This window comes from Xyrauchen texanus, chromosome 2 (assembly GCF_025860055.1).
Source record: "Xyrauchen texanus isolate HMW12.3.18 chromosome 2, RBS_HiC_50CHRs, whole genome shotgun sequence".
Taxonomy (NCBI): domain Eukaryota; kingdom Metazoa; phylum Chordata; class Actinopteri; order Cypriniformes; family Catostomidae; genus Xyrauchen; species Xyrauchen texanus.
Genome location: NC_068277.1, coordinates 8,322,281 through 8,466,459, shown reverse-complemented (window position 1 = coordinate 8,466,459; position 144,179 = coordinate 8,322,281). Strand labels below are relative to the sequence as shown.

The 144,179-nt window shown below is 38.7% G+C and overlaps 4 protein-coding genes and 1 long non-coding RNA gene across 6 annotated transcripts; 2 read left to right on the top strand and 3 right to left on the bottom strand.

Annotated features, from left to right (window-relative positions):
* Positions 1-37,231: 37,231 nt before the first annotated feature.
* LOC127653987 (G1/S-specific cyclin-D1) lies at positions 37,232-45,792 on the top strand. The gene is made up of 5 exons (XM_052140893.1): positions 37,232-37,671; positions 39,032-39,247; positions 39,633-39,792; positions 41,248-41,396; positions 42,646-45,792. Exons 1-5 carry the CDS (start codon positions 37,474-37,476, stop codon positions 42,799-42,801), a joined length of 879 nt encoding a protein of 292 aa, XP_051996853.1. The 5' UTR covers positions 37,232-37,473; the 3' UTR covers positions 42,802-45,792.
* Positions 45,793-58,516: 12,724 nt separating this feature from the next.
* On the bottom strand, positions 58,517-62,684 carry LOC127654018 (fibroblast growth factor 19-like). Its single transcript, XM_052140946.1, has 3 exons — positions 62,413-62,684; positions 62,004-62,107; positions 58,517-59,552 (listed from the first exon to the last, which is right to left on the bottom strand). The coding sequence occupies exons 1-3, from the start codon at positions 62,612-62,614 to the stop codon at positions 59,226-59,228; spliced, it is 633 nt and encodes a 210-aa protein (XP_051996906.1). The 5' UTR covers positions 62,615-62,684; the 3' UTR covers positions 58,517-59,225.
* Positions 62,685-82,093: 19,409 nt separating this feature from the next.
* On the bottom strand, positions 82,094-88,204 carry LOC127654030 (fibroblast growth factor 4B-like). Its single transcript, XM_052140974.1, has 3 exons — positions 87,594-88,204; positions 86,504-86,607; positions 82,094-84,585 (listed from the first exon to the last, which is right to left on the bottom strand). Exons 1-3 carry the CDS (start codon positions 87,901-87,903, stop codon positions 84,409-84,411), a joined length of 591 nt encoding a protein of 196 aa, XP_051996934.1. The 5' UTR covers positions 87,904-88,204; the 3' UTR covers positions 82,094-84,408.
* LOC127654038 (uncharacterized) lies at positions 87,802-94,346 on the top strand. Its single transcript, XR_007971888.1, has 3 exons — positions 87,802-87,911; positions 93,828-93,942; positions 94,128-94,346. It is a non-coding gene; the product is annotated as an uncharacterized LOC127654038 (long non-coding RNA).
* Positions 94,347-94,538: 192 nt separating this feature from the next.
* Positions 94,539-130,220, bottom strand: LOC127653995 (fibroblast growth factor 3-like). Of its 2 annotated transcripts, XM_052140912.1 has the most exons (4): positions 130,098-130,220; positions 118,028-118,170; positions 96,891-96,994; positions 94,539-96,441 (listed from the first exon to the last, which is right to left on the bottom strand). In XM_052140912.1, exons 1-4 carry the CDS (start codon positions 130,100-130,102, stop codon positions 96,058-96,060), a joined length of 636 nt encoding a protein of 211 aa, XP_051996872.1. In that variant the 5' UTR covers positions 130,103-130,220; the 3' UTR covers positions 94,539-96,057. The 2 variants fall into 2 exon arrangements, with proteins under 2 accessions (XP_051996872.1, XP_051996863.1); XM_052140903.1 differs by lacking the exons at positions 118,028-118,170; positions 130,098-130,220 and adding an exon at positions 98,542-99,637.
* Positions 130,221-144,179: the final 13,959 nt, after the last annotated feature.

The window sequence follows — 144,179 nt, the reverse complement described above, 5'->3', positions numbered from 1 at the left end:
AGTGGATAAGCAAAGGGATTCTGCCAGCCTTCCCAAAAAGCATGTGTTGCATTCTTTCATCTTGTAGACCTTCTATAGAGGCAGCAACTGTTTATTTTTCCTGGTGGAATGGCAGCATTTGCCAGACTAACGAAAAGAGGCCTCTGTAAATGTGATTTGTTTAGAAGAAGAGTGCAAGCTGGCCAGATCTACTCCATTAGTATGAGATTTCAGTTTACTCTTGGTTTCTTTTTGTGACAGCGCAAGAATCCATATACATCATTTAGACTTAATACAAAGCACACCGAAAATGTTTTTTCTTCTCAAGAAAGACCCGCAAACATCTCAAATTAAATTCTGATGGTTTCATTCAATCTCCACATGCTTCGCGAATATCTCTCTGTGACTTAATCATATTAGAATAGAATAGATAGATCAATCGCCCTCATGTCTTGCATTTGGAGCAAATGGCCTAGTTAAAACCCTGCCAATTGCAGACTAACATTAGTCAAAGACAATCAATAAAGGCAATGTGGAAGCCCCAATTATCCTGATTATGGCTTTGCCTGTGAATGTGTAAGACTGCCATGTGCGGCTTTTCGGAGACGCCTCTGATAGGCATATATCAGAGATCAATACTGCATGAAGCAAAAACATGCAAATTTTGTCTGACAGGCCAGACCATACTCCCCCTCATGGGAAGATCATCTGCTGCTTTTGTTTCCCAAAACTCAATCTCCGCTAGCATTTATTTGCAAGATATAGATTACATAGGAATCCTTAACATCAAGCATATGAGTGTCTGTTTGCAATCCACTTGTTTTGATTGGAAAACAGGCCTTTGCAATTTTTTGATAAGCAATACAAGAGGCATTTCTGATTTCATCTGGTCTAGAGACTCCCCTTAGCAGAGCTCCACTAGACCGGATCATAACTTCCTCCAAATTGCCTCAAATAGTAGCTGAGGCTCTCATCATACAGTATAGCCATATACACAATTATCTGCATATTAGGCCAACTTTAGCTATATTGGATAATTATGTAACAAGATCAAAAGTATCTAATGATGGTTAAGACAAAACCAGAATGACATGCACAGAAATACGGAGAGTGTTTTAAATCAGTCTCACAGGCCAGGTCCACACTAGTATGTTTTTAGTTTCCTATCATCATTGCTTTCCAAAATATGCAGTAATGGAGAGCGTTTTTGAAAGTCTCTGTTTTAGGTGGAGGACAGCACCTTTCCAGTGTAGATGAGAGGCATAAACGTACACTGTTAAAGGGGGTTGCCAGCATCCATCCATCCATCCATCCATCCATCGTCAACCGCTTATCCTGTGTACAGGGTCGCGGGGGGCTGGAGCCTATCCCAGCTAACATTGGGCGAAAGGCGGGGGACACCCTGGACAGGTCGCCAGTCCATCGCAGTGTTGCCAGCATGTTACTGTAAAATTAGTGGTGTCATGCTGTTGCTGAAATTAACAGCTAGATACTGTTTTTACAACTACAGTATACAGCTGTAATTTAGCAGCATATAGCTGTCAAGTTACATACTATCTATTTTATTGAAATGAACAGCTATGTTCCCAGCATGCACTGCGGCATGAAGAAATTACTTAGATCTTTTCCTATTTACTGATTATTTTGATGTTGTTTTTGTTGTAGTCTAAGTTCTCAGAGTGAACTTGTCACCACTGTTGCATTTTGTATGCCGAGAGTTGATTTCTGTGTGTGTCGTTATAACAACCAGTGTTATGCTGTTAAGTTCATCAAAAACATCAAACACCCAATTTGCTGATATCATTTTGATGAAATATCCTTTACTGTTATTGCTTTTATGTGTAATGCATCACTATTGCCACATATAGTACCATTTGCAAGGTACAATCAGACATTCAGTCTGACCATAGATTTAGTCTTCCAAATAGCACAGTGCAACATCTTATGTTTTAATTAAACACAAATTGAAGATTATATTGGAAGAGCATAATATAATAGTAAAGATGGTCCAAGGTGCCAGCTCAAGAGAACACAAATCACCATAATGGTGACACAACTACTGATAACAAAACATCAACACTAATTAAACTAAGACTTCTATTAGGTCTGAATAAAAACTTTTGTATGTGTTGTTTTTATTATTTATTCTTTTTAATATTTTTGTAGCCCCAATGCTTTGCCAAAGCATACATACTTATTCAATTGCTAAGGCTTATGCTTATTTCACCATTATAACCAGTGCTATAATGTTATATTACTGTGTACAGGTTGTTGTTGTGTTTTTTTTTTTTTTCATAAAAACTACACTGTTCAATCCTGGCAGAATTGTACATTTAATATGTACATTGCTTAAAAGTTTTTTTTTGTTTTCTTTTTTTTTTTTTACTTCTCATTAGACCGACAAGTGAATGAGATGATAAACAGAAGTGTTGGTCAGAAACATCATGAACATTAACCATGTGCCACAAACTAAAATTTTCATGGGGAGGTTTAAAATATACGTTTCAGAATGTCACTATAGCTTTCACCAAGAAGATATCATGATTTTAAATGTTCATTTTCCTCTAATTTCTTGCATAAAATAGCTATTTACCATAAAACTTGTTACTTCACAGTGAGTCTGCTTTGATCTCCCAGAATGCATCATTTTCTACAGCAAACTACTGTATTTAAGAATCACAGTAGATTGCTGTAGGAATTTGGATGTCAATTTACAGCAATTTGTTACAGTGAAAATCAATCAGTTTTCAAACATAAACTTATTCTATGTTCTATGACATGTTCACACATTTTCAGTTAAAATGCAATCAGCGTATTTACATGCACATTAATATGCTGATAACTACAAAATATCAGCTTATTTAAAAAATCTGACAACGCAAGAAAACAACATTTAAAGGAGATTTGAAATCGTTGGGATATTCTGTGCTTTTGACGTAAAAATGAAAACAGTCAAGCGCACAGCACTAGCGCACACTGGATAAGGTGTAAGAAAGCCGTTAAAGGTTTTTACATCCAATTCAAAATCAAATAATGGAAAAATATCTTCGTGTGCCGATCAGTTTGATTAAATCGTTTACGATTACGTTTTGTCAGTTTATTAGGCATAATTGTGTATGTAAACACGCTAATTGATTTTGCCACATGTACGCCTCTTATCCACACTGGAATGGCATTTTCTTCCACCGAAAAATTAGACTTTTCGAAAATGTTCTTTAGTACTTTATACTTTGGAAATGTGTAATTCACTGTATGAATGACATATTATATATTCATACAGTTCTGAAAGGAAAAATAACATGTATTTCTTTTTTCTCGACTTCCATATTCGAAGATAACTGAGATTTTTCAGTATTTTTCAACTTGGTGGTTAAACTTAATCGAAGTTACCTTTTAGAGACTGAATTCTACATTTCTGCATATGGTAGACACTTTTTTCTGAAGGCACTGAAGGCAAACATTTTTGTGTCTGTCTGCACTCTTTTTCCATTGTTTTTCCATGTAAACAGGCACTAGATGACCATCTTTGCCCGCTTTTTTCTACGCTGTGTCGGATAATTAAAAGAATGTCAACTTGCTGGGTCTAGCTTTTTGAGCACAAGAACACGTTTGGTCTGAATGGCCTCTTACAGTGCATTCAAGGTATACATTTTATTAGTATGTACAGTACATCCCATGGGAATTGAACCCATGACCTTCACTCCGTGATCTTCCTGCTCTCTACCGGAACCCTCTACAGACATCTTAGCATTAATGTTGACTTCATGATAGAACAAGGGTAGGCCACAATTACCTTGAGGCAGCTTGGTCAAGGCTGATAGTGAGCAAGCAGTCTCGGTTTGGTGGGAGTGATCTGTCTAGCTGCCAGGGAAAGGATGTTTAGCACAGACAAGCTTCAGTACACAGACTACGTGGTTGTGTGACAGGTAAAACAGCCCTGTGGCAGCAGCCTTGGCCCCCACACCTTTATTTCCTCTCAAGCTGAACGACAAGAAAAAATAAACCACGCCTAGACAGGAAGGTTCTAACCCCTAGTAATTAACAAAGGCCTAGTAAGATGACATTATTTCATTAAGAGTAAAGTCAAAATTCCTAAAGTCATAGTTTCCTTAAAACATATGCATTGCCACTTTAGCGAATAGTTTTAGTCAAGCTTATGTGCACATTTATAAGAATATTGCGGGTTCAATACAAATAAAGCTTGATCGACAAACATTTGTGATATAATACTGATAACCACAAAAACGTTATCCCCTTTTCTCCCCAATTTGGAATGCCCCTTTTCTCCCCAATTTGGAATGCCCAATTCCCACTACTTAGTAGGTCCTCGTGGTTGCACGGTTATTCACCTCAGTGCGGGTGGTGGAGGACAAGTCTCAGTTGCCTCTGCTTCTGGGATGGCATCTTATCATGTGGCTCATTGTGCATGACACCGCGGAGACTCCGCACATGGAGGCTCATGTTATACTCTGCGATCCATAAACACTTTACCACGCGCCCTATTGAGAGCGAGAACCACTGATCACGACCACAACGAGGTTACCCCAAGTGACACTGCCCTCCCTAGCAATTGGGCCAATTTGGTTGCTGAGGAGACCTGGCTCAATACTCACCGAGCGTCCCAGGCTCTTCCCTCCTTTTCTTTAAAAGAAAAAGCAAAAAATGGTTACAGTGAGGTAGCTACTTAAAATGGAATTGAACAGGGCCATTCCGTAAACTATAAAATACTTTCTTACTGTTTTGAAAGTATAGCCACAAGACATAATCCATATGTGTGTTTATATGATTTTAGTGTGATCAAATTGCTTATTAACATTTTCTATGTAAAGTTATATCCAATTTTACAACTTTAAACTACAGAATAAATGGTGATTTAAACAACTATACAGCTCAAATAATACACAAGTTTGACAGAGGAATTAATTTAGGTGCTTTAAAATTATAAGGTTCAAATTTCTGCCTTTTAAACCCTCAAAAAATTGGCCACATTCACTTCCATTGTAAGTGCCTCAATGTAACCTCGATTTTTGCTTTTTTTAAAGAAAAGGTAATTTCAATGATACCACAAATGCTGTTGATTGAGCTTAGCTTGTATTGATCCTGGAATATTCATTTAAATTTGAATACAAACTAAACTGGGTGTATTTACTTTTTGTTTGCATTTTGAATGTTTGTATTTCATGTGCATTTGTGTTTGTGCAGGTGTAAATTTGTGCATGATTTATCTTGCAAAGGCCAGCTTTCACACAAACATCCTTCTACTGAAATACAAATACAACTGGTTTTCGCACCAATTATACCTAAACTTGCATTTCAGGTAATGCTTGCAGCCATTGTGTAACAAATCAGAAAAAAAAGAGGGTGGCATGAGAGAATACATATATTGCAACAGGCAATTTTGTGTGAGCTGGGTCTGTGTGAACCAGACCTTTCTCTTTCATCATACCAAACCTGATTAAGATTGTACCCTGTGCACGGTGCAAAATCTGAAACCACTTAGAGGGCCTCCAGGAGTGAGTGAGTGAGTGTCAGGGAGAAGGGAAAAGAGAGCGAGAGAGAGAGCAAGAACAAGAAAAGTTGACTGAAAAAATGGCTCTCGGCTGCCATTAGAAGGCCATCAGACTCCGTAGGAGCGCTGAGTTCTTGGGGGGCTGGATGTGTCTCATTATATTGGCCGCCCATTTTTAAGTCCGCCAGGATATGGTAAGATTAATTGTGGCAGCCAAAAATAACAAAAGTCCAGTTTCTCTGGAGATTTGCAGCCTGTACTGGCATGTTTTTGAGAATTATTCACGATGATGTCATTGATTTCATTTAAGCACCGAGAAGAAAAAGAATCAGAATTCAAGAAAGGTTTAGAGACACTTCTAGAGATTACTGTGTGGGTGTTTTCTTTGTGGTACTGTAGGGTGAAGATCAATGTTTGTCAAACTTGCAGAAATGCAAGTATGTCTGTGTATGCTTTTAGATTGTGCATGCAAGAAAGGCTTTGGTATCGATACAGATTTCCCGATTTGATTCAATTCCGATTCACAAGCTTGTTTCAATACCATTCTCAATTTTGCTACCAGACCAAAATACTAACTAATGTGAGTAAAAATATGTAAACAGCCAGTAATAAAGGAAGAACAAGAAATAAATAACAAGCAGAACTAAGATATAAGTGAATACAAATTAAGAAAACAGTGCTTGAAGTTTTTAACAGCAGCATCAAGAATTCAAGGAAGCCACTACTAGGAAGTAAGAAGCAACTACTACTCCACCACCACTCCGACCCAAGGAAGGGTCAGAAGGTCGCTGGTTCGATCCCCACAGCCACCACCATTGTGTCCTTGAGCAAGGCACTTAACGAATCGGTTACCTAACGTAACCTCGGTTCTCTCTAGATGAGGGAACGAGTATTGCATAAGCTAGCTTACGCTACGGGAAAGATTCATCTTTTCTGAGATATTGAAGCCAAAAAATTATCCTTAATTTTGTATCCATTGTCAGCGCAGTGCAGCAGCTGCATACCTTGAGCGGGCTAGCTAGCGAGCTCATTGGTTGCTCTGCGGCAACTGCTGCAGCCTATAGACGAACTTGAGTGAACTCGCGTCCAATGACGACGCCGCGCCGTCACTGTATCAAAGCCCGCCAGAATGGGCGTGGCTAGAGTGCATATAAGCGTAAGTTCGTAGGCTGGAACCCTGGTTTTCATTGAATGAAGCGAAAATCGCTCGTAGTGCGAGCACGGCCGGCTACGCAATACTCGTTTCCTCATCTAGAGAGAACCGAGGTTACGTTAAGTAACCGATTCGTTCTCTTACGAGAGGTTCTCTCGTATTGCGTAAGGGAACTACGGGAACCCATTGTCAACGCCGTGCGCGCCAAGCATCCACTGCATGAGCCCCGGGGTTGGGGGGACCCGGGGGAGCCCTTGTGAGTGGGGGAATAATATTTGGCCGGCAAGAGTGCGGGCCAGTGTGTGTGTAACACATAAGCACATAGTGGGAAGGGAAAGACAGAGCGGCGGTGCTGGTCTGTGGAATGTGTCCCGTCAGTGCAGCTCACCAGGGGAGCTGTAGCGTATTAAACCGCTAGTAGTTTTGCCTGCAGGGCGGGCACTTCCAGATTGTAAAATCTGACAAAGGTGGAGGGGGAAGCCCAGCCCGCTGCCACACATATGTCGTGAATGGAAATCCCGCTGGACCACCGACCATGTCGGTGCACCATTTTGAAAACACAGACCATTTGGACGCATAGAGTCTTCTCGTGGAAGGGGCTCTAGCGTGTATGATAGTGTTTATTACTCCTTCTGGCAAAGCGACGGGTAGTCGTTGATCACCCACGCGTGCAGCGCCAGCTCTGGGTGGGGATGCCAGATCGTGCCGCGAGCTTGAGAGAGGAGATCTGCTCTCACTGGAATGGGCCACGGGGCTGTCAGTGACAGCTGCGTAAGCTCCAGGAACCATGTCTGATTCTCCCAGCGTGGGGCTATGTGGAGCACCGAGTGACGCGTTTCCCTGATCCTCTGCATTACCTGTGGCAATAGCGAGACGGGAGGGAAGACGTAAAGCGGGCGGTTGGGCCAGTCCTGGGCCAGCTGTCCTCGCTTCGAGAAAAATACTGGGCAGTGAGAGTTCTCTTCTGACGCTAAAGAGGTCTATCTCTGCTCTGCCGAATATGCTCCATAACTTCTGGACTGTTTGAGCGTGCAGGGACCATTCCCCTGGGGAAATATTGTCTCTGGACAGTCTGTCTGGGCCGTCGTTCAGGTGGCCTGGCACGTGCGTTGCCCTCAGCGAGCGCAGGTGGCACTGGGACCAACTCAGTATGCGTTTTGTCAGATGAAAGAGGTTCCTGGATCTGACACCGCCCTGACGGTTTAGATAGGATACCACAGATCTGTTGTCCGAACGGACCAGGACATGGTGACCCTGAATGACCGGGAGGAAGTGCACGAGCGCGTACTCGACCGCTATCATTTCCAGACAATTTATGTGAAGGAGCTTTTCCTGAACTGACCATAGGCCAAAAACCGGAGAGCCCTCGCAGACCGCACCCCAACCCGTGTTGGACGCGTCTGTCGAGATGACTTTTCGGCGAGATACAGCTCCCATCGTCACTCCCCGCTGATACCATTCGGCCACTGCCCAGGGCTGCAGAGCTGAGATACAGGTCTGAGTCACTCTGATCGGCTGGCGGCCCGTGGCCCAAGCCCGGCGAGACGCTGGTGTTTAGCCAATGCTGAAGCGGCGCATGCACAGTAAACCCAGCTGAAGTACTGCTGCGGCTGAGGCCATGTAACCTAGCATTCTCTGAAATTTTTTCAGAGGCGTGAGGCTGTTCATCTGAAAGGACGCGGCTAGTCGCTGAACACGGCGTGCGCGCTGTGTAGATAAGCGAGCCGTCATCGCCATGGAGTCTAGTTCTATTCCAAGGAAGGAAATTGCCTGACTGGGCTGTAGTGAGCTCTTGGTCCAATTGACTGCAAGACCCAAACTGTTCAGATGACTGAGGAGAACTGTCCTGTGAGACAGAAGCTCCGTATGTGACTGTGCCAAAATCAGCCAATCGTCCAAATAGTTCAGAATTCGCAAGCCCTGACTCCGCAGGGGTGCGAGCGCCGCATCTATGCACTTCGTGAAAGTACGGGTGCTAAAGACAGGCCGAACAGAAGGACGGTGTATTGATAAACCTGGCCGTCGAGGCGAATCTCAAGAATGGCCTGTGACGGGATTTATCTGAATCTGAAAGTAGGCATCTTTCAGATCGAGAGAAATAAACCAGTCCCCTGGCGCACATGCGCGAGGAGTTTCCTGATTGTAAGCATTTTGAACGGTCTTTTTGCGAGCACCTTGTTCAAAACCCTGAGATCTAATATTGGTCTGAGGCCGCCGTCTTTCTTGGGGACAAGAAAATAACAGCTGTAAAACCCCGACTCAGCTCAGAGAAGGTGGCACTCTCTCTATGGCCCTTTTGCACAGAAGGTTTGCTATTTATGAACGAAGCATGCAGGCTGCTTCCGTGTTCACAGTAGTTTCGAGCACGCTCTGAAGCGGGGAGGCGGCGATCAAACTGTAGCAAATAGCCCTGTTTTATTGTGCTTAACACCCATTTGGATATCCCTGGGATAGCTTTCCACGCTTTGAAGCGTAACGCTAGAGGGTGAATGGCCAAGTCGCCCTGATTGCCGCACACAGCGTGCTGAACAGAATGTGTGAGCGCTTACTGTGCTTATGCATGACTGCTCGCAGACAGCAGGGACAGGCTGTTCTGTGAGTGACTTCCCGATTGAGGTGAATGGGGAAAGAGTCACATCTGTGAAGTGATGCACGAGCATAGTCACGGGCATGGGACTTACATACAGAGAGGTGTTTGCTGGCCGTGTGACAGAGCGGGCAGAGAAGGGGCTCAGCGCACGGATTCGTGGGGCGTTTATTGACTCTAACACTCGAGCTGGCTGTGCCCGCTTTATGTGAGTGGGCTCTGATAGGGACACGGGAAGTGTAATGCTTGTGTGTAGGGGTGAACACTGGATTGTGGGCACATTTTCTACACATAAGGCATGTTTGCTTTTTACAAGATTTCTTTGGGTCGCCGTGAAAACGGCATTTGAGTGCAGGCAAGCGGGCAGTATCACGGGCTTGTTGGCTGCTGAATCCACCACTGCAGTAGCCTGAGAGAAGGGGACTGACAGGGGGCGAAACTTTGACGGTGGTCCGGCCGCGGCGGGACTGAGCCGTCGTTTCCTCAACAAAGCTAGGAGGACTTCGGTTGCTCAGGTTTCAGCGCAATCTTAGGCCGAGGCCCGCGGGGGGGCGGCGGTCTACGGCGGCTGTCTGAGCGCGTTCTAGGGCGGCCGCCCTGTCGATGCTGAGAAGTCTGGCTTTGCTGAGCTGGGCGCTGTGAAGAGGCTCGTGCAGGAGGCTGGTCACGTGGGCGGCCTGCAGAGGAGCTAGTGCGACGAGGCAGGAAGAGATTCATGGCTTGGGTGGCTTTCTGGACTTCCGAGAAACGGTCAACAATGCCACTCACCGCGGAATGGAAGAGACCGGACGGAGAGAGCGGCGCGTTGAGGAACGTGGAGCGTTCAGCTTCTCCCATGTCGGCTAGCGTTAGCCATAGGTGTCTCTCGGTCACAGTCAGCGCGGCCATGCACTTCCCTAGGGCTTGAGCTGCAGCTTTGGTGGCGCGAAGGGCGAGATCCGTTGCGCTCCTTAGATCTGAAACAGCCTCTGGGTGCCTGCCTTTCTCATCCCACTCTCGAAGAAGGTCCGCTTGGAGGATCTGTAAAACGGCCATGGAATGCAGAGCAGATGCGGCTTGGCCGGCGGCGGCATAGGCGCGGCCAACACAGGCGGAAGTAGTTCTGCAGGCCTTAGACGGGAGCACTGGCTTAGACCGCCATCTCGCGGAGGGCGGGCAAAGGTGTGCTGCTACCGAATCCTCGACCGGGGGATGGAAGAGTAGCCCCTCTCGGTGGCGCCGTCCACCGAAGCGAGAGAGGTGGAGACATGGGATCGGTTCCTGGATGAGAGAGGCACGTTCCACGATTTAGAGAGCTCGGCGTGGAGTTCCGGCAGGAAGGGAGCGGCCCGGGCCGTGCGCGCCGCACGGCGACGGCTCTGAAGAAAGCAGCCGTCGAGTCTGTTGGGAGCCTGCTCAGAGGGCAGTGACCACTCGAGCCCGAGGCGGTCGACGGCCTGTGTGAGGAGGCGCGCGTTAGTTCTTCCTCGACTCCCGGCGCGGGTCCTGCTGGATTCCTGGGCCGAGGAGGAGGCTTGGGAGCCTGACCACTCCTCGCTGTCCGAAGCCATGATGGAACAGCAGCCCTTATCCTCCGCCTCGTCATCCAAGATGGCAACAGTGCGGCCGCTCGGCGGCAACTGCGCATCCCGGGGCGGGGAGGGTGAAAGCGAGGCTCGAGGAGAGGCTCCGGCAAGGTAGTCGCTTCTAACACCGGTTCCGGCAGCCTTTGGGAGCGGCGCTTCTTTCTGTCTGGCGAAACGAAAGGCGCGGCGGCTTCGGTTTTGAGTGCTTCGAGTCGAGCCCGCAGGGTCGACATCGAAGCTCCTCGCAGAGGTCGCATCCGCCGTCAGCGAGGGCGAGCTCTGCATGTTCCAGTCCCAGGCAGAGAGCGCCAGATGAGGTGGCGGTCTCCGCGCTGAGAGGGGCGCGGCATGAGGCGCAGGTGGTGCGAGGCATCTTTAAAAAGACGCTCGTTGCTCTTTTGTGAAGTTCAGCTGAGGAACTAGCTTGCTCTAAAAGGATACGTCGCCGGATGGCGTAGCTCGCAGGATGGCTGAAGGTGGCGAAGACGACCGGCTTCTTCGAGCGCTGTCCAAGCTTGCTAGATGCCCCTCGAACGGCGACGCGGCTTCTGCAGTTCAGTGATGCGAAGAGCTTCGCTGAATAGATGAAAATCGGGGTTCCAGCCTACGAACTTACGCTTATATGCACTCTAGCCACGCCCATTCTGGCGGGCTTTGATACAGTGACGGCGCGGGCGCCTGTCATTGGACGCGAGTTCACTCAAGTTCATCTATAGGCTGCAGCAGTTGTCGCAGAGCAACCAATGAGCTCGCTAGCTAGCCCGCTCAAGGTATGCAGCTGCTGCACTGCGTTGACAATGGATACAAAATTAAGGATAATTTTTTGGCTTCAATATCTCAGGAAAGATGAATCTTTCCCATAGCGTAAGCTAGCTTATGCAATACGAGAGAACCTCTCATAAGAGAACTCCAGGTTGTCCCTGTAATAAGGGCTCTGTAAGTCGCTTTGGATAAAAGCGTCTGCCAAATGCATAAATGTAAATGCATAAATGTAAGGAAGCATTTATTCGACGAAGCGTTTAGAGGAGGACTGTCCACGTGTCAAGAAAATCTGCATTACCAAAACTCCACATAAAGCACACACACAAGGCATGGTTTCGAGAAAAAACAAATCGTTGGTAACGATGGAACTTGCGACTATAGTTGGTTAACAATGCTTTTGGGAAACACACCCCTTGTTTACATTCTCAGGTTCGACCTGTGTCAAAGGTTTCTGGTCTACAAAAAGCAGTGTCTTTTAATAGTTCATTCTGACAGACATTTACAGTGTTGAGAACCACAGAGCAGCAGCAGCTAAAGACATCACAGCCTGAGCAAAGACGCCCCCCTCACGACTTAGTACCTCCAATCCAAACAACATCTCCTGCAGTAGGAATGAAAAACATTTGGGAGGCAGAAGATGAATGGGTTTGAATTGTCTTTGACCATATATTTCACACCCTTCTTCATTTGCTCCACCAGCATGATACCAGCCAAATGTTTAAACTCTTCGTTCTAGTTTCAGACTGAAGTTCAAAGTGCCTGGTCCAGTTTCATCTGGACATCAGTTGGTGTATTGAGTGGAAAACCACAACAGACAGTTGATGAAACTAGTAAGTGGGTGTTTTCACTTACAGATTGTGTCCACAAATTGGTCCAAAGCTTCAGGTGAAAGAGGAATCCTTGGGAAGTTCTCCCACATTCTTTCAACATGACCTTATGGACATCCTACCCTAGGCTTTACCAGATGAGTTTTAGTAACAGACCAGTCAGGGAGTATTGGGAAAGTCTTAAGGCCAAACTATATGCTGATTGCTCTGCGCACAGTATACATGACGCCAATTTCTTCAACAGCAAAGCCACCCAGCCTGACCGCGCAGCACCCAGATTGTCTTGACCTGTGGATGCGGTCCTCATCTGTGCACATCATCTGCGCATGAACCGTCCATTGACTGTACTAAAAGAGTAGCACACACATAAGTAGTGGGCATGCGTCACACACAGAAAAACTAAGTATACCTGGGCCATATGAGACCAGCCGGGGAGTGTTGGGAAAGACTTAGAGTGATGAAGATACTTAATAGAATAAAATAGACAGACAGAAGAGAGGTACTTAAAGGGATAGTTCACACAAAAGTGACAATTCTGTCATTATTTACTTTTGTACTGACTTTGGACGATTACATCACTTAAAGATTTTTCTCAGAAAAATTATAAAAATGTCTCTGAATTCAAAGTTTGAATGCATGTTCATTATTTTAAACAGGTGTTCAAGTAATTTTTATATGTGAATTGTATTTTGAATAACTCAGTAAATAACAGAAATTAAGCCTCACGTCATTGACTATGTATTTAAACATCAAAAGAATTTGGCTAAGCTTATTATTGAAATACTACTCTTTCCATAAAACTTTACATAATATTTTTTTAAACTAGACCATGTTGTAGCTCAATCTAGTTTTAGATCAATGTTCTCAGTGCTCCCCAAAAAGGGGCCCTCAAAAATGAGGTCTGCTGCCAAAAATGTCTGAGGTTGGATGGATGACCTCCGGATGCCACCTGGGCGGGAACAGAGCCATAGCTGGGGGAGGGTCAGTATGTGCAGGCTGCATGGGCCCCATACTCTGATTATTCTGAGCCCCCAGGGACCCCAGAGAAGGGCTACTGTGAACTGCTGCTGCCCTGCTGAGCGAAGCTAGTGCCGGCCACCCGAACCATTGCAAAAGGGGCAACAATAAAGAGCACCAGGCTCTTTCAAGTCTCTTGTATATGCATGCATTCGTGCACAGGGCAAAATATTTTCCAATTAATTTCAAACTTCGTTTGAACGATACCAATATATATTTTTAAAATGATGTTTTACTCTATGCCAGGGTGCCCATTACCTTGATCGTGATCAACCATTTGACATCTGCTTGATCTCATTGATCAACGAACTGCAGTTTTCCACCTGTTGTTATAAGCATAGTTCATTGTTAATTTGATGTCTGGACATCATTTGACTTCGCTGATGCTTCTATATCTTTCATTCCATATATATTTAATTTTCTGTCAAGATTTTGACCATGTTTACATGCACTTCAGAAAACTGCTTATTCCTTGGTTCTACAAACGTCATGTAAACCCGAATGCAGCCGTTTAAGGGATGAAAGGCTGTTAAGAGAAAGCTCTTTATCACGCGGTTTCTGTCAGAGAACACAGCTTATGTTTCCATGTTAACACATTATTGAAGTTCTTATATGTTTTTGAAGAGTGCGCATGTGCTCAAGTGCATCAGGGAAGTCTGTTGTAAAGGGAAATCGCACAATAGAGCGCAACAGTGCCGCCCACGTTTTCAGCCGTCTGGGTTCCAAAAGTATTTTTCCCATACATTGTTTCCCATAGACGTTTCATAAAATCCTTCTTAAGAGAGTTGTAAGCCATGAACCCAACTAACCAGCTCCGAGGAGAATCACAACATCACGAAATTTGTTTTAAGGCAAAAAGTATATGAAAATAACCCAAAGAAAACTTCAGAATATTCATGTTTCCAAAATTTGCATTTGGAAAAAAATATAATGGAATATATACTGATATACATATATATATATATATATATATATATATATATATATATATATATATATATATTTTAGAGTCATTTGAAAAATGGTGCAAATGTTTTGCATATAAGCAGGAAAAAAAGTTATCAACTAGATTTCCATTTCAATTTTTCCTTTTCATTATTTCGGACTTCCATATTTGTCATTGACACATGTATGAAATTCAAAAGGCTTTTCAACTTAAATGCCCATTCAGTTAAATCTGCCATACCACTTTCTGAATTACACCTCATTAAAACCTCTTGTGGCTCATCCTGCATATAAGATCTCCCACAGGGAGGCAAGTGACACATTATGCATGGATGAATTGTAAATTGAGGGAACCTTACCCAGCAATTCTCACCTTAACTGTATGATAATGTCAACAAAACCCTTAAATCTGTCTCCACTGGTTTGCACATCCTCGTCTCCTGCCTGTGTTTACAGTCACTGAGTCCATATGTAAATGCCAGTGAGGTTTCACATAGGGTGACAATGGTACCAATTAGGAAGGGAAAAGAAAAACAAACAAACAAGCATTTCACTTTAAAGTGTCTCCACTTTTCACCCAACCAAACCTTGAATGAATATCAGTCAGACTGCATTACAAATAAACTGCCACATGGTGATCAGTCAGAGGGTGATCGGCAGATGTTAAGATGGCAACTTTTTAAGCTTTGGGGGAGAATTTGTTGTATTGAAACCAACAAGTCACATTATTTAAATCAGGAATACAGAGAGTTGCTGTGATTTTATAGGAGAGGAGTCTGTCCTGGAATTCATCTTTAGATCACTTTGAACTGGGGTGGGCTTAAAAGCCCTTTAGAGAAAGTTTGTGTGATTCACAGCCAAAGGTCACATTCCCTGGCTTTATGCTGGAATAATTAATATTTATAAGGGTTTAATACCAGATCTACATCCAAACACTCCCACACAAACATATGCCCACCCTCCCCTATAGCATGCATCCAACAATGATCCTTAAAGAATGCATGGTTACACTTTTTATTAGATAGCCTTAACTACTATGTACTAATATTAAATACATACAAGACTACATATTTACTGTGAAACTAAATGTTGTTCTGCAAATATCCACATTTGCTGCTACTGAGGTTGAGGTACGGGGAGGTTTAGGAGTAAGGGTAGGGCTAGGATTAAGGGTAAGATTTAGGTTTTGGGGAAAGGGTTGGGTTAGGGTTAAAGCTAAAAGTGTAACTACAAATGTAATGACAATGCAACAACATGTATGTACATAATAAGTACATTGTATTATATGGTAAAGTACATAGTAGTTAAGGCCACCTAATATAAAGTGAGTCCGAATACTTTTGAAGATATTTCATACAAAATTATAATTTTTGAAATCTTTATATTTATATGAAGTACTTTGTGCGTAGCATACATAGTTGTTTGTTTGCAAAGTGCACATATTGGTTTAATAATATAATAAGTCATTTATAATCTTTGATGTGGCTAAATTTAATTATCAGCACTCAACTATTATGAAATATAAGTGAAATGTTGTAAATGTTGCAATGTAAAGTGTGTTTCGCTCATTTATTGATTTGTGTGTGTGTGTGTGTGTGTGTGTGTGTGTGTGAGCGTGTATTTATCACTTTGTGGGGACCAAATGTCCCCATAAGGATAGTAAAACCCGAAATTTTTGACCTTGTGGGGACATTTTGTCGGTCCCCATGAGGAAAACAGCTTATAAATCATACTAAATTATGTTTTTTGAAAATGTAAAAATGCAGAAAGTTTTCTGTGAGGGTTAGGTTTAGGGGTAGGGTTAGGTTTAGGTTTAGGGGATAGAATATAAAGTTTGTACAGTATAAAAACCATTATGTCTATGGAAAGTCCCCATAAAACATGGAAACACAACATGTGTGTGTGTGTGTGTGTGTGTGTGTGTGTGTGTGTGTGTGTGTGTGTACACATGGCCAATAGAAAAAGATGCTGTTTGGATTAATGATCCAAGTGTTATAATCAATTGGTCATGTCTCGGCTCAACAACGCTATGCAGCAATAAAATGAAGTTAGCTGACTACCTGAATGCACTGAATGACCAGGTTAACCCATAAATAGATTTTTTCTTCCCTGACGGCATGGGCATATTCCAGGATGACAATACCAAGATTCATCAGACACAAATTGTGAAAGAGAGGTTCAGGGAGCATGAGGAATCATTTGCACACATGAATTGACCACCACAGAGTCCTGACCTTTCCCTAAGTCTTTGGGATGTGCTGGAGAAGCCTTTACGGAGTGGCTTGAATCTCCCATCATCAATACAAAATCTCAGCCAAACATTAATGCAACTCTGTATGGAAATAAATATTGTGAGGTTGCACAAGGTTGTTGAAACAATGCCACGACGAATGTGTGCCATAATAAAAGCTAAAGGCGGTATTGACAATGGAAGAGTTGAACCACTATGTAAAGCCTTCTCCAGGACATCCCAAAGACTTTAAAAGGAAGAAAAAATCAATTTATGTGATAACCTGGTCATTCAGTACATTCAGGTAGACAACTGACACACTGCAGTTGGCCTACGAGTTATATTTTACATAATCAAAATCAACGGACCAGATCTTTACTCTCGCAAGGATCCTGGAGGGGGCCTGGGAGTATGCCCATCCGGTCTGCATGTGTTTTGTGGATCTGGAGAAGGCGTATGACCGGGTCCCCCGGAAGAGACTGTGGGAGGTGCTGCGGGAGTACGGGGTGGTGGGGTTCCCTTCTTAGGGTGATCCAATCCCTGTACGTCCGGGTCCTCGGCACGTCGAGTTAATTCCATGTGCGCTTTGTCACCAATCCTGTTTGTGATATTCATGGACAGGATATAGAGGTGTAGTCAAGTGATCGGTGTGCAGATGATATTGTCTTCATGTCATCATCGGTCTGTGACCTTCAGCTCTCACTGGATCACTTGGCAGTCGAGTGTGAAGCGGCTGGGATGAGGATTAGCACCTCTAAATCTGAGGCCATGGTTCTCAGCAGGAAACCGATCTAGTGCGTACTCCAGGTAGGGAAGGAGGTATTGCCCTAAGTGAAGGAGTTCAAGTACCTTGGGTTCTTGTTCATGAGTGAGGGGACAATGGAGCGGGAGGTTGGCTGGAGAATCAGGGCAGCAGGGGCGGTATTGCACTCGCTCTATCGCACCGTTATCACGAAAAGAGAGCTGAGCCGGAAGGCAAAGCTCTCGATCTACCGGTCAATTTTTGTTCCTACCCTCACCTATGATCATGAAGGCTGGGTCATGACCAAAAGAACTGGATCGCGAGTACAAGCGGCCCGAAATGGGCTTCCTCAGAAGGGTGGCGGGCTTCTCCCTTAGAGATAGAGTGAGGAGCTCAGTCATCCCCGAGGAGCTCGGAGTAGAGCCGCTGCTCCTTTGCGTCGAAAGGAGTCAGTTGAGGTGGTTTGGGCATCTGGTAAGGATGCCCCCTGGCCGCCTCACTAGGGAGGAGTTTCAGGCACGTCCAGCTGGGAGGAGGCCTCTGGGAAGACCCAGATTAGGTGGAGAGATTACATCTCCACTCTGGCCTGGGAACGCCTCGGGGTCCCCCTGTCAGAGCTGGTTAATGTGGCTCGGGATAGGGAAGTTTGGGGCCCCCTGCTGGAGCAGCTGCCCCGCGACCCGCCTTCGGATAAGCGGTTGAAGATGGATCGATGGATGGATGGATAATTAAAATAATTGTAATGTATTGCACTAGTGTCATTTCTTCATGTCCCAGAGCTGCGTGTCAAGCATCTTTGACAAAAAGAAATTGTCGGATTAAAAGAAATGCCCCCATACAATTAAGTGTTTTGTATTATATTCTCTCACTAACATGTATTAATTTGTGTTAAATGGGTCATTTTAAGTTACTGATAGCGGAGGTTTTTTGTGTGTCCCTTGATGATACCGTGGCTCTAATTGAAGATATAATGTATGTTACGAAATGACATCACACTGGAGGTGACATCAGCCATTCAGCAAAATCATTTTGAGGCAAAACTGCCGCTCACTAGATGTTTTTTGATTTTGTTTTACACCATTCTGAGTAAACTCTAGAGACTGTTGTGTGTGAAAATCCCAGGAGATCAGCAGTTACAGAAATACTCAAACCAGCCCGTCCGGCACCACCAATCGTGCCACGGTCAAAATCACTGAGATCACATTTTTCCCCATTCTGATGGTTGATGTGAATATCCTGACCCGTATCTGCATGATTTTTTGCATTGCACTGCTGCCACACAATTGGCTGATTAGATAATTGCATGAATAAGTAGGTGTGCAGGTGTTCCTAGTGAAGTGGTCACTGAGTGTATAACGTGCTTTACATTGTAAGTTTCAGTGTCTATGTACCTGTGCTACAACCACACTTTACATATGGATATCTACGAATACTAATGAGATCACATTTGAGCCAACCATTTCAGAGGGGAAGAAATTTATTTGATACAAACTCCATTAGCGTCTACTGTCGGGGAAGATTTAGTTTCAAGAGGGATGCACAAAAACAGTTTGTCACTGTCTGAGATTATTAACATAATTGAGATTACTAGCGATAAGGCTGTCCTGTGTTGTATACTTAATAAACGCATTGTGGGCATTATTACTAGGTATAAACAGGGATGTGATGGTGAATGATGGAAATCCCACGGTGCAGCAGCGCTCTTCTGCCGCAGTTCCAGCATCTAGCGGGCCACAGTGGTGTGAACTACGCTAAACTGATTAGCAGCATGCATCGCTCCTCTGCTTTGTGTGTGTTTGTGTTGCGTTTATCACTGACCCAGGCAAGAGTTCAAATGGGATTACGTCCCCTTGAACCATAAGATTGTTCCCCAATGGCTGCACAACAATCACCCAGCACAGCAAAAATGAGGGGGAAGATAATGAGACTGTCCGGTGTGCTGCTGACATTCCAGAACATGTTCCAAAAAGACAAGAGAGTGGGAACGGATCGGCAGAAAGGAGCCTCCAAGGAAGAAGGAGAGAGACCAAATCTTCATGCTCTGTTATGGTTCATAAAGGGCACATCAAGGGAGGAGCACAGTGACGGACGGTGTCATTATCTGAGATGCAGGAGATGAGGCCCATGCTCGCTTTGAGTGAATATAAATATGCACATTCCCATGCCAGACAATAACCGCATCTCAATGCCAGAAAAAAATGTCCCTGCTTACAGCTGTCAGGTCGCTTCATTACATAACTTACACTGTACAGCCACAATTGGGAAAGCTATGCATAACTCTTATTGGAGTTATAAAGGAAAGATGTACTTTAATAAACACATTTTCTGTTACCAAACACATGCATACAACACTATTGAAAAGTAAAGGAATAGTTCACCCCAAAATGAAAATTCTTCCTCATGTCATTCCAAACCTGTATGACACAAAGGGACACAAAGGCAGATGTTTTAATGGATTTGGCGGACTGACTTTTCAATACAATGGTAGTGGATAGTGCCTCACTTTAAAGCTTAAATGAGGACCTGAAAGGATCATAAAAATAGTCCATGCGACTTGAGCATCATTATCCAAGTCTTCTTAATCCTACGATAAGTTTTGGAGAGTAACAAAGTGATAATTAATTAATTTTTAATAAAACAAAATCTGAAGTCAGTTGCACATTCATGTGTGCTATGAAAGAACCTCGTTCACAGTGGCTCGCATGTTCCCATGACAATATGTGCTGTTTATCGTTTATCGTCCCTCCTTTTCTTTAAAAATAGCAACAGTGAAGATTACAGTGCAGTACTTAAAATGGAAGTGAATGGGATCAATATTGAATGGTTTAAAGGCAGAAATTTGAAGCTTGTGATTTTATGAAAGCACTTACATTAATTCTTCTGTTAAATTAACTATTATTTAAGCTGTGAAGTTGTTTAAATCGTTGTTTTTACAGTCATTTTAGGGTTTTAGTGTTCACGACATGATGTTGTCATGGCAACAGAGTTGTAAAATTGGATATAACTTTCCACAGAAAAGGTTAGTAAGCGATTTTATCACACTAAAATCTTTTTAACACACATATTGTGTACATCTTGTGGATATTCATGTTTTTGAGATGTTACAGACATTACAGCTGATTTTCTCTAAAGCTGAATAATTAATTCTGATACAAAGTAATGTTCAGCATCTTCCAATCACTGCCAACCATGTTAAAATAAAATGTTGCATTATAATATTCTGAATCTATGTACTGATTACCATTGTATCATGTCTGCCAAACATGTTGAATGTTTCAAACATCATCTGCAGCCTGAAACTGAACTTTTGGTCAGATTTTGTAATGCACTTAGCTGCATAGAAAGCTATAGGATGTTCCCTTGCTCCCTATTTAGTAAATTGCTTAACATCCAGTGTGCTGTCTCTCTGCACTGGTCTCAGAACAGTTTGAAATGCACCTCATTTTCATCCAACTCCATATAAAGCCTCTGAAAGCATCCTTTTTCAGCTTTTGGATGAATTAATTTATTCTCAATGTGAAAATGCACAGTAAATATACAGGAATGCATTTACTAATGTTAATCAATAGAATCCTATTGTACAGTGATAACAAAATAAAATAAAACAAAATGTATATTAAAATGAAGCGAAATGACACACAGTTGTATTACAGTTGAAAGAATAACTAACGTGTTTTTTCTACTTTTGAGGATATGTGGTGCCAATTGTGGACCTCATGTTTATCAGAGCAAACGTGTGAAAAATGAACGTGCAACTTTCAAAAACTGATTTTTTTAAAGTGGCATATCAAACGAAACTAGAGATCTTTACAACCAAGCAGGTTTCAATTTAAAAACGTAGGGATTTCTTACCCGAGGCACGTTTGTTGTAGATGCATTCGTAGAAATCATGGAAATCGACAAATGCTATTGTGTCACATGACTCAGTGCCCCAGAAGTTTAAATGACAGTCTAGAGTCTTGTGAACAGTTTTTCGTTTTTTATTCATTTAAATTATGCGTTGCGTATAGCAAAGCCAAAATATAATGTCCACTCATGTGGACGCGGGGTTGCACGAGGTTAAGTACTATGTACAACTTACATGTATAATTATGTGTATCTATTCACATACATAATAAGGTTATAGTCAGTGTATTATAGTTATTGTGCTGTGTCAACTTTACTTTAAAAGTACTACAAAAAGAAGACATGTTGAATGTTATGAGTATGCACAAATGAAACGGTGCTTGTAACGTCAATTCAGGGGTTTGATTCCAAGGAAACATGCTCATGTTGCTAGATAAAAGTGTTTGCATAATATAAATTTGCATGTTAACTGTGCTACAAAAATGTACCCACAAAACCCACAACATAATTGGGTCACTCAACTTACTAATTTAAATAACTTTTATCAAGCCAACTAGAAAGTTAAGATGCGACTAGTCACTAAATGTTTGCAGTTGGAAAGACCTCAGTGTATTTACAGTGTACAATACCAACAAAGCATGGATAGTGGATGCAACCAAAGAAATAATGCATAATTGGTGTTTGCATATACAAAACTAGAGACCTTCAGCAATGAAAGTCTTACATTGGAACACAGGTGCCTAACACAACTGTCAAAAGGTAAATAATCCAAAAAGCTGCTGAACAGCGAATCTTAGTAGCTACATCAATAGCTTGCTCCTACAGCCTCAGGTGTAGATTAAAAAAACGGTCACACCAAATTCGAGCATCCTGAATGGATCTTCCCTAATCCCACTCAGCAGCACTACAGTTAGAAAGGTGAGTCCCTGTGAGTCATAATGTACATTAGCTATTCTTCATTCTTATCAAGAACACCTGTACTTGACTAATGACTCATGTAGAACTGTAAGTAGTAAAGTAAACAACCTTTTACTGTTTGTTATGCTCTCGGCTGAGCAAACTTCCTTTTTTATTCAAAGAACGGTCATTCACTTTAACTAGTCGGTAGTATTTATTTAAATTCATATTGGCACTGCTACACATTTGTCCTTTTTATTCCCTTTTTTTTTGTAGCCGTTTGCATATTTAATTTTGACTAGTGAATTGTAGAATATTGCATCTAATTTTTAATAACACAAATAAAGTGTGGTTTGCTTAAGATATTTATTTAACAGACTAAACGTTCTTGAGATGTTGACCATTGTTATTTATCACAGGATTCCCAGTGATATGTCAGGTTATTCAAACAGTTTAATAAAAACTATCCAGGGACAATCTGCCTTCTTTTGGGAGCCAATGCAAAACTCATGCAAAATTATGCAAATTACCTTCTTGGAACGTGCCACAACCGAATCAACATTTTTATGAAGGGTCAAACAAAAGCTAGCACTGAATGCACCACCTTCATTTTCCTCTGTGCTTTTGTTATGCCTCAGGCACGCTAGTGGTATTACATTTCCTCAGCCACACACTGAAATCCATGCACTAAATGAAATCTACTGAAAGAGGTCTGTGTTTCATTTGAAGCAGAAGCTAAAGATTATCTCTTTCATCACCATGGCTTGCGGCACTCCACCAAACCACTGTGAGAATCGCTTGTACAAGACACGTTGAGGAAAAATGTTAATTGTCCTAAAGATTTCTCACTATTGTTTGTTTTATTTTCTTTGCAATATAGTCACTCTATAGCTCTGTTCCATTTGAGTACCTCCTTAATAGCACTCTGCACTTAGGGTACAAATTGCAATTGATTCAACTGAGTTTGACGTTAACATGTTGTTAAGCTAGCGACACAAGACCAGAGATAATATGAGACAGGTGTTCACTGGTACACTGCATGTGAAAAATCGTAATACTGAATATGGTGGCTCAAGGAATGGAAGTCCCGCCTTACAGTTAAAATAGCCAATACATTTTTTGATAGAGACATCCCCAGTCAGTATGCATAAACTGAGCTAAAGAAGTGCAATTTAAGACACCCTTGTTGTCAGATCTTATTGCCGAAATGTACCATCTGCTTTTCAGTTTTTTACATTCAAGTAGATTGGAGCTGTACTTGGATTATTGTTCCCCCATTATAAACTGATTTGGTGAAAAATCTGGTCATCTCATTTTTGTGTTTATTTTGTGTTGTAGCATGATAGACTATGCATACTAAAGTGATATAGGCTAATAATGACTGAATAAAGTCAAACGATTAACATTTGTTCATGATAGCTGCAAGAAAACAGCCATTATGGAATTAGCCCTAATTAACAAAATTAAAAAAATTAATCAACGGAGGCAAAACCAAACAGCAATTTGTCACATAACTTTTCATTTATAAAAAAATAGTAAAAAACAAATCGTTAGGTTATGTCTTTCCTTGGCTCTTTATTTTTATGACTATTTTTCATAGCACAAACGTTTTTTGCTGCGAAGTGAAGTCAAATATGTCCAGTGTTTCTCTAAAATTTATAAGCCTGGTGTCGGTCTCTCCAGAAGACGGCAGCGCAAGTCTGTATTAGTGCGATTCTGAAGTGAGTAGCTTCTCTCCGCTTGTTACGAATGGGCAGCGAAGGCAGACGAGGAGATGCGGATCCAAATGCAGTTCAATTTTATTAACCAAACAAACAAGGCAGGTACAAGGAAAACTCGGGAACAAAGGAAAAACCCTCAATGGGGAAATAAACACAAGACTGAGGAAACAGGTAGAGAACACATACCGGGCTAACAACATTCAACGAACGACAAGGAGTGAACAAAAAGCAGGGCTTAAATACACAGTGAGTGATGACTGAATAAGACACAGGTGAGAACAAAATGGCAGTGATGATGGCAGGTGGATTCTGGGAAGTGTAGTTCTTTAACAATGACAAGTGAACACGAAGGCTAACAAAGAGACTAAGGGGCTACACAAGGGACAAAAGTGAAAACTAAGGAATGCAAAGGTGACAAAAATGGCAGACAAAGGGCAACAGTGAAACAAGACAAGGAATTCCTAACACCGCTGGCATGCGAAATGAGAATAATGCAGGCTGCTATTGCTAATGTAAGGGGTATAATGCGCTGTAGTCGGGGATTAGGATTTAGGAAAGTTTAAACCTCCGTCGCAGCGAAGCATTGTTATCATTGTCATTCTGTCACTCTCACTATGTTTACGTGGACACCAGAAAGCAGGTTATTCAGAGAAAGCAGTGTTCCAGTTTAAGGCCCAAATATACTTCATACGAAATAGAAGACGAATGAGTATGATGTCATTTAGAACAAAATCTATCCAAAAAAAGTTTTTTTTGTGTTCATCTAGTGGTTTGTAACAGCTTGCCAGGGCAAACTTATAGGAAAAATCTTACCGGCTGCTATACACGTTCTTACTGTCATTGGTCCACGTCATCGGTAGGTGTGATCTGAAGCTACACCTACTACTTTGTTTACATTTACAAGCTCCATAGAACACACTGGTGTGCAGAGTTAATAGCGAGCTGGTGCAGATTTACAAACATCTGTATGATCGTTCACATAGTTTTCCAAGACCTGTCATGGGATTCTTTGTTTGTTTGTTTGTTTAATTAGTCTAGAAATGGAATCAGATCTACTCAAATACTCTCAAGTGCTCATTCACACATCTGTCTAAAGTCAGGTTTTCTGCAAAACCCTTGAAATAACCGACTTTCTTAAGTGCATGTAAATGTATACTTGTCGCATCAACTAAAGGGGTAGATGATGCATCGTGTTAATATTTTTTCACCGGACATTGTGTCAGACAATTTTTCCCAATTTGAAATGCCCAATTCCCACTACTTCGTAATTCCTCATGGTGGCGTGTTTACTCACCTCAATCCGGGTGGCGGAGGACAAGTCTCAGTTGCCTCCGCTTCTGAGACAGTCAATCTGCGCATCTTATCACGTGGCTCGATGTGCATGTCACCGTGGAGACTCAAAGCACGTGGAGGCTCATGCTACTCTCCGCGCACAACTTACCAGGCGCCCCATTGAGAGCGAGAACCACTAAACGCGGCCACGAGGAGGTTACCCCATGTGATTCTACCCTCCCTAGCAACTGGGCCAATTTGGTTTGCTTAGGAGACCTGGCTGAAGTCACTCAGAACCCCCTGGATACGAACTCGTGACTCCAGGGGTGGTAGTCAGCATCAATACTTGCTGATATACCCAGGCCACCAATGTCAGACAATGCTTGAATTTGACAACATTATGACTTTTTAACGGTCCAAAAATTTTACTTACTGGCTAATTGGATTCTGCTTGTAAGACAGAAAATAGTAGATCTAGTATGAAAAGATTAGGATGCTCAGATCGATCTGCCACTGATTATAGTTAACTTTCAATTAAATAATTGCTTTTAAGTATAATACTTTTGCTAAAGTAATATGTTTAATACGGTACTTTAAGAGTTTCAGTGACAGCTGAGGTGTTTGCGACAATGAGAGAGGAGGAAATACAGACATTTTGAATTTGAGCTGAAAACCAAAAACTGATTTAGTGATTTAGAGATTTAGAAAGTAACTTAAAAGTAAAATAATTAGTAACTTGATTTATTTTTAAAGTGAAGTAATCTGATTACACATGGATACATTTTTTCACAGGGCTTTGACCAATGCATTTTAGCATCACCTTCTCCAAGAAATTTGGTCAAAGTGACGTATCTTATATTTGGAAACATAGTTGCTTAATATTTTGGAACAGAGCTTTTGGAAATATTTTGGAAATGCTACCTCTTTTGGCAGTTCACTAGGTTTCGAAAAAACATTAAAGACACAACTTCCACAGCCACTTATCTAATGCCTAACCATGAATAAAAGCACTTTCTTTTAACATAAAAAATATAATTCTCATTATTTTTTCCTTTTGTTTTACTCTGCTGCCATGATGGGTAGTAACTAATTAATAGCTTAAAAAAATTTATAAATGTGTTTTTTTGGTAACATGATAGTTGCCTGTTTTACAGTGTAGCTATTTCTGTAACAAACATTTTTTTTCAAACAAGAAACAATGTAGTGTGACAAAATGCTAAATCATTATGTTTTGCTCCCTACAGCTTTTTGTTAGTAACTCTCCAAAGGCTTGTTTGAATGTAGAACTACTTTAAAATATTTGTTGCATGACAAACTACATTGTCAAAGTATCTTCCCCACCACTGTTATGCAGTCACATACTCAATTTGTGTGAATCTCTCTTCTTACTTTTGAAGTTCAGTATTGTGTCAGTGCTAATATTGTTGGCTGCTGTTTGATAAATAGCTTTTGTTTTTCTCTCATTTCCAAGTTTTGATTTGTTTTTTCTTTTGGATAAAGGCATCTGCTGAATGATTAAATGTAAATGTAAATGTTCACGATTATAAATATTGAAATATTGGTTACTTCACCTGCCTTCCGAATTCAAAGCAGCGAGTGGAGTGATGTACGTAAATACAGTCTGGAAGACGGCGAGGCTCTTGTAATATTGGGGGAGCAGACGGAGAGCTATGAAGATTTATCAGGTCACCTGGGGCACATTGACAGTCTTTGAGCAGAGCATTCAAATGGCTGTTGGGAGAACGAGCAGGTGATAACGCTCTCCAGCCCCCCTCTCCCAGCATGCTCATATTGTGTGTGGATGTGTGTGTGACAGAATGCAAGTACTCTTTGTATGTGTACCTCAAGACAGGAAAAAAGGAGGGTTACAAGGGCATTCAAAAGCAAATGAGCAGAGGACTAGCTAGCATCCAGAGATTGTCAGAGAGCGAGAGAGAGAGAGAGAGAGAGAGAGAGAGAGAGGGAGAGAGAGAGAGAGAGAGAGTGATGCAGGTATCCACAATTAAGAGCAAGGCAGGCCAGGGTTGCTTTTGTCAGCTTACCTCTTAAAGTTGATAAACATACTATTAAATTTCTCTCATCGTTTACCTACACTTATGCCATCCCAGATGTGTATGACTTTCTTTTTCAGAACACAAATGAAGATTTTTAGAAGAATATTTTTTTCTCTGTAGGTCCAAACAATGCAAGTGAATGGTGAGCAGAATGTTGAAGGTCCAAAAAAGCATACAAAGGCAGCATAAAAATAATCCATATGACTTCAGTGTTTAAATCCATGTCTTCAGAAGTGGTTCTGGTGTGGGTGAGAAATAGACCAATATTTAAGTTATTTTTTACTATAAATCTCCACTTTCACTTTCTTCTACTTTTGTTTTTGGATATTTACGTTCTTTGTGCACATCGCCACCTACGGGGCAGGAAGGAGAATTTACAGTAAAAAAGAATTTAAATATTGATCTGTTCCTCACCCACACCTATCATATCTCTTCTGAAGACATGGATTTAACCACTGGAGTCATGTGGATTACTTTTGTGATAATTACTTTGTGACTACAGTATTTGCAGTGTCCCTACACTCATAATTAGGCCTAGAATATCATGAAATATATCAAAGGCTAGATAACAAATGCAAAATGGGGCCATTTATTTCCCCCTTTATTTTAATTATTCGCCATATTTCTATGGCATTTTTGTCTCTAAACCCTGGTTAATTTCAGACCCTGCAATACATGTCTATTTCAAGTTACCTTCAGAAGATAAAATCATGCCCAGCATGGCGAGAATATTTTACAAATTGAAATGTCACTGAAAACACACTGAAATGTCTAAATGCTAATAGGATTTCCATTTAAGACCACCGTGGCGTTGTCTGAGTGACTGGAAAACAAGATGGATGATACCATTCCACCATTCTAATTGGCTTTGAATGTTCTAATTCTCCATCTGCCCCTTTCGGAGGTGACAACGTAAACAACATTCCAAGAGGAAAGTGAACGGAGGCCAACACTGACCGAGAGAATGGGCCTGCCTGATCAATCAGTCAACATTGAACTCCTTTAGCACATGTGTAAATATGGTCTGTGTGCCTCTGTGTGAGTGTGTGTTTGGTTTGGATGTGTGTATTTGCTGTTTGTTTCGGCAGTCGTGTCAATGTTTAAATTAAAACTAGAGCTGTCGAATTTAACTCGTTGACACATGCTATTAATTACATATGATTAACTTGTTATTTTTTAACACCATTATAGGGGCTATCACATGAATCACACTGGGGCGTCAACGCTCATGTCAATTGCCCCTTTGATCGTCACATAAAAAATTGGGGGATGTTTTGTTTTATTTTAGCGCTAACATCACCCATGCATTGATACACCTTCTGAATTGTCTGGTATTCACTGGCTGATGCTTCGAAAGGACAAACATTTTCAAAGTTAAAATTGTTCAATCTTTGAGCAGCGCGTTATAACGCTTGATGGAAATGCAATGCGACACCAGGGGTAACAATGAAGCTTACACTTGACTCCATAGTATTTATTCGGCAACTCTGACACGAATCATGTGGAAGCCCATTATGCATTTATTCATTTTGACATTATTACGGTTTCATTTTCTTCTGTATGATTTCTAAAAACTCCTCAAAATCTTCAGAGATGGTTGGAATCTGCAGTTTTCTGGTGAACTGAACACTAGAGGCACTACAACAATGACTTTTATTCACTTTCACAGAAATCACGAGTAAAACGGCTCATAAGGATGTGCTTTTTACCCTGCATCTCACACAATGCTATCTTAAGACAATGAAATACTTTTACTATAGTTCATGACATGTAAGGCGATCCATTTTAACACTTACATAACATAACCGACTACATTTACAGGTTTGTTTAAGCTCAAACAAATTGCTTGGTAGCACAACTGATCGAGCATTGCAATTGCGATGCAAAGGACTGGGGTACAAGTCCTGAAGAGCACGTCGACACGTGTGCCAAAAGTGTCATAAAAGCACCACGAAATGATGTGGTTGCTTCAGCAATTAAATTTTTTATCTCACATTTGCTTTTTATGACACTATCGGTCAGGTTTAGATTAAAGGTTTAGGGTAGGAAGGTAGGTTGTTTTGTTTTAAGACTCAAGCATTAACCTTTAAAACCTCATCTGTATGAGAAAAAGGACCAAGGACGTCTCTTCCAAGGACCTTTATTATTCCTAGGGGTTCTCTCTTTTTTCAATTCCCTTGGTTTCAATATGTGTGAAGGCCTGAAGCAGGCCACCTTTAGACTGCAGCGGTGGAACGTTGTTTCTCTCGGTTTGCGGATCACTAAACAGGACAATCACTCTATCCATCTCTTCATGGGCTATTGTAGTGCCCCCATGGCTTCAGAAAAGAGCTCCTTTTCACTTAGGAACACTTTTTCAATGAGGATCTTTCCTCTCCTTTTGATAGGAGTTCTTGGAAGTAGTCAGGGAGGATTTTGACTATATAAAAGAAACCCCCACAAAAAAACTTTGTGTGCCTGTTATTGCAAGGCTGCGGCTGCTTTTTTAGCTCATATCAAGGAAATGAAGAGGAGTTAGGACTTCAAAGCTGAAGATGGACTTAGTGTGACAGTGACCTCCCCCAACCCAGCGATCAGGGTTAGATCAGAGGTCAGACTTTGGGGCAAATGGTGATACATTTGCTTGCTGGCCTGTATAAAGCATTTAATAATCATATCAATTATTCAGATAGCAATCATTCAGAACTACCCGAGAAACATCTATTACTTTTAGGCCATGTCCACACTAATCTGTTTTCATATGAAAATGCATTGATTTTGCTACGTTTACAGTTCTCAAACACATTTGAACCATGAACTAAAATTGAGACTTTGGACTTTGGACAATGCTGACATTGGGAAACTGAAAACAGAGGGGTTTTTCTCCCCTTTTCTTCCCAATTTGGAATGCCTAATTCCCAATCCGCTCTAAGTCCTCCTGGTGGCATAGTGACTCGCCTCAATCAGGGTGGTGTAGGACGAATCCGTGCATCTTATCTCGTGGCTTGTTGAACGCGTTACCACTGAGACACAGCGCGTATGGCGGCTTCGCGCTATTTTCCGTGGCATCAACGCACAACTTACCATGCACCCCACCAAGAGCGAGAACCACACATTATCGCGACCACAAGGAGGTTACCCCATGTGACTCTACCCTCTCTAGCAACCGGGCCAATTTGGTTGCTTAGGAGACCTGGCTGGAGTCACTCAGCACACTCTGGATTCGAACTCGCGACACCAGGGGTGGTAGTCAGCGTCTACCCAGGCCCCCGAAAACAGAGGTTTTAAACTTAAACAGATTAGTGTGGACATGGCCTTAAGGCGCAGTCACTTTTACCTTTGCACAGCGAAATTCTATGGGCGAAGAAGGCAGATGTTAAACGCGTGTAAAACCAGCAAAAATTGCCAAGCAGCCTCTTTTTAATGCTGCACTTTAAGCACTCTGAGAGTGAAGTTAAACAGAAAATCGCCACTAAAATGATATCCTTGTCCATTGTGAATATTCAGACCGCCCACACAGATGTCACTGCTAAGCTAAGCAACTTCCTATATATAGGTCAACGAGGCAAATTCGTCTGTCATAGTTCAACAAGTCCACTGCACAAAATTCACGATCAATCAGGTTCCCATTTAGATGACTGTATTTCGCCATGCTAAGGTAAATGTGACCGTACCTTTAGACATAACAATTCTGAGCCACTGAGTTGGTTATGTCCCACCAAACCAAATGTTTTGACAACTTTGGCTAACGTAATATAAAAGTTAGGAACAAACATTAAAATACCGTTAATGGAAGATCCCTATAATGTAATTAGTATTCAGTAGGTTCTCACTATATTGGGAGAAAACGTAATTAGTGCAACTTTGCTCATACGTCCTTTAAAATAGATTGTTTTACATTTTGTCTGAGACTGAAAAGTGATAAACAGGGTTCCCACGGTCATGAAAAAACCTGGAAAATTCATGGAATTTTAGAACTGCATTTTTCAGACCTGGCACTGTCATACAAATGAATACATTCTTTAAAAATCATGTAAAAGTCAAAGAAATTTCCAATGTGAATGTACATTTTTTTTCTAGTTAACCTTTGCTCTGAATATTTCGTCACCTGAATATTGCTCTTGGTTAAGAGTTTGTGTATAGAGTAGAACTTGCTTACAGGCAATAGTCATGTCCAATTTGTGAATCCTTCTTTTGAGTAGATTCTTTTCAGCTAATGGTGCTCAAATTTGAATGAAGTCTGAATGATTCATTAGCTAACATTATCTAGATTAATTAGAGTCAATGTGATTTTTAAAAATCGTTTCTAGAAATCACAAACAAAGAAAAGGTCATAGAATTCAATGTTCAAAAATGCTGGGAACCCTGGATAAAGAAGTTGGCAAATTAAGTTTTCAAGAATGTTATGCTAACCTTTAAATAACATTCGACTTGCGTGGACATTTTTACATTCCCACAACCAAAATGTAACATTTGGAAAACATTTTAAGAACACAAATTTAGCTGGAACGTTCTTAGGGTTGTATAATCCATCTTTCACACTAATTACCAAATAAATGTTACATGTGCAACTTGTAACCTTACTTCTACAAGAGTTGTAATTAAGCATTTTAAGCCATTGTTTGTAAGTGAGATTAGTATGTGTGTGCTTGTGTAACATGCAAATACAAACTTATTAGCATTGCTAAATATGGAATTGTTAGGTAAATGGGCTGAAAGCAAAGTACTGCTTTAGGAAATCAGGAATTCTTTGAAGAGACCCTCAAATCCTAATCTCATGGGCAAGCATTTGCACTAGAAGACGGTGCATTGTCTGCAATCTGATCAATGAGGAACAAGGCTGCACTGCAAGGTAACCCTATGTGACCCTGTCAACACCCATCCAGCAAATTACAGACTTAAGGCATACAATTATGCGTATATATCATCATGCAGTCCTCACTGAGCTGAAGATGTAGCCAATGAAATGCATGGTGATAGTATGTAGTACATTATTGCAAGTCTTGGCCCTTGAACTAACAGATACTTCTGGTGTCAAATAATGGGCATGAGATAATGCTACCTCTATGTGTGCACAGTGCCATACCTCTAGGGATCCAGGGACCCCCTTATCATCATCAGACTGTCTTTGTTAAGAAGAACACAGACACGGTTTAAGACTTCAGCGGAGTTACATTACGTCTACTAAAATCCATTGCATTCTATATTATTTATGCCCGCAAATCAATGCTACACTACATGCAAGTATTGATTAAAATATCAGCTTAGCACTGTTAAAAACAGTGAGAAAAGAGTCTTTTGACAAGGGAAACCTTTTCATCTTCATTTTTCTCATAGAAAGTGAAATGCCTACTGATTTACGTCCTGCATGGGTGTCTGGGAAGCCATTTGCTTCCATTTGGCACCACATTCATCTTCATCACCATTAGTGGAATAAAAGGTAGCCACTGGGCAAGAGTGCAATGGCTTTGGGAAGAGATAGGTCCATCACAAAGAGGTTTTGGGGGCAGAGTGACCGCTGGACTCAAACTGGATCATCACTTCACTCATCCAACTGCAAAGTGAGAAGTCAGTCTTATTGTCCCGAGCTGTGGAGCTTACAAGCAGTAGACTCAACTAGTATCTTAAAAGTAAATTTGTTAAAGTAAACTTTATGTACGTGAAAGTACATTGATACTGTATATTATTTTCCACACAGCAATTAAATAAATGGTGCTATATAAGTATAGCTTTGCGTACTTGGCCATATCATACTTTTTAAAATTCTGTTAGATCTGTTGCAGAGAATGCGAATAAGGGGTTGCAGAAGTGGTGTGGATTATAGCAGAACCAAAAAGAGCACATATATGTATTATATCATCATGCTAACTTAGCAGAAAAAAGAGGAACCCTTTGTGTTTGGCAGATGAGTCAGAAACTAGCTGGGGGGCGGGGCAGGCAGCTTAAATACTGCATTTTCTGTTTGTCAAAACTGATTTTTGTTGTAAATAGAGCATAAAAACATTGTTTATATTAGAATATGATTAATTATTGTTGTTACATTTTAACAAGTTTTGATGCCATGCTCAGAAATGCAAGTGTTAATTCGATATCTTAATGAAACTAGAAACTATTGGGCCTGGAACCACTTTACTTAAGCATCCCGTCCACAGAAGAAGGGATTACCGGCCTGTTGTAAGCTACAGGATGGACAAGATCAGTACTTGTACACCTGAGGGCAAAGGACAAATAGCCAGAGCTAAATGATTGGTCAAATGAGCTAAGAAAGGATGACAATTACAGAAGGTGGGAGAGCCTGTAGGTAAAAGTGATAGACGGAGGGATTGATGACCAGTAATTTCCATATTCGGTAGCCATTAGCTCTGCACTGGCATCTGAGTATTATGATATTTGCACCAGTACAGGGATTTATTTTACTATTTACTATGAGTGCTTTACTGGTTCTACCCCATAGGAATGATATATTTCATTTTTTATTTTCAATTTGTTATTCTACAGACCACCACAACCCGCTTTCAAGTCTTAAAAATTTTAGAAGATGATGAAAGAGTTGAGTTGGCTCGTACAAATGCGTACAAGTTTCACTACCATAGAGAAAAATAAACAAACCAACGAACAATGTTATTAAGATGTTAAACCATGAAGTCAACCCCTTATGCAAACCCTAAACTTAACCATCATTGTAATAGGAAAATAACTTTTGTGTACCCCAGAAGAAAGAAAACATCGAAGCGAGACATAGGGAAAACACATCAGTCATATGTATTATAATAAACATGAAATAAGTAACCAAATTCATTCACAGCCGTTTCTTAGAATGAAGTTTTGGAAAGGAGGGAAGCTAAAATGTGATGCCTGTTTTGTATCGATTTGAAAGTCTGTTTGTTGAACAGTTGGTCTTTATGGGAATAAAAGTCGGACGATGTCTTACGATTCCGTCACCACGTACAAATTATTCGTTATTGTGAGACTATGTTGGACCAACAAAAATAAATAACATCAATAGAGGATATTTTAAAGCATTTTTTTACGATTCAGGGTGTGACGTTACATCCAAACCACCATGGGTGAATGAATACCTTTGAACTTTACTCATAAATGTTTTAAATTATTCTTTAAATTAACATTTTCTTTATTCATGATAATATAACTTCAAAATGGCAGACGAAAGAGATGATGCACCAAGGACCTTTGGAATATCTACTTTATTTGTTTTTATTTTTTTGCAGTGGACAGATGTGTAACACACTAATACACTACACTACACTACACAGTGTAATACACTATTTTTACATAAGATCATACAGCTATATGATAAGTATGGGTGAGAAAAAGATCAATATTTAAGTCCTTTTTTACTATAAATTATCCAGCCTGCCCAGTAAGTGGCGATATGCCCAAAAAATGTTAATCAACAAATATAAAAGAAGAATAATGTGAAAGTGGAGATTTATAGTAAAACTTTACTTAAATATTGATCTGTTTCTCACTCACACCTATCATATAGTCATAAGTCTTATGGATTACTTTTATGCTGTCTTTATGTGCTTTTTGCATCTTCAAAGTTCTGGCCACCATTCACTTGTATTGTAAGGACCTACAGAGCTGAGACATTCTTCTTAAAATCTTTGTTTGTGTTCTGCAGAAGAAAGAAAGTACAGCGGATAATAGTGTGGAGGACAAAATTAAAGTATGAATACTCAGGTATAAAGGTATAAATGATCCAAAGTTGGGGGAGGAGTTGGGAACTCATCAGCTATTAGACCGACACCCAATTTGAATGCATGAATAAGGACAATCCTTTGTCTCAACACTTTTGTTCCATAATCTCGGTGCTCATGTTGACTGTGTCGTTTGCATCTGGGTAGCCAAAGAGAGTTATTTATTACATTCATATGCAGGCATCCGCATTCATCTTAAACTTCCCTGATGGGTAATGTGCTGAAGACTTCACCTGAGCATTCATTACCTGATGGAAACAAATCAGCTTACATTCTTCAATTCTTTACCAGTTGTTGGCCATGAAAATCCTAAAAAATATATGCAAATACTAAGAAATGAGACAGCCTTTTTACATCAGTAGCCTTAAGTAAAATATTAACCGAACTTGAAATTAGGATGCTTTACTGTACAGTTTACACAGAGAAGTGCGATTTCCGATTGGCTGGGATCATTGCAACTTCCTATTCGCTTTGCCGTAATTGCTCTAATAGAAGGACATGTTAAAAATCACATGGTCGGTCATTCATTGTTAGCAACACTTCTGCAGCCCAAGGAAGTCTTCATGCCATGTTGAAGTAATTATGTACTGTTTATTTAGTTTATGTCATGCTCTAAACTTTACAAAAACAAACTTTTAGTATTGTTATTGATAGTTGATATTTGATGTTTAATCAAAAATATAGAAAAAAACCCAGAAGGCAATTTTTAGAAAGTTGTGAAATAGGTCTCTCTCTCTCTCTCTCTCTCTCTCTCTCTCTCTCTCTCTCTCTCTCTCTCTCTTTATATATATATAAATATATATTTTTTTATATATTATTTTTATATATACTTTATATATCTCTTCATTTCTTTTGTGTCATGCAAAAATGCAGAACGTTTACAAAAATGTATATTTCTCTTTAAATATTTACTCTGTACATATAGCCTAATTATCTGACCTTTTTATTTGTTTTTACAGATGGTATATGTTGTAAAAGTGATACACTTAAACAATAAAAGTAGTCTATATATTTGTTTTTTCCGGATGCATCCTATTAATGCTTCAAATAGCTAATAAGTACAATATATATATATATATATATATATATATATATATATATATATATATATATATATATATATATATATATATATATAATGTAATAATGGACTGTTACATTTGAACTCACAAGAGGCAGATAGTGAATAAATTTAAGTAGGCTACTGTCAGTATATTTAAACATGAACTTTTTCATGGGCATATCTGCATTATACAAACTAATAAAAAAAACACATGTTTTATTTTAGGGATATCCACTCTTTTAGATTCTCTCTGCAACTTGAAAAGTTTAGCAAAACCAAATTACTTGTTTTACGGTATTGGAAAGCCAAGAATGTGAAGAATTTGAAAAGCTCCAATTCATCCTCAAGCGACAGCAGTGAGCTCTTTAAAGTGAGAGCGCCCCTATTTGATCAAAACTCTATCAAACAATCACTCCTAAGTTGTGTTTTAAACTTTATGTCTCCAAACTGAATTGCCATAATAACTTTACAAGTCTAAGGATTCAGAAGACAGCTTAATTTCACAGTTTCTGATAATTGTTTTGCATTATCACAATTATTCCTTAATAACATGTTTATTGAAACTTATTGAGTACGGATGGCAAATGTATGTTTCTAATGTGATTTGGGAAGTTTACCGTATATATATGTTGTGTATGTGGTGTATACATTTCCACGAGGAGAGATGAAAGCTAGAGCCGCTGTTCTGCCTGGCAACTTGTGTTCTCTCTCATTGGCTCAGGCTTAAATATGCTTCCTTCTTTTAGTGTAACACAAACGAGTTTGGTCGTTCCGATTAAACTTGTTTTCAACCCAGACCATGTGTCTCTTATATATGGAAAGCACCTTCCAGTTGAAGCTTTTAAGCTCTTCTAACACTATGACAACTCGTATCAAACTTTTAAAAGTACCATAAAGCATTACAAACCACTCCATGCAACTCTATGCAAATCTTTTAAAATGGTTTAATCTGTTGATAATAGGTGTGGCTGCGGAAAGCTATTTAAATAGATCTAAGTAAATTATTACACTTTGATAAAACTTTTATAAACCATACCATTTCCTCAAGAGTGACGGTAGGTCTGTACTATGTTCTATGTGCATTGAGGACAGCTGAGTTTCTCAATGAGACTGTGTTGCACCTTGATTTAGGCTATTATACCGCCCCCTACCAATAGTTCAGACCCTTACCCTGTCTGTTCATCCCCGATACCCACAGCAGCCCGTCCCCTCCCCAAAAGACCCCCGACCCCCTACTGATTCTCCTTGGTCACTCGTCACCCAGGATAGGACCTCCTATTTCCATACGGCTAAAGAAAGGAGCCCAAACTCAAGAGACGATAGTTCTTCAAGATTTCTCCTCCACCCTGAGCAGACAGTCTCTCGACCTCTCTCTCTCTCTCTCTCTCTCTCTCTCTCGCACACACACACACACACATACACAGGCTCGCTGCTGCTTTGATCTTCCCTTAACAACAGTCACGTCATAGGGGAGTTTTGTCAAGCGGAGCAGCAGCGAGAGTTCTTAGAGGGTTCAGCAGAGGCAGCAAAGCATCCACGCAACCTGCGTCCGACACGAGAACCAATTTTTTTTTTTACTTTGTCACAGCCAGAACACTGAAGACATGGAACACCAGCTATTTTGCTGCGAAGTGGATACCATTAGAAGAGCTTACCAAGATACCAACCTGTTGAATGACCGAGTTTTACAGACAATGCTCCAAGCAGAGGAAAACTATCTACCGTCATCAAATTATTTCAAGTGTGTTCAGAAAGAGATTGTACCTAAAATGAGGAAAATCGTCGCCACATGGATGCTCGAGGTTTGTTGCGGAAAATACTTGTCTTTTTGTATTAGGCTACACAAGTTTGCCTCATGATGATTCTGCAGCTGCTCATGCTCTTTGGACCCGAAGAACTGTTTTATAAATGTAAATATGTTTCGATGTAGCTTGTGTCCATCCATATTGTTCATCCCAGAACTACCTCACAGGAATACCGTTTTCCGATTATTATTATTATTACTGAAATATTTAAGTTAAAAAAAATGTTTAATTATGAAAGTTAGACATGTGAAGTTTTTCTGTCTTCCGCTATCGCATTTTTATTTAAATAGTTTATTTCCCCCTCTCATCTGTTTCGTTTCCTAATAAACTAAAGGAAATGTATATAATTTTTTTTATTTCAATTAAATACCAGTGTACACGTATGCATTCTCACTCGTGCCAGTAGCCTGTTATACGCCATCTTTGTTGTCGTTTGCTTAAGTTTTTTATTTCTCTAAATTCTAAAATGGAACAATTATTGACAACACTTGCGTGACGACGCTTATTAGTTGACCCTTAATTCACATGCATCATTTAAACCTAATTGTTAGAAATAAACGTAATATTTTTGTCTTAAAAGTTTTGTTTCACTTCGTCATACCTCCTGCACGACGGTCTAAAAATAAGATATTTTTCAACTTTCTGGCTTCAAAATGTTTCTCTAAACTGTCGGATTATGTTTCACATCGATTGATCTGGATTTACAGATGTTTAAAGTTACATTCAATGCACGGGAATAATTTATATTAATTTTTGAAATTGCGACTACTGTTAAATGTCGCATGCTGCTCGTTGTACGTCGGGGCTTTATAATTCAGTTCATTTCACACCGTTTTTATCACTAAATTCGATAGATCTAACTTTTATTCAATAAAGCATACGTTCCTGAACATTTACATGTGTGTTACGCGCAGCGAAACAATTTTGGTATATTTTTAAATATTTTTTGAAAAGATGACGAACTAGAAAATTGTTTCCTGAAACTCGCTTGGACGCCACCTTTTTGCCTCGGAATCAAACGACCGCTTGCATTAACAGCATTAAGAGCGATGTTTATACTTTCTGCAAAACATATGCATTGATGTTGATTAAGAAATTAAATATATTTTTTATAGCATTCGCTACAAGTCTGCGTTTATAATTTAACCCTTTCCATTGCACGTGCAGCTACAGATGCTAAACACGTGGGATACTTCGATAAGATCAATGCATAGTGATTTTTTATTATTATTTCGTTTATTTCATTCGTGTTAGCCAAAGTATTAGCTTAATTCGATTCTTAGTGATTGCACATAGCCAAATGTGCATGTTAGGTGTAGGCTATATCTGATCTTTATTTTAATTTTTTTCTTTAAAGGTCTGTGAAGAGCAGAAATGTGAAGAGGAAGTTTTTCCATTGGCTATGAACTACCTGGATAGATTTTTATCCGTGGAGCCAACCAAAAAGACCCGGTTACAGCTGCTAGGAGCAACCTGTATGTTTTTGGCCTCTAAAATGAAAGAGACTGTGCCACTAACAGCAGAGAAGCTGTGTATATACACGGACAACTCTGTCCGTCCCAGCGAATTATTGGTAATTATCTAATACTGCTTACTACTTTTTTTATATAACTTGATATTATCTCCATATAGTACTTATTTTAGTAATGCAGTTTTGCTTAGAAAGATGTACTTGACGGGTTAGCAATGTTATCCGTGACCAAATTAACGGGTTTAGTATGTTCTCAGATATCTGCATTAATAACAGTGCAGATTTCACAGACTTTTTACTGTACATTTTATGTGACCGTTAATTGAATGTAGTCCTTAATGCGTGAGTGTGCATTGACCAATTATTCTACATCTCCATCTAGTGGTCAAAGCATGTCAAATTCTCCGCACACCAACGTCGTTTTGTCTTATGGAAAATGATCTGCGCCTTAATGTAAACTTTGGCCTTTTTATATCTTCCCTCGCAGCAAATGGAACTGCTGGCACTAAATAAACTTAAGTGGGATCTTGCCTCTGTGACACCACATGATTTCATCGAACACTTTCTCACCAAACTGCCAATACATCAGAGCACCAAGCAGTTACTACGCAAGCATGCCCAGACATTTGTGGCCCTCTGTGCAACAGGTATGTTTCAGCATCACCTAGTCTGCTTTTTTACCTTAAATATGCAATTTGAAATGTATATTGATGTGAATGTGCACAGCTGAGGACCAAATAAAAGTGTTGAGCACTTTATTACGGATACACATTGAAGAATATCCCCCATGACCTCCCCCAAGAGCATTGCTATCAAACTGACTTCTTTATTGCAATGGAAAGATCCATCTCCCTTGTCCTAATTCCTCACTCAGAGTTATTGTAAACCAGCTTGAGCCTCTGCAAGAGCGAGAGGAAGTCTGTTTCCTTTTGTGGTGATTGCTGTGACTGCAGCTTGGGTCCTGAGAAGCCCTGCTTCATGACACCATTGCTGTACATGCAGTGCATGTGAACCAAAAAGAGGTAGCTGTTTGCTGAAATTTTCATTGTGCAAAGGACTTTGTAACCTGATATTTCCCCATGTCTAGATGTAGATATCTAGATGCATGTGCTTAGATGTTCAATCTTTATTTTTGGCCCTGGCAATCAGCTCACAGTCTGTTTATCACCTAACTGAACCCCCCTGTAATGCCTCAGGAAGGAACTAGCCTTGTATATTCCCGTCTCTCTTTTTTTTGCCCCTCCATTTACATGGTGGGTATCACTGAAGCTCGCTCCTCTTTTATGTTTATGACCTGCATTTCTTTGGAAAGTAGCCTGGGATCACAGCCAGAAAGAGTGTGGTTGGATGGATACTGGGAAAGAGGGTGGGCTCTGGTGAATGAAATGAATGGCTTTGGGGTGAAAGCTCCCGTGCCTTTATGCTCAATTTGTCTTGACAATTGCCCTCTCATCTCTCGGATAGCAATGCTAGATGACTTCCTATGAGAAAGGCAGTTGTTCACCACGTTCACCATGTGTGGGCAAAGTGAGAATATAAGGGAAAGAGAGACAGCTTTGATTTACAATCTCCCCTTATTGCCAGTGTGAGAGGACCATTTTAAACAAATGTATGAGGAAGAACAAAATGTGTTTTGAAGAAGTTGTGGTGTTGGGTCAGAGTCGTCAAAAGTAGAAGACCATTGTTTTGTAAACCTTAAGATTTCTTTGAACTTTAGCACCAACTTGTGTGTATTCATGCCTAGAGGCTTGGTTAATAGGACATTTAGGGAGTTAGTTTAAAAAGGCTGCAGTAGAGGGCAGTTTGAGCTGGCCTGGACCTACAGCAAAGTCCTCTTCCTTCTCCTGAACCCCCACAAACTAAAAGCCCTATCTCTGAATGGTGCCTGCCTTAAATGTCATGGACTGTCCCCTATCAACCCTATAGTTTAGTTATGCTATACATTATGAACACCACCCCTCCTCCCCCAAGCTATTACTCTAATATTCCTCAACACATTTATTTTAGTCCTCATTTAGTCAATTTTCTCTCATGTTTCAGTGTGTATGAACTGTTTTGCTCTCCTAATAAAGTTCTAACAGGAGACCCATTGTTATTTTCAGATGTGAACTTCATCGCGAGTCCTCCCTCCATGATTGCAGCGGGGAGTGTTGCCGCAGCGGTGCAGGGGTTGTACCTGAAAAGCAGCGACAGTTCCCTCTCGTCCCAGAACCTCACCAATTTCCTTTCACAAGTCATCCGAAGTGACCCTGTAAGTGTGCCACTTTCTTCATATCATCCCAGAAGAAACCACGTATCCCAATCTGGTCTTGTGACATGTTGTAATAATACTACGTGATGGTGAAATCGAAAGGAATTGTACATGTTGGCTCCTACAACAAATGTCCGTCTTCTAAACTCATTGAGAAAATAATCGAAGCAACGGACAACGTTATTATGATTATTCCTAAGTTTGACCCTTTACCCAAGCCCTAAACCAGTGGTTCCCAACCCTGTTCCTGGAGACCCCCAAACACTGCACATTTTGTATGTCTCCCTTTTCACACCCAGTTCAGGTCTTGGAGTCTCCACTAACGAGCTGATGAATCAGGTGAGTTTGATTAGGGAGATATCCAAAATGTGTAGTGTGCCTCCAGGTACAGGGTTGGGAACCACTGCCCTAAACCTTATTATGGTTTTAAAAGGAAAATAACTAAGTACCAGATAAGTAAGAAAATATTGGGGTTTGGAATGAGATGAGGCTCTTATTGACATACATCAGTCATTTGTAGTGCATATTTACACTCTCTGACACTTTATTAGGAGCACTATGGTCCTAATAAAGTGCCCGATGTGGTATTCTCTTGTAGTCCATCCGCATCAAGGTTCGACGTGTTGTGCATTCTGAGATTTTATTCTGCTCACTACAATTATACGAAGTGGTTATCGGACTAACCATAGCATTTCTGTCAGCTCAAACCAGTCTGGCCATTCTCTGTTGACCTCTCTCATCAACAAGGCGTTTCCGTCCGCAGAACTGCCGCTCGCTGGATGTTTTTTTGTTTTTGGCACCATTCTGAGTAAACTCTAGAGACTGTTTTGCATGAAATTCAAAGGATATCAGCAGCTACAGAAATACTCAAACCAGCCAATCTGGCACCAACAAAATCAATGATTATCCATTTTTTCCCCATTCGGATTGTTGATGTGATCATTAACTGAAGTTCCTGACCCATATCAACATGCTTTTATGCACAGCACTGCTGCCACTTGATTGGCTGATTAGATAATCCCACGAATATGTAGGTATAGGTGTTCTTAATAAAGTGCTCAATGAGTCTATAGGTGGAAAGAGTAACCAAATAAAAAAATTGTCTTACCTTTTCATATGAGCCAAGTCGTAGAATACCTAACGGTGTCGCCATCTTGTTCTAATTATTACGTGTTGCAATGACATGAGACTATGGTACGTATCCCTTTTCTTTGTCAGTGTGCTAATTTCCCCCTCTTTTCCTCTACAGGACTGTCTGCGATCGTGTCAGGAACAAATCGAGTCCCTGTTGGAATCTAGTCTCAGACAAGCTCAACATCACAACATCTCCACAGAGACCAAACGAGTGGAGGAGGACGTGGACCTCTCTTGCACTCCCACAGACGTCAGAGACATTAATATCTGAATGGATGGCTTCTATTCACTTGATTGATGAATCTTTGTTTCTGTTGGGTATGGGCTTTGGCCAAAGGCTTCATGGGATAAGAGGGAAAACGGGCTCCCACCTGCACCTGCACCTCACCACCCGACCAGTACCTCGACCAATTGCCCCTCAGTACGCCCTAACCGTTCTAGAACTTCTGAGCGGCGTCCCCACCTGTAGTTTTGACGATTGGGCGATTGCCGGCCAGGACCACCAGTGGAGGTCAATGACTGAACGGACACCTTAATTCTCTCTTTTGGCCCCTCTTTATGTCTTAAGTCAAAATTGAAAAGACAGAAAAATGGTATAGGCTATCTAGGATTTTAAAATTGCATAAACAACAACAGTAGTTGTGACTGGCCTCAACTTGGTCACTAAAAAGACAAAGTGAGGTATATTGTTTATTTTTCCAAGCGTGTCAAAAACTATTTTTGAAAGAGAAGAGAAATTTTTTGTATGTTTGATTGCTTTCTCTCATAGATAGTATGTTGTTACACTTGCCAAGAGTGCTCCCTGCTTTTTCTGCAGTCTAGCTGTGTAAATATATCCCCGCTTGCTATGCGTTTAGTCACTTTATTAAAATTCCTAGACAGATTCCCTAACAAGATTCTCTTCTCTTCCAAAATGGTTTATGTAACCTTAGTGTATGTTTTAAGCATGTATTTTTTTATATGATTTACAAGGCTGTGGAATGCCAGGGGCTTGAATCGTTGCCTTTACTGCCATTTAATGTATAACGTCATCACTGCCAATGACAAAATAAGCTTATCTTTTACCTGCTCCCCAGCTAAGCTTAAGCAGATAATTCCACAGTCTGCTTTTTTGTTAAAATTCATGTATTATCTAAAACCATTCCATTTAAAAAAGAAAAAAAAGCACTTTCAGTCTGTCGTTTAAGGCTGACTTTTACACACAAAAAAAAGGAAGAAAAGAAAAAGAAAGAAATCCGCAGTTGTTAAAACAATGGGGGTAAAAACATGGAATGGAGTAAGGGGTTGATGGCAGACTCGTGTCTTGTCTGCAGCACGGAGCAGGTCTCTTTATCTATGGTGTTAATAGTCTGGAGGAGAAATGGAGGGGAACAATGAGAAGAATCTCTTTGAAGGGTAAAACTGAAGCTCGCAGTGTACTATTTCCGCTATATGCATCAGAGTGAAAACACTAAGAAGTTATATCAAAGATTGAGAACTATTTATTTGTCCTGTTCCCCTCTTAAGGCCAGTACTCGTGGATTAGTGGACTAGTTGCGAACTTGTGACGGAAAAACACCATAGTTAAAGAATTGTTCTGAGTTGATGTACTCTGGTTTAGAACTTGTAAAACAGAAAACAAAAGTTGTGGCTTAAAGTAGATTTTGCACAAACCCAGAGATGTCAGTTGTCTTGTGGATCTCTGGAGGTTGAGGATGGAGAGATGTTAGAGATGGCAAATGGAGGCAAAAAAGGGCGATGGCTGGACATCAAAGAGTTAAAAGCAGAACGGAGACGTTGTATGACAAAAGAGGAGAACCTGGGAGAAGACTCTCCTCACATTTAGCTGCTATGGAGGGATTTCCAGCAAGTATGAAACTTTCAAATGGAAAACAACAAAAAAGAAAAAGACATGCTTCTTTCTATTGTCTTGTTTTGCTGCTATTTTGTTGGTTTTGTTTATATGAAATGTCAATACAATGCCATGTTATAGGTTTTAATTTTCTCATAGAAAATGATGGTATTATTGACAACTTTGTTTCTTTTGGTAGTTTTTTTTTTTTTAATCATTTTTTTTTTTCATGTGATTTCTATGCTGTGCTATTCCCAAAACAGACAAAAAAAGACAAAAAAAATTAATAAATAAACAATAAAAAAAATGCAGAAGATTTAAAAACGACAAATGTTCCTGTTATACTCACAATACCTCAAACTACATTTGTGATTAAGCATTGATTTTAGTCTGGGATTTTCATTAGTGCTATTTTATTGTACGTTTTGGTTTATACCATGCCTGTTAGTCCTGTTGTAAACCGCAAATGAACACGTTAATCATTATCCTACTGGGTCCTGATGTGAGCGAGTAGAAAGCACATTGAATGGAATTGGTGCCATAAACATTGACTCTGTTGAGTTTTTTTTAGCTGTTTCATTACAGGAGACTATATACCCTAAGCCTCTTCTAGCTTTTGTTTTAAATGACACAGTTATGAGTTTGTGAATGCCATATGTACTTACAAAGCCATAGTTTTGTCTTGTAGTAATTTAACCCAATGCAGACAATAATGTATAAGCTGGATATCTTGTTCTGAATACAGGAGGCTCGGCATGTCCCCATCAAGTCGTTGTCTTTAATAAATGCGACGCAGCTACAATCAGCAGTGATGCTTCCCTTGATTTTTCATTTTATTTCCATTAACCCATTATTTGTTTCAGTTTGGCTTTTGTCATTCTTTACTTGGTAATTTGTTGGTTATATAGAGGTATCCGCAGTTGCCACCATCTCTTTTAGATTTTCTTTAGCCTTTGACATGGTGCTGCTATGTGTCTGCATTGAGACTAGAAATGATTTGTTGAAAGAGATCCGGCTATAAGCTAGATATGGTTGTATGGGTGATTCAGGACCCAGGGGACACAATTATAGTATCTTCTGTAGTGTCAGGAATATTTGTACCTCATCTGAATGATAAAATCTAGCACGTACCGGTGCAATTCAGTATTGCGATCAAGGAAAAGAGACTGTGGAGGTATTTACTTAGGTTTTTGTCTCTGAATGTGTTTTTAAGGGGAACTGAAGATTGATTGCATCCAGCCACACCCACAATCTGTTGTAGAGTTTTTTTAGTTCAGTATTTATTCCCAAGGATCAAACAAAATGTGGTGATGATCCTCAAATACAATGTCATGTTTTGATTTTTGTTTTATTCTTATTTACAATCTGGTCACTGGTCTGAAATGCTCAATCTTAGACATGAGGTTTACTAGAATAAAACATGAGCTTCAAAACCCAGCTGTCTTGTTTGATTTGTCTTTTCAGTTTTCAAGTGCTCCAATAGCAATGGTTGGTATTAATACAAAGCTTTACGATATGGCTTTTTTATCTGTTAAAGCCTAACCCAAGACACTTAACTGATTAATAGTGGTTGTGTCTTGGATTAATAAACTAAAACGCTATTTCAACTACTTGAATATTAAAGGTTAATTTCGTTATTTAAAAAGGTTTACTTCTAAAGAGATAATTAGACATTTTGAAACATATGTATAAAATCAGACCACTCATGTGAGATGAAGTGTTCATTATTAACTCATTATTTAGTAACATTATTAAAGCTCTTTTATTCTACATAGGGCGGGGGCACCTCATGCAGGCTGCCATATTAGCATCACATGACCAGCTGAATATTACTCGCTTACATTTATGCATTTGGCAGACGCTTTTATCCAAAGTGACTTACAGAGCCCTTATTACAGGGACAATCCCCCCCCGAGCAACCTGGAGTTAAGTGCCTTGCTCAAGGACACAATGGTGGTGGCTGTGGGGATCAAACCAGTGACCGTCTGATTACCAGATTACCAGTTATATGCTTTAGACCACTACACCACCACCACCATTCCACTCCACGCTTAATATCTGTAACTGCCCTGTTATTGGACACTCATACATTAATTAAATTAATTCTGGCTTAGTGTGTATAGTGAATTTCTACAATGGCATCTGTACTTGAAAACTACTAGTCACTTAATCGGTTAAAAATGGTTGTGTTTTGGTTTAATAAACTAAAAAGTAATTTCAGTTACTTGAATAGTAACAAAGGGAACAAATAGGTCTGCTTTTGCGGTACATGGACAATGCTTAAAGGTGTGCTCTGGGTTCAATACAAGTTAAGGTCAATGGACAGTAATTTAGACTGGGGGGTAATCCCTCAATAATAAAAACAAGCAAGTACAACCCCACCCCCCATCATCCCCATTATTTATACCATGATCAATTGAAAATGGAAATGCTTCACGCTGCAACCCACCCCTAGGACACCAGATTACCTTCAATTGATTCAAAGTTGGTTGAAAGTAATTGAAAAAATGGCTCAGAAGTTGGTCTTGAAAAAAGATGTAACATTGTTTGTTTACAGATGCCACGTGGTTAGTTATTTTGCTCTCTAGCGCAACAAAATTTCTGACATTTCAAGCGTGACTTAAAAGTTTAAACACTTTTTTGGGGCCACCGTAGGTCATTGTGGAGGATATGTCTGATGTGCACAAATAAAATGGAAATAAAAATTCCCCTCTTTCTTCTCACTGCTGAGGTGAGAAAGAATTGCTCTGTGCTTTCATGTATCAATAGGGTGATCCATTTGTTTTACTGTCAACGGTTTATCTGTCTTCCCCAACAGACAGTCTTTGATGTTTTGTTTTGTAATACACGACTGACACGCCACCAGGCATTAACAAGGAGACTGCTAGGTAGAAGGAACTCAGACTATTTCACGCACCTTCGCTACTGACTGAGGTTTGAGATAATACTGTGTCTATGGCTTTTGACATCTCTGTGTCTGCGGTTTCAGAGGAAGGAGCAAAAGTGCTCGACTTATACACACTGTACCAAAGGCTGGTTGGGACGTGCTAGCTTTCCAAGATCTGACATTGCGTCTTCACCCAAAACTTGAACTCTGTGCACATAGAAAGTCTGCATAACCTGGGATATCTGGATCATAAACAGGGTGGGTAATAAAATGATTTCTATAGTCTTGTGCCTGGCCTGGTAACTGAATGGCTGTAGGTTCAAAGCATGTAAGGGATGATTCATGAACTATCATCATTGTTCCTTTGATCAAAGCACTAACCTTTGGTTGTTCAATGGGTATTGTCACTGAAATAAAAATACTTTAAGTAGTTGTGGATGACACCTATTGTGCAGACTATTCATTTATAAATGGAAGCATTCGCACAGTGGCCCCAAAAAGATCACTCAAATTAATTGAAATCATTGCATTAGATAAACATTGTTGTGAAAGCTACTTTAAAACTGTAGCTTCTCAAGCTACAAGCTACTCATAACCTGAAGTAGCTAAAAGTTATCAAGCTATAAGCAGCACTCAGGTCAAGTATCACTAGAACATGAATAGCCCCTTCCACAAAAACAGCCTTTTCCAGAACGTTTACAGCATTTTTCAGGTTATAGATCATATGTGAACACAACCTTTTTGAAAATACTGGTAAATCTTGCCCTGGCAATTTTCCTTATTGAGAAATTGTATTATCCATTTTCATATTGAGGATATGTGTGTGAACAGCACATATGGTACATTTACCATTAAGGGCAACCCAACAATGTTCCTGTAATTTACCTGGTTGCATGTGTGGAAGGGGTTAATGTCCATCTTCAACCTGTAAGCACAAGCACCATTCTTCATCACAAAGTTAACCCCTAAAACTCCAGCCTAACAGACACTATTTTAAAATACCAATATAAGAGAACATTAAACATTAACAAATCTCTTCCTATTCTCATTTTGCTCAAAAATGCTTAAAATTACACTTCATTTGTTTATTTATGTCTTTATATATATATATATATTCACGAGATTACGTATTTAAAATACAAATAATAAGTAACTGTATTCCACTACAGTTACAATTTAAATCATTGGTATTTAGAATACAATTACATTCAAAAAGTATTTGGATTACTGAAGAGATTACTTTGCATTTTATTGTCATTTGTTTAATTTAATATTTAGTCCTTTCAGATGGAAAACATTTAAACATATAAATGATGCGATTCAAAGTGCATTTGAATAACACTGCATAAGATATTTAGCTTTTTCAGAGAATGTATTTTTAACATTTTTATAGTCAAAACAAGTGAAAACATCTACCAGTGCTGAAGAAGTAATCCAAAATATTTAGATTACTTTACTGACCTTGAGTAATCTAACGGAATACATTACAAATTACATTTTACAGCATGTATTCTGTAATCTGTAGTGGAATACATTTATAAAGTAACCCTTCTAACCCTATATACAGTATATATATATATATGCAGTGTTGGGTAAGTTACTCTTAAAATGTAATTAATTCCTAACTACTATTTACATATTCTACCATGTAATTAGATTACTGTACTAATTACTCTGTGCGAAAATTAATTGCATTACTTATTACTAATTACTTTCTAAAACCATGAGCAACCTCGACCAAATGGAAAATACAAGGTGAACATTTTCATTTAATTCTGTCAAATAAATTATATAAAATCACATAAATTACTCATGAAATGGCCAAAGAATTTAAGGGAGCAGCGTTAAATTAGAAAACTTTATTAATATTTTAATATTAGATGTTAAATTTCGATTTTAATTTCACTATTGTTTTATATAGAATTGTTCTATAGTCTATTCAGTATTTAATGCAATTACATTAGAAGTAACTAATTAAATTACTGAAAAATTAAGAGTAATCCCTTACTTTACTTTTTCAATGAAAAAGTACTTTCACTACAGTAATTAATTACTTAGTAATGCATTAAACACAACACTGTATATATATATATATATATATATATATATATATATATATACTGTAGAGAGAGAGAGCGAGAGAGAGAGTAGTTAGAGTGCTATTTGTTGGAAAAAGAAGCTTGTTACTGGAAAAGCAACTCTATTGGGAACATAGATAAACTAATGTCTTGCTACTGAAAAATGTAATTAGGTTAGTAGTGTTGTTAATTTTGGTTATCTAGGCTACTGCACAATGCCAATAACAAAATATCATACCAAGTAATTTAATTTAATTTAATTAGACCAATTGTCACACATTATACATACATTTCTGCATATACATGGTGAAATTATTTATTTTTCACATATCCCAGCTAAGCTGGGGTCAGAGTGCAGGGTCAGCCATGATACGGCACCCCTGGAGCAGATAGGTTCAAGGGCCTTGCTCAAGGGCCCAACAGTGGTGTCTTGGTGGTGTTGGGGCTTGAACCCACGACCTTCTGATCAGTAACCCAGAGCCTTAACCGCTGAGCCACCACTGCCCCGTAGCATCTGCAAACAAATAATGACTTTTCCTCAGACTTGTTTTTCTTGGCCATTTTTGCAATTTCTTATAACCAACTGGTCTCAAAGTGATTTTTAGTGGATGTATGAAGTCAGTTCCCCTCAAGTTGTCCCTAGCAGTGTAACCACAGGTGTAGTTCATCACTACAACTATGAACATGTTTAACTAACGTTTGACAATTTGAAAGAATCCAATTACAATTTGTTTTCATTTTAAAAGGATTTTAATGGTTGTTTTTTTTTTTTTATTATTATTGTTTAAGACTTTTTGTCAAATGTTTTGCTTGAAAAATGTGTTTGTGATATCTTCCTTAAATATAAATGCCTCTTGGATTAATACTTTGTTATCTAATGCAATTATGCATTTTTTAAATTGAGGCTTAGTGTCCGACTACCTTTTGGGCTATATGTGTGTGAGTGTGTGTGTGTGTGCATTTTAAGAATTGTAATTTTTGAGTGAAATGTCCCTTTAATGTTGCCAAATACTATAACTCTGGGAGGCACTTTAGATCAGACCTGAATCTTTTACAATATACAGTATTTGACCAACAGCCAAAACTCAACCAGCCTCCCTCATCACTATATGCTGCCAACCCCACCCCATCATTGGAGTAAAGTGGCTAGATCTTGTCTGTGCTGTGAAAAGGAATTGTGCATTTATCATCCATATCATGAACCACGCAAGGAAGCAAAAAGCTCAATGCTGAGATTGGAGCTTGTGTATGGTGTGAGAATATGAGGGAAAGAGTGGGGGGTATGACGCAGCGTGTCAAAAAAAGCGAGATACTATGCCACCATTCAACTTGGGGCCTTTTTTTTTTCAAGTGCCCATCGATTGCATTTGTCACGTTCTCCTTTCATATCACCACTTGCCACCTGCTCCGAAAATTCCTGAACATTTGCTGAAAACTTCCAGTGTCCTGCTTCGTTTTATCGGCCTCCCTCCCTTTCGCTGGCCCCATCCACTCTGCTCCAACACTGAAAGGAAACCAAAGAAACATTGCTCCTCTAACTCTCTTTCACAGACTCTGCCCTCGGTCTTACACCCCTCCCAAGTCCATGTTCTTCTGTTCTGCATTTGGAATTAGTCTCCCTCCCAGACACAATATCTGAAAAAAGGTGATGGATTGTTTATAGAGCATGCAAATGATGGAGACACCTGACTCTGAAGACACATGTTGAGTTCAAATTCTGTTTTCTGTGAGCAAACAAAATGATAACTTTACATACAATGGCACCAAAAGGTATTTGGACACTGAAGCCACACTTAAAAATTTTATGTTATCTGAGCGCGTTTACATACACAGCAATACACTGACATCTATATTTAAATCAGCTAATGAAAAAAATAATAAGAAAGTTGTGTTTACATATGTTTAATAATCAGATTAATTTAAACAGTCATATGCGCACAACACTTGAGCACATTAAATAATCTGGTTACAGACGGGTCTGTCTGTGTCCTGCAAGACAACAAGGCACGACACTACATGAACACCCCCTTTAAAACTGGTGAAATGCTGAGGTGTTGCAACAGTTGGATGTCACATTCATAAATGGTGTTTGTTGTTTACTTGGAGTCCCGCAGCATCCCTACACCTACAGCTATCCCTACCCCTAAACCTATAAAGATACAAAAAATAAACAGTTTGCAAAATGATTAAATATACCACAATTTAGTTCTATAGGATACAATCATACCGCCATATCACTAGGTGGCGACAGTGACGAGAAACGTGAAAATGAAGTGGAGAAGAAACTAAGCTAAGCTAATAGGCTAACCGGTTAGCTTGTTTGCTAACTGGAGAAAACAGAACAGAGAATTTCTTTATTGAACCATTCATATCTTCGGTTTAATACTATGACATGTGACATATCATTTAAAAGTTATTATTTATTATATTTACATAGTTAAGACAACTTGATCATAAAGCCATTGCATAGGAGTATAAAAGTTACTTGGAGTGGGCCTGTAGTGGGTGTTCTTTGTTGTCTTGATGGAGGCAGACAGATACACTTGAATATCACCTGTAAAGGTTTTTTTTTTTTGAAATCGGGGTAATGCACAAAAATCTTTGTGTGTCAATTGGTTTAAAGATGCCTCTGTAGGGCCTTTAAGCAAGGCCTTATCTGCTCCAGGAGCACCGTATCATTGCTGACCCTGTGCTCTGGCCTCAGTTTAGCTGGGAAATGCAGAAAAACCACTGATCTATATATATAACTGGATAGCTCATAGAATTCTAAACTGCCAGCAGGTGAAGCTACCGGAAGTGCTCTGGCGGCCATCTTACTATTCCCTACCGACAGAGGGCATCGCGGCATGTGCAGCGTTTAACCGCGAAACAACACTCACTTAAGGATGCGGCTAAAGTGCCCACAGGTTGTAATTTATGACTATGTACATATTAAGCACACATTAGTCGTTATCCCCATGTAGAGTGTCCATAACGATCATAATCTTTAATAATCAACAGTAAAAATACAACACCAAAGTGTATTAATACCCCTTTTTAAAGCAAAGTTATCCATCTGCAGATTGTTACAGGATGCAATGTTTCTCTGCCTTCATAGTTTAAATCTGTTGATGCTCATTGTTCATAATGTTGACAAATTATACATCTGCATAATTTGCCAACATTATTAACCATTTCTGACTAGATTATATAGTAAATGTGAACTAATTTAGGGGGTGCATGCACATCAACAAATTTTAAAGTTAATAAAAACGACTAGCTTTGTGTTGATATTGTAACTAGACAGTACCTCTTAGAATAAATCCAGAACCAAAAAATGTAGCATAGTATACACACACAAGTTCATATGTACTATGTGTGTATATATATATATATATATATATATACACACACACACACACATTAATTTACCTTTACTTAATGGAATTATCCATTTGCATTCATTTCTGGAACATGTACATACCAGCTTGTGAGCATTTAATTATTTCAACAATCCCCTGATATTTTAAATCATAATCAGAAATAGGTTTATTGACATATGCACACTCAAGGAAATCATACATATTTATTTGTTCAATAACAAAAGCTTCCAAGTACATAAAAAAAATTGACTTAAACAACAGGTGGAGCAACCAAATTAAGCACCAACTTAGTTGCAAACTAACTAGTAGTTACGAAGCATTGAACTTTATACCCCAACTTAAGACCTTACGCACAGCTATTTACTCAACCTCATGTCCTTCCAAACCTGTATGACTTTTTCTGTGGAACACAAAAGATGACATTTAAAAAAATGTTTTTGTCCATATAATGAAAGCCACTGGTGACCAAAACAAGCTATTCTGCTCACCATTTACTTTCATTATATGGAATACAAAATACATTTTTGGGGGTTCTGCAAAAGAGTCACATGGATTTGGAAGGACATGAGGTTGAGTATATGATGACAGAATTTACATATTTGGGTCAACTTTTCTATTAATATTAAATGTTATAACTATCTGAAACACAGTAATTTTATGAGACTTATACTGCATGTTGCAAAAGTATCTTCATTGCAAATAAAAACAGACAGTATAATATTTTTTACTCTGTTAAAACAGCTCTTCAGTGAAGCCAGGCTGACTCCTCATACAGCTTTTCCTCCTGTTGCAAACCAATTCCAGTTTTATCTAGCATTCAGTGCGATGTTTATTGAAATCCAAACGGCAAATTTACCTTGTTTAACTTCAATAATATCCATGTGCACCTTTTCAGGGCTGGACTGGAAAGAGAAATCGGCCCGGATTTGACATAACTGTCAAAAAGTTGTTGGGGGTAGTGTTCGCTAACGCGGCGGCTCGTTTTAGATTATCGCGGCCGACACAGCGACCCGCTCGGTTCTCCCGATGGCCAGTCCACCCTGATCGGCCCCAAAGTTTGTCGGTCCACCGGAAAAATGTCCGGTAGTCCAGATTACCAGTCCTGCCCTGCTCCTCGTCTATTCCAATTGATCACTTTATAAATGATGCCCGTGAGCTGGACCGTATTCAGGCCTGCACTGCAAAAGTACAAATCACACAGAGAATTAATGAAAACCCACATTATATTTATCATATGTAACCGGTGTTGATCTGCAATTAGATATTCAACTTGACCAAAAAAGCTGACTTAGGAAAATAACCACAAAGAATAACAGTATAACTCACTAAGTTAACGTTAGCTGCATAGCTAATATTCATTTATCCTAAGAAAATAACCACAATGCACGTTCAACGTAAACAAAAGCTACAAAACATAATTATGTATTCAGAATAAAAACTTTAAAGCCTGCAAAAAATATGTTTGAAAATGTCTACTGATATCTTACCTCAGTTTCTTAAACTTGTTTCTATTGAAACACGTACGCACGTGCGCCGCTGAACGTAATGCTGCTGCAATAAAGAGTAACATAACACGCTCACATTTAGAATAAGCAGGGGGGGGGAATTAAAGTCAAAATAAATAATGAATTACATATTTAGGAAGATTGCATTGTGATACAGTGTATGCAGACATAAGAAATGTGTTTTAATGTGACTGGATGGGTACAAATTACTCACCAAAACAGACGATTTCCCATTGAGACACATAGGAGTACAGAATGTTAGGGAATACCAAGATGGCGGCGCAGTAGCTTCACTGTTGTGACGTCATGAGCTATCCAGTTATATATATAGATCAGTGAGAAAAACTGATATTCAGGATTAAGCTGCTTTATATTATATATTGTTTATTTTATTTGTATTATTATTATTATTATTTTTTTTTTTTTTTTTTTTTTTTTTTTATATAATTATTGTTTTTATTTATGTTCGTTATTTTTATCTTTTATAATTATTTTTATGGCACTTAATTTGCATAATTAATTATAATTAATTATTCTGTATAATTTAGGTTATGTGTTACCTCTTTTGTTATCCTGAATATATTTGTATATTTTCATGTTTCTTCAATAAAAAAAAAAAAAAAAAAAAAGATCAGTGAGAAAAACTAAAATCACTGTGTAAGTTCAAATGTATTTGTGACAAAAATAAAGGCTTCTTCTTCTAGCAAGTCAGTCCACTAGCGGCCATTTTTGGAACGACCTCAGGCAGCTATTTTTCCATCTAAACAAGTGGCATAAGAGCAGCTCCTATCTACTTGAATGGGGAAAGACCAAGATTTTTAAAACAATTGGTTAAGAAAGGTGATCGGCTCTTATATATGTAAGGCTGGACTTCATTTCTACATCCGTTGACCATTCCAGTTTATCCCATTCATTTTAATAAAAGTGGCCAGTCTCTGCTAAATAGTCTATGGTGTGGCTTAAATTGCCAAATACTTTTCTGGGGTCACTGTATATGGATATCAGTGGAGGTCTTTGGGGAAGAGCAGGGTTTTATTTGTCAGGGCACTGAAGGTGCCTCCAACACGCCTCATGTTTACCTGCTGCCACCCATGGCGTAGACCAGCTGCCACCTCAATAAACACCCTCTAATACCCTTCCAACTACTGTCGGCCTGAATGCAGATCTGCACCTCAGACAAAACCAGAGCAGGACGCACAGCCCCCTTTTGGCCTCTCGCACAGGCCTCACTGTGGCATTGTTGCGGCCACAGCAACTGTCCCCAGTCTGGGGCCATGAGAGGGGATGAATACGGCTTGTCATTAAACACTGCTGACCACCCGTGAAAAAGCAACGAGGAACCTAGCAGAGGAATTCTATGAGATTCAGGGGTGTTCAATACAGCTAATGCAGATGTACCTTACTTCAGAGTTTAGTAACAGCTCTAATCAAACACACCTGAGCCAGGTGACCATATGTGATTTGCTGTATAATATCGAGTCACTTTGACCCAGAAACACAGTTTTGGTTTAATGAACCAGAGTAAATAAGAAAGCAGTTGAAATAGATTATATTAGCCATCATTTAAATCATTGTATCTCTGCAATGTTTTGGAGTAGAAACAAAATAATTATATAAAGCTGAAACCTTCCTTTATACATTAGTGTATAAAATTCAAATATAAATATAAAATATAAAACATTTTAAGTCATAAAGTTTAGTCCATTTTCTTCATAACACTGTGCTTCTTTGATATTGAAATGTATGAATTGTTAATCCTGCAATACTTGCAGCTGACCAGCAGATGGAGCCACCTAATGGAAAGTTTCATTCTCCCTTTTTACCACAAGGTGGTGTTTGTTTTTGTACACTTTTACAGCTCCATTCATAAAAATAAAAAAAAAATCTAACTTGTCATTTCTCCACTGTATGTATTGCTTTAAAACTACCAAAGACAACATATTAAATCCTGGAATGCCACTCAAATCTGAGCTTTATATTCAGAAAAGAAAAGCTCCAGACTTCTGCTATGAGGCTATTAATACTGATTCCGGTCCACTCTTACACTCTGCAGTGCACATCAACACCACAACACCCCAAGACTCATCACTACTGACTATCAGAAGATTATCATCTCAATGTACTCAATTAATTGAGGCATCAGAGGCACTCTTATGTTTTCTGCCATGGCTGTTGCGAGGCTCCTGCATTCTCAGATGGACATTGCTGTTGATCCATTCACATATTCTCTGAAGTCTTTTGGCACGTTCAGCAAAGAGCATACCTGTAGAGGTGAGATGTGTGAGGTGCATTTTACTCTCATGGATTAAATGACTATGGTAAAGATAAAATACAAAAAATCTATTAAAACTGATGGAAGATGGTAATGAGATTACCTGTCTAAACTCATACTGAGGCTCTTCATAAAGTACATTTTGGGTACCACCCCCGTTGAGTATCCCTAGCTTAAAGGGTTAGTTCACCCAAAAATTGTAATTCTCTCATCATTTGCTCACCCTTATGCCATCCCAGATGTGTATGATTTTCTTTCTTCTAATGAACACAAACGAAAATTTTTTTACAAATATCTCAGCTCCATACAATTCAAGTGAATGGTGACCAGAACTTTGAAGCTCTAAAAAACATTAACGCAGCATAAAAGTAATCTATAACACTCCAGTGGTGAAATCCATGTCGTCTGAAGAGATCCAATTGGTTTTGGGTGGGAACAGACCAAAATATAACCCCTTTTTCACTATAAATCTTGACATCAGCAGTCTCCTTGAAGATCATGATTTCAAGCTCGATTACACTTCCTAGCATCATCTAGCACTCTGCGCATGCGTCAAACACTAGGAAGTGTAATCAAGCTTGGCAAGTTTGAAACTGCAATGGCAAGACGAACAGTAAAAAAGAGTTACATTTTTGTCAGTTCTCACCCAAAACCGATTAGATTAGAAATGGTAAAATGGTAAATGGTCTGCACTTATATAGCGCCTTTTTAACCTTAGTGGTATTCAAAGCGCTTTACACTGTGAATCATTCATCCATTCACACACTAATGACGGCAGAGCTGCCATGTAAGGTGCTAGCCTGCCATTGGGAGTTACTTGGGGTTCAGTGTCTTGTCCAAGGACACTTTGGCATGTGGAGTCATGTGGGCCAGGAATCGAACCACCAACCCGCTGTACCACCTGAGCCACAGAAGACATTGATTAAACCACTGGAGTAATGTGGATTACTTTTATGCTGTCTTTATGTGCTTTTGGAACTTCAAAGTTCACTTGTATTGTATGGACCTACAGAGCTGAGATATTCTTCTAAAAATCTTAATTTGTGTTCTGCAGAAGAAAGAAAGTCATAAATGTGAATCAATTTTTTTACATTTTTGTCTTCCCTTTTTTTCATTAATTATTTCACGTAAATGAATTTGGCTTGCATTGATGTGTGCATATATCAAATAATAAGTCTTACTTCTGCTGAACACAAACTAAGATTTTTAGAAGAATATCTCAGCTCTGTAGGTCCACACAGTGCAAGTGAATGGTGACCAGAAATTTGATTCACCAAAAAGCAGATAAATGCTGCATAAAATAAATCAAAACAACGCCAGTGTTTAAATTCATATCTTCAGAAACTATATAATAGATGTGGGTGAGAAAAATCAATATTTAATGATTTTTTTATGATCAATCTCTACTTTCACTTTCACATGATTTATTTTTTATTTTTTATTTTTATTTGCATTCTTTGTACATATCGCCACCTACTGGGCAGGGAGGAGAATTTATAGTAAGAAAAGTTCTCACCTGCACCTGTCATATCACTTCTGAATATGGATTTAACCACTGGAATCTTATGGATTACTTTTATGCTGCCTTAATGTGCTTTTTGGAGCTTTAAAATGTAGGTACCCATACAAGTGTTGCATTACAAGGACCTCCAGAGCTGGAAAATTCTTCTAAAAATCTTAATTTTTGTTCTGCAGAAGAAAGAAAGTCATACACATCTTGGATGGTATGAGGGTGAGTAAATGATGAGAGTATTTTCATTTTTGGGTGAACTATTTCTTTAATTTTTGGGTTAAATTTGAAGCACTGTATCTTAATGCATTCTATTGCCTACATAAATCACATGCATAAACCCTAAAATGACCGTAAAAAACACAATTTAAACAACTTTACAGCTCAAATAATACACAAGTTTTAACAAATTTATTTAAACGCTTCAATAAAATTATAAACATCAAATTTAAACCCTCCAAAAATGGGCCACATTCAAATCCATTGTAAAATCCCCACTGTATTTATATATTTTTTTAATGAATACGAGTGACAAGGCGAAATAATTTTTTGTGGTATTCAACATTGTCACAAATGCAGTGGATTGAGCTAAACTTGTACTGAACACGGAATATTCCCTTAAAAGTTTCCATTCGCCAGTGTAATCTCAAAATGCAATTTGATTGTTCGCCAGCAGAGGGAGCCACAACGTTGCAAAACACAGTACTTCAATACAGATTGTAATCTTCTTCACACTGTCTATGTTTATGGAACACAAAGGGTAAATTGTCCATACTAAAAACCAATGTCCTCTTTTAGTAAGAACAAATAACTACTGTATATTATTCATTAATGATGATATATTAACAAAGAATAGATCAAACAAAAAAAAAAAATAGATACAAATAAAATGTGTTCACTACATTCAGAGCATTATAGATTAGGCTAGTAAATAGTAAAGCTTTAGACAATACACAATGAGCAAGGTTATAACAAAAACATTGATATCGACAAATAAATAAATCAAAGCTGCTGTTCATGCATCATTATGGCTGAACTTGTTAAACTTTAACATGTGGAGTGGGTTTGCCTTTGTTTGCAGTCTATAACGCTGCATTTTCCCAGTGTCCAGTGTGGAATATGCCTTTACTAGACTCTTGACATCATCTTTATCTCTTCCTGAAAGTCCTCCTCTGCATCTTCGGTTTCTGGATGAGAAACTGGACCTCTATGTCGTTTCCTTAGAACATCCACAAGTGCTGGTTCTCTGCTCATCTTTTGTTGAAACTGGGACTCTGGATCACTATTTGAGAGATCGTTCCAAAAGGGTCCATACTGTCTATCTGAAGTCCTAACTGATGGTCCTGCTCTGGGTCAATGGGAGAGTGATGTTTCCCTGTGTGGTCACTGGTAGGTTCCTGAAATAGTGTGTTCACCATTGGCAGGAACTGGGATTGAGCAGTTCCATCTTTATTCTTCAATTTGCTTTTAGCACCACCCAGTTTTACCAGCGCTCCATGTTTGTCTGAGATGTAGATGTTGTAGCCATCTGGTAGAATTCGTTCCACAAAAGAGCAGTCCTCCTTCGTGTAGATGTGCTATCAGGGAAACAAAAGGAATTGCAAAGAGCATTAAAACACAAACAAGCAAATGGGCCAGGTTTACCTGCCCTGCCTGCTTTTTAAGTTCTTTGATAGCTGTTTGCACACCACATGCAGAGGCCAAGGCTGTTAATGCTGTTTCTTTTCAATGAGGTTTTAGCTATGCAAACATACCCTCCCATGGGCAAAGGTTGCTGCTATGACACCAGACAAATCAGCATACTTGGGAAATTTTGTTGCACATTTTCTTTTTTAAATCCAGAATGATCAGTGAACTATATTCAGCGGTCTAAAAATTCAGTCATACTTTGCAACATTCATGATTTGAGCTCATTTATTGTACTTGGCTTGACAAATAGGCAACTTTCGCTTCAGTAAACAATGGAGAAAGATATCTATTTAGGATATTTATTTAAACCCATCGTTGGTCTTGCCCTAAAATGATGGTCTCTGCTTTAACGTCAGCTGGGAGGAATGAACCCATGACCAGGACATCGTGTCAATAAGACCAGATGTCCGTGGCGAAATCGGCCCATCTATACTTCCTCAGTCATAAAAGACATCCCTAGGTGACCTTCCCATAACAAGGTTATCTCTGACCAATGCGTGTAGTTCTATTATGATCGAAAGCAGAGTGCCAGAGTTTCAACTTTTTAAGAAGTGGAGGATAAAACTATTGCAGTAACTGAAAGATCTTACTGAGTTCCACGTTTTAGACTCTTGTCATTATTTCAATTGGCTATCAAATTATATAGGTCTTCCAGAGTCTGGTTATAAGACAGAAGTTAATCACATCATTTCCTTTGCACAAATAGCACAAAGCCAAGCTTTTAAAGTGGATGTGACATCACTGTATCACTGTAATAATGAATGTTGGTAAACTTGAAACAGTCCAGAAATTGATATTAGTGTATTTGCGCAACACAACAATTGCATTTAAAATTGTTCACTCTTAAAAGTGCAATGTATGTAGGAAATCATGAGCACTCACATTAAAATGAAGACTCCAGTCATATCAGTAACCTTATAAAAGCTGTTTTATCCTACATGGAGAGGGTCCGCACATGTGGGTGGCCATGTTAGAATCACATGACCAGCCGAATACCTCCTGCTTAATCTCAGTAACCGTCCTGTTATTTGACACTTTCACTCATTGATTAAAGTCATCATGGCTGACTGTGAATACTACATTTCTACAATGACATCTGAATCTGAAAACTATTGATTTTAAATTATGCTTCATCCAAACCTCTAGGTGTCAGTGTCTGAGACCTAGTCCACACTAATACATTTTCGTTTGAAAGCGCAAACTTTTTCTCTCCGTTTTGGCCTTCCGTCCACACCGAGATAACGTTTTGTCCGCGAAAACTCACTCCAAAGTGGATCAATTTGAAAACGCCGTTTTTTTTGTTGTAGTGTGGACTGTGAAAACGGATGGTTTGGAAAACGATGACGCATTTTTAGTCATGTGATGTTTCCAACCAAAACAATCAAGATGGCGGCCTGGGTTATAGGGGCGCTGTTGTGCTGATACTCACTTTGATAGCGTTGTTAAAAAATAAATGTCACTTTGTCCTTCAAAGGCGAAGGGAATTTTACTCGGAATTGGTGTCCGGCGGCAGAACATGAGGACAATTGCGTTTCAGACCGTACATGCACCGGATTTTCCGCATGCGCAGTCGTGTGATTTAAGCATTTTCATACGTTTCAGTGTGGATGAGCAACTTTTGTAAAACGCTTGATAACGTTAGTGTGGACGGAGAGCGTTTTGAAACGAAAACAATGTTTTCAAATGTGTCCGGATTAATGTAGACGTTGCCTAAGATGACACAAAGCCAAAAGTTAATGAGTGCACCTTTAAGAAAAACTGGCTAATAACAATATCATAAGTCATAAGTTCCATAAAGAACCCTGTTTTGAAAAAAGAGCAGGTGTGAAGAAACTTAAACCCAATGCAAAGAACTATTTTAACAAATAAAAGCATTTGAGTAGATTATTTCCAATCAAACTATTGCTGCAAATAACCGTTTTAATTTATTAAGGGCTGGGTATCGATTTAGGTTTCCCGACTAGATTAATTTCCGATTCACAAGCTCTCGATTTGATTTGATTCTAATTCTGAATCATCTGGATATCGTTTTCGTTCTAATATTTATTGCTTACATACAATATATAAGAAATTCTCCCAGCTGCTGTAATTGTAGCAACAGAGAACCTTCTAACTTTGTAGATTACTAAAATATTCATTTGAATTGAACAGATATAGTAAACACAACCAAAACTGAAGCACAATTTCTAGTTAAAGTACAAGATGGATCTTGCGATTTTACGAATTCATATCGGGGATCGTTCAAATTAAGATCGCGATTAATCGGAAAATCGGCATTTTTACCCAGCCCCATGTAGCCTGTATTATAGTTACTGAAAAATTTTAACAGTCCGACCTACCGATCCATACAATTTGCCGTTCCCTTCCATGCAGAGAAAACGGGAGGTTGCAACCCCTTTGATGGCAACGCAGCCCCTTTCCACAGGCGATATTTCAACCAAACCTTTAGGAAACAAAATAATAATTTGATAATGCAATACATCAGAATGTAATGGTTTAAGATGACATTTTAATATCTAAAAATGTATTCTGCACACACAAAAAAATAACTATACGCAGTATAGCCTACGCGTTTGAAATGAATAAACTATCAGTAGCCTGCAGGATTTGTGCAAATGCTAAATAATGTGATGATGCATGTGGTTGCATGGACATCCTGCATTGATAGACGTGTGGAGAGAATCGTGTATAAGACAACACGGGGCTAACTGCATGACAAGTGCGGTGCATTTGGATGCAGTCACTTACTGTGAGAACTTTGCAGGTGCGATCCACCTATTTTCCCATCGGTGTTTATTTGCAGATGTAAGCCGTGTCTGGCGGCGTACAGATGTCGGAGTCGGACTACTTGTCCCCAGTCATTTGCCAAATGTGGACCGGATTCGGGCAATGGGAGGCTCTCCACGCCGCTGCTACTTCCCCAAACAGTGAGCAAGAGTAAGAGGAGCATAATAAAGCGTTATGTGCAATAACTGCAACCTGGCTTGTTAAGATATTAAGCCTGCGCACTTGGTCTTCCCAATGTGTTTCTCTTGTTTTGGCGTAAAGCTCTGCCACTGGCCTTTAAATTGTCCTCTTATCAGATCAATCGATAAGCCCTTTCCCCCCTTTGCCAGTTCTGAGAACATCATAACACACCCCGCTGGACATCCAACAGATGTTCAAGACTGAATAAATTATCAAAATCAATCCTGAAAACATATTATTATTGCGCATCTGTGATGCACTTAGCAGGAAAATAACAAAACATAATATAATATTTCATATTCTGTGTTTTTATTAAGGATATGTGTGTGTGCATACCAGGCACATCTGCATACATTTTAGAGAGACATTTCGCATTAAAAAATTAGATGACTAAAATCTTCCGAAATAAGTTTAACAATAAAAATAATGCAAAATCAATTAAGAAACATTATTGATTAAGCCTCGTTATAGTCTCTTTGTCCGCGGGTAACACACACACACACACACATACACACTTACACACTCACACTCACACACACACACACACACACACACACACACACACACATACACACACACACACATATATTTACACACACATACACTCACACACACTCATACACATACACACACACACATACGCGCACACACACACATATATTTACACACACATACACTCACACACACACACTCACACATACACACACACACATATATTTACACACACTTACACATACACACACACACACTCACAAACACACACACATTTACACACACACACACATATATTTACACACACATACACTCACACACACTCATACACATACACACACACACATACGCGCACACACACACATATATTTACACACACATACACTCACACACACACACTCACACATACACACACACACATATATTTACACACACTTACACATACACACACACACACACTCACAAACACACACACATTTACACACACACACACACACACATATACACACTCACATACACACATACACACACACCCCTATATATATATGTATAAGTAGAATCATTTATAGGGTAATCCGCTTTAACTATTTGACGCATTTATCTGCGCAAAGCACCTTTTCTTCTACTTTTAATGAGCATAACAAGCGCACTTGTTCTTATCCAACTGTTATTTCATCCTTTTTGTGAATCGCTCGAGCCAAAAGATACTAGATTTACAAAGAAGTTAAAGAGTAATTAAAAGTAAATATTCCCATTCATGAAAATATGGTCTCTCTGAACCTGGATTTCAAAGCAAGACATTCTTTATGTTAGGTTAGTTAGTAGAATATCTGAGTTATCTGTGGTGGATTGAGAGGATTAAAATTGTTTTTTTATATATATAAGTGTATCTAAAATTCAGACAGCCCTTTACCGGAGTTCTTGCAATGCGAACCCATCTTGTGGCAATCGGTAGATGGCGCTCTGCTATAATGATATTAGAGTGCACGCTGGACATTGATGACAAGGTCCATTATATTTGATATTATCTTTAAAGGTGAGTTTAATAAAGTACATGCACAGAATGAAATGGCAGACCTAAAGAAAAAAACAGTTGGGTGTCGGGATAATACAGAAAGGTTCATTTTCAGTTCATATATAGCATGTAAACTATCCAAAGCTGCAGAATAGTGCAGTTAAATAAATTGTCGATGCAAGATTGCAAAGATATCTCCTCAAATTTCTTGCAAAGGTACAAATATCTAAAGAGATTAATTACTGCAACAATGCTCAGCACTGACTTCACCCAAGGTTTGTTTTCAGCGCACACATGCACAAGTGTGAATCATCAGTGAAAGCAAGCAAAATCTAATCACAATATTATGATAAACCTTAACTATTAATGAACTATTAATATGGATTATTAAATGGTGATGGGTAGTTGATATGAAATACTTTTGGAAAGTTGATCTGTCCTGCAGTGTGTTTTTATGTATTTGGCTTATCTAAACGTTATTATGCATGGTGCTTTAATGACAGCATATCAATTGAGAGACTACATGAAATGTACTCTCACCTATTATAATTATTTGCACATCTCTCACACCTCAGGGCCATTAAAAATGAACTAGTGCAGAAAAATCGTAAATAAATGGGTAAAACTAAAAAGAAATGGTGAACAGTTACAGGACCCAAGATATACACTCACTGAGCACTTTATTAGGTACACTATGGTCCTAATAATGTGTCCAACATAGTCTTCAACAATCAACAACAATCATGCTTTGGTCGAAATCACAGAGATCAATTTTTCCCCCATTCTGATGGCTGATGTGAACATTAACTATAGTGCTCCTGACCCGTATGTGAATGATTTTATGCATAGAACTTCTGCCACACGATTGGCTGATTAGATAATTGAATGACTAAGTAGGTGTACAGGTGTTCCTAATAAAGTGCTCAGTGAGTGTACACTTCAGTACATTGAAATACATTTTTACCTAAAAATATAGCCTACATGGACATGTTAATCGTGAGCTATCTTAATGTATTTATTCTGTTTTTACAGTTTGAGTCACTCAGTTTTGCCTAAGAATGATCTTATCATTTGAATGACCTATTCTATTCATTATTATAGCTTTTCAGTGATGTCACATCACTTTGAAAATTTGGCACAAAAAGGCTGAGGAAGTGATGCGAATAAGTCTGAATACTGACCTATGTTGTCATGGAAATGTCTGGTGTCTGTTCACCCCAGACAAAAACACTATAGTTCTAGAACAGAAAATATGTAATTCCTTCACCAGAATCAGTTCATTCATTGGTCAGTCTATATTCGCTCATGATCACACTTTGCCCGCTTGCTGTTATCCTTCTGGTCTGTGAAAGATAATCTAGTATCTATGTGTAATTATGTAATAGATCAAACAACCTTGTATGGATGTATTTTGTAATTCTTCCACATTGCCACTTAATGACCTCTATTCCGAACAAGCAAACCGAGATGTAAAATGGTGACATTTTACTATTATTATTACTCATAAAAAAAAAATGTATTTGCATATTATGACCCTTTGAGAGGGACTGTGAACACAATATTCTTGTAGGCTTGTGCATTGGAGTAGTGTTTATGGCAAGCCGTTTTTGCTTTTAATGAATCCAGCTTTACTCATAATTGTATTTGTACTGGTAATATTTCAATTAAAGAACTCTACAATATATTTTCTACTAGTAAGTATTCCAATTACGGAGCTCTATAATGGAATCTTCACTAGTAAGAATTCCAATTATAGAGCTCTATAATGGAATCTTCACTAGTAAGAATTCCAATTACAAGAGCTCTATAATGGAATCTTCACTAGTAAGAATTCCAATTATAGAGCTCTATAATGGAATCTTCACTAGTAAATTCCAAATACAGAGCTCTATAATGGAATCTTCACTAGTAAGAATTCCAATTACAGAGCTCTATAATGGAATCTTCACTAGTAAGAATTCCAATTAAAAGAGCTCTGCTGTTCAAATCTTACTATTAAAGAACTAGTACATATACTGTACATATTTATATACATCTTCCCATCTGCCAATATATACAAGCCAGTTGAATATGAATATGCATGATGTGCTATTAACTTAACGAGATGGCACCGAATAGAGAGCTCTACAATGCAATTCTTACTAGTAAGAATCACTATTTTAGAGCTCTAAAATTGTTTATATTAGTAAACATTCAATTACAGAGTTTTACAATTGCATTTTACATGAATTCTATGTACAGAGCTCTGCAATTTAATTAGAGAGTGCTACAATTGAATTCTTACTAGAAAGTATGTAATTGCAGAGCTCTCTAATACAAATATAGAGCTCTGCAATTACAATATCTTTAATGTGATTTTTTACTCATAGTAATTAAATTAGAGTGCTCTCTAATTGGAATTTTTACTAGCAAAAGTTTTATTACAAAGATTTCTTATTGCAATTGTAACAAGTAAAAATTCAATTGTAGAGCTCTCTGATTACAATTATTATTAGTAATAATTACATTTTAGAGCTCTGTAATTAAAATTGAATGGAGTCAGTGGATACTTATGACAAGTAAAAATGTATAGAGAGCTCTGTAATTGGAATTCTTACAAGTGAAAAGTAACGCTGGGAACACTAAAAGATCATTTGGCTTTCCATAAGCGTGAGCTATGTGGGGAGATCCCCTGCAAAGTAAACAAGGACAATCACATTTACTGTTTACCTTCGGGTCGATATGGCTTTATGACGCACACAAGAGGAAAATACATTTTACCAGCAGTGTACATATCTTGACCCCTTCAGTCCATCTGCCCCATTTATTGAAGAGAAACTTCAACTCAAATGTAACATTTTTAAAGACAAACACATTGTGGTTTGTGATCATCCTGGTTCAACCTTGTCCTCATTTCCCATGATATTACATAGTAAATGAAAAACCAAATTTATTGTTACACATTTTGTGAAATGATTTAGGCATATTCTGTAGAGTGTAGACTTAGTCTTTATGTAAATATAAAGCTGCCTTTGTATTTTTTAATAGGGGTCCCTTGCAAGTTGATATTTTAGGGCCACTGACATGAAAAGGTTTGTAAACCCCTGATTTTAGGTATGCAATGATATTTAGGTGCTTAATTTAAAGGAATCCAAAGTATGACCTTTTTTACTACTGCTGCCTTCATTAAAATGAAACTTCAACCAGTATGTATCAGTTCTAAAGGCAAGCACATGATAGGTTGGCTCTTTTAATTATTATTATTTAATTTTGAGCAGTACATTTGAGTAGTTTCAAATGTTTAAGAAATGGATTTATGTGACAAATACCCTGTGGGTCTGGATAAAACATTAACATCCAGAAAGATATGAATATTGTAATTTGTAAGCTATCACATTTCTATCAACCATGAATAAGTGAGTCTAAAATTGCAAGATTAATTGCTGTTAGTTAACCTATCTCTACACAACGATCAGCCAAAACATTAAAACCACCTGCCTAATATTGTGTAGCTCCCCCTTGTGCCACCAAAACAGCGCCAACCCTCATCTCAGAATATCATTCTGCGATGCTATACTTCTCACCACAATTGTACAGAGCGGTTTATCTGAGTTGTCTGAAATCACTGAGATGACATTTTCCCCATTCTGATGGTTGATGTGAACTTCAACTGAAACTCCTGACCCATATCTGCATGATTTTGTGCAGTGCACTGCTGCCACACGATTGGCTGATTAGATGATCGCATGGATCATTGCTGGTGCTAGATGGGCTGGTTTGAGTATTTCTGTAACTGCTGATCTCCTGGGAATATCAAGATTAAGTACTTTCGACATTGAATAACTTAGTTTAAGTGTGAACTTGAAAATATTAAGTCAATTCTACATTTGTACTCAATTCAAAATTGTAAAAATGAATGGTCTAGCTCATAAGTAAACATTATTTATGATTGTTTGTTATCTTTACAGTGCACCATCATGTGTGAATCCTAAATAAGAAAACCTTGTCATATTTATTTGATAATTTGAGTAAATTTCACAGGCATATAAAATAAGTACATTTTACTTAACTTTACGAAGCTGGTGTTCCCAGCATGCACCAGGCTTGAATAATTAATGAGCTTGCATAGTATCACTGTTTGCAAGTTGATTTACACCAATTTTATTGTTTTCACATTTGGTAGCTTTTTGTTCTGTGAAGTCTGAAGTTCATTTTCTATTCAAAATTACCTATTCATAATCAAAATAATTATCTGTTGATTGTTACCGTCATCATGTTTTATGCACCAACTGTTGAGGTCTGTGTTTCTATCAGCATAAAAGCACGGTGCAAGGCAGTAAGGTTCCCTGTGGAAGGCTTCCGTGTGTCATGTGCCGGTTAAGTACATGAATAAGTATGTTAAAAAAAAGCATTGAAATGTTAGTACACTTATAAAAGCACAGCTTAATTTAGTGCTACATTGCTCAAGTAAAATGTACAAACAAAAAGTAAGTTTTACTTGAAACTGGCTGTCACGATTATGAATTTTGGCTGTTGATTAATTGTCAAACAAATAAATATGATTATGATGATTAATTGTCTCTTTTAGGGCCTTCATAAGATAAATGGTATGATATGGGGTGGCTGTGGTTCAGTTGGTATAGCGGGTCGGCCACTAATTGCAGCGTTGGTGGTTCGAATCCCGAGCCACATGACTCCACATGCTGAAGTGTCCTTGGGCAAGACACTGAACTACAAGTTGCTCCCAATGGCAGGCTAGCACCTTAAATAGCAGCTCTGCCGCCATTGGTGTATGAATGTGTGTGTGAATGGGTGAATGAGATGCAGTGTAAAGTGCTTTGAAATTCCTGTTAAGGCTTTAAAACCTATGAATGACATGAAAATAACTTCAATAGCAAAATATTTCAAAACGCTTAGAATATGTCTCTTTGGACAACATTAGTTTTACATTGTTGTTTTTGGAACTTTTTGTGTTTTGGAGTGTGGAGTGGTGGTGGTGTAATGGACTAAAGCACCAATCTGTTAAGCAGAAGGTTGCTGGTTCGATCCCCACAGCCACCACCATTGTGTCCTTGAGCAAGGCACTTAACTCCAGATTGCTCCGGGGGGATTGTCCATGTAATAAGGGCTCTGTAAGTTGCTTTGGATAAAAATGTCCGCCAAATGCATAAATGTAAACTCAAAAATGTACAATTTTAATTAAAATAATGTAAATAAAATATATATTTTATTATATTTATATTATGTAATATATTATATTATACTATAATATATCATGCAATAGTAAAATATTTCTTTCCTAATTTCTTTACTTTCACGTGCATTTCAATTAAACCCAGGAGCCCTTTTTTCTCATGATGCAAATCCTTTGCGATTTCGTTTCATAATTTTATCACTCCGCAGAAATAGAGTAAGCGTGCATCTCCTCTTGGTCACCGCGTGTCATTAACACTGCCTGTGTAAACCCGCTATGACCAGGAATATTTGCCATTACATGATCGTTTAAACTGAAGGCGCTTTGCATTCAATATCAACAATACATTTAGATTTTCGTGGGAGTTTATAAGACGATTATTTAATAACTGCAACAGGTCTACCTGAAAAAGCTATGGCAAAGTAAGTAAACTCTAATTGAGTCGTTCTAATCAAAACCACCAAGACTTGAAAATATGCTCTGTTAAAATGACTGCTGCAGAATAGACTCTACTGGTTTATAGATCTACCCTCACTCATATAATTGAGAGGATGTTTTGCAATGAATCATGCAGAAAATAGCATGCTTGTGTTCATTAAGGCTAGACTCATAGTTGGTTTTTATATTGTCGAACACAGAGCTGATTTAGTATTCCTCTGAAGTGTTCAAATGTTAGCGAGCTACTGTCTCATCAGTTCTGTATAAGCAGGCAGTCACAATTCACTTTGAAGTATGTTTTGACTGTGGTGCCTCTTGTTCCTTGTTGTGCCAGCACAAGCCACTTTGTTGGTGTTACTTTAATTGAGGCCATGTGAAATCCACCTCTCTTGTTCTGTTAAAGGTCTGTTGCCGTAAAAGCTGTGAAGATTATGGAGCTTAACTGCACTCTTCAGTTTGTCTTTGCTTCATAAAAACACACATAGCACTTCATTATTAAGATATAATACAGCATTTGACATGATATTTCTTTTTAGCATTTCAAAATCTGATCCACAGTCCAATCACTCACAATGTTGTAATATGAGAATCTAAAAATGTAAAACACACTTATTCCAATTCCAATGAGCCATTTTTACATTTGAGCCATACAGCCATACAGCCATTTACTGTAGGTACTGGTGCTTCAAAGGTGCACTCGTTAATATTTTGTGTATGTTATGCTGACACCTAGTGGCGTAGATGCAGTAACACGCAAAAGAGTTCTGTTACGTTATTGTTCATATGCACTATTCGTAGTCGTCCATTATTAATTTGATAGCATTAAGTGACATTAAATGAAAGCGTCCAATTAGACGGGGTTATCGAGATAATTCCAAACACTTCCCCCGGTGGCCGAAGCTGCAAATGTTATTGAACATAACGGCATGTGTGAGCTCCAGTTTCCGGGTGAAATGTCCACAGAGTGGCGCCAAAAGCGAGTTGTAAATAATGTAATACAGTCAAGAGGAATGGGGTTTACAATACGCCCTAACCCCAATCCTAAACCTATCTTTTGGTAAAGTAAGGTGCTGCAAAGAACCAGTGAAGAATCTTTATTTGTAAGACTGTAGTTTATACATGTATTCATTTGGCAGACACAATTATCCAAAGTGACTTTTGGTAATTTTTTGTCAGCATGCATGTTCCCTGGGAGTCGAATCCATGACCTTGGTGTTGCTATTGCCACGTTGAGCTTACGTGTGCATATACTGTATATTCCCAGACAGGAGTTCCTTGATTCAAATTCAAGTTCCCAAGGGAAAGGTGAGATATGGGGAGATTCAGGGCTTCTTCTCAGTGCTAGAAGATGCAGAATAGAAAGTGACTGGCAGGTCACCTCCTCCTCTCCCCGACAAGCCGGCCAGCCGGCTCCATGATTACAGGGTAATAGTCAAAGTCATTTCCCCTCTGCTAATGCCCAGCATACACCTAAACATGATGGAAGTGCAAAGGGGTTAGGATGTTTTTCGCAGCTGTTTGAAGTGCCTTGTCTTTATGGGAAACATCTGGAGTATCCCAAACAGACAACGTACAGCTGGCCCTACAAAGAGGGCACATGGCACAAACACCCGATCTAAATACAACTCTCATGCAGACTGCCTCAGGCATCCAAGTATCCATGTGCAGTAACATGCAAAAACACAGTGCCAAATTGAGTGCTGATACATGCACAAATAAATTGTCTTATACTGATTAGAAATATATTTGGCTTGTTATTAAAAGCATAAAACCTGAAAACGTTGCCTCTCAATTGACTAATATCTCACAAAAAATTAATCAGTGGTAAGACACAGTTCTCAGTATTGTATCCCTGCGTGGTGTCTTTTAATGCTGTTTATGTTCTTTGATAACAGGTGTGCATTGGTATAACAGTGACTGTGAATTTGTTTGTCAGTGGAGGTTGGAGCAGATGCGTTCGGGTGGTTGCTTGTGGCTCAGACCAGGTGTGGGAATTTGAATTTCATGCATCTTATTTGTTCATGAATTATTCAGCCAGCCCAACCCCAAGCTGTTTGTGTTGTCATGCATCGCTGTGGGAGTTTTGTGTTTGTAGGATATATTCTGTGTACAGTTAAAGAAATGTTAAATAAATGCTTTTGAGAGATTTTCTCCCCAGATGTGTTGAGTATCAAGGACTTCACATAAAAGAAATTAAGATTGCTAAATCAAAGTCTAATCGCAGAATTTGCAGTTGGTACAATTGTATTAGGTTTACCATTTTTTATAGGTATAAAAGGATAGTGCATCTCAAAAGAAAATGCTGGCATAATTTAGTCACCCTCATGTTGTTCCAAACCCATATGACTTTCTTTTTACCAAGGTACGCAAAAGGAGATGTAAAGCTCAGGGTTCAATGGTAAGAATGTATTTTTTTCTGCTGACCAAGCCCGACAATTAGTTTTTTTTTTTTACTTGCTCCAAAAGAACAAAAATGATAAATTTTATGTAACCTTTATTTTTAATTTCACGTCACGGCCTTACAAAAAATAAGTTTTGCTGGAAAACAATGGCAGGGCTGGACTGGAAAGAGAAATCAACCCAGGATTTTACAAGCAACTGGCCCAAAAGTTGTCGTGTGGGGGTCGGGGGTGGTCTGCTGTCCTTTTCTGCATATCACAGTGCCCTTTTGTGGTCCGCTCATTTTACCCTATCGCAGCCCATTCTGCACGTATTGTGGCCGACCCACCGGCCCGCTCGGTTCTCCCGATGGCCAGTCCGCCTCTTTTGATCGACCTCCAAAGTGTGTCGGCCCACCGGGAAAATGCACGGAATGCAAGATTACCAGTCCAGCCCTGCATAGGATGTAAAGTATTACTGATTGTTATGCCATTTATAACCATTTATTACTAGTGCTGGGTATTGATACAGTTCCCGATTTGATTCTGATTCAAAAGCTGTGAATTATACAGCGGAACTTCTAATAAGGTACATTCCGAAAATATTACTTTACTTTTGTGTTCAATCAATAAATAAAATATTATATATCACATTTTGTATTTTTTTTTACATGTTTATTGTTTTATTAAATAATTTGTACTATTTACAAGTATTTACATTGATTTGTTGAACATGTGCTAAAACCGGTACTGTCTCTTTAACAAAACCGGCATTTCAAGTAGATGAGTGTAGATGAGAGCATGTTAATGAGAGAGGAAATGGCTTTATCTCATATGTGCTTTTTGATCAACAACTGACTTAAAGGACAAAAAGGGTATTAAAAGAGACATTATTCAAAGACAAATGGGTCCTGTGGATCTCGTCTTTGGACACTCATTACACGGAACAACTTTAAGTCTGAAACATACTCTAAGCAAGGATGTAAATGCAGACACATTTGGCAACCCAAGCTCGATTTTACAAATCATTGCAAACTAAAATGTGTCAGAGCTCAATTCATAATTGAACTCAACTAAATATTTCATTCTCAATGTTGCCACAAGTGGCGCTAGAGTAAGATTAGTGTGAACTCTCCACTTCTTTGGTGCTTTCTCTTTCAACTCAACTTTTGTCATGGCAGAGCAACAGTTTGAAGAAAAAATTGCTAATCAAATAAGTTAAAGTAAATATATTTATGGCTACTTACATGAATAATAAAACATACAGTTTAATGGCACATATATTTGAAAGTAACTCTATCGCCCCCTTGAGTACTGAGGTTTGTTACCATCACGGTACCACAAGAACGTATGTTAGGCATGTTCAACCGGACCGCACGTTGGCTATGTGCTGGTCAAGCGCTTGCATATACGTTCACGCACTAGAGTTGTGTTTCGGCCTTTACTCTCAACATGCAGTACAGAATTACTGGTGAGTGAAATGTAAACATTTACCAGCCAGTTAACAAAATTAAGTCACATAGCACAACATTTGGTTGCAAATGCAAGTGATTTCCTTTCATTGTAGTCGAGGGTTGCACATAGGGTAAAAGATCGTCCTTAAAGATTCAATATCGAAATAGTTCAAATAAAGATTGCGATGCATCGGAAAATCTGTATTTTTCTCACCCCTAATTCTGAGGCCTTCAAAATTATGACAAGATGTTGCAGCCTTGGAAAATGCAAAGGTTTTCCTGATTGGGCAAGTGGCAGTTCTGTCAACTGGCCTGCGGGCCATACTGAAAATCAAATCCATCAAGAGGCGAAGGTGAACACGCTACAATGCAAAACTGTCTGATAGGAAAAGCCGCTTGTCGGTGAGTCTACATAATACGGCCGATCCTTGGGTACTGGAAACAACATACCAACTTCCCGTGTGATCATGTTGAAATAGAGCTTGCTTTTTCATGTAGAGAGTCAATGAGTCAGTTGGAATAATAACTGTAACTGCTGTAACTCAATAGTACCCATATTTTTTTTACATATAATGCAACACCATTCTTATAACTTTATCTTCAGCTGGAAAGTCTGAAACTCATGAATATTATGCCTCTGGTTGTCCTCATTGTTAAACATGTATTGCCTAAGGTCATGTGTCGTGTTAGCACTATCTTACTGTAAATGCTTTGGGATATGTGAGGTCAACATGATCACACAAGAAGTTAGCATGTTGTTTTCGAGAGTTCTAGTACCCTAGGATCGTCAACATTATGCAGACTCCCTGATCTCATCTTAAATGTACTCGGCAGCTCCAGTGTGTTTACCTTCCCTAGCAGAAGCGCATGGCATCGGCAGCGTGGGAGACCAGGGTTTGGGTCCTGCATTGAAAACAGGTAGTAATCACAAGTTTACACAAGAGTGCAATTCGAAGGTTGCATTTTCCCCCCTAAAAATACATTTTGACTCAAATGATGGTTATGTTTAGATTTAGGGTTTGGGATGGGGGTACAGTTTATAAAATATGCATTCTAGTGCTGTCAGTCATTTAATCTTTTAATTTTTCACATTGAATCACGTTTAATCGCGGATTTAGAAAGAACTGAAATTTTACTTTAAAGCTACTTGTTTTCCTGTCAAAATGCATTTATTTCGTTCTTAGGAAAGAAAACAAAACAATATGTAACAATTAGAGCTGTCAGAATTAATGCATTAATGCATGCAATTAACTGAAAAAGTTAAACAAGTTAATTATTTTTAATCGTGATTAATGCATTTACCGTCAATACAGCATACACCATTACAAACACTTGTTGGGAGGGAGGAACCTTTGAGATGTGTCTAGCCGGAGACATTACACAAACAGCAGCGCTTCATTTTTGTGATCAAATGATGGCGAAAGGGCCTCTTAGTGCTATTTGGGACTTGTGATAGAAACTTTTTTCAGCCTATATAAGGTGCATTTTAATTACAACAGAAGGTGAAATATGTAAACAAATGTTTGCCAATGTGTGAACGGATTGTAAAGCAACTTAAAGCCCTTCCCGGACTTCCTAGGTTACCTATTAAAGCCTGTAGACTGATTTTCATGCGAAGGGAGCGGGGCGCTTTTGCCAGGAAAATCCAAGGATGTGACGTTTATGCGCACTCCCGAGAGCCTTTAAAGGTTAAAGGAGACCTGTTATGCCCCTTTTTACATGATGTAATATAAGTCTCAGATGTCCCCAGAATGTGTCGGTGATGTTTCAGCTCAAAATACCCCACAGATAATTTATTATACAATGTTATAAATGCCTCTTTTTGTGTGGAATCAAAAACACACTGATTTCATTTAAATGCAAATGAGCTGCTCCCCGCCTCCTTTCCGGAAGAGGGCTGTGCCTTTACAGCTTGTGCTTTGGTTAATACAGCAACAACAAATAACCAATATGACTGACAGCATAAATACCGGAGTTCAGGCAGGACTGGACTGGGAAGAATAATCGGCCTGGGATTTTACATAGCAACTGGCCCAAAAGTAGAGTGTGGGGGGGGGGGAGGGTGTTCGCTGTCCTTTTGTGGTCCGTTCTGCATAATGTGGCGGCTCATTTTTCGCTGCCGACCCACCAGTCCATTTGGTCCGCCCCTGATTGGGCCCAAGGTGTGTCGGCCCACCGGAAAAATGCTAGTATGCCAGATTACCAGTCCAGCTTGTCGACTTCATCTTCAGTGCCTCTGATGCAGGGAGTACATTAAGACTCTTATGTTCAATTTTACAGCCAACAACAGAACTCTTATGACGCTTACGAAGCTGACACATTATTCTTCTCACTGTATCTGCTCCAGCGCGGAAAAAAATGGCGGACTGTGTGTAGATCACCCAGGGGAGGATCTATGATAATAGGGTGGAGTCCGTCACCAGTTTTGGGCGAGGTCTGCTCTAAAGTGATGTCACTTTAGAGCAGAAACGAAAACCGTTCATTTTGACACACTGTTTTTGATTAATAGAAATATTAGAAAGAGGAGTGGGTGGACTTTTAACATGTAGGTTGGTTGTGTACACACAGCTGACTCACATTTATGTACAAACCCCATGTAAATGTGAATTTTTTATAGTAGGTCCCCTTATGTCAGAGTTAATCTGTAAATATTCAGCAAGGTAAACTACAATAACACATGAAATGAATGCTAGACAAGGTTCAAGATAATGCAAAAAGACCCATTCATTAGAGTAACGTAACTTACACTCATTAGTGTAACGAAAATATATCAAATCTATGATTATAAAACAATAGTACATCGATATATCAGAAGGACATTTGTGATGGAATCACATCAATACTGAATTGTGTCAACATATTTATAATGTACAGTCTATTTTATAAACAGCTACTGTCATCATCCACCAAATTTAGCTACAGCTATTGATAAAGCTGGCTAGCTAGCTAACACCGACATAGGCTATCGTATAAATAAAGTCAATGTATCATGCAAAGAAAAGTGATTACTTCAAACTACAGTCTGGCATAGACAGACCTATATTCACACTTTGTTTTAGCCCTGATCCAGCACTGGAGAGTCAAATATAATATACAGACTCAAAGTTTGTAGTAAAACATTGTGCTACCTCATCTGTTAGCATGATGCCGGTGAATCACGTTCAGTCTCTTTGTACGTTACGTTATTGTTTTGGTCAACGCTCGTGTGCACAACAGGTATCTGGCTGCTGTTCACTTAACGGCAACAGGTGTCATTCATAACAAGGGTTACTGAATCTTACATACTGCACCTTTAACTATTGCCAAAACGGAGAATGAGATGTTTTTGTCATGTAGAGTTCAAAGTGACGCTTGACGCTGGCGTTGACGCTCTGACTCAAATCATGAAGGCAGCTTCACGATTGCTGAAGGAAAGCGGATAGCCACAGTCTACTGGTAGATTAATATTGTGGATTATGAGAGTTTATGATGCCCATTGCACTAAATATGCAACCTATGGGGAGACTAGTTCTGTTCTATCTGTGTACTGTGGCACGCTTCGTTTGGAAAATGTGTAGAAAGCATTATATTATATAGTACATATTATTTTATTTTATTATCTAAGATGGAAATAAATGCATTTTGACAGGAAAATAAAAGTATATATAGTGTCAAATTTTAGCACTTTCAAAATCTGCAATTATTCACACTTAACTACAATAAATCATGTGAATAAAATAAATAATAAGTAGAACTTTTAATCGACTGACTAGTCACTAGTAACAATATACTGCTTTATATACATTTTCCAAATAAAGCCTTCCACAGTATAAAGATAGAAATACACTAACAGCACCAATTCAAGTAAAATTAAACGTTTCCCACAGTCTAAGTGGGAGTTTGAGTAATTGAAAGAACTAGTCCCCACGTAAGTTGCATATTCATTGCAATGTGCATGAAATCTCTTAAACTCTCATCCTCCACAACATTGTTCAGCTGGCAGAATGTAGCTATCCACTTTGTTACAGCAATCAGTCATGATTCGCATCAGGGTGTCATTGCCAGCCTCAAGCGCCGCTTTGAACTCCACATTAAAAGCCCTTGCTGACAAAAATGTCTCATTCTGAGTTTTGGTGAAAGTTAAGACTTGGCATGCTTCTGCGGTTATTAAAATCCACCTTACTTAGGCTGAAAAATATTTTATTTATGAAAACATTTCCATCTACACTTGTTTTTTTTTTTTACCACAAATAGCATTAAGCTCCTTGTCCCATGACTATATCAATGACATGGAAGCGCTGTTGTGTGTGTGTTGTGAAGTGTGCATCAGTGTTATGACTCAGATCGGACACATCGCAAAGGTTCTGCCCTTCCAACCAGCTGGTTTATACTGGTTTTAGCAGTAAATGCGTTAATCACGATTAAGAAAAATTAACAAGTTAAACTATTTAAATTAATTACGCATTAATACGTTAAGTTTGACTGCTATGATGCATTCCTCTTCACTGTATTACAGCCCTGTACAGCTGAAAACAACTAGGTTCACAACTCGCTTTTGGCACGCCTCTGTGGGCATTACACCCAGAAAATGGAGCTCACACGTGCTCATTCGCCCAACAACAATTACAAGTGTTTCAAATTTCTTTAAGCTCAGACCAGTTTTAACTTAAGGAAAGTCAACCTACTATTTATGATTTCACTGTGAGATTAGTCTGGTGTGGTTGCAGTGATCCTGACTTGCCCTTCAAGAGCTCTACATGTGTCACATACATTCTGTCCTTACAGAAGGATGAGCCATAGACAATATACCAATACAACCAAGTAGTTACACCTTCCACCTCTGCTTCCTTTTCTCCCCTTTAGCCCTCAAACCAGCACCTGGTTGCTAGAGCATCAGCAAGTGAATTACTCTCAATATACTTTGTGTTAGCGGACACATTGTTGTGAGCTGTTAGGCTGTTGGCCTGCCCTGTGAAGTCTTTATGCTCTTGAGAACTTGAAAGGCGTGTTATGATATAAGGACAGTTTTGGGCCAAACAACTTAATGGTGAAGAGGCACTTGAGAGGTGGATGGATGTTTATTTGGGTGACAGACAATGAAACTGACGCAGATAGGTGGTGCAGAGAAACTATTTTTAGAGGGGCCTTTACAGCCCTCATACATGGCAGGCTGAGTTTATTGGAGCAGAAAGCTGTCATTCTTTTAGGCAATGATAGTGCTCCATTTAGCCCCAGCTCATGGCCAGGAATACATGTGTATTAAGTGACCACACCTGTCTCACTTCGCCTGTCCTGCATTTCAGTGAGATGTTTATTTGAATGGACTGAATGCATACAGTGTATATTGTCCTATATGAATAAGTGGGTATTTGGGGGTGAATGCATGTTGCAAGACATTTGTGTAATGTGAATATTAAAGTGGCTCTTTAATTAAATGATTATATTATTTACTAAGTAAAATTTTTAAATAGATTAATGCAAATACAGTGGGGCCACTTGTGAAAATGTTTCTAGTTTAAAAGTAAAAGTCGAATTGAAATATTTGGATGAATTTTGGAATTTCTTGGTATTTGATATGTCCCCTTTTGCATGCACTCGAGCTGGCATGAACGCCACAACATTGTGCCAAACCTGATTATCCATGTTATCCAGCATAATTTGAGAATTTTCCAAAGAGTATCTTGTGTGCTTCAATGGAAACAGGGAAATGTCACAAATTTGCTTACATTTTGGTTAGTGACCTAGTAATAGTGCACAGTCTAACCTAATTTACATCATAAACATTTTCTCTTTTTTTTATTTAAAAATTCTAAAATGTTCTGGTTAATAATAGATTTAAATTAATAATAATAATAATAATAATAAAAAAATCCCATATTTTCAATGTTCAATGCACCACACTGTATTTAGAAGCTTTCCAGTTTATTGCAACAGATGCTGAAATTCCTCTATCCAAAAAGACAATTGAGTTTCGGGGCACTTTTTTTGGGCCAGAAGTGGCATATTCTTTGTCATTAATGTCACCTTTTGTTATATAACGCTTACGTGCCAATGAAACATGGTACGTAATGCATAACTCTGTTTGCATAGAATGTAAGTTTGTGGAATGCTCTATAGGGAGGACAGTATTGGCAGTTGTTCTAGAGTAAAAGCCAATCAGGGTGTCACAAAGACCCGTCTGACATATCCCCTCATTAGTCAGAACACAGAAAAAGGAAGGGCTCATACCACTTTGAACGGGATCCCCTTTCATTGAATTGCGTGCTTGGAAGGGCTACAGTGAAGTCCGCCATTAAACCTTGGGTGAAGTTCACAGAAGTTAGGCAGAGGATTCCACTCCGAGGAGTGACTGCTTGGCTCTGTGGACGATAAAACCACTCAGTCTGTACAATAGGCCTTGGCAAGGTAAACAACAGAAGGAGAGTATCTTGGCTGCGCTGTCCTTGTAGAAATATCAGCCACAGCACTCCAGGCGGGTCCACATAGTCTAGTGGCACAAGTCTGTGAGTATATTTTTAGCTTGACCAGGGAAAGGCCCCATTCTATAGTTGTATGCTGTGAGATTTTGTAGTTTAAGGTGTTTTACACTATCAAAGCTGTCATTTTCATTGCAGTATGAGACGGCCCTGAGAAATTTAATGTTGTTGAACATATTTAAATTAGATCAGTTAAAGCATTAGCTTTGGCAGCCCTAAAATAATCTATACTGATTCTAGAAAACACTGAAAAACTCAAACTAACAGCCACTGAGTGAGAACAAGTGTCAGAAATTAACATTCTCATTAAAGGAACATGCCAGGTTCAATACAAGATAAGCCCCGTCGACAGCGTTTGTGGCGTAATATTGATTTCCGCACAAATACATTTTGACTCATCCCTCCTTTTATTTTAAAAAAGCATAAATCTGGGTTACAGCAACACACTCTCATGGCGAAATCGTCAGGATTCGTGCGACTTTTCTAAATTTGGCTAATTCGTATGATATCGTACGACTTTCACTACAACCAATGATGTTACTGGACATCGTTTCCATCTAATACCCGACAATTGGATGCTTCTGTCACACAACAGCTTCTTATCATGTTTACACACTCTACTGATTGGTTAAGTTTAGATAAGGGGTTTGGGTAAGGGCATAATATTAATAAGTATGTCCTTAATGCCTCGTGCACAGAACTCACGCATACTTCCGCATTAGACATCTGGAAATTTGCACATTTTGAAAACGTATGAATTTATACAAACAAAACTGTATGAAATAGCCAACTCGTAAAATATGTACGAATTTTCATGAGATCGGGTTGTTCCAGTGAGGCACTTACAATGGAAGTGAATGGGGACCAATCCGTAAACTTTAAAATACTCACTCTTTCAAAAGTATAGTCCCAAGACATAAACTCTATGCATTTTAATATGATTTTAGTGTGGTACATCATTAGCTAACCTTTTCTGTGTAAACCTATAGCCAATTTTACAACATTGTTGCATTGATGATGTTATGTTAACAAACCCTACAACCCTAAAACCCTAAAAATAAAGATTTAAACAACTTCACAGCTCAAATATAACAAGTTTTAACAGAAGAATTAATGGAAATGTAAGCACAGCGTAGTTCTAGCGGGAAGACTAGCAGCTGTACATCATCTCACCATTAGCTGGGTAATTCCCTGCCAATCACATGTAAGCCATTGCTTTATAAGTCTGCTCACAATCTATCACATTGCTGTTTTAGTGTGCTAACACGGCAACCTCCACCACCCCAAGTTGAGCCCCATCCTGCATGGGGGTAGGCTCCTCGCCCCTGCCTCCTATTTCCGGCAGGATATGACGATTCCTAGTGCAGCTTCTTCAGACCGCCAGACGGGGCTTACGTCTATATATTATTCATCAAATAAATGTAATCTTAAATTTCACTCAAGTTTGTGTCTTTCTGATAGAGGTGCTTTTATAAAATTATAAACTGCACATTTTTGCCTTTAAACCCTCCAAAACTTTCCACATTCACTTCCATTGTATGTGCCTCAATGTAACCTCAATTTTTGCTTTTTTTTTAAAGAAAAGGAGGGGCAAGTTAAAGTTATTATTTGTGGTAATCAAGATTATGCCACAAATGCTGTCGATTGAGCTTAACTTCTATTGAACCTGGAATATCCCTTTATTTGTCCCTGCAGTTGATTTTCAGGGGCATTTTTACCTATTTCTAACCATTGAAAACAAACGGTGTCTCATCCGCTGACATCAATTTAATCAGTAAAGCAAATACAATTCTAATAATACAATACCAAATAATACACAGAATAATTATTTAAAAGGGCATTTTTATACCCACATTTGTTTTTATTCTGGGGGCATTTTTGCCCTGTTCCACCCTTCATTTCTGACCCTGGTCTAAACTTAATTAGAATTACAAATTGAACATATAAAATGGAAATAAAAGCTAAACTAAAAATCCAAACCCCTGTTTTATTGAACATTTATTTCCTTTGTTGGTGCTTCGAAGAATTGAACAACTCTCAGGTGACTGTGATTTACATATTTATTAACTTCCATTTAAGTTAGGGTATCATCATGTGCACAGCACATACATCACAATATTTAACAGGACCTGTATAAAACTACAGACAATATTTGGTAAATGTCAACAGGATTCAGATCACACTACTACAGAAATCATACATCAGCCCAACTGCTATAGAGCTCTGCCTTGGATGCAAATACAACCGGCAGTTAATGGATGATAAGACTTATGGGAATTTGACAGAGAAATGGTTTATAGTTTATTTCAATACACTTCATACAACCCAGTTCATAAACACAACAAACAAACTGCAAATGTGTCATTATTTTGGACACTATTTTGTTGTTTTGGAGTGACAGATTGTTTGCCAAGGACGATGAATGTCTGTTTGCCATCGGTCTACTAGGTCATGCCTGTTGATATTGCATTTTTTTTTTTTTTTTTTTTGGTTAAACAAATCAAGTCCAGTCATTTGTCTACATTGTGATGAGGGTCAGTGAAGCTATTTGCCTTCGGTGGCCATTCTGTCTATTATAAACAACATCCACACTGATGCAAATCATGTTCATTTGGAAAGAGGTTTGTCACGGTTGTGAAAAAGGGAGAAATACAGAGCAAACTTCTCCAGCATTAGTTCAGGGATCTCAGAGTTATCACCTGAAACGAACTGATGTGCACATCCGTGTAGCGCACGTAAAGTAAAAAATGGCAAATTTGCACATGTAAAAACACTAACAAGGTTTTGAGATTGCATTCAGTTAAATAAAAAATAACATTTTTAGAGTGTGTTTGTTTAATGCTTTTGATGTCAATTTTATCTTTAAAACTTTCCCATCAAAATGTGTTCAAAAGAAACATTTTCTAAAGAAGTTTCTGAAGAAGTTTTCTAGACTCTCCATTCATTTTCAGCCCAGTTTTACACTCACTGCAATGTATACGGAAAGACTCGACAAAGGAACATTTTCATATTCCCTCAATTACCTGCAGGCCTCTATAGCCGTGATGATGACAATAAGGAATGCTTTTTTTTAACATAACATCTTGCAAATATATTTTGAAATTGTTTAAGGTGGAAAGCTTATTTTTCCCTGCATGAATGTATATCGTAATATTTACTTTACCTGCACGAAATACCAGATTTAAAAGCAGCATCTCAGTTTTACACCATATTATGTTTACAAAATCTATAAAGAAAAAATATAGGGTTACTGCTTGAGCATATAGTATAGTCTAACAGCTGTCTGCAAATATTTCCAACATGATTATACTTTCTAAAAGTAAATCACAGGGTAAAGATAGCTCAAACGTGACAAGGCGCAACTAGGACGCAATGGCTGCCTGATCTTCACAGAGAGGCAGTAGCCTCAGAAGACTCAGACCTAAACATTCAGCTGATTTTTAATCAGTTGGAAAATGCATGAGGTAGAAAACGACTTAATAAGCCTTGATATGCCTGCTTGTAACTTACTGTGGATGTTGTGACATTGTTTTTACAGTAAACTCTAAGGTGACTTACACCACAACACTATAACTATTTGTTTACATGTATACCCCCTTAGAAGAATACTGATCTTTTGGTTCCCCCTAGACACCTGTATCCGCCCTATGCCACATAGAAGACTGACTTGAACTTGGCATTGTAAAGCAATGATTTTTAAAAGGGGCTCAGGGTACAGTCTCTGCATTGCATGCATTGCAATGCACACCGGTGCCTTTGAGTTTTTAATTTCTTCCTATGAATGTTAAAGAAGTTACCTCTCTCTACCCGGAGCCTTAGAGATGTGACAAAGATTGACTGCGGATAAGTTCAAAGTTCAACCCCCCAGCAGAGCTAAAAACAGATTTGAAGGGGTAGAACTTCAGTAAGCTAAAGTAAGCCGATACTGCTTCAGTAAGATCGAGCTCTGCACAAAAGAGCTCAGATATTGGACAATTGCTCCAGTGCTAATACTGTGGAGGCTGATACACCTTAACGAGTTGGAGGCTTGACCTAAGACTTTCAGATATGCTTTCCAATGAAGGACAAATACCACCTCTCCAAAACGGTCGTTTTAGAACGGCAAAAAAAAAAACAGTGCAAAAACATAATGTGTACATTGAAGGAATTTCACTTGTAGATAAACATGTACAGTAGCAGCAACGAGGATAAATTAACAAATAACAAATAAAGTAATTGTTTTCTCTTCCACGTGGTGATGCAATAAAAAATCGACAGTTATAAATAGTCTAATATATACATACATGACACGATACACTCAACCTCATATTTAGGTAACCTCTGTAGAAAGTGCATCGTCCGCGTTCCTACATTTGCACCCCTCCAAATGAGCTCAGATTCTAGGCAAGAAATGTGTCACCGTCATGGCTGTTGATATTCGATTTCCTTTTTTTGTTTTGCCAGTCTTGCTCAGTCCAATGTACATCCCAGGATACGCCAACGATTCGTACGCGTTGTAGTTGTTTGCAAGGAGATTTTCTCTGAATTTGCATTCATTTTTGTACTGCACCTAAAATGTGGGAAATAACAATTATTAGTGTTTTATTTAATTAATTTTTATTTTAAGACTGTCTTAAGTTATACATTTATACACTATATATACAAAATCTGGGTTCCAGTGAGGCACTTACAATGGAAATAAATGGGGCCAATCTGTAAACGTTAAAATTGAATTTCAAAAACTCACTATTTCAAAATTATAGTTACAAAATGTAAACAATATGGGTATTAACATGATTTTAGTGTGGTAAAATCACTTACTAACCTTGTCCGTGTAAAGTTATAGCCAATTTTGCAACTTTGTTGCCATGACAATGTAATGTCAATAAACACTAAAACCCTAAAATGACTGTATAAATTACAATTTAAACAAATTTACAGCTCAACTAATACATGAGATTGAACAGATGTGTTCATGTAGTTGCTTTTATAAAATTATACGCTTCGCATTTCTGTCTTTAAACCCTCTAAACATTTGCCCCATTTATTTCCATTGTAAGTGTCTCACTGTAACTTACATTTTTTCTTTTTTTTTCTTTATTTAATTTGTTTTGGTAATCAGTATTATGCCACAAAAGCTGTCGATTGAGCTTGACTTAAATTGATCCTGGAATATTCCTTTAAAAATCAAGATTTAATTAATCCTGGTTTGGGATGAATTGTATTTACACTGTAAAAAATCTGTAAAATTTACAGCAAAATACAGGCAGCTGTGGTTGCCGAACATTTACTGTAAAATAAATACTGCGACTACGTTTCAGGCTTTAGGGGAAGTTATTTTGATGCCTGTATATTTGATGGTTCATTCCCATTTATATAATTTACTGACATAAAGTTGATACACTAACATTGTTGAACTATAAAAATATTGTACCGCTAACATTTAAAGTGATTGTAGGAAAACACATAATAACATAAAGTTCATTAATAGTTGTCTTTCCAGAAGCAATCACTAATAATCATGTAGAGATGGTGCTCAGTGTCACTCACTTAAACACTAAACAACATCACGGTAACACATGTGAAATTAAAATAATACAGTAAACATGAACAAAACTACATAAAATATAACACAGAACACCCCAACGCACATAACTGATATTAAAAAGAAGAATAAACATGAGTATTCCCATAAATTATAACGAAATATGATGGGTCACGCAGGGAATTCTGGGAACACCCGATTACTGTTTGTTTTTTTGCCGTAATTTTAACAATAATTTACCGTAAAATGTACATGTGCTCTCTTGTTAAACATAATATATTAGCATTAATAATACGGTAACATTATACTTTTTACATCAATTAAAAAAACAATTTTAACCATAAATTTTCATGTATTTTCTTGTTAAACTTATTATTATTATTCCACATATTTTTTATGTGGAATTTTTACAGTATTTTACCACTAAAATTATGGATATTTTTTACAGTGTAGCCTGGTTTTTACCTGACTTTACCTGAATTCATCATATAGCCTATAGGCCTACCTATCATCAAATAGCGCTATTTGTGTTTCATTGGAAATTGGTCATGCTTTTGTGGCCTTGGCTATAGCCTGTGCCGGAAGGAACCGGGGAGGCTGTTACAGCATACAGTTTGGGTGGTCCTCTTTGGCCGGTTCATCTTTACTCTGGGAAGGACAGTAGGTGCATGTGTTGGCTGGCAATGCTAAGAATGGAATGCGTAGTCTGAATGATCTACTGCGCTACCGTTCCTGGGTTTGTTCGGCCCACAATGAAAACACCACTAAGCACTGGAAGCACTGGAAGCTCGCCATTAATGAATCCAACAATGTAACGCTGTCGGAGACTGCGAGGAGAGCAGGTTGGGGCTTTGGGTAACTCAAGTACAGGGTGATATGTCATCGAGCTCTGATAAGAACCTTCACGGGCGGAAAGCTGTCGTAAATCATTTCATACACTTACAGATCCGTATAGCTTCCCTTTGCTGTTCATGGCCACGAATAGACCGCTCTGGACGCCAAACAGTGTCACAACTCCCCTTTCCACCGGAGATATCTCGAGAAGACCTGAAACACACAACAAAGAAAACAAATGACCTTGTTTACCTTATATCTTTAGCCCTGTCAGGCAACTCCCAATGATGACTGCCTTTCTAAAAATTGGACATGTTTACGTTTAGGTTGCCACAGCATCCTTTTCGGGGGAAATGACACATTCCGCCTCGATTTCCCATATGAAGTGCATGTAGTCTTTCTTGGAACCACCATTACGCAGGCCATCAAATGGTCACTTCTACTTTTTGTATTAATAAAAATGAATGAAATGGGGAAAAAACTTGTTTTTGTTATTGAAAATGTCAGATTGTTTTATTCCTCAATTAATAACTTGGTTCGACTTTGGAAGATCCTCGAAATTATGTCTTGTCCAGTTAATAAAAAGACTGTATTTACAGGCTGATGGAAAGGTATGTAATGTATGCCAGATCAAACTTCTTTAATAATCGAAACCGCACAAAACGTTTGTTTAACTTTGAAGACACTCAAAAAAGCGCGTCAGAGACAACTCCTGCCTGTTATGCATATGCAGTTGTACATTAATTAAACACGCACCATCAAGGGTTAATCCACCGTAAATGTTGAGTTTATCTCGCTCCTAACTGTAGGCTTGGGGATTTTGGCCCTGTTCCGACACTGCTCTGGTTAGAGAGACCTGTTGCGTGCGTAATGCAGGATGCCAGATCCTGGCGCACTATGCTGCCACACCTGACTTGATTCGAGGAATGTAAATGAAAAGGCTACAGCAGTGTTTGTTGTTGATTTCCAATTAAATGGCATGATGTAGAATTGCCAAATAATAACTACAGGAGCCCGCAAAGTTTATTTAGCCATAACTACTCTATATCTATTTTTGTATATCTAACTTTTCGTAATTCTGTAGGCTAAATCGTATCATAATTGGATGCCAATTTTAAACAACATTCAAAGTACGTTACATGCTTAACTATCCGACAGCCAGTTCAACTAAATGTCAGGAAATTATCAATTCAACTTACTGTAGCGGTTTTCGTTGTGCACGCCGGTAATTCTACCGTCCGGTAATACTTGGAGATGAAACCCAATGCCAACATTGCAGTAGAGACGTCGAAGTCTTTTGATGCCCGTAAGATAATCACTGTCCCGGCTGATGTCTCTCTTTTCCCCGGGGATTCGAGCTAAAGATCGAGAGTAGAGTGTCTCCCAGCGTCGCTCCACGGGGCCGCTCTGTCTGCCGGGCAGCGGAGCGCAGCGCACTGAGCTTGTCACAAGTCCCAGAACCAGTATTGGTAAGAGGGCCGATTGAACACTCATCCTTCTGACCAGCATGGACACAGGTGAGTGTCGGAAAGAGTTGAGTCGTCTTTCTTTGTGTTGACAGCCAAAAAGACGCACAAATGCCAAAATAGATTAACCACGGACAGAGGTAAGTTCAACCCAAGTGAGCGGCATGAAGTCGCGCTCAGTGGGATTCCTCTCTGGAGATAGACAGCTGTTTTGCTTTCACACAAAAGTTGGAAAAAAAATGTTGACCGTCAATATGCTAGCCGCGCTCAGCCATGCCACTTTTCCCTTGCCGACGATATTTATATCTGCAGTGAAATTACATCACAAACTACCTAGTGCATGACGGAGAAGCCTTCTGCGCCACTGCGAACACACCGATTCCTTATAATGTGCGCACGTTTAAGCCGTGGGCAGTGAGACTACAGGTCGCGTGTGTGCGCGCGCGCGTCTGTGGGAGAGACAAACGTCATAACTGCTCCCTCACAATACAATAAAACAACTTTCACGTTGTAAAAGCATTGTCAGTGGGAATAATGCCTTTATCAGTTTCAGATCAGCACACGCTTAAAAATAGCCCCGGCTTTTCTTTGTGCAAAGCTTCCTTCATAATCGGACAGACATAAAATAATTGATGTATGTGAGGATGTAAAATAGGAAATCACAAAAGTGAACAGGCTGCAGTGTGAGACAGGAGACAGTTCTGTAAATGAACAATAACAGGAAAGCAACAAAAGTCGAATTCAATGAATTGCAAATAATACTAATTTAAGAAGTAAAGAAAGTGCCAATGCTCTATGAAAAATTGAATACTGTGACAAAATAGAATAGGACACAGGCACGCACGCGCGCACACACACACACACACACACACACACACACACACACACACACACACATATATATATATATATATATATATATATATATATATATATATATATATATATATATATATATATATATATATATATATATATATATATATATATATATATATAAAACATAGAGTGTTGATTTGCCGAATCAGACATTGTGCGTCTCCTCACTTTGCTAATGGAGTGCTTAAAGAAACATTGGATGTCCCACAGTCATCGTGTAAGGACTGCCAGATAATGCATCCTGACAATTCAGTAGCTGACTTTCTTACGAGTGTTATAGTCAATGTCGTGCGTCATAGCATTGTGGGGGGGGAAAATGTAAACCGCTGGAAACATCACACTGTGAGTCAAGCTTTCTCCGCGGCCCCGGGTAATGCGCGCTCCCTGTTGCTTGGGATGCGACGTAAACGGAAAGACAATGGGGGATGGTGAAAACACGTATCAACATAAAAGTTAGGCACATTTTATTTTTTCTCTCCTTGAAACCTCACCGGATCGTCATTTGCGCAAATATTGAAGGTGCGTTTCGTGAGGACAGTGCGCGGAAGTTATTCCGCGCAAAACTAACACTTTTCTAAAACAGGTTTGGCTGAATGAATATCTAGTGACACTTGAGAGTGTATTTACAATATTGTTTGTATAGCCTACTCATTGAGTCACTTTAACAAAGGTGAGATTGTACGTCTATGTCCCAGGTATGTTTCTGTACAGAGTGAGTGAATTTGTTTTTTAGGATATGCATTTGCTAATTATAAAGAAATAAAGAAAAGGCAACAATACTAGCAACTGTCATACACTAGAGGTTCAATCAGCCGAAATAATGCACTTTATGAGTAAACATATATATTTAAATGTCCCAAACCTTTTTAATTAAATCAGGTTTTTAATATGGAGGACATCTGTGGGATCATTTTGACTTATGCAAACCAAGTTTCTCTTGTTTATCCCCTCCCTTGTTTCGCATGATAGTGTTTCTCACGTTCACGTTCGGTTAATTCTCAAACCTAATGATATTACACTCTGTTCACGTCACATTTTTAACCCCTGTTGTTACCCAAATTGCTCAACCTGTAGCTATAGCGACCTCTCTTCCAAGCTCTGACTGTTTTGCTTGCTGATGGGGGTCTTCTGCATACATGGGTCATTTTTCAGGCGGTTCATTTGATCTGATAGTGTGTAGGTGGTTTTATAGGCCTACAGGTTGGAGGCACATACACTGATCAAAACAGGCAGATTTAGACACTCAAATCAAAGGCGATGTAGCCAGTGCCTGGATTGCCATGCGTAAACTTGTCATGCGTCTTAATGGAAATTGCATTTAGAGCGTACTTGCACGTAGTTGCAATGGTTATACGGTTAATTTAAGTGAAAATGGATCAATAATCAAAGCTCCCTATGAAAAACAAATGTATGCTGCTTTTATACAAGTTCATGCTTTCTCCATGCTTACCGATGACCAGAATAGCAAGATGGGAAGTTATAGAGTTGCCTTACTGGCATAGTATACATTTTAAAGACAGGCCGATGTCTTATATGTGATTCTTTTGGAAGTGCGTAAGTGCTCTGAACACAAGCAGAGGAATTAATTAAATTTTCTTAGTAACGAAGCGCTCAGCCGCTCTCCATGGTGCTGCAGTGGCGCTCAACCGCTCCAGTTCCACCTCTTTTAAAATCCTCAACTGTGTATGGAAATGGGACTGTGGTGAAACTGGAGCTTTCTTCAGTTTTTTTTAAGGACACGTGTCTCTATGGGCAACAGCCATTCAAATAAACTCCACAATGACGCTATAAATGCTCTATATTTAATCAACCAAAGGACTGAATAACATGCGTAGTGTTTGCAATGAAATAGGCATATGTTTTTTTTTTAGAAGTTTTTGTTAAATTTATTGTAGCCTATAGGATGACATCAAATATGTAATTACCGCCCTCGAGCTATTGACTCGTTACATTCTTAATGCATGAGATTATGCATGAGCATTTCTATTCTTAATGCGTGAGATTAATTGCAGTGAACTTTTTTATTAATTAGACCCGATTCTCATGCAACTAAATTTAAGCAAAATAAATAAATACATTCTGAACGTATAATTTGGTGATTTTTTGCTATGCAAGCCCATAACGCTTTAAACATGCTTCCAAAGCCCGGTTTGCCACAGAAGAGTGAATCTCTGGGAAATTGCCCCTCTTTGTTTTCACCTCAAAAGAGAGATTGCTATCAAACATCCGCCCTTCAGTCCCAAGATTTATTGCGTAGACGAGTTGTTCTGCCGATGTCACAGCAACTGCTCAGGAGTCAGTGCTTCCCTCTATAGGACGATTTTGGAAACTACAGTAAAACATTTGCAATTCCAAATGATGTCACTGCAATTGAGACTTGATTTTGGAGTGGATTCATTTTACGTTGCCAAATTAAAATCGGAACCCTCATGCGTTGAGCAGAAGAGCTCAAACAGTTTACAAATTGCCTCGGATAAATGGAGTGACAAATGAATGTGATAAACGATTGTTGTACCAATTCGAGGAATATTCAGGGTTCAATACAGGCTAAGCTCAATCGACAGCATTTGTAGCATAATGTTAACAAAAAAATAAAAAATAAACATTTCTGATTGATCTCTCTCTCTTCCTTTATAAAAAAGCACAATTCTGAGTTCCAGTTATAATGGAAGTGAATGGGGGCCAATTCGTAAACATTAAAATATTCACTGTTTCAAAAGTATAGCCACAAAAAGATGTAACAATATGTGTGTTAACATCATTTCAGTGTGATAAAAATCGTTACCAATCATTTCTATGTACATTTATATCAAATGTTAATAACTTTGCTGCCATGATGACGTAATGAGCCCTAAACTGACAATAAAACTGACGATTTAAACAACTTTACAGCACAAATAATACACGAGTTATAACAGAATAATTAATTTAAGTGCTTTTATGAAATTATAAGCTTCACGTTTCTGCCTTTAAACCCTCCAAAAATTGGCCCCATTCACTTCCTATTCATTGTGAATGCCTCATTGTAACCTCGACTTTTGTGTTTTGTTTTTTAAAGAAAAGGAGGGACGAGTCAAAATTATTTTTTGGCAATCAACATTACGCCACAAATGCTGTCGATTGAGCTGAACATGTATTGAACTCGAAATATTCCTTTAAGGAAAGACGAATTCACTAATATTTACAGTGAATAAAGGTGGAGAACAATTTACATTTTTTTAGAATTAATTTTCAATTAGGGCTCAATTATGTCGAGTTATGCGAGTATAAGACTGTATTATTTTTACCCACTGCCATTATACAGAACAACATGTGTATATACATAACAAATTACATTTCAAAAAGCTTGCACCCATATATATATATATATATATATATATATATATATATAGCCTAGGCCTATTGCATTTGTAATAATACAATGATCACAGCATTTCTGTTTTACATTTGTTAAAAATAATTTTACAGCTTAATGCAACATTTTCCCCATACATCCATCACATTATAATAGGCTAAATGTATCATTAATAAAAAGTAAAGCCGGAAGCAATTTCATTAAGATGACGTGATGCTAATGCAGAGGTCAGCAACTCAAAGAAGTCTACAAAGATGGCCAGTAGGAGGCCTGTATGTACGAACAAAGCCCCCTCAGGCTTCGCTGGGTCAATACTTGAGGAATTCCTGACGATACCAATTAGAAGGGCACGAGGAGCAGCCCTTTCAGGCCCTCGGACCAGAGAAGAATGAGGCTGAATCGCAGGGATTTTAATTGGAGCAGTTTTTCAACAGTGCAGGACTTTCTGAGAAACCACTCGTTGAGTAATTTAATCAATAGGTTTATAATCCATTCAATTGTTTTTCGGAATTCATGTTTGCTTTTTTACATTGTATTGTTTCTTTTTTTTTTTTCTAATGTGCCCTGCTTGCATGCAAATGCATTTGGAAATGAAATGCGCATATTATGATCTGAAGATGAACTGTGCTGGCCATGAAGAGTTTGGGCAGCCATACGTTAATGAGCGCCTATATCCCCTTGACATGGCGGCAGACGCGTCATTGTTGAATTGCAGGTCATCAGAAGTCGCTCGATCGGGACGCTGAACCTTAACCCCTGGGTCTCTGTTTACTTGTTATATGCCACTGAACTAATAGGGGCGTCGTGTGCCTGAATAAGTACTTAAAACTAGGACCAAAAAGCATGGCAAGCTTTGCACGCAGGATAAACGCAGTTATTTTTAATGATTTAATTATTTATTGGATAGACAGCCAGAGCTCCATAATCTAAGTGCATAAATTATTATCATTTATATATATATTTTTATTTTATTTTAATCCGTATAAAGCTAAATATAATGCAACGAGGTAAAAAGCTCCTTTAATTGTATTTTCTCCTTTGTAGCAACAAAAATCCTGAATCATTAGATCTTTGCATGTGGGGTCTAAAAGTTGATGTTAGTGAAATTGATAAAAAAAAGGAAAAAAAGAAGCTATTTTTTAACACGTTGCAAATTTATGTAGCTAATAAAAATCCCTGAAATTAACACATTTATTTTGAGGCAAAATACTTATTTATCATTTTCAGATTTCTTCAAGGTAATTAAATCAAAAGATTTGTAATAACTTTCCAATGAGTGAAAGAATGGTATATAGCCTTGATGTACCCTAATAAATGCAATATATAATACAGAATCTTCTGTTCCCCATATAGGTTATATCTGAGGGCAAACCATTGCCTGTGCATTTATTATTTGTGAAAAAGTTTTTATCACAAATATATATTTATTAAGAAAAGAAGCAGCCTTTTATTTGACCCTGGTTGATAAATAGGAGCAAATATAAAATATATTAATATTTGATTTCTCATGAAAGATTTAATCACGGCCCCCATGTTATGTTTTTATGTATACAGTATATGAATCAGTAGCTATGTCAAAATAAGGTGTCAAGATGGGAACAAAAATGTTCATTCAAAAAGTGCCATTTATCCAGTCCTGCATTCCTGTTGAGTAATATAAGAGTTCGGCTTTCGTAAACTACACAGCGCATTGCACTTTCTAAGAAAAGTTTTTTGATTGCCTTGTTTTTCAGATCTCAGGCTCTCGTCATTTCGAAAAAGGAAGAAGAATGTCTCAAGTGACACGGCTTCCCAGGTTCCCCCAGAGAAATTCCATTGTGACCGCCAGGAAGCTCTCGAACCTGTGAAGTATAGAATAACACTTCTTTATTCCTATAGATTTCAGAGGTGCACATCTCTGTTCTTGCTGTATGAAGTCACTCTCTGAGAAGCTAAAACACACATTTCAAAATATGTTTTTAAATAATACAAATATTAGCACTTTATATGAACATCAATTTGTTCAAAAGAGTCCTTGCTTGCTTTCTTTCCAGATGATGTCACTTGAGGCAGTTTAGGAAAAAGAGGGGGATGGTCCCAAGAGGAACTCCCTTTTTGCTGGACCGCTTAGAGACTTCAATACCTATGCGATCACTTTCACAGTAGGGCGGAATATATCTGCAACCTGGAACAGGATTCTTCATTCACCAACATTGATTAAGTTTAAATATATATATATGTATATTTGAATATGTATAGTTAAATGAAGAGCAATGCACACTAATAAGTTAAATCATTTAACATTTACTGTATAATATTATTAAAGTCCAAGAAATGCCAAAAACAGAGTTGTGTACACTAAAAAAATAAAAAATATTTAGGAAAAATGTTCTTGTCCTAGTTCAAGGTGTACAAACTTAAAATCATTTTGTCAGAATAATTAGATAACATCTAATTAATTGTCTTAAGTTGGTCCAACAAAATGTATTTTATTAACCATTAGTATATGCCAGGTGAGCAAATGTAACGACGGTGAAACTAAGCAGCATTCAAATCAAACTTCACTGAAAGTGAGCGTTCATCCTTAACCTAAGTAAAGCGCCAATCTTCACCATAATGCCTTCCAAAAACTCCAGCACAACAAACAATCCTTTTAAATGCCAATATAACACAACGTTAAACATGAACAAATCTCCTGCTATTCCTCCTATACTCTAAAATGCATGAAATAACACTTAGTTTCAACAGTTGTTCACCCCATCCAGTCCCCTGCAAAGCATGCTGGGAAACAGAAATCCCCTGCCTAGTTTCATCAATGCTACAAAATGTATACATGTAGTCCTAACTCAAATTATTTGAGTAAACTTCAGTTTTACAAATGCAGTTGTATTGAGCGTAATTAAGTCAAGTTAAGACATAATGTGTAGAATTATGTTGCTTTAGTTTATTTTAGTAAATTTAGTTAATTTAAGTAAACTGAACAATCTGCAAAAAAGTTTTTGAGTGTATGCATTAAGGCAAAAATATATACTTTCATATAATTTATTGGTGACATTCCTCCAGATGTTTAGCTTTCAGTGTTGATCAATGACATTTTAATGCATTACTCTTTTCACAGTGTTCCATACATATGACATTTATCAAAACATTGTCTCAAGAGTTGATGTCATTATATTTAGGAAAGGAAACTGAAGAGTCTACGTATACGGGACCAGTTGTTCACTTCAAATATTATAGATAACGGTGTTATTCTAACAAATGTGACTACTTTTATTCATGTTTCAATCTCTTTTGAAGAAAAATCTTTGATATTTGGAAGTGTAGAAACTATGTCATCAATAACTTAAAAACATATAAACAAAATAAATATGTATTACTTTAGTAATATACAAAGTACTCCTGATTGCAGTTTAAGAACAGTAGCCTATCACATGTGAGTTAAAATGCATCTGTTTTATCTGTTTGTTTCTATTTTATACTTTGATAAGGAAAAAGTGCTAGTCTGTACACCATCTATAAAAGTCGTAGTCCAATAACATAACACGTCATCGGCAATGTCAAGCACACGTACGGCATCCTAATTCAAGATATCAAACATTTACTCTATGTTATTTTGCTCAAATAAAAAAGTCAATGACTGTACAACTATATACACAATAATTACATGTCTTGTACAGCAAAGACTGACATGGTTCATGTCATAAAAAGGAAAAAACAAAACTTTCAGTAGTGTTAATTTTGGTCACATAAACGTTCTTTGGAGTGTCTGTATATCTCAGATGCTGCCATTTTTAAAAGTGAGAAAAAAAGATATTTCTCTTCGTGGAAGCCCTTCTTGCTAAAAGTTGCAACATAATTCCCCAAAAGGTTTTCTTGGAAATAGTCCTCTCCCAAGGCATTCCGTGACTCTTTTGGTCTTTTTGACTCTCAGTTCTAGTTCTTGCAGTGGCTTTGGATCTCTTCTCCATCTGTGTGAAGAGAGTGTTATATGTCAGCCCTTCTGTGGCCTTTGGAGCCCCTGTGCCGCCGTCTTCTGCGCTCTCGACCCACAGGGACTTTGTGAGCACCTGTCTGATGTCTCTGGCTCTCTCTGAGCTTGCGAACCATCTCGTGGTCCTTGTTGCCAAGAACACGGGGCAGAAAGAGGGAAGCTTTGTCTGTGCTCCGTGTCTTAAAGCCCCTCCTGGGCCGACCCTTTCCATTAATTGACACGTACCACTGCCTCTTAGAACTGGCACGGCGCTTGCCACCCCCAGGACCGGACCCTGCATGGGATGGCTGGGAGGTTGCATGGTGCCGCGATGCATAGGTGTTATAGCCTAGCTCATGAATGCGCTCCAGAAACTCACACTCTCGGTTGAAGACTTCCTGAATGAGTAAAAATGTACTGTGTTAGAACTTGTGATCATTTTGATGTTGCTATTACTAAAACAACTAAAGCATTGGAACAAAATTATTAAAAATTATGTTTTTATATATAGTTATCATTTAATGTTCACCCACAATTTTGAAAAAACTACAACATTTAACTCGGCCCATTGATTGCAAACTCACAGTAACCTGCCAAAATTAATGACCATATCCTTGGATGAGGTTATCACCCTCTGGTGATCAGAAATTTAAGTGACAAGGTTCCTAGTGAGAAACAAATCCCAGTAATCAAACTCTCAGTAATTTAGCAGCATGTGGGCATTGTCGTTACGCATGAAAACACCACCATGTGGCGATAGCCTCTAAAGGCCCCTACATGTTATCTGATCCTAGAGCAAGCCCAATTTCAGCTACTTGATTTTTTTTCGACGTGACATAACACTTACCGAAGCATACAGACGTCCTTTCTCATTCATAGCCAGGTATCTTTCTGAAAAAAGGCCCTTGATCGCCACCACACCAACATCCACAGCTGTGATCTCGAGTATACCTAGAAAAAGAGCCAAACACTAATGATGTGCATGCTGAAGAAATACTCCTACATTGCTAGACGGAACATATAGTTTATATAAAAAGGTCTCTATGAATAAAATGTAAGACGGAATAATAATAAGACATATCAATAAGGACGATTAAATTAAAAATGAGTTTTCTAGTAAAGTTTGACAGTTCAATTAAATATTGAAGAGTTTGACATGTGACATAAATGAGCTTACATTTTAAGAATTGGATAATTTGTTCGATTTAGGGTTTTAAATGATAGGTTTTGTTTATCATTACACTACCGATATGTGCTAACTCTACAATGCAGCCTATATTAAATCATTAGGAATGGAAATATATATTTTTTCAGTATGACGTATTTTAAATTATATTGGCTGTTATTTTTTAATTTCTTTCTCTCTCTCTCTCTCTCTCTCTCTCTCGCTCTCTCTCTCACTCTCATATATATATATATATATATATATATATATATATATATATGCATATATGTGTTGTGCTGAATGAGTCTCATACAACATACGCTGTCAGGTTAGATATACAGACACTAAACGCCTCTTTAAAGGGATGTTTATTCATCTCCTGTTTCCACTGATTAATGGCTCTCCTCATTCTTCTGTTTCGAATGATCATCCTTTTACGTTGGATAAACACATCCGTTGTCTAAGCCATTATGTTAAACTGTCTGTTCAATCCTGTTTTCAAATGGTAATGTCCACTCGGATTTAACTAATAGGACATTTAAGACCGATAAATGAACGCGTAAATTGAAAGACAGACAATTGAAGATTGTAATAAAATACCCCACTGGCTGACAGTGAATTGTCTTTACAATGTAAGTCATGTAGAGCCCAGAAATGCAATAATGCCATATCGTGGACTGTTTTCTGTTTTTACTTTCTAATATGTTCCTCCATTTGAAGTAAACGCTATTTTTGCATTTAGTCAAAAGTCAGTAAATAAGTTTGGATGGTTGCCTTTTATCTCCATTTTATTGTGTTATGAATGTTGATTAAAATGATTTATCTTCCCCCATATTACAAAGACACGTTCAATAGGCTACCTTGATGTTAGTTGTTTAGTGTGGAATGTATTGTAAGGGCTAAATGTTTTCCGATTTGCACAGTTATCACAGATGAAGATCTAAGATAAATTCTGTCAGCAAATAGACTGAATACACAGTTTAGTCTATTTATATTTATCCAACACACCCTACCTCTTCTGCTACATTCCCTTGCATCTGTATATAACACATTTGTATGTGTACATACGTGTTTATATGTATGTTTATATATATATATATATATATATATATATATATATATATATATATATATATATATATATATATATGTATGTATGTATGTATGTATGTATTTATATATATATATATATATATATATATATATATATATATATATATATATATATATATATATACAGAATAAGACAATAAATGATTCTGATTCTGATTATTGCACACCTCAAGGAGAAAATGACATTCACAAATATTAAACGTAATAACAGTGTACTTACTGAATGGATTATTTTCATCCAGAGATCCGTCTATTTTTCCGTTTGGATGAATTTGCAAGTGATATTTCGTGGCGCAGTAAAGTTTTCTGCGTCTTGGAGCTCCCCCGAGGTGCTCGTAAACCCCGCCGCGTCCGCCAGCATCTCGCCGCTGCCTTGGGTCACACGCCTGGCCCCTGGCACAAGGCGCCCTTGGGGTCCTGGTCAGCCTCGGAGCCAGAGATTCCTGCGAACTCGGATCCAAGAAGCTCAGTAACAACCAGAGCAGAATTATATCCATTGTGGCATGGCGGGATATCGGCAAAAGCTCGCTGGAATAGAAAGAGCTGGCACTCGGGGTCCCATTAAAGAAGTCTCATTTGTCAGTGGCGCAAAGCAGTGATCCAGTAAAAAGAAGGGGGGGAAGAGAAACAACTTTATGTATCCCTCTCTCCTCTCTTTAATATGTTTGGGAGGAAAGTCCTGGTCATCTGTTAAAGCCGAGTCGGCGGCAACAGCATGCGTTCGCCTCGTTGGTGCTCATGGGTTCCTCTCTGCTCTCCATATAGACTGTATCTGAACCGAAAAAACGGCAGTCGCTGATCGACAGTGTGTGCGCAGAAATAAAAGAGCCCTCCTGCAACAATAGCCTGAACCCCGACCAGATGATACAAAGGAAAAGGGGAGGCAAGGTATCAGTCTTGTGTGAACCAAGAGGTTGCAGTGTGGATAAAATTACACAGCCACCACACGGATGGTTTACAGCGGAAAACAGCGTCACAAAGAGAGAGAGAGAGAGAGAGAGAGAGAGAGAGAGAGAGAGAGAGAGAGATCCAAGGGTTGCAGAGTTTTCTTCTTTTGAAAGATCATCAAGTCCAGTTATACATAAGAAAGTTATACACTGTGGTATTAAAGCACGAGCATGATTGGCCTCTAGGTGAGCCGCTATCAGTTCCGTTTTCATGGCCGGTGAAAATGTTAACAGTGGTGATAACATCCATAGACTACACACGTGGCTTTCGGTGATGCACATTTATGCATGAAATGTTTCTGGACCTCTAAAGTAAAAAATAAATAAACCACAAGAGCAAATGCATGCATGCATCATGCATTTATTAAGCAGACTTATCAACTTGATTGTTACAAGTTTTTTAATTTGATTGTTATAAATGCAAAATAATCACCATTTAATCCTTTTAAATATAGCCTAGTAGGCTTACTGAGTTTCATGATGAACCACAATCATCCAGTCACGCTTCAAAACATCTATAACAGCTTTAGACGAATAGTTGCATGCAAGTGGCCATGCACAACTCAATCATTCATTCAGGTATCTGTCGCAGATATTTTTATTTCGGATAAAGCACAGGTAATGAGGATGCTTTGAATAGCCTATTCCGATCAAGACCTGTTTCTCGTGCATGACACTCCGAAGAGGAGCAGATACATGTGAAGTTTGCCATTTGAGGAAAATACATACATTTATAGGCTACTATTTTTGCAACAACAATAACAATTTATTTGTATTATTTTCTCCAAAACGTATTTTTAAAGCACAGTTCCTTCTTATCCTAGCCAATCTATCAGGCCATGAAAATATATAATAATAATATAAAATATAATATAATAAATAATACAATTTAAAATAATAAGAGTAGTTGGCTACAGTAGCTGGTGTGCACCTTCTCTGAGAAATCAGACTGTGAATGCGACTCAAACCCCTACAGCTGGTGTGTTGCAGCCCTATAGTGGGTGGAAGAGTAACACACAAATGACTTGTGCCTAAATTGCTTCCATCTTGGTCGCATTATGGTTACCATTCTCGTAATTAGCACCATCATCTACAAATCTCCCTGCCCTTTTGGCGCAACACCAGCGCATGCTATCAGCCTCATGGGAAGGCACCCTTCATTTGTCTTTTCTTGCCATACATCACTGGGCGTCCCTGTTTGTCACACAGTTTTGGACGAGGCAGCTGCTGCTCGTAATAATTTATTTGTCGCGCTGCAGGCCCGGTGTGTGTCAGACCATACAGAGAGTAGCCGATATCGGCCTACTGATGCACATCATGCGACCGTTTCTGAGAGAGACGCTCTTGATGTGGTTTGATCCCGACAGAGGGTTGCATTTCTGATGTGGTCTGCTGTTTCTTTCTGGAAGTATTTTAATTACGGCTCACAGCCGCCCACAAAGCTCAGCAGCAATAATCAGTATGAGAGAGAGAGAGAGAGAGAGAGAGAGGAGGGGAGATCACTCAGGATGTTGCCGATTATTGTGAAGCTCAACAGTTAAATCGCACCATGTTAAAGTTGTTTTCCTTCTCATACTCTCATCACATTTCCTCCTTTGTGACCCTCTTCTGTGTACATAAAGATAGCCTACTGTATATTGAAACATGAGAATATCTCCTTACCACTTCAGATATCTATCATAAGGTTGGCCTAATATGTTTTTTTTTTTTTTTTTTTGTTATTTTGAAAAAAAAATATATACTGCACTTAAAATAGCAACATTTAAATACATCGGTTATTGCTAAAGTTTTATCTTGTAATAGTGATATATTGTGGAATCGCGAACAAATCGTTCTTTTGAACCGATCCTTTAAATGACTCGATCGAACCGATTCGCAAAGCTTTCTGTGATCACCCAATTGTAAGCGAGAAAAACGGTGAAATGGGAGGAAAAAAGGGTAAATTAATTGTATTAATAATTTTCATACTTCTCAAGATTGACAACTTTGCAGTTAGTGATGTTCTTCACAGTTAACAATAATGTTGGATCAATAAACAACATTTAATATAACGCAATCTATAGGCTGTAACCTAATAATGAGAATAATTTTATAGCTAAAGAGCTAAATATTGTAATTTTTATTCATATATATATATATATTCTTTTTTACGTAAAATGTAGTGCAGGTCTTCGGAGAACATTTTTGAGTGATAACTTGGTTGTGAATAATTTTGGAATAATAAACAACATTTTACGCACACTATTATAGCTATTTAAAAAACTGGGTCTTCGGAAAACTTTTGAGTGCTGATTTTTTTTAAAGGGGTTTGATTTAAAGGAACCGTCCGAAGGAGACAATTTTCTAAAATTTATCGGACTTCCCAAAGCTATTATTTAACTACAACCCAAGCAACCCATACATGATTCACTTATTTAAAATTCTTGTAAGTATTCCATACCAAGTAAATAAAAGTAGTAAAAGTCAAATATTGCAATTTATATATATATGCCACCAAAGTGGCATTCAACTGATCACAAAGTATAGTCAGGACATTACTGATGAAAAAAAACAGCGCCATCACTATTTGATCAAAACTAAAGATACCCCATTTCCAGCAGTCATCACTCCAACACCTTATCCTTGAGTGATCATGCTAAATTGATCATTTGGTTCTAGAAAATCACTTGCCATTATATCAAACACAGCTGAAAGTTATTTAGTTCATTAAATGAAGCTTAACATTGTCTTTGTGTTTGTCTTTGAGTTGCCACAGTGTGCAATAGACTGGCATGTCTTAAGGTCAATATTAGGTCAAAAATGGCAAAAAAGAAACAGCTTTCTCTAGAAACTCATCAGTCAATCATTGTTTTGAGGAATGAATACTATACAATGTTTGAAATTGCCAAAAAGCTGAAGATTTCATACAAAGGTGTAACTACAGTCTTCAAAGACAAACTGGCTCTAACAAGGACAGAAAGAGATGTGGAAGACCAGATGTACAACTAAACAAGAGGAGAAGTACATCAGAGTCTCTAGTTTGAGAAATAGACGCCTCACATGTCCTCCGCTGACAGCTTCATTGAATTCTACCCGCTCAACACCAGTTTCATGTACAACAGTAAAGAGAAGACTCAGGAGGCCTTATGGGAAGAATTGCAAAGAAAAAGCTACTATTGAACCAGAAAATAAAAATAAAATGTAGTAGTGGGTAAAGAAACACAGACATTGGACAATAGATAATCGGAAAAGAGTGTTATGGATTTGTAAGGTGCGTGAGAAGTGCCCGACAAGACAGCCACATCTATGGCAAGTGCTACAGGAAGTGTGGGGTGAAAGGTCACCTGAGTATCTGGACAATCTGACAGTGAGAATGATAAGGATCTGCAAAGCTGTCATTGCTGCACGTGGAGGATTTTTTGATGAGAAATCTTTGAAGTAGTTTAATATGTTCTGAATTTTTTTTTCTGACTATATATTGTGATCAGTTGAATGCCACTTTGGTGAATAAAAGTACCAATTTCTTTCCATAAGAGCAAAAGCTACATTATTCCAAACTTTTATATGTATATATATACTGTTGTGTATACTGTCTGTTGAATGTGAAAATCCCAGGAGATCAGAAGTTACAGAAACACTCAAACCAGCCCATCTGGCACCAACAAACATACCACGGTCAAAAACATTGAGCTCAAATTTTTTCCCATTCTGATGGTTGATGTGAACATTAACTGAATCTCCTGACCCATATCATGATTTGCTGCCACACGATTGGCTGATTAGAAACTCGCATGATAAGTAGGTGTACAAGTGTACCAAATAAAGTGCTCAGTGAGTGTGTATTGTAACATGAAAAAATGTAATGGTCAAATAACTAAATCGACAGAACTCTGAAAAAAGGTTTTTGCTGAACCTAAGCAGCTGCAAAAAAAAAAAAAACATTGAAGAACCTGTACTTTTAAGAGTGTCATTCTCCACAAATTTGTTTCCCGGCATTCAACAAAGCTTAATAGTTACTGGTCTTTTTTCTGGCTCCTTTGGAGAAAAGGAGGTACCACAATCCAGACTAAATCAAGCTGACCTTTGAACCTTTTCTGCTGTACTTTTTCTCATGGCAGGGGCTTTTTTGCGCGAGTGATCTGAGAGCCTGACTAGAGCCAGACGGGAATGCCTCTCGTCCCCTGACAAATCACTGTTGAGCCCCTTTTGTCCTGGTTCACTTTGATCTCACCTGCTTGTCAGGGGCTCAGAAAGAACTCTCGTACAGTCCCAACGAACTGCAAACAAATTGGCAACCACTTTATTCTCTTTATTACCTCAGGTTGCTTTGGAAAAAAAAACCTTTAAATGCCCTATTAGGACAAAGCATTTTCATGAGTATGTATGTGAGGATTTCAACTATTTATGTAGTGTTCTGATCATGTGATTTTTTTTTTTTTAATCTTTTGCCAAAGAGTACTCAACAGAAACCTCACAACCCACCAAACCCATTGACTTTTCATCAGATCATTGGAAGGACAGCTTTATGGGATGATTTTAAGAGACTTCAGAAATGCTGGCCGTACTGCCTCATTGCACCTTTTCCGTTTCATAGCCTGTGAGATGTCAAAAGTGTTGAATTGATTTCTGTGGTGTAGACACGCCCAATTTATCACTCGAACATGCCAAAGGACACTTTTATATGCTTTGAACTGATTTTAATGCAACGCCCTTATTACTAATTTTGGTTCCCAAGAGATAGATCATCTACCTCATGACGTACACTTGTCATAAATCTCAACGACGGCTCAAAGTGATTTGCCAGCAGCACTTCATTTCTCTCTCTCTCTCTCTCTCTCTCTCTTTCCTTTTTAATTTGTCTTTCACACTCTCTCTATTTCTCTCCCACACTTCTTGAAACCAGATAGGTCTTTCTTATTCCTCTGCAGCCCTTTGATTCTTAGCTTTAGGTCTCAAATACCTTTTGGGAGGATGGTGGATTTCTCTGCACCTTCCAACAGTAAAATGATTGTGGTGGCCTGTAACTGTATAAGGCATCAATGGTTGTCACACTGAGGGCTCAGGGTGTGAGGGGGAGTGTGTGCTGAGCGATGACAACTGCTTGTGGAACAGTAACAATCAACACATTTTTCTAGAAGATGCAAATGTATGTTTTCAATCAGTGCTGTTGTTTATGGCAAAAACGACCATTGTGTTACACTTTCTGGTACAATACCGTAAAAATTAAAAAATGCTCAAAGCAACTTTTGGGGGATTCTCTGCAGCCACACCAGCAGAACCCTTTGGAGATCCTCCAGGCACTCTTTCAGTTTTCTGAGAAACTTTACTCTTAACTTACATAGTTCTTGCAAAAACTCTAAAAGAACTCTAGTGGCTTTGAATAACCTGACATATATTTTGAAGTTCCTTAATTAGGATATTTGATGCTCCTTTAAAGGATGTCTGGGGAATCTCCAGAGAGTTCTGCCAGTATGGCGTGTGAGGAATCCCTCAAGTATCTTTTGATTTCAACAGTGAAGAGAAACCCCAAACATTGTTTCATGACAATTTGTTACAATTTGTACAAGATGGTGAAATCGTAAGACATGGTACGACTTGGCTCATACGAAAAGGTGTTAAACACCATCCAATCAACAAACTATAGTAGAAAAATACAGGCATCAAATTTGAACTAGCCTCCTATCCAACACTTTAGGGCTTGGGTAAGGGGGGAGACTTTATGGATAGGTTTTAGGTTTGGGGTCAAACTTAGGAAAAATCTTAATAACAATGGTTCGCTGTTCATTTGATTTTCCCTTTGAGAGGAATTTTTATGTTTTTGTATATATGAGATGAGCCAACTCATCCGACTTTTTACTATTTTGCCAACCCAATCTCATGACATCTCATAAGAATAGTACGAGATGGTGAAAAAGTCGTCTAGTATGCGTTAGCTCATGCAACACGAACAATTTCTACTGTTTTGTACCACAGAAGAAAGAGAAACAGCAAGTTTTTGAAGTAGCGTTCTGATGATTTATCAGAAGTTTAACCCCTAACCCAAAGCTAAACCTAAACATAAAGTGTAATACCATGCCCCAAACTCTAAACCTAACCATGATGTCAATAGGAAAATAACTTTTTTGTACCATGAAAAAAACAAAAAAAAAAACATTGGAGTTTTGAATGAGCGTTCTTAAAATTTGTCCTAAATTTAACCCCTAACCCCCTTTTTTCTCCCCTTTTCCCCCGATTTGGAATGCCCAATTCGCACTACTTGGTAGGTCCTTGTGGTGGCACGGTTACTCACCTCAATCCGGGTGGCAGAGGACATGTCTCAGTTGTCTCCGCTTCTGAGAAAGACAATCCGCACATGTTATCACATGGATCATTGTCATGACACCGCGGAGACTCCCAGCACATGGAGGCTCATGCTACTCTCTGCGATCCATGCACAATTTACCACACACCCCATCGAGAGTGAGAACCGCTAATTGCGACCACGAGGAGGTTACCCCATGTGACTCTACCTTCCCTAGCAACCAGGCCAATTTGGTTGCTTAGGAGACCTGGCTGGAGTCCCTCAGCACACCCTGGATTTGAACTCACGACTCCAGGGGTGTTAGTCAGCATCAATACTCGTTGAGCTACCCAGGTTCCTTGGAAAATAAGTTTTGTGTAGCACTGAAGAAAGAAATCAGGGTTTAGAACAAGAAGACGGAAGCGTATTACTGGTTATCGACATGTACAATATCAGTCATGTCAGACTATATTGCAGAAATATATATGGAATAAGATAGCTAACCGACTTTGTACACAGACATTTTACTTTCATAAACCATGATTTTAAAAGGAAATTCTCTGTTGTTTACCACAAATGAAGGTAAATATGGTGGTTTAGAAGAAGATGATGGAGGCGTCTTAGAAATTTCCATAAAAAAAAAAAAAAGTGGCAACACTTACAATAAGGTTGAATTCATTAACGTTATTTAACTCCATTAGTTAACATGAACAAACAATTAATTTTACATTTAAAGCATTTATTAATCTTGTTTATTGTTAATTAAAACATATGCTAATACGTTTTGTATTTATTTTTTAGTGAAGTTGTATATGTTCTATGTAAATTATTTTCATATATTAAAATGAACCAAGATTAATGAACTTTTTAAAAGAATACTGGGACCCACTTTATATTAGGTGGCCTGAACTACTTAAGCATTTGATACAATGTACTTATTATGTGCATGCATGTTGTTACATTGTAAATACATTTAAAGTACTTGCATTTAATTACATTTGAAGTTACACTGTTAACTTTACCGCTAACCCTAACCTGACCCTTACCCCAAAACCTAACTCTAACCCCTAACCCTAAATCTTAAACCCATCTGTACCGCAACCTCACTAGCAGCAAATGAGGGAATTTTGCAGAACAATATGAAGTTCACAGTAAATACATACACTGTAAAAAAAAAAAAAAACGATAACCAAAAAAAACAAAAAACTGTGGTTGCCAGAATAATTATATAAAAAATACAGTAAAATACAGTAAAAATCTGCATTTTACTTTCTAAGGTATTGTTACTCACCGTAAAAATCACAGAAAAACACATGATGACATGAAGTTCACCAATTGTGGCTCTTCCAGGAGCAAAGACCAATAAACATGTAGAGACTCAGTTTCACTCACACAAACACTAAACATCATCAGGGTAACACTAAAATAATACAGTAAACATTAACTACACTACATCAAATATACCACAGAACACCCCAATGTACGTAACCGATATTAAAAATAAGAAGAAACATAACTATTCCCATAAAATATAATGAAATATGATGGGTAATGTGAGATATTGTGGGAATGCCCAGTTATTCTTTTACTGTAATTTTAACAGTAATTTACTGTAAAAAGTCAAATGTAAAACAATGTACTCTCTTGTTAAACATGTCAATTCTTTCCATTAATTATACAGGAAAATCATACTTTTTACATCTAACAAATGACATTTTTACAAAAATGTATTGTAAAAATTATTGTATTGTCTTTAAAATATATAAAAAAATTACTGTATATTTTAATATGTGTTAATCAATTAACGTTTTATTTCTGTAGCATTTTTACAGTTGTTTACCGTTAAAATTACTATATAAAATACTATGTATTTAATGTTAGTACATTGTAGTTAAGGCCACCTAATATAAAGTGTGAATATTGCTAATTGTTAGTTCATGATACCTAATGTATTAAGTAATGCTAACAAATAGGATCTTATTGAAAAGTGTTACCAAATTATTTTTAAAATGTTGCTAAATTTCACGCAAAATTGTGTTTGTTGAATAAGGTGGTGTGCATAAGAAAATAAAAGTCAGTTTTCTTATGAGGCAAGTCCTACAATATTATACTATTTTATTTGATTCCAAATTTTCATCAGACTGTGCTGATTTCGTCATCTCGTACAATTAGTTTCCGATTTGGGAACCCTCTGAAGAACCTCTTGGCACCCTTTCTGTTCTGTGAAACTTAATCTTAGTTCCTGCAATAACTCTATAGACTGTCTACATGTACTCAAGGAACTTCAGTATATATTGCGAAAGCATTGAAGCCTTTGCCTTGTGATGGGGTTACTAAAAGAGCCATTGACATTCTTTAAAGTTATTGCAGGAATAAAAAGTACCAGTAAGTTTCTCAGAGGATTTACTGGAGGATCTCCAGAGGGTTCCACTAGTTTGGCAGCTGGGGAACACCAAACAGTGCCTTGAGTATCTTTGAAATTTTACAGTAGACTGTCCCTTCCTGCTCTCTCCAGTGGAGCAGGAAAACGATGACGTGCTATTGCTGACAAGCACACAGCTCATACCGACAGTGACGAAGCAGCTGTCAATGACTCATTTGAAACTCAATGTCACCTAATTTCCCTTAAACATAAGGCCATTGACGGAGGGGATGGAGTCCCAGCAGGGGCCAGTGCATGTGAAAGGGCCATGTTAATTGTGTAAAAGATGGATGGCAGAGGAGTGTTTGCTGCAAACTGCATTGTTCCCATTTCTCCTTTTCAAAACATCATAGCAACATTTATATGGACCCTCTCTGAGCTTTTACTTCCAGATAGCTTTTGTTCTTCTCTATACCTCCTTAAATATGCTTGCACACACACATACACACATGCACTTACACACATACAACATAGCACAATGTTATCACAACATAATGCTTCCCTTTTTATGATTAATAAGATCGATTTTGTCACATTTTAGGTGCGATTCTAAATGAGTTTAAAATGTTTTGGTTTGTTTTTACATTTAATGATCTTTAGTTCCTTTATCAGATTAAAATTGATGCTTTTTGAATTCGTCTTATTGTTAATCAGACAAAGAATGATTATATATAATCATGTATATACAGTATAATGTACGGTATGTATTTATCCAACACCAGAATGTAAGTGGGTTGTCATGAGAAAAAGTCTTATTTGTTGGTCTGAAGTATTAGGGTCACAAACATACACTAAATTACAGAAAATTGAAAGTGCATAATACACCCTATCTGCTTCAATACCTAGAATCACCAACCAAAGAGTAAAGGTGACATGGCTTGTGTTCTCAGTCTTATGTTGTGACAAATAAGAGCATAGTTTGTGGTGCTGCTTGTGCTAACATAAGTGAGCAGAACAGCAAGGGTGATGAAAGAGCTCATAGTGACCCGAAGAGGGCCACGTGCCGCCACAGCATGCCTGTCACCCCCAGGATCAACCCACAAGACTAAACTCGCAATCAAACTCGCAATCAAACACCCCCGACCTCAGTGTGGTTTCACTATATTTGCCAATCTTTTCTAGTGAGTTACATTGAATAAGGATGGCCAAGTCTTTTAATTCAATTTGATTTCTTCTATGTGGTGTGTCCAACACATGCAAAATTTGGGCACTGACAGAATCCTGTCCAGAAAGCACTTATCACTGTTGTGGCATTTGATGATGTCTTACGAAAGCTAACAACGCCTCATCATGTTGAACCCCCCCCTGAATTTGCTTGACGAGTGCAGTTTTCTTTCCATTCTTGACATATTTCTTTTTGAAACTGCGAGTTTGGGCGGGACATACCAAAAGGCCTGTTCCTTTTTTTAAATGGCCAATAGACTTTAGGTTACATCACAGTCATGGACCATGATTTGCTACTTTCAAGTCGAATGCTGGTTATATAAGTGGGAGGGACATTCTCATTCTAGAGAGCAGCTGATTGGACAAAATTCTGTGTAGTGCAAGCTGAGTCATCAGTATTTTTAGCCTATTTAAAATGTAAATGTCTGCTAAAGGAAATTTTTGTTAACTTTTAGGAGCACTTCTAGGAGTGGTGGTGGTGTAGTGGGCTAAAGCGCAAAAGCAATAAACTGGTAATCAGAAGGTCGCTGGTTCGATCCCCACAGCCACCACCATTGTGTCCTTGAGCAAGACACTTAACTCCAGGTTGCTCCGGGGGGATTGTCCCTGTAATAAGTGCACTGTAAGTCGCTTTGGATAAAAATGTCTGCCAAATGCATAAATGTAAATGTAAATGTAGGAGCATACTAGAATATACACACACCGAGCACTTCATTAGGAACACCTGTACACCTACAGTACATATTCATGCAATTATCTAATCAGCCAATCGTGTGGCAGCAGTGCAATGCATAAAATCATGCATATACATGTCAGGAGCTTCAGGTAATATTCACATCAACCATCAGAATGGGTAAAAAACTAGTATTTCTGTAACTGCTGATCTCCTGGGATTTTTATGCACAACAGTCTCTAGAATTTACTCTGAATGGTGCCAAAACCAAAAAGCATCCAGTGAGCGGCAGTTCTGCAGAGAGAAACGCCTTTTTGTGGTGCTTCTATGACACTTTGGACTCACATGTCAACTTGTTTGCTCTTCAGGACTTGTATTCCAGTCCTTTACATCACAGGTGCTACAGCGCAATTTGATTACACTTAAACAAGATAGTAAATTTAGTTGATTATGTAATACAAGCATTCAAATTAGTGCTGTCGATTTAGCGTGTTTATTCAGTGTGATTAATTATATACAAAATAACGTAATTGACCTTGTCCCCCGACCATTATAAGGAATATTACTACCATCAGAGCAATTTTAGTTTGAAGTACCACCTGTTTTCTCCAGTGGTCAGTAAGGGAAAATCACTGTATAGGCAATGCGCAGCTTATACAGAGAACAAACCACACTTACTGACAGTAGATAGCACAAGAAAAGAACGCGTTCTTGCATTCAAACTGTATTTTAGAGCTCCTTAGTTCAAACATTGCTTGAGCGCAAATCCGATCGCAGGGATCTCAAACTTTTCAAACTACATTTAACTTGACACAGCAACCTAAAAATGGTATGCTTAGTATGCAACGCAAACAAAGTGGGATGCCCATAAGCGTCAGGTGTACACTGATACGTCCTTAGCAAAGCTTTTATAACAAATGATTTTGGTGGATTGAAGGCCAATGATAAGCTTATGTTCAATAACATGGAATTAAACAATATATTGGATTCTGAAGCCTGTCTTATCAATACTTTACTCGTCAGCCACAATAATATAATGCAAGGTGATGAATATACAAGGTCAAGTTAAATACTCATACTGCCTTGATGTGTCATTATGTCAAAGCCGGAGTACTTTGGTTAATTTGGAGGGCACATTGAATATGTCAAAATCAGTCAAAATCAGATGAATGTATTTGTTGGGGATTGCGGTGGTAGGAATGATTGACTAGTGGTTAAATAATTGTGCGCATCTGTTTCCAGGATCTGTCCACACATGGGTGACAAATCACAGTTTTACACAACCTCTATACCTCAACAAGGAATTAGACTCATACACTCTTCATCCATCCATCCATTATGACATCATGAAACACTGCAGTGCAAGCCAGGGTGAATGTATGACTCTCAGTAATGACCATGAAACTGGATATACCGCTTTATGTTCAGCAGTTGTGGGGGGTGTAAACTTTCTCTCCGCCCCTTTCTCCAAATACTCTGATTTGGAAATAAAGCATGTGTCTTTAATTGTGGATAGTTGTTACTTTTTTGTATATTTCAACATGTAGTAAGCCTTGTGATCTAATTTATACCTTGTTGATATAGTGTCATTATTAGGCATCTTGGCTGTAAGTGTCCAACTGTTCCGAGTGCAGTGGAGCAATGACTTGTGGCCTTGCACTGGCCCATTTCTTGGCCACTTATGGGGCTTTTCCACTGCACGGTACAACTCGACTCAACTCTGCTCGCTTTTTGGGGGATTTCCACTGTTGATAGTACCTGGTACCTGATACATTTTTAGTAACACCTCGGTCGAAGTTCCAAGCAAGCTGAGCCGATACTAAATGTGACGTCAAAATCCTGCAGATCACGGATTGGTCAGGGAGAATAGTCACTATCAGCGTCATTGGATTTCTGACATGTGACATCAACCCGATAGTTTTAAAGTTAGCAACAGCGATATCAGTATCAATTGTTTAAGCAACTTTCGAATTGTGAAAAAAGAAATGGCTGTGCGCAAAACCACGCCGTGGTCAATAAACGAGGTGCAGACGGTCCACTCGTTAGTGATGAGCGAAACAATAAAGTCTCTCAGGAAATATCTCAGCTGTTGGCCACACACGGCTACCACCGGACCTACCAACAGTGTAGGGAAAAGTTAAAAATGCTTAAAAGTGTCTACAGAACGATCAAGGAAAAGTGGAAGTGGTTCAACCAAATGGCGAGCAATGGGAGGGAGAGTGCCCGGGACTGGCGTTGATCCATGACGGAGGATGGTATGTTTTGTTATGTTAACTCTATACTCTGCTTGAAAGCTTCACTTTATTTAGTTGACCAGCTACTGAAGCTTCTAAAACAAGCAGGCCAATTTAACTGTTACACTTGTAAAATCACCATTCAACTGGATTTATGCAGCACAATGAGCTAGTAGCTAACAGCTAGTGGTCGTTTTATTGTTTTGGTCAGTTTGTGTCATGTTTAAGATGATGTCACGGCAGTGAGGCGGCGCACCTATGACGATCAGCCTATAATCCCACCCATATTGAAATGGCACTAAACTGCAGTGGAAATGCAAGATCGGAAAAGTAAAGCGAGTAGAGTTGAAGCGAGTCGAACTGTAACGAGCAGTGATAAAGTGCCATTATTGTCACAGTGCTAAAACTCCCGTGTGTGACGCTGGTAAATAGTTGTAGCAGCCATTGATCCATCAGGACTAAATGTAATTCACACATGCACGTCCATGTGCACGTTCACACGTTGCATGTCCATATGCAGCATGGACATGTTGATAAATCAGAGGTAGTTCCTGTAAATAAAGCCAAAATGAGTACACAAACTAGAGGTAGACTGGTATAACAGTTTTACTGATTAATCGGTGTCGATAGTTGCTTTTTGATCGTTATCTGTAAACATCTCTGCCGATAGTTGCTGATAGTTTTTTTTTATAATTCCTTATCAATAAACCTCATCTGGTGAAATGTGTGTATATACTTATACTGTTTATACAAAACTCTTCGTCTGGTGAATATATATACTCTATAAAAAGCTTAATTTGGTAAATACTTACATATAGAGAGCATTGTAACAGAGCCAAGTACCCGGTGTGTTCATAGTTAAAAGTCCAGCATTATGCACCAAATCTGAAATTTTGGTTGCATTTGGAATTTTATTCATTTTGGACTCTCTCATTGTCATAATAAGGAAAGAATAAAACAAACGTAATCATTCTATAAAAAAAAACCTTGGTAATTGGTATCGGACCAGATGTGCATCCATAAACTGATGTAGAGTGGACCAAAATGGTGGTATGTTTCCTGGGAGATTATTACAAAATCAAATATCACAAAATAAACCCGGGTTATCCTGACGGTGTCAAAAAGTTGAAGGATCTTAACACCCTGAAGTTAATTTTTTCGAAATTGAGTGTGTTCACATGCACACAAATATATACTCATAGCTACCAAAAATCAGCTCATTAAAAATAAAAGAAATGCAAGAAAATAGTGTTTCCAGGAGACTTGGAATCATCGGGTTATTCTCTGCTTTTGACAATAAATGTAAACATACTTATGCACATTGGATAAACCATTTTTTGTTCTCGCAATGCATACTGCTTCAAAGCAGCTTTACACGAAATAGTGCCCTAAAATGGTCGGACACTGCTTACCTGTTACAACGGTCAATTACACAGTTTAGTGGTCATTATACAAAGATATTTGACTGCAGATTGGCGCAACTGACCAATCAAGTATTCCAGAGAGTCGTGTTATAAAATACTTTGTTTCAAAAGTATAGACACAAGACGTAAGCATTATGACATGCATGTTAACATGATTTTAGTTTTTTATAAATTTGCTTACTAACCTTTTTTGTGTAACGTTATATCCAAATTTACAACTTCGTTGCCATGGCGACTTAAAGCCTGTTATCCCAGTAAATGATAATTTGAACAACTTTAAAGATAAAATAATACACAAGTTTTAGCATGTTTCATACAAAAATTACCCCATTCACTTCCATTGTAAGTGCATCAGTGTAACCTAGATTTCTGATTTTTATAAAGAAAAATGTAAATTATTTTTTGTGATTATCAACACTGTCACAAATAATGCTGATTCAGCTTAACTTGTGTTGAACCTGTAATATTCCCATAATATAAGAACAAGGCCTGAACTTTTAGAGACACAATTCAGCAATTGTTCATAAAATTACTGGTGGAGTTTTAGTATTAGTGTTCTATGTCGATTTGTGCATGCTACATTATAACATTAATAAGACCTTGTGGACCATTAATCACTTGTTACAATGCTCAAAATCATCCAGACAGAGCAGTGGTGTTGTGTCTGTACTGGTCTGAATGCTGTCTTTGAAGAGCAGGATTAGGATTAACATTGAATTCCCTTTTTAACAAAGACTTGACCTAGAACTTTTGTAGGAGACATAGCCACTTGTCAAAACCGTAAGAATGGCTAATGCTGCAGTAACTCATTAATTTTTTGGTAAAACAGTATACTATGCCTTCATTAAAGAAAACAAACAAGTATAATGTGGAGGTAGGCTAATAGTGGAGAAATTGCTCTTGTTACATCAAGGTTGCTGGCCTGAAGTCAGGTAGTGATACTCCTACCTCTCCTGCTTTATCAGAATTGTGCCCTTGAACAAGGTACTTAACCCCTGGTTGCTCTAGGGCAGTGTTCATTGCAGTTTGTGCCATGTAAATTGCTCTGGGAATAAATTGTCTGCTAATGTTTAGATTAGGAATACTAGTAAATAATCTTGGTTTATTTATAGACTGCTAAATTGCATAAAATTAAACTACAACTGTCTAAGTAATTACATTGAAAATGTTTTCTACATGGGCATAATTCTTTTGCTATTTGATCCAAAAGCATCAACCCACATTACATTTTCCTTCCTTGCATGTTAACAATAACTGTAATTTATCATTCCACTAACTGATCCACAATTTACTTCTCAGTATTTTCTAAGTAGATTCAATATGAGCTTCAATTGTTTTATTACTTTAATTATTCATAAAATAACACTGGTAGCACTGTATGTTTTTAATTCATCAAAAAGAACCGGCTCGGAAGAGTCATTCGTTCGAGAGTCAGAATACTTAGGTTGCAATGTATGTTTTTGATTCAGAAAAAATAACTGGCTCACTAGATTCATTTGTTTTGGGAATCGGACTACACTGGTCATGCTGTAGATTCACTAAAAAGAACTGACTCCTAAGAGTCATTTGTTTGGGAATTGGACTACACTAGTCATGATGTATGTTGTTGATTCACTGAAAAGAACCAGTTCCTAAGAGTCATTCGTTTTTGAATCAAACTACACTGGTCATGCTGTATACTTTTGATTCAGTAAAAACAACCGGTCGGAAAGAGTCATTTGTTTTTGAATCGAACTTCACTGGTCATACTGTATGCTTTTGATTCAGTAAAAAGAAACTGGCTCGTATGAGTCATCCATTTGGGAATTGGACTACAATGGTCACGCTGTTTGCTTTTGATTCAGTAAAAAGATCCGGCTCGTAAGAGTCATTCGTTTTTTAATCGAACTTCACTGGTCGTGCTGTATGCTTTTGATTCAGAAAAAAGAACCGGTTCGAAAGAGTCATCTGTTTGGGAATTGGACTACAATGGTGACGCTGTTTGCTTTTGATTCAGTAAAAAGAACCGGTCGGAAAGAGTCATTCGTTTTTTAATCGAACTTCACTGGTCATACTGTATGCTTTTGATTCAGTAAAAAGAACCAGTTCGAAAGAGTCATCTGTTTGGGAATCAGACTACAATGGTCACGCTGTTTGCTTTTGATTAAGTAAACAGAACCGGTTCGAAAGAGTCATTGGTATTTTAATCGAACTACGCTTGTCATGCTATATGTTTTTGATTCACTAAAAAGAAACAGCTCATAAGTGTAATTAATTCATGAATCGGATTTCACTGGTCTCGCTGCTTGTTTTTGATTTATTAAAAAGAACCGGCTCACAAGAGTAATGTGTTCATGAATCGGACTAATCTGGTTGCGCTGCACGTTTTTGATTCACTAAAAAGCACTGGCTTATAAGATAATAGTAATCTATAATTAATATAATTAGTGGTACTTGATAAGGCAAGCATCTCTATAGCAACTGCTTATATGTAGGGTTAGAGATTTTTCAAAACCTCAAACTAAACTTGAACATGTAAATCCTGCAAAAAAGTAGGCAAAAATAATAAAATAAAAAATCCCATAGAAAAAGGGCACTTGCGCATATCTAGGGACCAGAATATAATAGAAAATTGGGGGTGGGCTTTTCTTTTTTTTAAATAAGTGACCACCTATTAAACCATCCATAAACCTTAGCAATGACATAGCAATGCCCTGGCAACCATCCACAACACGTTAGCATGATGACAGCAAGTTTTGCTGCTAAACGCTCCAAACACATTTTCTTTAGAAAGCATCAGATATCTAATTTTCAACAACTATTTCAAGCCCAAGACACCTAAGACCCAACTAGGCAAACAAACAAAGCTGGTAAACCCGGTTGGTGTCATCTCAGTCTGGCCTTAGTGGTGCTGAGGGCATGGGAGCTGGCAGTGGAGGGGATGCAGTTAAGCTGTCTTTTTGGGCAGTGAATAATGACACAATTGTTTGTCAGTCAGACTAAGAACAGGTGTTATGGAGCTGAAGACTGGAGAGCTAGAGGCCAGTGGCCTTGCTCTCTGGTTTCGAGGCGAAGGGGGGGTAAAAATCCTCCAATACCTTTGACATGCTGGGTGGCAACCTTATGTGGTATGAGTATGTGTTAGTGTGTGCTACCTTAGAATCTATCCATTTAGTCAAGCTAATTGTTCCATGTCAAACTGTGCTGTTGAAGTGGTGAAATGTAAAATCTGACAGTCGGGTTTAATTAAACAAGTCTTTATAAACATGTAAATATGTCAGAGGCTTATACTGATGTGAACACATGTGGACAGCAAACAAAGAGTTAAACCGTTCAGCTGCTGTGATGACTTTGGAAATGGTATTGAACTGTGTGCGATGCTATGCTAGCCACAGGAATGCTAATGTTTTCCAACACCAGCTCAAATTAATTACTTTTCACCAAGACACTGGGTAATTCCTCCATGTGTGTTGTAAAGAGGTGTCTGGATTTGTGAGCAATTAAATGTGACAATGCCGTTCTGGCAGAGTTTCACTTGAGAGAAAGAGACGTAGAGCCCGACATGTCGGAGGAGGCTTTACTTATTGCTCTTTTCCGCTTTGCGAGACACTGAGACTGCGAGGAGGCAGGGAACCGTTGTCGACATCGGCAAAGGTGAAGGGTTAAGTGTTGTTGGTTCACCCCAAAAATAGAGTCTGGGTTGCAGTCTTTGTATGGTTGAAGACTGCCTCTTACTCTCAAAACAATGCTCTATTTTTTCTGTCTTGGCCACATCCAACACAACTTGTTACATTTGCATCTTATCATGCTAGCCCTATTTAAATGTGTACATCCCTTATACGTGGTGTCAGTTTTTCACATCAGGAGACTCTTTGGTGCCATATTTGTTGAGGCCATTTTAACATGCTTTGTCCTCTAGGAGGAAACAAGAAATACATGTAGTCCTCGAGACATTTTGCATTACAATAGTATATGTGTGTAAAGTGCCTCAAAAAAGCGATTTTTATGGCATTTAATGGAATCAATCACCCAAAAATGAAAATCCTACCATAATTCACTCACCCTCATGTCGTTCCAACCCCAAATGACTTTGTTTCTTATGTGGATCACAACATGATTTAATGAATAGTCTTGTCCGTCTTTTCAGTTCAATTGCAGTGGATAGCGACTCACTTTAAACTTGAAAAAGGACCCACATGTAACATAAAAGAAGTCAGAGCGAATCGTACATCATATTCAAAGTCTTCTGAAGAAATACAGTAGATTTTGTGAGAAGCTGTCTGAGGCGGGAGATGATGAATTCAACTCAAAAGTAAATGTATTACACACAAACACGTTCGCTTTACTGCATAGCGGTGAAGTTTCAGACATACACTCAAAATGTATATTATGGATGCGCTGCACTGACACACACACACACACACACACACACACACACACACACACACACACACACACACACACACACACACACACAGGCACAAGTACAGGCTCGGCTCTCTCTCTCCCACTCTGAGGTCTGGCCCCTTTTTATTTCCCCCATCTCTCACTGCGAACATAGGAACAGCAATTATCAGCAATTCCTCTCAGGTGAAAGCCCTTACCGCTTCCTCTCTCCCCAGACGAAGGCTCGACCATGTCCTCGCATCCACCCTGTCCATCTTGACGTTTGTTCCTGAACAATATAAGAGAAGCTCGTTCACTGTGGCAAGCGTGTTCACGCCAGAACTTGCAAACTTGTTTAGCGCTAAAAACAAAAGAAAGAAATTCACTCGGGTTTGGAATGACATTAAATAAATTACAAAATGTTCATGTTTGGGTGACCTATTTCTTTAAAATCCCCCTTTATCAACAATAGGACTGTCTGGGCATCAGTGTCACACATTTACTTTTGTAGAAAGAATGCATATTTAAACCAAAACCAGATTTTTCTCCTGTGACTCCTCCCCCACCTCACCAAAACAGACCCCTTGCACACACATATGTGGAATGCTTGTTTTTTTCCGCCGACAGAAATGAGTTGAGTTGCCAGCTTGGATGATGCTGGGTGGTGGGGTTAGCTAATGAAAAGCAGAGCTCCTGTTCAATGAAACAATCCCTTTTTGAAACTCCCTGTGAAGAAGTGTGATGCTGTAATGCTTAGCATACCCCAATAAAGTCCGAGACATCCTGTTTGAAGACTCAATTCCCATAGCAAACTGAGCTCAGAGCTGCGTCTACACCTCCATGAAGGCGTGCTTGTTGGCAGGAGCCATCATCTGTGTTTGGCTTGTGTTGATTAGTGTCTCTGGGAACTAGTGGCATTCAGCTAGTAACGATTATAATGACATTACAGTGAAAGCAGTTGGAGCTCGAGAAAATCCAGACATAGATTCCAAAGGTCCAACATAGCAAATTAACTATATTTGTATGAGCAGAAAAATGCCAAGGAGGTGGCTGTTAATCACCACAACTAGAATGCCCCATCTTCTATTAAATCTATAACAACTTGTTATGCTACCAATTTCACCTAATAGGACATGTTCTTGGATGTACATGCATTTTAATCCTGGAACTACATTACTATCAACCAGTCAGACTTTAGGGATAAGTATGGGTCTTAGGCCTAGGGCTGGGTTTTGAACAACATGCCAATAAAACCATAATTTCACTCTGATTTTAAGGAGTTGGTTAGGATTAGGAGGACAAAGTTTGGGTTAGTGTGCTTCTGTAAAGGCCCGTTCACACCAAGAATGATAACTATAACTATAACGAGAACTATTTTAGCATCCACACCAATAGATGATAACTTTCTGCTTTTTCTAAGTTGTGTTTACAGTCAAGAAAATGGATGTAGATAAGCTGCTGATTCTACTGCTCTACATTTCGCAAAGAAACCAAAAAAAAAACAGATGGATACAAATTCAAAGGAGACAAGACAATGTTTTCGACATTAGCGCAGGATTGGTAAAACAATCCTGATTCACATTGCTATAGAGTACAGTAGTCAGGTTCTGGAAAAACCCCATTCGTTTTTTGCAACCTAGTCTCATAGAATGAACTCTATTACTCAATTTTTACATGCTGCTTTCTAAGTTTTGCTGCATTTTCCTGGTTAAATGAACACTAGAGGTGCTAAAACAACTGTGTGTTTTATTCATTTTCACACAAATCACAGGTACTATGGCTGTTAATGACTTCATATACACTTATTTTTTGCTTTGTTACTCACAAATCTGCCATGTTATGATTTCAAAACACTTTTACTCTAACGCATCATTTAACACTTGTATTTCAGACCACCCACATTTGCACACGTGTTCCAACAAGATTATCTTCCGCTCTAACTCGCCTGGTTGAGTGTTGGACTTCAGACCGAGCATCGAGCTCAGCCAAGGACGTTTGAAACAAAAGTGAAGCAAAAGTGCTGTAGAGGCAACACAAAATGATGTGGTTGCTTCAGTTAATGTGCTTGTCATGTCAAATTTGATTTTAAAACACTATTGGTTGGGTTTAAGTTTTGGTTTCGGGTAAGGATGTCTGTTTTGCTTACCTATCGTTTATCTTTTTGAACACTTAATGTTAGGTTTATGTTAAAGTTTTAGGTTAGGGAGGAACGTTTTACTCATTAAAACTTCCATCTTATCTTCGCCTTATAAACCTTGTCTGATTACGACACCATTGCACTCACTTTTGCCGCCCCCCGCTGGACATTTCACTGGGAAACTGCAGCCAAACATGCAATGAACCACGTAATTTGAAAAAATGTTGCCATTGTCGCATAAATTTCACGAGATTAGGCTGCTTTTTTTCCCATAAGGAAAGCCATTTTTAACAATATTGATAACTTAAAAACATTTTGAAGACAGACCTATTGTGAGCTCTGAGATTGTTTATCGATGGTATATGCTTCTCTTGAAGCTACTTTAAACATCATTTAATAAAAAATCATGTCGATACTAAAATAAAAAAAGATGTCAAGCTCACACTTGAATTTGACACATTAGGGGGAAAATATAATGCACAAATTAAATTAAAATCGTAATATGTCCTATTTTCAATTATTAAACCGCAAAAGGATGCAATTTAATTAATTTACTGTTCTGCATTTTCAATTAAACTAAAGCACCTCATATGTTAAAAAAGCTATATTATGAGCATCACACGTGATGTGCATGTTGTAGTAGATGACAGAACAGAGCATTTATTTACTATGATACAAGCCACACATGTCGAATATATATTATCTGATTAAACCGCAGATTTTGCATATTAAAAGTTACACTGGGCCATATAACCAACCGCTTTTATGGAAATGTGCAGATACTGTCAAATGCACACAGAAACTGAAAAGCCTTGACATCAAAATAAAAGCCTGATTCAACTTGCAGCAGAAATATAGTAATGCTGTATGATGAAATGTAATATTCACTGTAATAAAAAGTTTAATAATAATAATCATCACCATATTTAAGCAATATCTCTCAACTGATAGAGCTGAAAGTTTGAATCAATGTTTTTTATATACTGTGATGCTTGATACTTTGAGACCAAACATAATATCAGTGTTGTGTGGAAAATAATTGTTTCATATATATATATATATATATATATATATATATATATATATATATTATTTATTTATTTATTTATTTATTTATTTTAAGTTTAATGAATTCATTTGATTATATAAAATAAGGACATTTTCATTGGTGTAATGAGTCAGAGGCAGACACAGAGGGAAGATCTATGTGCAGAGTTTAATGGCAATGGTAGTTAAACAGGCAGAGGTCAAAACCAGGTAAGCAATTATGCATGTAACAAAGTAACAAATCAAAAATGGTAAATAAAGGGGTAATCCAAGGGACAGGCAATAATCAACACAGGCAGGCAGTAGATAAAGATAACCCTCAGAAATGCAAGACAACAGGTGAATTGGCAAGACTTCGCAGTGAAGTGAAGTTTAAGCTGGGATTATATACACTGGGAGTTTGATGAATGAATGGCAATCAGGTGTGAGAGTAAATGGTGGGAAGAAGGGGGTTCTGGGAAATGTAGTGGGATAACACTCAGGGGAAACAGATCGGGAGGATGTGACAGTTGGCTCCTACTTAAAAACAAACAAACAAAAAAATTAAAAGCAATGTTTTCTTAATTGAGAAACAGTTGAAGTAAACATGCAATTGTTTTAATTTATTATTTATATTTAGTTTTTAAAATAGGCTAAAAGAATGTGTTCAATAGCATATTACCCATTTTTGCTGTTGTATTGATATTGGTATTGAAAATCGTGACATTTTACTGGTGCCGAAAACTAAAATCTTTTGAATCGAGACAACCCTACTCTTAAACTACCTATTTATTTGCTTATGTCTGCATATTTTGAAATACTTTCAATATATTGGTTTTATAGCTATAATGATCAACATTAAATTAATAATTGTATATTTTCCCTGATTCGATCACGTACTTCGCAATTCTTTAAATCAATCATTACAACCTTTTAAATCAACGTTTTTTTTAATGTTATGATTCAACTCTGAGCTGGGTGGTTTGGTTCATAGCTAAGAACTCTTTGATGAAATGCCTATGGATATAAAAGGAATACTTCCATAACCAAGATGCCTGGAAAAGTGGGCAGGCACTATTGCGCTCTATTGGCCAAATCTTTAGAATTGTAAAAGCAATTGTGAATTTGCTGCTTGCTAAAAATCATACAGCACTGAATTTTGTTGGCATTTATGATTAACTTCAAAGGATTTTCTTCAGTTTCACACAACTGTGGCAAAGTCAAGTCAAGTCAGTGAAGTCAAGTCAAGTGGTTTTTATTGTCGTTCAACCATATACAGTTAGTAGAGTACACAGTGAAACGAGACAACATTCCTCCATGACCATGATGCATAAATAAAAAAAACATAGGACAAACCCAGAATCACATGAGACTACACAGACTAAATAACATACCTATATAAAGTGCACATGGAAACGTGTGCAAAAAGAACGGGACAGTAAAATAAATTACTACAAATTAACAGGACAATAGGCACAGTGAGAGACAGTGAGAGACAGTGCAGTGCAGACTAGTACACAGTACTGCCCTACAAAACAAAAAGGCAGTAACTGCATTTTTGGTCAAAAATGAGTTATTATCATTTTCATGACATTCAAGGCATCCTTTGTTATGTGACAAAACATCTTATCTCAAATGTGTGTCGTTTTGGAGAAAAATGGTAGTCGTTTGTACAGTAACTGCAAAAACATCCATTACTGTATTCTTGTTATGTTTTACCTAACAAAAAATAACCGTGTTGCTGCGCAGTGAAGTTACTGTTTCCATGGTGAACACACACAGCTGACTTCGCGGCATCCTCACGGGACGGTTTTAACATTTGCGATTTCACACTTCTAACTTCACACAAATTTTGTTTGAGATGGCACAAAGCCGGGGAAAGAAGATGGTCGAAATGGCATTCAAAAGAAAATACCCAGAGAATGGTAAGTAACAGCGACAGATTAAACATTTAGAGGCTAGGCTATCACAATATAAACACCTGTCAGCCACCAGGGCGGGACTTCCTCTCAGAGGTCCATTCAGATAGCATTATGCTAATTGACAGGCGATGTTTTAAATAGCTTTGCTTACCTGCCCCTGATCCTCCCTGCTCCTAGCTGTAACTTTATCCTCTGTAACTTCACATCATCGCCGATGCCATGCCATCATTTTGTTGTTCATGTCACAAAGTTATAATCCAACCAGCGGTGGAAAAATATTCAATAACTAGAAAAGCATGTGGTCCTATTCAAAATAAATTTTCCCAATTTGGGCCTTGACACAGCTTAGCAATGTGAGACTTTAAGTAGCCGTTTCAGCATCAGAACAGCTTCTGGGTGGAAAATATTGACCTAAAATGGTCAAATTAGTTTGGGTTTGGTATGGTTCCAATTATTTCAAATACAGTGTATAACACACCCAGAGCCCAAGTTGTGGCAAAATAGTTTTTGGAGAATCTGTAGTTACCGCCTCTTTCCTTGGTATGGTGCCACGTTTTTGGTAAGTAATACAAAGCAAGAATACAGTAACTGCAAAATAGGGGTAAAATATCAAATTCAATATGAGGATTGATATGTACAAAGAATAAGCTAATATAAAGTAACAAAACAGCCACATGTCCAATAATCTACCTACAACTACTTAGGCTGGATGACAGGATAACTTTAAAGTCATTTTTCTCAGTTCTGCACTCTGTGTAGTTACTGCCTTTTTGCTTTGTAGGGCAGAGTAGTGCAAAAAGATGACAGTTTCTAAAAATGCCAAATTAAAACATAACATACTATGAAATAGTGTTCTATGCACTAGCAGTTATTGAGGTAGCAGCCAGGTATAAAGTGACAATAATTAAAGTGCAACTCAGGACATGTGTGTGTGTGTCAGTCCAGTCTCTGAGTATTGAGGAGTCTGATGGCTTGGGGGAAGAAGCTGTTACACAGTCTGGCCATGAGGGCCCGAATGCTTCGGTACCTCTTTCCAGATGGCAGGAGGGTGAAGAGTTTGTGTGAAGGGTGTGTGGGGTCATCCACAATGCTGGTTGCTTTGCGGATGCAGTGTTTTTTTTAATGTCTTTGATGGAGGGAAGAGAGACCCCGATGATCTTCTCAGCTGTCCTCACAATCCACTGCAGGGCTTTGCGGTCCGAAACGGTGCAAGTCCCAAACCAGGCAGTGATGCAGCTGCTCAAGATGCTCTCAATAGTCCCTCTATAGAATGTAGTGAGGATGGGGGGTGGGAGATGTGCTTTTCTCAGCCTTCGAAGAAAGTAGAGACGCTGCTGGGCTTTCTTGGTAATAGAGCTGGTGTTGAGGGACCAGGTGAGGTTCTCTGCCAGGTGAACTCCAAGGAATTTGGTGCTCTTGACAATCTCCACAGAGGAGCCGTTGATGTTCAGTGGAGAGTGCTCACTCTGTGCCCTCCTAAAGTCAACAACCATCTCTTTTGTTTTTTCCACATTCAGAGACAGGTTGTTGGCTCTACACCAGTCCATTAGCTGCTGCACCTCCTCTCTGTATGCTGACTCTACATTCTTGCTGATGAGACCCACCACGTTCGTGTCATCGGCGAACTTAATGATGTGGTTCAAGCTGTGCATTGCTGCACAGTTGTGAGTCAGCAGAGTGAACAGCAGTGGACTGAGCACACAGCCCTGGGGGGCCCCAGTGCTCAGTGTGGTGGTGGTGGAGATGCTGTTCCCGTTCTGGACTGACTGAGGTCTCCCAGTCAGGAAGTCCAGGATCCAGTTGCAGAGGGAGGTGTCCAGGCCCAGCAGGTTAAGCTTTCCAATCAGGTGCTGAGGAAATATTGTGTTGAATGCTGAGCTGAAGTCTATGAACAACATTCGAACGTATGAGTCCTTTTTATCTAGGTGGGTGAGGGCCAGATGGAGGGTGGTGGCGATGGCTTCGTCTGTTGAACGGTTTGGACAATACGCTAACTGCAGTGGGTCTAGTGAGGAGGGCAGCTGGGTCTTAATGTGCCTCATGACGAGCCTCTCGAAGCACTTCATTATGATGGTTGTGAGTGCGACGGGATGGTAGTCGTTAAGGCAGGACACTGAATATTTCTTTGGCATGGGGACGATGGTGGTGGCCTTAAAGCACGTTGGAACGACACTGCTGCTCAGAGAGATGTTGAAGATGTCGGTAAGAAGATCTGCCAGCGGGTCTGCACATCCTCTGAGCACTCTGCCAGGAATGTTGTCTGGTCCAGCGGCCTTCCGTGGGTTGACTCTATGTACATCAGCCGTGGTAAGACAGAGCACCTGGTCGTTGGGAGGAGGGGTGTTCTTCCTCGCCACCACGTTGTTCTGTGCTTCAAACCTAGCTAGAAGTCGTTCAGCGCATCTGGAAGGGAGGCATCTTTATCACAGGCAACTGATGTTGTCCTGTAGTTGGTGATGGACTGGATGCCCTTCCACATTCCCCAAGTGTCACTGCTGTCCTGGAAGTGACTGTGGATTCTCTGGGCGTGTGCGCGCTTTGCCTCTCTGATGGCCTGGGACAGTTTGGCCCTCGCTCTTCTTAGGGAAGCCTTGTCGCCTGCTCTTAAGGCGTATCTCTTGAGATAATAATCATCTACATGTAGTAGCGTCCCTAATTTGATACTCTGAATTATATCATGCCAGTTCCTGGTGCAGCAATAATATTACTTTGAGTCGTTATATGTAGATTATGTCTTATGGGCTGCATTGATTAAAATGTATGGCACAGAAAGTATTGGTGTTGTTTGGTGCAGTGTTGTGGTCCTATGGTTAAAGGACCAAAATGTCCGAATGATTGTCATGCTGAGGGCAGTAGCAGGGAGCAGCCAGGCAGTGTGGTCCGCCCCTCCGAAACCGAATAGGACTCGTGGGACAGGCCTTTCCTTTTGGACCAGCTCTACTCCAGAGGGCCAGGGCCATTAGTTGCCTTAATATTCTGCATTACCTTTCCAACCATTTGTTGCCCCTTTGTTGTGATACCTACTTAAAATATCAAAGCCGGCGAAAGCCTCAATGAGACATTTGAAAACTGAGAAATGCGGGTTTTATGTGTCAGCGCTGCGTCCCCTCCCTCTGTCCGTTCTCTTTACTCAGCTCCATGCAGGTAGTGCTGGATGAAAAAGGAATCAAAAGGTGAGAGAGAGAAAAAAGCTTGGGTGGGACATCAATGGCTGACATGGTTGAAACAGAACAAAAACTGAAAGCTATGCAGGAGGGACCAGTAGGAGACATAGAAAGAATCAAAGCAATCCAACAGAATGGGACAAGTGAGAATTTTAAAACACATAACCTAAAGGCAAACCATTTCGGCCCTTCTTATTTGAGGTAGTTTGTAGAGTACAGCAGGAATGTAACCGCCATAGACATAGACCTTACTCACAGCACCATGTTTAATTTTTGATGGGAATGAAAATTAGGCTGTGAGGGATAAAAGTTCATTGAAGTCTTTTTAGTAGGTTGTACTGTTGTTTAAGTAGGTGTTGATCACTCAGCTGACGAAACAGTTAAATAAATCTTTCCAAAAAAATTTAAGTTGACAAAAAACTCATGAAAACATGAGTTGTGAAAATTAGACCTTTATACAGTGCATGCCATTTAAAACACCCTCAGGCAGGGCTAATGCACTTTGGGGCCGATCAGGGGTGGACTTGCCAGCAGGAGAACCGAGCGAGCAAAAATTAGCCACCATGTTATGCAGAACAGAGCACAAAACGGTGCCGCGATATACAGAAAAGGACAGTGAACCCCGCAATATGCAGAAAAGGACAGCGACCCCCCCACTCATCGACATTTGGGCCAGTCGCCATGTAAAATCCCAGGCCGATTTCTTTTTCCAGTCCAGACCTGCCCTCAGAGCCTCGTTTTGTTTAAAATTGTAATTTGCATCTAGCCTGACTAAGGTCCCTTTAAGCAAGTTAAGTCACTCAGCGGCCATTTTTGTAACACCTCAGGGGAGCTATTTTAGAAGTATTGCTTCTATCTACTTGAACAGGGAAAGACCGAAATCTTCTAAATGGTTGGTGAAGATTAAGAGCAAATAACACATTTCAAATAAGCAAATAATAATAATAATAATTTGACAACGGTAGTAATTTATATTGCGCTTCTTTAGCTCAAATCATGTTATAGGGTCAGTGGATATTCGGCGGTTAGACCTCGACAAGAAGTATCCACATACAGTATAATACATTTTATAGTAAAAGTTTAAATGTTACTTTAATGAGGTGTAATTTATACAAATATTACTGAAAATAAAACTAAAAAGACCCACTAACATTCAAACCTGATTTAAAAAAAAATATTTTTGAGCATTTCAGCTTTCTATAGGTCAACGCACATTAGGATGTTTCCTAAGGTGTTTTTAAGTAAGTTTAGAAGTTGCCAGGCTGTAAATAGGCTAAAACATGGGCTTATGAGAAAAAAAATTGTTGCTGTATTTGCCAAAGTTTGCAAGGTTTGTTGCATTTTGTCTCAAGGTTCAGTAATTTGTCGAGCACAACTGTATATAACTCTTTGTTTTCATGTTTATATATCTAAATATTTGCTCCTTAGTGCATCTAGATGGACTTATGTAACGGGAGCCACCTGGTAGATAGCTGTGCAGTGTGTAAACCTCACTCTCCTGACCTCAAGAGGTGCACTAGCGACCGACGCTAGAGGCTGTAGCTTTTAGCCTCCTTGTTAGCGCACCCGCCTCTCACGCTGGAGGTGCCGGTTCGAGTCTCATTCGGAGCGGGGCAACCAGGGCCTGTTACAATGGTGCCGTGACCCAGATGGGAGTGAGGTTTTAACTGGCCTTTTAAACTGTAAAGAGAGACTTTCATTCCTACAGCCGCCATATTCAGCATTACAATATTTCCTATTCATAACAATGCAAGTGACCTGTCTCATCCTATAACATCTCTGCTATGGTCCATTGAGGAGAAAATGTCCTCTCCAACATTCAGAATACTTTTCAATGACATATTCTTTTTCATTTAGTTCCCCAATCTTACATCCTTGGTCCACAAAAGTGTTTCCCAATCCTGATCCTGGAGGCCCCCGACACTCCACATTTTGAATGTCCTAAGTAGAGTTTCATGACTTGGGTTTCAAACAAGGGAGATATCCCTAACGTGAAGCATTAGGGGTACTTCAGGATCAAGACTGGGAAACATTGGTGTACAGGACTGAATTGTTCCTGTGCTGGCTGAGTTGTTTGCATGTGGTTGGAGTTGATTGACCAAACAAAGCTTGAGTGACATGGGTGATGAGTAGGGTTGCCAACTTTCTTCCTGCCAAATATAGGACATTCCGGTTATAAATATGCTATTTCTTTCAGCAGGGCTCCGGCGTGAGACGCTGCCCAGTGGTTAAAGAGGTCCACCAAGAGCTTGTTTACATATGAAATCGGTAGAAAAACAGCGGGATTGATGAAAAAAGTGTTCAGTGTAAACGGCTCCTAATACGTTTAAAATGAAAACTGCTTTAGCATAACAACTAGGAAGAACTACATTTCTATCAATCTTCACTTTTAATAAACACAACTTTTTGCCCAAAGAACAAAGCTGCAATCAATGGTGAAAGACAATATTTTTCTGTCAAGTGTTTTCATCACCATAATTAAGCATAATTAAGCCTTTTTCATTTTGAAAGCTTAACGAACCGCTTTCCATTTAAAATTGGGCTCAACAGTTTGTAGACAATATAATAACATCCATCCATCCATCCATCCATCCAATATATAACAGATGTGTTAAAAATAGTATACAGTATATCACAAAAAACAAACAAAAAGAAAGTGCCTTCCAGGGCCACTGTCTCAGTACAAGTCATAGTAGTAACCATCCAATATAATGGACTTTTATGGGAGAGTGTCATTGTTTTGGCAGAAAATAGTGTTTATCACAAGTGAAATGACAATAAATCACATAACATTTTATAGCTAAACATGTACTGTATTGTACTATTGTAAAGTGCTGCTAATTTTCTCACCATCATTTAGAGTCTCTCTTCCAGAAGGAGCACTGACATACGCAATGCAGTAATGCCATGCCATAATCACTGGTGTTTTTGGAATCACAGTGGTGAGAAAAAAGTTATCATGCACTTGAATGCTATATGTTTGATAAATGCTTATATGTTTTGCCTGATTCTGAAAACACAGCTGATTTTCACTGATCTTTCCCCTGGCTGCTTCTGTCAAGTGCATCCATGTCACGTTTAACAGCCGATATCTTACACAGCTCTGAATATAAACATGAACATATTTTTTGGTTCTAGTTAGCACTCTGGCTGCTGCATTTTGAACTAACTGAAGTTTATTTATTGAACCTGCAGGACATCCTCCCAGTAATGCATTACAGTAATCTAGTCTTGAGGTAATGAATGCATTAATTAGTTTTTCGGCATTAGAAACAGAGAGCATGTGTTGTATCTTAGCAATAAGACTGAGATGCAAGAGTGCTGTTCTACAAACATTGGAAATGTGTTTTTCAAAGGATAGATTGCTATCAAATATAACACCCAATTTCTTCTCTGTAGAAGGCGAATTATATTTTAGTGTCTTATTTTTGGAGGTTTTTGGTCCAATAATTAGTACCTCTGTTATGTGGAAATTGAGTAGAAGGACATTTCTAGCCGTCCAGTCTTTGACATCATTGATACACTTTGATAACTTGCAGAATTGTGAATTTTCGTCAGGTTTCGAGGAAATATAAAGTTGGGTATTGTCAGCATAACAGTGAAAACTAATTCCACGGTTCCTGATAATATCTCCCAGGGGAAGCATATACTGTATAATCACATTACTATATCTACATTTTGACAAAATTATTTTAACGTGCCTCGTTGCACGTATCACGACAGTTTCTTGGTGAAAAGAAAACTAGAGACGCTACAACAATGACTTATATTCACTCTCACACATCACGAGCAATGCACTTGCACTGTAAAGGACCTCGGTACGAGTCCTGAAGAGCACGTGAATCGATACAGAAGCCAAAAGTGTCTTACAAACGCCATGTAAAGGTATGGTTGCTTCAACAATTGCCTTATTTATATCAGATTTCCTTGTAGTACACTATCGGTTGGTTTAGGTTTAAAGTTTTGAATTTGTTGATTTAAAACTCGATAGAGTATTAGCATTTAACTCACTTTTAGCAACACACCAAAGACATATCACCTCATAACTGTAAGATCAGGCTTGGTTGGAGAGTCGAATGGCGATTTCCCCTTTGCTAGTCACAATTCCAGCTTGATATCAACTCCAAATTAATTTCCCTCCACACAAGGAGATCTCTCTTCAGTCCTGCTGGGTGTACACACAAACTATTACCAAAGGGAGAAATGTGTGTATGTGTTAGTGAACCTAAAACCATTATAGCATTACAAACTGGAGCCCACAGCACAAGGGTACAGATACCTCAACAGGTCAACACATCAGCATTTGAAGGTGTGTTGTCTAACAGGCCTTTGTAGTGGTGACATGCTGAAATGTGTTGTACATCTGGTCTCACGTCATTGAGTGACAAAAGGCCCGAGTGGTTTCCATAGTATCGCATTCCTGGGAGACTTATGAACTTTGTGTGTGCCGCGGGAGTACGACCTATTATTGCCATTGTCTGATCTGCTGCTGTTGACCTTTATTTTTGTTAGTATTTGACCCAGTTCCAGTCGAGGAACAGGGATCCTGAACAAGATTCCCCCTCATGATCCTGAACAAGATTTATTTTTTACATTTTTATTTGAATTTTTAGGGAAATGATCTGGAAGACACTGTAGGCCTCTTTTCCTCCTTTGACATGTGGCTCGGCTAAGTTCTTGATTGTTATGTAAAGCATCTCACCTGTGTCTATGCTTTTGAGTCTGTAGTGGCTAATCGGCCTCTTTTTGTTTGATGTCTGTCTCTATTGTGCATCTGTTGACTGTTAAAGTGAGCTATGATGTGGTCAGAGCACAGTTATAGCACACGCTCCTTATGTCTACAGCTCAAAATGCATCACAACGTGCCAGCAAGTGCAGGAATCAATATGACAGATATTTTAGATTTTCAACTTTGACATCTAAGAATGTTGCCATAAAACATTTATTTGGTGCTCTGCTGACTGGAGTGTTGTGGCTTTGTGGCTTTCATCGGACAGAATTGTGTGTGTGTGTGTGTGTATGTGTGTGTGTGTGAGCGTGTATTTGTCACTTTGTGGGGACCAAATGTCCCCATAAGGATAGTAAAACCCGAAATTTTTGACCTTGTGGGGACATTTTGTCGGTCCCCATGAGGAAAACAGCTTATAAATCATACTAAATTATGTTTTTTGAAAATGTAAAAATGCAGAAAGTTTTCTGTGAGGGTTAGGTTTAGGGGTAGGGTTAGGTTTAGGGGATAGAATATAAAGTTTGTACAGTATAAAAACCATTATGTCTATGGAAAGTCCCCATAAAACATGGAAACACAACGTGTGTGTGTGTGTGTGTGTGTGTGTGTGTGTGTGTGTGTGTGTGTGTGTGTGTGTGTGTGTGTGCGTGCGTGGGTCCCTTTGTTGGCTGTAGCCAGTGAAGGGACAGAGCAAAGGGGACAAGGACATTGAAGGCTAAATATACCTCTTTGAAAGTTAGTATGGTGGGCTGCTGGCCCTTCACCCCTTGCCCAAATGATTGCTTGTAATGTAATCCCATTTACATGCTGTGGCTCCTATCCTGATAAAAGAATATGGACAAGGAATGTAAAGCATGCATTGTCAAGCGGTTTGATTCCTGTATGTGTCACAAAATATAATGAAAATTAAGATGGAGCTGTGGTCAAATTAGTCAAAAAAATAAATAAAATGTAAATATCCTTAAAAGTGACGTTAGTAAATTTACATAGAACAAAATTGTGTATGCACATTTTGATACAGTACCATGCCAAAGGCTTTGGTGCATTAGATGATTCACCAAAAAAATTAAATAATAATTTGTCTTGAAATAGGTATCTCAGGAGTACTGCAACAGATGGCATGGCCCCCACAAAACCCATATATATATATATATATATATACTACCGGTCAAATGTTTTGAAACACTTGACTGAAATGTTTCTCATGATCTTAAACATCTTTTGGTCTGAAGGCTTGGGCTTAAATGTTTGAAATTACTTTTGTAGACAAAAATATAATTGTGCCACCATATTAATTTATTTAATTATAAAACAAACATTTTATAATAAAAAAAAGGTTTTTGAAATTGATGACTTGGACCAAATAATTAAGAAAATAAGCCAATAAGTGCCCAACATAGATGGGAACTCTTTCAGTGCTGTTTAAAAAGCATCCCAGGGTACTTCGAAGATGCTAAAATATTACACAATTTTGATTTATTTTGTATTTTGTTTAGTCACAACATAATTCCCATATATATATATATATAAACTAATCTTAAATTCTTGTTTGCATAAATGACATTTCTTGAATGTTAAGTGGGGCCAGTAGTCATTGTATTGTAAACAGTGCTTGATGTTTGCTGTCATGCACCAGTAGTCGCCCATAGAAATTTGCAGCAAAATTGCATAACATATTAAGATCTTGTGAGTAAAAAGTATCTTGAGGAGTATCTTTTTTCACATTTTTAAGCATAAACATAACACATTTAATTTTTAATTTTATAATTGAATGTTGTTTTTAGCTAAAGTTTTAAAGATCAATCCAAGTCTTTGCTTATACTCACTCTGAGTTTGATCAGTTTGGGTTCAAGTAACTAAAATTCACTATGCCCCAATTGCAGTCGATTGAGCTTAATTTGTCCTGAACCCAGAATATTCCTTTTTTTTTTTTCTTTTTTTTTCAAGCATCACTTATCTTATATTTAATCTCAAGCAATGACACTTTGTCATTTTGAACTTTTGGAAAAAAATAATAATAATTAATTAGGGAAAATTATTTATTAGGACAGTCGTTTGCGGTGGTGGATAACTGTCATAATAATAAAATAAAATAATATATATATATATATATATATATATATATATGTATATATATATATATATATATATATATATATATATATATGTATAAATAAAATCATTGTCACAAAATATATATTGAAATGGTTTATTATTTTTAATTCACTCTTTGCTGAGTTATCATTATTTAAAATATGTAATAAGTTGTATTTTATAATGGATTTTCGTAGTTTAATATTGAAAGTCTGGGTCTGAGACAAGGCTAAAACAGTCAAATCTATACATAAAAGGCATTTGAAAATGACAAAGGCCTGATAAAATGATTCAGTTTTAATAACAATCCCTGGGACATGAAAGTGCCCGACATTGAAGAAACAGCCTTACACGAAAGATAAAAAAAAGAAAATAAATAAAGTTTTAATGTGGTCAGTAGTTGGACTGTAGAAGTCCATGTAAACAAATACTGTAAACAGTGCTTGATGTTTGCTGTCATGCACCTGTTATCTGAATATTGCAGCACAGTATTTTCATAAACAGACATAAAAGTGACAATTGTGCCTCACAGGCACCTTACTCTGAAAAATCAGATACATCTTAGGATATATCCACAGATGCTAATTAATAAGTAACATTCAATATTATTCTTTTGTTGTGCCAATGTCATCTCCAGGTTAAACAAGGCTTTTAGGTTTTAGTGATAACTTGTCTTTACTTGTAACAGCACTACATATAGGCATCAAAACCAGTGTTTTTTTAAGCAGGGTGTGGCGGCATGAGCAGAAACCAGCCGACTGTTTGAAGTCCTAAACTTTTTTCCGTCAGTGTTGTTTCGTCTCTGTGCGGCGGGGAGTGGAGAGACAGCGACTGCAAACAGCAGGTGTGGCTTTTGAACGAAGCCATGACATGGCAGGCTTTGGTCTCCATCGCATGATTCTTGTTTTCATGAAAAGAAGAAAGGCCCTCCTTGCTTTTGTCTTTCATCTTCGGGAGACGGCCTCTCCTTTATTTTGTCCCTTTTGTTTGTGTGTTGTCCCTGGGCTGCAGCTTTGTGGCTTTCAGCAGGTGTTACTATTTAGAAGTTTGGTTGAACATAAGAGGCAGTTCAGAACCGCCACACGGCCAGGGTGAAGCACTTAATATTAAGTACCGAGACCAGGAGTGTTAGAGATGTTGAGCTCTCTGGGCGATATGTACACGCTTACTCAGGTGGGCCCCATGTAGCACCATGGTGAGGGGGCATAGGAGATGGTCAGACAAATATATGGCATTAGAGCTCTTTATCCTCTCCATGATTCTGCCCTACATAGGAAAATTGCAGTAACTACGCCAACACTGAAACTGAAAAAATGGCTTCAAAGCTTTTTGATTGTCCAGTCAAATGTGTTTTTTTCAAATGTTTGAATCCGGTCTTGTGACAAGTTGTAATAATAGTACGAGTTGGCAAAATCTTTTTTTTTTTAAATGGATAAACGACTTTTTCTCACATTGAGAAAAATAAAGAAATTAACGAGCGTTGTTATAACAACATTTCTTCCAAAACAAACCTAAACCTAACCATGATTTGAATCATCAATCCTGTGACTGTGATTCTAGATACTGTGTTTTGCCTTTGTATTGCATTGATGTTGGATCTTTTTGAAAGCCTAAAGATGTCACCATTTATCTTTTTATCCATACAGTGAATGGTGACTGAGGCTAAAATTCTTGCAAACATCATTTTCATATTTTGGGTGAACTGTCCCTTTAAGTCAGCATTGTTTTGTATTGAATAAAGCTTAATATGCCTGCATTTCGAGTGGTTTTATGACAAACCAAGTCAATTACAGTTACTTATTCATCCATTCTTTTCTTTTTACAAACATACCATGCCACCTAGCTTCAGTTCAGGACACTACCCGTGTGCTTGTTATGGCTTTTAGTGTCCAGACTTTGTTCAAACGTTCAGTCTCCCTTGAGTTTCCTTGCTCAAACATTGTACCAGAAAATGATTCTCTTGGCTACAGTCAATAGAAACATTTACTGATGCTATGTATGCCAAATGGGTGCTTTTAAAAGGAAGCCACAATTCACAACAGTCTCATCTAAGCCAGAGATACCATTTAATGTTTGCCTTCATGATGCCACGGGACAACTAAGAGACACAATGGAACAGCTAGAAGAATGATACTGCATGTATTTCTAATGTGTCAACAAGAATGTGGCCAGTTAGTTGAGTGGCACTTTGTTTTGCCTTCTGTAGTTTTGTGTCTTTGTTTTAATTTAGTTATTTTACGGCAGCTTACACAAGCTGTTACTCCAAAGGGAACCCACAATTGACAAGCAGGGGATACAAGGGGTCCATGTGTTGGAGTTTTGAATAGCTCAGACATGTAAATGGATGTAGACCTTATGGCTTCATTGGAAATCTCATGAGTCACAACTAAAGAGCGTCAAAAAATGTGGACCTGCCTATCATACGTTCTGAAGTGGGTGCTTCACTTCATATTCAGAGATGATCATTCCAGGCAAGTTAGCCCATTGGGTAAAGCCTGGGACACAATGCTTAATTTTTCAGTCCTTTACGATTGTTGCTTGTCAAACTGTATGATATGATTCCAGTGAGATATTGGGTAAAAGCCAAGATGCAGCATAATGTCTAGGGATGGGAAGGGTAAGTAATTGAACGATTCCGGTATCTATGTTAATGGGTCTGTTCCAAAACCTAGTGTGCTGAGGTAGCATTGTATGTGTCCTTCCCCGGGTAGGCGATCCCAAAATGCACCGGGATGAGCTCGGTGGAAAAATAAATCCAAGATGGCGGACTAAGCTAGAGAAATTTTTATTACAAATATACGTATAATCCATTCAAGACTGAAAAGAGTCAATAAAAAATTGTTTAATATGATAGACGACACACTATTTTACCCAAAATGTCTTTGTTATGCATATTTCTGCTCATGAGAGTATCACATCGTTCCTCTCTTGTCACCTGTATTGAAATCAGTTGCGAGTTGAGTCTCATGCGCTTCGCATGAGGAGCGCTATTTGAATGGTGCGTGGAGTTCAACAAAAACGGGCTTCCCAATCATTGTGCGTTTTCAAACCAGGATGGTTGTTTTTCAACTGCTTTACATGATTTGCCTACTACATTGAGATTCCCTACTTTCACTGGATAGTTTAGAAACACCCATCCTGGTTTGGCAACACCCACCGATTACTACATTAATATTCCCTATTTTCAATGGACAGTTTAGAAGCACATATCCTGGTTTGGAAATACCCACTGATTACTACACCAAGATTCCCAACTTTCATTGGATATTTTAGAAACACCCATCCCATTTTGAAAACATTCACAGATTGGGAAACACCCATTATTGTTCCGCAGGGACATATGCTTCCCTTTGTAAAGCATTCCAAATCGATCACTTATGAGGCTCCATTTCAGTTAGGATGCTGCCATAGAAGACAGCAGCTTTAACTACACATGTCATATCAACAACCATCCAGTAATTACACTGATTTACACCAATCAGCCACAATATTAAAACCACCTGCCTAATATTGTGTAGGTCCCCCTCGTGCCACCAAACCAGCACCAACCCACATCTCAGAATAGCATTCAGAGATGATATTCTTCTTACCACAATTGTACAGAGTGATTATCCCATAGTTACCATAGACTTTGTCAGTTTGAACCAGTATGGCTATTCTCTGTTGACAAAGCCTTTCCGTCTGCAGAACTGCCACTCCTGGATGTTTTTTGTTTTTGGCACCATTCAAAAATTCGTCAATTTATTTAAAAAAAATTAAAATAAAAAAATCCCAGGAGATCAGCAGTTACAGAAATACTCAAACCAGCCTGTCTGGCACCAGCAATCATCCATGCGATCATATAATCAGCCAATCGTGTGGCAGCAGTGCATAAAATCATGCAGATACGGGTCAGGAGCTTCAGTTACAGTCTTTCTCAAAACCCTAAACACACGTCTTGATACTCACACTATTTTGGACAAACCCTTGACTTTTGACCCAAAAATAAAATTGTAGTCAAAACCATATTATCTGTCATAGAAACCAAACTTTGCGCTGTAGATTCACAAGAACCGTCTCATAAGTGTCATTTGTTCGGTTCTCGGTTCCCAACCCTAATTATGTCAGACTCTAAGGTTACACATCGTAGCCAAGGCTTCTGTCCCAAATGTCCTGATTGACAGAGTTGACTGGGTGTTCTACGCTGTCTGGCTGTTGTAGGAGCAGTCACACGTTGCACGATTGTGAGGCAAAATTTCTAACACCACCAGAACTTCAAGGCTGAGATTTATCCTTTGGTGTAGATTCATCTTGCTCTACAACAAAATAAATACGATCCCAGACAGCAAAATCATATGTGAACCAATCTTTAAATTCATAACATTTTTACACAGTTAACCTCTCCCCAACCTACAAATATGAGTCTATGACAGGGCGGAGGGCGGGGCAGGGTCGTGATTCCGCACACCAGGCCCCTAATCAGGCTAATCAAGCCTAAGAGAGGGATAAAGGCCGATTGGAAGCTGTAGTACGAGAGAGAGAGAGAGATTTACGGACAGCTGTCTGACACCTGTGTGTGTTTGTCTTTTTGTTGTCTTTTGGATGACGGAGTTGCCGGCCGTCTGGAAGCGGAGGAACGGCCGCCGACCACGAGGGGAGGAGGGGCTCCCAACCAACCGCCTGGAGTGGTTACCGCTGCCAGGGGTGGGGGAGACACCTACCATCCACCAAAAACCTGGCAGGGCATTCCTTCCACCACCGGCCGGAGGTCTGCCTCCGATCCATCCAGGGAGGCGTGGCTGTTGTCCATTAGAGGGTGGAGGAGTGGCCAAGGACCAAGCTATGGCTTATTGGAGAACCGGCGTGTAAGTGTTTTTTTTCTCTCTCTTCCACTGCCACTCTGTGTTGGCCTTTCCCTCTCTTTTTAAAATGTTTTTGTTAATTTGGCACGATCGCCATAACGGCGTGTAGGGGCCACACTTTACTTTTTTGTTACCCTCCCCTTGTCCCCTCCCTCATCCAGGTAGACAGGGATGAACTGCCGGTAGACGGTGTGGAATGCACGGCTCTCACCAGGGAAAGGGGGGGTTTACGTCATGCCGGGGGCTCCCCGGCCTGAGAGAACGAGGGATGAATGTGACAGGGCGGGGCCGGGTCGTGATTCCGAACATCCGGCCCCTAATCAGGCTAATCAAGTCTCAAAGAGGGATAAAGGCCGACTGGAAGCTGCAGTGCGAGAGAGAGAGATTTACGGACAGCTGTCCGACACGTGTGTGTGTTTTAATACGTTTCTTATTAAAATATGATTTATATTGTCAAGCCAGTTCTCGCCTCATCCTTTCCATTAATCTCTTTGCAGACAAATAAGGTTGTCCGAGGTGATAAAAAATGTTAATGTTTACAATCTATTTAAAAACACGTGTCCTTCGTGTCTAATTTGGTTTCATACATTTCTGAAAATAATAATAATTGCATTTTCTACAAAGTCCATTCCTTGCACCTTGCATACATAAGAGTATACACAACTAATCATTAATAAAAAAAAAAATTCAAACCCATTTTTAAAGGTAAAAATCTTTCTATGTTTTACCGCATTTTCCCATTAAATTAACACCAGGCTCTATAACAACTGTGCGATGTATTAATTTTCACACAAATTACGACTACAATGGCTGATTGTGACATTAGTTTATAAACACTTATTTTTTGCTCTATTACTCACACACTGCTAAGTTATGTAATCGAACACTTTTACTGTAACGCATCATGAGAAATAAAATGTTATGCTTGAATTACAGACCCACCTACATTTACACATGTATTCCAACAAGATTAACTTATGCGGTAGCTCACCTGAAAGAGTGTTGGACTTTGAGGGTTGAGCCCAGCTAAACACACTATCTGACCCATGAGATAAAAGTGTCATTGAAGTGACACAAAATAATGTGGGAGCTTCAGAAAATGGGATTTTCATGTAGCATTTGCTTTTTTGGGCACAATTGTCTAGATTTAGCTGTTGAGGTTCTATTTAAATCTCATTTTTGGACAGTAGTGGTTAGGTTAAGGTTTTAGGTTAGGGAGGTATGTTATACTCATTAAAACCTCTGTCTAATGTTCAGCATAAAATTCATCTCATTAGGACACCATTTCACTCGCTTTGGCACCCCCCACTGGGCATTTTACTGGAAAACTGCAGCAAAAAGTGTAAAGAAGTACAAGTTTTGAGAAAATGTTGCCATGGTCATGTAATCATTTTTTTTTTTTTTTTTTTTTATGGAAAATGGTTACTCTCAAACATTCAACATATTTGTAGGTATTTTGGTTGCTTTGTAATTTACATTGACCTCTATGTAGGGCTTATTTTTCTGCATGCTTACAGGAGGTGGGGCAGTCGTGTCTCACAGACAAGGCTTGTCCTCGGTGTGGCCCTTACCATGTCAATACACTCTGTAATAATGAAGAAATCAACCCACAAATTCAGACTGGATTTGGCCAGCCTACCAGGGAGGGATAGATGTTTCTCAGACTTTTAAATCACAAGGCCCTGTTCTGAAAAAACATACCACTCCAATCCCCCTGCCAAGACTCCCAGTGAGGTGCCTGAATGGAGATACCACGAGTTATACTGTTTGATTCCAGAACTCCCTTGAGACGGTCAACAAACTAGAGTCCAGTTTTCTCTACGGCCCCAGCAGTGATGCATTCCTGTCTGGTCTGCTCGCTTTCGGAGTCTCATCAGTGTGTTTAGGGTGTGCTGCTTGCTGTCTGCGTACTGTTTATATGTCGTTATTGTCATTCTGCTCAGCTGAAGTGATGATACAGACATTAACTGCCTCAGGAGCACTGCCGTGACCCAGTGACTCACTTGGGCCTGCTCATTTCCGACTGTTGCAATGTAAACAGGAACCTAGCACACATACTCAAAACTGCAATTTGATCTTTGTGTTAAACCATGTTATTTTTACCCATCAGAAATAGATTCTTTATCTCCTTACATGTCAAAATAATTTGCTTATGATTCAAGATCTCTCCCAATGTTGAGTCACAATGTTGTACACCATTATGCAATTTTAAAGGTGAAGTGTGCAATTCTTCCTCCACTAGTGGCACGAAACATAATCACACAAACAATTACTATTTTAAGTTTTCTCGAACACTCACACCAGACAAACTGAGAGCATCGAAAAAATACAGGCATCAAATTTTAGTAGTCTCTTATCCAACACAGTGATTTTCCTGTTAAAATCATGTGAGGGACTATAGGTTAGGGAGTAGACTTTATGGTTAGGTTTAGGTTTGGGGTTAGTGTTACACTTAGGACAAAACTTTAAACATTGTTTGCTGGTTTGTATTTTGTGTTTTTTTTTATGGGAGTAAAAGTCATACGTTTTTGGAGGAGAAAATTAAGCCATAATGTCTGTAATGTCTTAGAGTCATCACTGTGTGGTTTAATGATAATATGATTGACGATTATGCCTTAAAAAAATGCAATGATCAGACACAACATTAAAACCACCTGTCTAATATTGTGTAGGTCCCCGTTATGTTGCCAAAACAGCACCAACCTGCATCTCAGAATAGCATTCTGAGATGATATTCTTCTCACCACAATTGTACAGAGCAGTTATCTGAGTTACCGTTGACTTTGTCAGTTCAAACCAGTCTGGCCATTCTCTGTTGTCCTCTCTCATCAACAAGGCATTTCCATCCACAGAACTGCCGCTCACTGGATGTTTTTTGTTTTTAGCACCATTTGGAGTACATTTCTAGATACTGCTGTGTGTGAAAGTCCCAAGAGATCAACAGTTACAGAAATACTCAAACCAGCCCGTCTGGCACCAACAAACATGCCATGGTCCAAATCACTGAGATTAAATTTTTTCCCCATTCTGTTGATGTGAAAATTAAATGAAGCTCCTGACCCGTATCTGCATCATTTTCCACTCTGCATTGCTGCCACATGATTGACTGCTTAGATAATCGCATGGATGGTTGTTGGTGCCAGACGGGCTGGTTTGAGTTAGGGGTTATCTATTCTGAGGTGCTGTTTTGGCTGCATGAGGGAGACCTACACAATATTAGGCAGGAGGTTTTAATGTTGTGGCTGATCGTATATATATATATATATATGTACAGTGGGTACGGAAAGTATTCAGACCCCCTTAAATTTTTCACTCTTTTTTATATTGCAGCCATTTGCTAAAATCATTTAAGTTCATTTTTTTTCCTCATTATTGTACACACAGCACACCATATTGACAGAAAAGCACAGAATTGTTGACATTTTTGCACATTTATTAAAAAATAAAACCTGAAATATCACATGGTCCTAAGTATTGAGACCCTTTGCTGTGACACTCATATATTTAACTCAGGTGCTGTCCATTTCTTCTGATCATCCTTGAGATGGTTCTACACCTTCAATTGAGTCCAGCTGTGTTTGATTATACTGATTGGACTTGATTAGGAAAGCCACACACCTGTCTATATAAGACCTTACAGCTCACAGTGCATGTCAGAGCAAATGAGAATCATGAGGTCAAAGGAAGTGCCTGAAGAGCTCAGAGACAGAATTGTGGCAAAGCACAGATCTGGCCAAGGTTACAAAAAAACGTTCTGCTGCCCCTAAGGTTCATAAGAGCACAGTGGCCTCCATAATCCTTAAATGGAAGATGTTTGGGACGACCAGAACCCTTTCTAGAGCTGGCCGTCCGGCCAAACTGAGCTATCGGGGGAGAAGAGCCTTGGTGAGAGAGGTAAAGAAGAACCCAAAGATCACTGTGGCTGAGCTCCAGAGATGCAGTCGGGAGATGGGAGAAAGTTGTAGTAAGTCAACCATCACTGCAGCCATCCACCAGTCGGGGCTTTATGGCAGAGTGGCCCGACGGAAGCCTCTCCTCAGTGCAAGATACATGAAAGCCTGCATGGAGTTTGCTAAAAAACACCTGAAGGACTCCAAGATGGTGATAAATAAGATTCTCTGGTCTGATGAGACCAAGATAGAACTTTTTGGCCTTAATTCTAAGCGGTATGTGTGGAGAAAACCAGGCACTGCTCATCACCTGTCCAATACAGTCTCAACAGAGAAGCATGGTGGTGGCAGCATCATGCTGTGGGGGTGTTTTTCAGCTGCAGGGACAGGATGACTGGTCCTAGTACAGGGATATCCTGGACGAAAACCTTCTCCAGAGTGCTCTGGACCTCAGACTGGGCCGAAGGTTCACCTTCCAACAAGACAATGACCCTAAGCACACCGCTAAAATAACGAAGGAGTGGCTTCACAACAACTCCGTGACTGCTCTTGAATGGCCCAGCCAGAGCCCTGACTTAAACCCAATTGAGCATCTCTGGAGAGACCTGAAAATGGCTGTCCACCAACGTTTACCATCCAACCTGACAGAACTGGAGAGGATCTGCAAGGAGGAATGGCAGAGGATACCCAAATCCAGATGTGAAAAACTTGTTGCATCTTTCCCAAAAAGACTCATGGCTGTATTATATCAAAAAGGTGCTTCTATTAAATACTGAACAAAGGGTCTGAATACTTAGGACCATGTGATATTTCAGTTTTTCTTTTTTAATAAATGTGCAAAAATGTCAACAATTCTGTGTTTGTGTCAATATGGGGTGCTGTGTGTACAATAATGAGGAAAAAAAATGAACTTAAATGATTTTAGCAAATGGCTGCAATATAACAAGGAGTGAAAAATTTAAGGGGGTCTGAATAATTTCGGTACCCACTGTGTATATGTATGTGTATATATATATATATATATATATATATATACAGGGTTGGGTAGGTTACTTTAGAAATGTATTCCACTACAGATTACAGAATACATGCTGTAAAATGTCATTTGTAACGTATTCCGTTAGATTACGCAAGGTCAGTAACGTAATCTAAATACTTTGGATTACTTCTTCAACACTGGTAGATATTTTTCACTTGTTTTGACTATAAAAAGACAAAATCACATGTTAAAAATACATTCTCTGAAAAACCGAAATATCTTATGCAGTGTTGTTTCTAAAACTAGATTAATCAATTTGAACAGGAAAACAATACAAAAATTATTTAGTGCATGTAAAATGGCTAGAAATAGCATTTTAGCTTAGCGTAAAGCTATATGTATATATAAATATTGTATATCCATATATACATATGTATATTTCCGAAGCAGCAATATTGGCTCAACCAATGGAGTGAGTTTGGGCCGGGACTACCTGTACAACCAATAAAAGAAGGCGTATGTTATTTTTGCAATTCCATTTGTTGTCACAAGTGGGGTAGAAATAATACACTTTAGGGTAGAAATTATAGACTTTAGCTTTAAAAGTAATCATTTATCTTATCCGCCACATTCACATAATGCCATAAACCGGCAGTGGTGAAGTTAGAGTTAAACATTTAAATCCAAGTTTCCAAGTTGGAAATCTGACTTCAAGTGGCATTCTATTGCAATTTTTCCAGTTAGGAAGTGGTAAATTCCTACTTCCTTAGTTGAATAGAACGCAGCGTAATGCAACGTAACAGGGCACCACATGTCAAAACAACACAAGAGCATTGTAGGTATGTGTCGGACCGTAAAGTCATTCTTTCTACAAACCACTTTTCACCTCGGTCAAAAACCCCTCTGAAGGTGTACTTATTTGTTTACCCTGCTGAAATAAAAGACTCATGAGTGTTTAAAAGGGGAAGCAGAGGAGGGATCAAGGATCTTTGGAGCATCTATGGATAAATGTCTCAAGATACGTGGACACAAAGACACAAAAGGACAAAAGCAGCCGAGGTCAGGAGCGCTCCATCACCGCGAGGCAGCGTTATCTTAGCCGGTAGAAAGAGGAAAAAGTCACCTTTGCATGTCACGCACTTAACCCCTATGTCACTGTTCCCCACTACACCCCCTTCTCTTTATTTAGGTGAGGATAAGACTGCCAACAGAAGCTTCTAGATAAGACAGCCATCCTGTTCCCAGTGGAAAGTGTGGCCTGTTAGCAGGTATTCAGATCACTTGACCTTAGTCCAGAAGGCTATGGAATCTTTCAGTGGGATTATTTAGACATAAGCCCTAAATAATGTCATGATTTGTTGAACACATTGTTAATCAGGGTGAAAGAGTTTGGTTTAAGGTGTCGAATCTGGGTGCTCCACATCACTCGCTCGATTCAAGCTCGAAGAAATGACATGAGAAGACAAGCCTCTTGTGTTCTCTAGGGCCTCAGTGGATTGAATGATCCTTTGGTATCCTCTTCCATTCAGTTTTCCTTAAGCTTGAGGTCTGTATTCATCTGCCTTAATGGGTCTCAGCTCTTCACAGG

Coding starts and splice junctions, on each gene's coding strand:
- LOC127653987 (XM_052140893.1), top strand. CDS start 37,474: ATGGAACACCAGCTATTTTGCTGCGAAGTGGATACCATTAGAAGAGCT. Junction 39,248..39,632: donor TCCGTCCCAGCGAATTATTG/GTAATTATCTAA, acceptor CTTCCCTCGCAG/CAAATGGAACTGCTGGCACT. Junction 41,397..42,645: donor AAGTCATCCGAAGTGACCCT/GTAAGTGTGCCA, acceptor TTTCCTCTACAG/GACTGTCTGCGATCGTGTCA.
- LOC127654018 (XM_052140946.1), bottom strand. CDS start 62,614: ATGCTCCTCTTACTCTTGCTCACTGTTTGGGGAAGTAGCAGCGGCGTG. Junction 62,108..62,412: donor GCACCTGCAAAGTTCTCACA/GTAAGTGACTGC, acceptor TGTTTCCTAAAG/GTTTGGTTGAAATATCGCCT. Junction 59,553..62,003: donor ACGGCAAATTGTATGGATCG/GTAGGTCGGACT, acceptor TTTCCCTGATAG/CACATCTACACGAAGGAGGA.
- LOC127654030 (XM_052140974.1), bottom strand. CDS start 87,903: ATGCTGGTCAGAAGGATGAGTGTTCAATCGGCCCTCTTACCAATACTG. Junction 86,608..87,593: donor GCACAACGAAAACCGCTACA/GTAAGTTGAATT, acceptor TGTGTGTTTCAG/GTCTTCTCGAGATATCTCCG. Junction 84,586..86,503: donor AAGGGAAGCTATACGGATCT/GTAAGTGTATGA, acceptor CCCACATTTTAG/GTGCAGTACAAAAATGAATG.
- LOC127653995 (XM_052140903.1), bottom strand. CDS start 98,818: ATGGATATAATTCTGCTCTGGTTGTTACTGAGCTTCTTGGATCCGAGT. Junction 96,995..98,541: donor GGATGAAAATAATCCATTCA/GTAAGTACACTG, acceptor CTCTTTTTCTAG/GTATACTCGAGATCACAGCT. Junction 96,442..96,890: donor AAGGACGTCTGTATGCTTCG/GTAAGTGTTATG, acceptor TTACTCATTCAG/GAAGTCTTCAACCGAGAGTG.